Raw genomic sequence first — 116,603 nt, forward strand, 5'->3', positions numbered from 1 at the left:
ATGGTCGTAAGTCGAGGACTGCCATACCTGTGTAAAGATATTAGGGAGGGGGCTTTTAGCCTTTGCATCTTTTTGTACATTGTTTTTATTATGGCTGTTCACCGCCCTGAGTCCTTTGGGAGAAGGGCGGTATATAAATAAAATAAAATAAAATAAATAAATAAATAAATGCAAATCAGGGAAGGTTGGATGGCCCAATGAGTGAGTGAAGGCAGGGGAGCCATGTACAGGTAGTCCTCGACTTACAATCACAATCGAGCCCAAAATTTCTGTCGTTAAGCAAAACATTTGTTCAATGAGCTTTGCCCCACTTTACGACCTTTCTGGTCCCGGTTGTTAAGCGAATCAGTGCAACTTGGTAACTTAGTAACCCGGTTGTTAAGTGAATCTGCCTCGACGTCGCTTGTCGGAAGGTCGCAAAAGTGGATAACATGACCTTGGGATGCAGCAACGGTCGTAAGTATGAAACAGCTGCCAGGCAGCAGCTGAATTTTGATCCCTTGACCAAGGGGAACGCTGCAACAGTCATAAGAGTGAAAAACGGCCCTCAAGTCACTTTGCCCAGTGCCGTTGTAACTTTGGTCACTAAATGAAGTGTCGTAAATCGAGGACTACCTGCATGAAGAAGCTAAAATTGAGAAGCTGGACAGGCCTTGAGACTCAGTAACCTGCTAGCTAGAATGGCCACGAATGCTTAAACCCAAAAATAATCAAGAATATTGCTCACTTTTTCTGGTCCATTGTAACTTCAGTCACTAAATGAATTGTCGTAAATCGAGGACTACCTGTATGAAGAAGCTCATATTTAGGAGCCGACAAGCCTTGAGACTCCGTAACCTGCTAGCTAGAATGGCCAAGACCGTTTAAAAAAGCGAAAGGAATTAAGAATATTGGTTCGAGTGAAGCCGTAAGTCACTGTTTCCGATGCTGTTGTAACCTCTGTCACTAAATGAACTGTCGTAAGTCAAGGACTACCAGCAGAATGTACGTTCGAAGCAGGGCTTCCCAAAGAGCGGGAGGCGCCAGGCCCTTGCGGAGGGTTTGCACGTGCGGAGGTGTAATTATGGGAATCCCGATGGCTCGTCGGTGGCTTTTTCCTCTCTCCTCACTTCAACTGCTAGTAAATCAATTGAATTGATCAGCCGGATGGGGAAACTCCACAACAACCGAGCGAGACTAAGTGGAAATCAATGGCGGTAAACGAGTGAAGGGAAGAAGCTGGTTGTCGAATCGACGCAGCCGCCACGCGCACGGATTTTTCTCCCTTTTGAAGGGTCAATTTAGAGCAGGGGTGTCAAACACAAGGCCCGGGGGGGGGGCTACATCCGGCCCGCGATGTGAACGGATCCAGTCGTGGGGCCGTCCTGGAAAATGTAAGAGGCCGGGCTCCCCTAAATTGCCCCACACGTACACATCCCTCAGGAGACCCCCCCCATAAGACGAGCTAAACCAAGGGAAGGGATCAAGGGTGGGATTCGGCCGGTTCGGGCGAATCGGATGCTAATTTTACATTTGGTTCACTGAACCAGTAGTTGCAAGGACTGGCTGGCCCCTCCCTGGCCGGCCTCCACACGGCCGGTTTTGGATGTGAGGTAAGTGCAAGGTCCGCGTGGAGGCTCTGGAAGGGTGAAAAATGGGCCTCCTGGAAGTTCCAGAAACGAGTCCGTGGGGAGGCTGTTTTCGTCCTCCCGAAGGCTCGAGGAAAGCCTCTGGAGCCTGGGGAGGGCAAAAACGCCCCCCCTCCACCATGGTGAAGGAGGCTGAGTAGGCCACACCCCCATGGCCAGGCCCACACAGTAACCTGGCATAGAACCAGTTGCTAAAATTTTTCAATCCCACCCCTGGAAGGGATGTCCTGTATGGAGTCCCACCAGCTTCTCGCATCTTGATGGATTTAATCATCCACGTTGGGCGCACAGATGGATAATCCCCGAGCCACCAGGTCTCCTGCCCTGGTCTCCAGCTTCCATGAACCCTGTCCAACACGTTGACACTGGAGGAAGTCAAGTCTCCCTTGAGATCTTCTCAGGAAGGTCTACACGGACGTTGAACGTTGTGTCTTCTGAACCCATGGTGTCCTCCATATTCCAAGCCGGCCCATGTCTTGTTCATAAACCACGGTGAAAGCTAACCCTCCAGGTCTTCACCTCCCACCACCTCTGGTCCAGAGAGGGAGGCCGGTGACTAATAATTGACCAAACCACACTGCTTCGTTTGGCTGGAGAACTCGAGAGTTGAAAGTCCCACAAATCTTAAAAAGTTGACAAGGTCGATTCGAAACAAATGTAACCAGAAGTCAAAATGGCCGCCCTAATTTAGATCATATCAAGCTCCGCCCCTTTTAATGGATGTCGCAACTTTCGGCTGTCAACTCCCTGCCCTAACCAGGGTAAGGAAGCATGAAGGGCGAAGTCAGCTAGGTGATATTCAGCCGGTTCGGATCGGTTCAGCCGGTTCGGATCGGTTTACCCGTACCAGTAACAGGAATCGCAGGAGGGGCTGCCCACTCACCCCGGCTCTATGCCATCCTATTTAGGCACATTTTTGAGGCTCGGTGGCATGTGCAGACATTTGCAAACCGGTAGGGAAAGTAAGCGAATAGCACCCCTGGCTAGATGGTGTGTTCGGATTAAAAAACTGGATTTTAGATGTTTCTTCTTTCATCTCTTAAATCTCCACCACGTTCCAAGCTGTTTTTAAGTCTGATCACAAACAGACCATTTTTTCTCCAGGTAATTTTAGCTAATCCAAGTGATGATCAGCCAACCAGCCAAGCCCCTCCCTCTTTCAGCCATTGGCTCGCCCGCTGTGATGTCACGTCAGGCTCGTGAAATACTGAAGCAAGTGTTTCTTAATCTCTCTTGCCCCTTGTAAAATGGCTGGACTTCAACTCCCAGAATTCCCCAGCCAGCAAAGCTTTTCCTCTTTCTCCTCACAAAGCTGGCTGGGGAATTCTGGGAGTTGAAGTCCGGCCATTTTCAAGGGGCCAGAGATTGAGAAACACAGTTGAAAGAAAGGTGAAAAGATCACAACCACCAAATTTAAAAGAAAAAGAAACTATCTTTGCAATATCTTTGGAAGGAAAAGGAGAGTTTTATTGGAATTGCTTTTTTAATTTAAAGATCATTTTGATTTAATGTAAAGATAATTCTGGAATATCCTGTAATTTGGAGATGAAACTCTCTCACCCCATCCTGGTTCTTCCTCCGTCAGACTTTTCCATCCGGCATCTCTGTTGCACTTATCACTTTCCGGATAATTCCAGCCTCCGTCAAGGCCTTGTAATGGGCGGGTCTGAATCTGTGCAAATACACCGACATCTTGCCAGGAATGGCGGTCTTTTCTTCCAAGCCTAGCAGAGGAAGGGGGAAAAATTTTTTTTTTTCTTCTTTCTATTGACAGCCTAGAACAGGGGTGTCAAACTCTGCAGGGTGCTTAAATCTGGCCTGCGGGCAGGCCTGGAAATATCAAAGGACCAGCCTGTGGTGCTTCTGCCAGCCAAAATGGGCCGCAGGGGGCCACATGCAGCTCCCCGCGGCCCATTTAAGTCTACCCGGCCTCCTGCTGCATTCTGCCGGCCAAAAATGGACCTCGCAGGACCTCCACTTGGCCCATTTTTGGCTGGCAGAGTGTTGAGGGAGGCCGAAAACGGGCCACGGGGGACCTCCTTGAGGCCCATTTTTGGCCGGGAAAGTGCTACAGGCCATGGGAGGCCGAAAATGAGGCTGTGCCCCATTTTCACCAGCAAAGTGCTGCAGGAGGCGACCATCCTGTTTCCCCCACCTCACCCCACCCCCGCTGGCCCGCAAAGAACTACAATGCTGATCCGGCCCTCAAAGAAATCCAGTTTGACACCCGTGGACTAGAACAAAGACTTGAGCAAAATTCCAGGTTGTAATTAATGAATGAAGCTGATGCCATCTTAAATCTGAAACTTTCCCAAAGTCCTTTTCTCGAGCCGAGAAGGCGTTTAAGATGAAGATGTCCAATCATTTTTTTAAAAAAATTGAATTTTATCACATGCTCGTACACAAACACACAAGACTGAAGGAGATCAACCTTACCTAGCTGCCTGCAAAACTTCTGAATCTTCTCCAGAGCTTCAGGGACATCTTCTAACTGCCGGACCACGGCTTCCACCTCACCCACGGCATAGCCGAAATCCGCCTCGTCGAGATCCACGTGCAAATCCCCCGTGCAGTATTTGTGCCGCGTGGTCACAAAACTAGCGAACACCTCCAAGCCCAGTTCTTCCACTGCTTTGTTCACACAAGTCCAGTTCTGTCCAGGGACTCTGTCCAATAAACCACAAAGGCTGGTCATGATATTTTGGGGACATGTCACTTCTCGGTATTGGGTGGCCGCGTGAGATGATCTCTTGTCCCTCGGTGGTCGCAAAACTGGATCGGACAGATGGTTATCCGTCTTTGCCGCACACGGGGTCTCCTTGCTTCCCATCACCCCAACATCTGGGGGACATTTCAGCTCCCAACCCACCCCCTCGCGTTCCCGCAGCCAGTGATCCTCTCGCGTCAAGCACCAATCGGGGACGTCGTAGTAACTGTCGCGAAAAGAGACGCGGCCTTCCAGGATCGCCCCCAGCTCGGCTAACTTCTCGATGGTGCTAGGCCCAAAAAGAAACTTCTGTTCCACCTCGATGGCTCCGGAAATCTGTCCTGGGGCACGAACAAAAAAAGTATCCAAAATTGAAAAAGAATTCTAATGATTTTACTGCAACAAATTGGATTCTGCTCTTTGCGAATTGCTCAGCTAGTTTCACGCTTTCGGAGAAGCTGCTGATGAAAGGTATTTTAGAATCTTTATAAATTTATATAAGTTTATGTATTTATATAAATATATATTTAGAATATTTACAGGGTTTTGAATGGCTCTCCCGAGCTCCATTTTCGCTGGCAGAGGGTTGCAGGACGTCGCAGTCAAAAACAGAGCTCGTGAGGCCTGCGTACGGCTCTCCCGAGCTCCGTTTTTGCTGGCAGAGGGTTGCAGGAGGACGTCATAGCCAAAAATAGAGCTCGCGAGGGCCGCGTGCGGCTCTCCCGAGCTCCATTTTCGCTGGCAGAGGGTTGCAGGAGGACGTCGCAGCCAAAAACAGAGCTCGCGAGGCCCGCGTGCGGCTCTCCCGAGGTCCGTTTTCGCTGGCAGAGGGTTGCAGGAGGACGTCGCAGCCAAAAACAGAGCTCGCGAGGCCCACGTGCGGCTCTCCCGAGCTCCGTTTTCGCTGGCAGAGGGTTGCAGGAGGACGTCGCAGCCAAAAACAGAGCTCGCGAGGCCCGCGTGCGGCTCTCCCGAGCTCCGTTTTCGCTGGCAGAGGGTTGCAGGAGGACGTCGCAGCCAAAAACAGAGCTCGCGAGGGCCGCATGTGGCTCTCCCGAGCTCCATTTTCGCTGGCAGAGGGTTGCAGGAGGACATTGCAGACGAAAACAGAGCTCGGGAGCCTGTTTTCTCTGGCAGTGATTGGGCCCCCGATACGAGTAACGTCGTGCTGGCCCCACCCACCTTGGCCATATCCACCGTGCCCCCCCCCAAGGTCAAACACAACCCCGATGCGGCCCTAGTTTGACACCCCGGCTTTAAGACTTCAGCTGCACCTCTCAGCAGAATCAAGAGTGGGATCTGTTTCTTAAGAGAAGACTGCTTGATTAACGAAAACCATCTTCCACTGCCTTAAGCCTTTTAAAAACAAAACTATTGCAGCGAGAGCAAAGCCTTGACTGGGAGTTTTTTTAAAAAAAAACACGGTTTCTAATCTCCCCCAAATAGCATTTCCTGTGTTTTTCTCCTCCTTCCTTCCTGTTTCAGGAACAGGTCATTTTTCATTTAATGACAGCTTTCCTTTCCTTTCTCGGCCTGAAGACGCTTCCTTCAATCCATTTTATGCTCAGGATCAAGGCTGGTGCGGAAGACCGCAGGTGGGTGAATAATAGTGTCCCCCCCCTCCCAGATCACGGTTAGTGGAGGATTTGAACCCAGGCCTTTGAGGGACTGGCTTGCCTTGCCATGATTTCAGGAGAAAAATCACCCTTGAGCTGCATTTATGCCGGTAGTCCTCGCCTCACGACGACCACAATTGATCTCAAAACGTCTGGGCTAAGCAACAGTTATAAGGGAGTTTGGGCCCATTGTACGACCTTTCTTGACACCGTTGTTAAGCGAATTGCGGCGGTTGTTAAATTAGTAATGAGGTTGTTAAGTGAAGCGGGCTTCCCCCATTGAATTTGCTCGTCAGGAGGTCGCAAAAGTTGATCACATGACTCCCGGGACACTGCAACCGTCGTAAATATGAGTCAGGGGCCAAGCCATTGTCACTTCAAACAGTCACAAAATGAATGGTTGTTAAGTCCACCTGTACAAGCTAATGAAGCACAAACCATGATTTGTAAGCTACCGTATATCACCTAATGCGAGTCAGGGGAAAAACTTAACTTTTCTGGCTTTCAGATCTGGGCTAGCAAATCCCCATGATCTTCAAAGCAAAGGGATTTCTCGCCTTCCCTGCTGCCATCTAGTGTTCGCCGGGATGTTTGCAACTGGCACCTTAGCGTGCGTTGCACGCTCGGGGGGTTCGTTGCGCGGCAATTTTGCACCCGGCACCTTCCTGCGCATTGCACGTTCGTGGTTCACGACAGGTCAGTTTTGCACCTGGCACCTTGGTGTGCATTGCACATTTGTGGTTCACTGCAGTTTTGCACATGGGACGTTCGCATGCATTGCACGCTCGTGGTTCATTGCACACCAGTTTTGCACGTGGGATGTTCACATGCATTGCTCCTTTGTGGTTTTGCCCCTGGGACCTTCTTGTGCATTGCACACTCGTGGTTCACCCCACAGCATTTTTGCAAATGGGACCTTCCTGTGCATTGCACGTTCCTGGTTCACGACAGGTCAGTTTTGCACCTGGCACCTTCGTGTGCATTGGACGCTCATGGTTCACTGCAGTTTTGCACGTGGGACGTTCTCATGTATTGCACGCTCGTGGTTCATTGCACACCAGTTTTGCACGCGGGACGTTCGCATGCATTGCACCTTCGTGGTTTTGCACCTGGGACCTTCACGTGCATCACTATTCTTGTGGCTCACTACACTAGTTTTGCACCTGGGACCTTTGCACACATTGCACATTCGTGGTTTTGCCCCTGGGACCTTTGGGTACATTGCACGTTCGTGATTCACTGCAGTTTTGCACCCAGGACCTTCCCGTGCATTGCACACTCGTGGTTCACCCCATGGCATTTTTGCAAATGGGACCTTCGCGTGCATTGCACACTCGCGGTTCGCCCCACTTCAGTTTGACACCTGGCACCTTCCCGTGCATTGCACACTCGTGGTTTCACCGCGCGGCACTTGTGCACGTGGGACCTCCCCGTGCATTGCACGCTCGCGGTTCATTGCCTTGCAGTTTTGCACCTGGCCCCTTCACCTGCATTGCACACTCGTGGTTCACCGTAAGGGCTTAGTTTTTTGGGGTTTTTTTGCACCTGGCCCCCTTCGCGTGCAATTGCACCTGCATGGTTTCCTTGCACGGCACCCCTTCGCGTGCAATTGCACGATCGTGTTTCCTTGCACGGCTAAGCACGGGCCAGGCTTAAAGCAGGCAGCTAAAAAGCCAGCGCAGCCTGGCCTTGGGAAAGGGGGGGGGGTGGTGGTTTAACTTAATCCGGATTAATTGCACACTTGCCCGTTGCTCCGACTCCACCCTGCCTCCCCCCCTTCCACGGAGCAAGCCACTAACCTTCCCCCGGCTGGAGGTCCGAAGTTGCGGGCGCTTCGCATGCAGAGCTCCGTTCCATGTTTGCCAAAAAATAGGGCTTTAAACGAGGACTACAACTCCCAGCCTCCTTTGCAAGGGGGGGGGAACTGCCGCCAGTTTTGCAAGCTTTTGCAAAGCGGAAACAAAGAAGGACGGAGTCTGTCCCCGTCCGGACGTACAATCGGGGGGGACCCATAAAGGGGGACAGGAAAAACCACTGCACAAAAGGCCGGCAGCCGCGCAAAGCCTCTCGGGAGTCGTAGTTTTTATTTTTATTTTTTTTTCCCCCGCCACTCGCTTTTCCTTGCCTTTCTTTTTTTTTCTCATTTGGCGCGCCTGGGCTAGTTCTATTTTTTTTTTTTTTTAATTCCCTCTCGCCACGTGACCGTCTCGCTCCCTCGCTCCCCGTTGCCACGGAAACCGGAAAGCTGCAATTAAGAGCGGCGGGGGGTGGGGTGGGGGGGTAGGAAGGAGGAGGGGGGGTGCATTCCCAACCTGGGAGATATTTTTTGGGGAAGGGGGGGGAGTAGAAAAAAAAAGATCCAGGTTTAACTCCTTGCAAGCCAACATTCCCAGGTTCTATGCCTGGGTGGGGAGGGGAAGTGGGGGAGGAAGGATAGCAAGCCTTTTTCCCCATTCCCCCCCCTCCTTCTTCCCTGTATTTTTGGGGAGGGGGGGTTAGAGGGTGGGGGGGGAGGCATGCACAAGATGGACACCTCCTGGGAGCTTGCAAAAAAATAAAAATAAAACTAAATTAAAATCCTCTTAAATTTTTGCAAGAACTCCCTTTTCCGGGGGGGGGGGGCGAAAAACACCAAAAATAATATTTCAGTTTCTCGGCGAAGCTTTTCAGCTTTCTGCTCTCCTAACCGCTGGGTAGTCCTCGCGTTAACGGCTGCCCCCAAAAAATGTCCGTTTACGTGAGAATCGGTTTGACGTTCGCCTCGGTTTTACGATCCTTTCTGGCCTCGGTTGTTAAGGGAATAAGCAGTTGATAAGTTAGTAAACCGGTCGTTAAGTGAATCTGGCTTTCCCCCCCGCTCCCCCCGTTGACTTAGCTCGTCGGAAAGTCGCAAAAAGGGGATCCGGGGGACGTTGTTGAGGGTCTGAATTTCGATCACGCGATTTCCGCTACATGTCCGAACGGCTGAGTACCACCTCTGGTCGGAAGTGTGAAACATGGTCACAGGTCACTTTTAGCAGTGCCGTTGTAACGTCAAAACAGTCACTGAATGAACTCTTGTCAGTCAAGGATTATCTGTAGTAGACTACAGAACAGAAATTCTGCAACCATCGTAAGTGTGAACCAGTGGGCAAGCATCTGAGTTTTGATCCCGTGGACATGGGGATGCTGGAAAGGTCGTAATTATGGAAAAAAAACGGCCCTCAGTCACTTTTTTCAGTGCCGTTGCAACGCTGAATGGTCACTAAATGAACTGTTGTAAGTCGAGGACTAAATTTTGGAAGGATCAGGCCCATAGCCTGGACAGGAAACTCTGATCTTGCATCCATCCTGCGAGGTGGGGAGAGAATGGTCCCATTTTCTGGACTGCTAAGCCAAGGCGAAGAAAATACAGCTGGTCCTCGACTTACGACCAAAATCGAGATCGGTGTTTCCATCGCTAAGTGAAGCATTTAAGGGAGTCGTATACTACATCTGCTTCCCTGCCCAAGCCCTGGTATGTGATCCCCACCTTCCCGATGCGATTATAGATCGTCCTCGATTTAACGACCACAATGGAGACTGGAATTTCCATTGCTAAGCGAGGCGGTTGTTAAGGGAGCCTGATTTTACAATCTATTTATTTTTTTTGGCCACGGTTGTTAAGTGAATCACATGGTCGTTGAGCAAATCCGGCTTCTCCCACTGACTTTGTCAGAAGCTGGCTAGGAATATCACGAAAGGCGGTTGCGTGATCCCATACGTGGGTCGTAAGTGCAAGAACTGGTCGTAAATCACTTTTTTCCAATGTTAACCTCATATGGTCACTAAGCGAACAATTGTAAGTCAAGGACTACCTGAGTTCTGGACGGCTGGCCATCCCAACTTCCGCTTTTGAGGAGAGGATCAAGGAGATCCCTTCCTGCACTGGCCTACCTGGTCAGGTTGTTGTTAAGACTTTCAGGGGTGATGATGACCTTGTCTGGGAACACAAACTCACCCCCAAACACCATCATCCTCACCGTCTTCATGACCCCCACCAAGTATCAGCAATTAATTAATCAGTAATTATTACGGTCAGTCCTCAACTTATGACCACAATGTTGCTAAGCGAGATGGTCGTTAAGTGAGTTTTGCTCCATTTTACGACCTTTCTTGCCACCCTTCTTAAATGAATCCCTGCGGTGGTTCAGTGAGTCACACGGTTGTTAAGCGAATCAGGCTTCCCCATGGACTTTGCTTTTCAGAAGGTCGCAAAAGGGAATCGTGACCCCGGGACACTGCAACCGTCATAAACACGAGTCCTTTTGCCAAGCGTCTGAATTTTGATCTTGTGACAACAGGGACGCTGCAACGGTCGTAGGTGTGAAAAACGGCCATAAATCTCTCTTTTTCCCCTTGCCGTTGCAACTTGGAACGGTCGCTGAATAAACTGCAATGAATTAATTTATCTCTAAATAAACTGTTGCAGATTGTGTTCGATCCTAGGTAGAAGCAGATATCTCTCTCTCGGCACACTGAGAATATATCTGCTGAACAAAACTCCGCACTGGTGACAGGAAAGGCATCCGGCCATTAAAAAACACTCTGCTAGCTCCATTCAGTTGCCCAGACTCCACTCAACAAGGGATTATGGGGTTGTTGTTGATGATGATGATATTGAGGACTATCTGCAGTTAATTAATTCATCCCTACACAAATTGTTGCAATTCAAGGACTATTTGCAATCAATCAATCTCTAAATAAACTCTCGAAAATTGAGGACTCCCTGCAATCCATTAATTCATCCCTAAATGAACTTGTTGCAAGTCGAAGATTATCTGCAATCAATCAATTCATGTCTAAATATATTGTTGTATACTGAGGACTACCTAAAACTGATTAATCCATCCCTAAATGAACTGTTGTAAATTGAGGTCTATCTGCAATGAATTAATTCATCTCTAAATAAAGAGTTGTAAATGGAGGACTATGTGCCATCGATTAGTTCGTCCCTAAACAAACTGTTGTAAATTGAGGATTACCTAAAACTGATTAATTCATCCCTAAACGAACTATTGCAATTGGAGGACTATATGCAATTAATTAATTCATCCCTAAATGAACTGTTGCAATTCAAGGACTATCTGCAATGAATTAATTCATCCCTAAGCCAATTTGTTGAAAATTGAGGACTACCTCCAATCAATGAATTCATCCCTAAATCGTTGTAAGTTGAAGACTATCAGCAATCGATTAATTCATTCCTAAACAAACTGTTGTAATTCGAGGACTATCTGGAATCAATTAATCTTTAAATAAATTTGAAAATTGAGGACTCCTTCCAATCGATCAATTAATCTCTAAACGAATTGTTGCAATTCGAGGACTACCTAAAATCGATTGATTCATCCCTAAACTAAGTATTGCAATTTGAGGACTACCTGTGATGAATTAATTCATCTCTAAATAAACGGTTGTATATTCAGGATGATTTACAATCAATTACTCTTGAAATAAACACTTGTAGATTGAGGACTTTCTGCAATTAATTAATTCATCCCTAATCCAATTTGCTGAAAATTAAGGACTACCTCTAATCAATGAATTCATCCCTAAACTGTTGCAAGTTGAGGATTATCTGCAATCAATTAATTCATCTCTAAATAAACAGTATATTGAGGGCTCCCTAAAATCGATTCATTCATCCCTAAACTGTTGCAATTCAAGGACTACCTTTAATTGATTCATCCCCAAATAAACTGTTGAAAATTGAGGACTCCTTGCAATCCACAAATTCATCTCTAAACGAAGTATTGAAATTCGAGGACAATCTGCAATCAATTAATTCATCCCCAAATAAAGGGTTGTATATTGAGGGCTCCCTAAAATTGATTCATTCACCCCTAAAAGGGTTGCAAATTCGAGGACTATCCCTTAAATAACACTTCTTGTATATATATATATCGAGGGCTCCCTGCAATCAATTTACATCATTCACACACCCTTAAAACGAAGGGTTGCAATTCGAGGACTGCCTCAAAGTCAAACCCTTGATTCAATCCATTCCCCTAACTGGAGATCGATGGAATCCCCAATGATGATGATGATAATGAAGATGATTGATGATGATTGATCAGAATGATTGATGATTGATCAGGATGATTGATGAGGATGAGGAGGATGATTGATGAGGATGAGGATGATTGACCAGGATGAGGATTGATGATTGATGATGATGATGAAGAGGAAGAGGAGGATTGATGAGGATGAGGATGATTGATGATGATTATGATTGATTGAGGAGGAGGAGGAGGATTGATGAGGATGAGGATGATTGACCAGGATGAGGATTGATGATTGATGAGGATGATTGATGATGAGGAGGAGGAGGAGGATTGATGATGAGGAGAAGGATTGAGGAGGAGGAGGAGGATTAATGAGGAGGAGGATGAAGAATGAGGAGGAGGAGGAGGATTGAGGAGGATGAGGAGGATGAGGATTGATCAGGAGGAGGATTGATTGATAAGGAGGATTGAGGAGGAGGAGGATGAAGATGAGGTTGAGGATGATTGATGAGGATGAGGATTGATGAGGAGGATGAGGATGATTGCTGATGAGGATGATTGATTGATGAGGATGAGGAGGATTGATGAGGATGAGGAGGATGAGGATTGATCAGGATGAGGATTGATTGATAAGGATGATTGATGATGAGGAGGATGAAGATGAGGAGGAGGAGGATTGGTGAGGGTGATGATGATTGATGAGGATGATTGATGAGGATGAGGATTGATGAGGATGATTGATGATGAGGATTGATTGATGAGGATTGATGAGGATGATTGAGGATGAGGATTGAGGATTGATGAGGATTGATGAGGATGAGGAGGATGAGGATGATCAGGATGATGATTGATTGATAAGGAGGATTGATGATGATGATGAGGAGGAGGAGGATTAATGAGGATGAGAAGGATTGATGAGGAGGATTGATGATTGATGATTGATGAGGATGATTGATAAGGGTGAGGATGATTGATTGATGAGGATGAGGATAATTGATGAGGATGAGGATTGCTGATGAGGATGATTGCTGATGAGGATGATTGATTGATGAGGAGGATGAGGATGAGGATGATTGCTGATGAGAATGATTGAGGAGGATGAGGAGGATTGAGGAGGATGAAGAGGAGGATGAGGATTGATCAGGATGAGGATTGATCGATAAGGATGATTGATGAGGAGGATGAGGATGAAGATGATGATGAGGAGTATGGATGAGGAGGAGGATGGATGAGGATGATTGCTGATGAGGATGATTGATTGATGAGGATGAGGATGAGGAGGATAATTGATGAGGAGGAGGATTGAGGATTGATGAGGATGATTGATTGATGAGGAGGATGAGGATGAGGATGATTGCTGATGAGAATGATTGATGAGGATGAGGAGGATTGAGGAGGATGAGGAGGATGAGGATTGATCAGGATGAGGATTGATCGATAAGGATGATTGATGAGGAGGATGAGGATGAAGATGAGGAGGAGGAGCATGGATGAGGAGGAGGATGGATGAGGATGATTGCTGATGAGGATGATTGATTGATGAGGTTAAGGATGAGGAGGATGATTGAGGATTGATGAGGATGATTGATGAGGATGAGGAGGATTGAGGAGGATGAGGATTGATCAGGATGAGGATTGATCGATAAGGATGATTGATGAGGAGGATGAGGATGAAGATGAGGAGGAGGAGCATGGATGAGGAGGAGGATGGATGAGGATGATTGCTGATGAGGTTAAGGATGAGGAGGATGATTGAGGATTGATGAGGATGATTGATGAGGATGAGGAGGATTGAGGAGGATGAGGAGGATGAGGATTGATCAGGATGAGGATTGATTGATAAGGATGATTGATGAGGATGAGGAGGATTGAGGAGGATGAGGATTGATCAGGATGAGGATTGATCGATAAGGATGATTGATGAGGAGGATGAGGATGAAGATGAGGAGGAGGAGCATGGATGAGGAGGAGGATGGATGAGGATGATTGCTGATGAGGTTAAGGATGAGGAGGATGATTGAGGATTGATGAGGATGATTGATGAGGATGAGGAGGATTGAGGAGGATGAGGAGGATGAGGATTGATCAGGATGAGGATTGATCGATAAGGATGATTGATGAGGATGAGGATGAAGATGAGGAGGAGGAGCATGGATGAGGAGGAGGATGGATGAGGATGATTGCTGATGAGGTTAAGGATGAGGAGGATGATTGAGGATTGATGAGGATGATTGATGAGGATGAGGAGGATTGAGGAGGATGAGGAGGATGAGGATTGATCAGGATGAGGATTGATTGATAAGGATGATTGATGAGGAGGATGAGGATGAAGATGAGGAGGAGGAGGAGCATGGATGAGGAGGAGGATGGATGAGGATGATTGCTGATGAGGATGATTGATTGATTGAGGATATGGAGGAGGAGGATGGACTCTGGCCCGGAAACTCCTTGGACTGCATTTCCCAGCCTGCCTATTACAAAAAAAAAAAAAAAAAAAAAAAAAAATTGCACCTGCCGAGCACTTAGCTCCTCCTCGCCCGCCTCCGCTTTGGGTGTGCGCGCAAACTGGGGCCCGCGGGGACGCGCGCGCGCGCCTCTCCGTCTGTCTGTGCGTGTGTGTGTGTGTGTAATGTGTGTGTGTGTGCCAGAAGGGAGGGAGGGGAGGGAGGGAGGGAGGCGCGAGGGAGGGAAGGAGGGAGAGGAGAGAGAGAGAGAGAGAGAGGCGGAGGGCTGAATTGATTATTCCATTGTGTTGGAAGGCAGCCGCCAGGTCCGCGGAGCGAGGGAACGAGGCAGGCTGGGAGGCGGACGAGTGTAAATCAATGGGGAAGCCCCGGCGCGGCGAACCCCATCGATTTTTGCCTGCCTGAAGCCGAGGCGAGCCAAGGAAGCGGCGGCGGGGAGGAGGAGGAGGAAGGAAGGAAGGAAGGAAGGAAGGAAGGAGAGAAAGAAAGAAAGAAAGAAAAAAAAAGAAAGAGAAAGAGAGAAAGAAAAAAAAAAGAAAAAAAAAGACAGAAAGAGAAAGAAAGAAAAAAAAAAAAAAAGAAGGGAGCCAAGCTTGCTCTGGCGCCCCCTCCTCCGCAAAGCCCCACCGCCCACCCCGGCGGCCAGGAACGTCAGCGGCGCCTGCTGGTCCCCGCTCTCTTCCCGCGGAGGTGTAAGTGGCATCGATTTCCTATCCTTTCCAGCCCTGGCAGCCGAGCCCAGCCAGCCAGCCAGCTAGCTGGAGCGCAAGAGGAGGAGGAGGAGGAGGAGGAGGAGGAGGGATAGAGGGAAGGAGGAGGAGGAGGAGAGGAGGAGGAGGAGAGCGGGATGGGCAGAGCGAAAGCAGCCAGGGAGAAGGAGGAGGGGAGCAGGCAGGCAGGCAGTGTGCCCACCAAACTGCCAACCCTGGCAAAGTGGAAGGGAGAAAAGGAAGGAAGGGGGAAGGGGAAAAAAAAGAAAAAGAAAAAGGCAAAGAAGGAAGGAAGGAAGGAAAGAAGGGAGGAATGGGGAAGGCAGGTGGAGAAAGGGGATAAAGAAATGAATGCGGAGGTGGGGGGGGAGGGAGAAAAAGGGGAGAGAGAGAGAGGGGGGGGAGGCGAGGATGGATGGTTGGAAGGAAGGAAGGAAGGAGGAGGGAGGAAGAAAGGCAAGGAGGCAGGCAGGCAGGAAGAAGAGGCGGGGAAGGGAAGGGAGACGAGGAAGAAGGGAGGACGGGAGGAGAGAGAGAGAAGGGGAAGGGAAGGGAAGGGAGGAAAAAAGAGGGGGAAGGAGGGAGGGAAGGAAGGAAGGAAGGGAGAAAGAGGGAGAGAAAGAGAAGAGGGGAAGGAAGGGAGGGGAAAAAAGAGGGAGAAGGAGGGAGAAGAAGGAAAGGAGGGAGGGAAGGAAGGAAAAAAGGGAGAAAGAGGGAGAGAAACAGAAGAATGAAAGGAGGGAAGGAAGGAAGGGAAGGAAGGAAGGAAGGGAGCTGTGAGCTGCTGCTGTTGTGGGCGCGAATTCCTGCCGCGGAGAGACCCTAGCGGGAGGGGGGGGACCCGGGTGGGCAGCGCCGGGGGGGGGGGGAAAGAAGGCTTGACGGAGGGCGACCCTAACTACCCCGAGAGAGCGGCAGAGAGGGGAACGAGGGTCGCGGATGTGACAGTGACAGCCCAGGTTGTGGGGTAGAGTGCCCCGAGGCTGGAAGAGCGATGAAGAAGGGGGGGGTTTTCCCAAAATTAGGGTCTCCCTCTGTGTTAAGACTACGGGGTACGGAGTAGAAGCCCCCCACCATTTATCTGGGAAAGGTGGCAAGACCCCCGCCCCACATCCAGGAACAGGTGGGGGGTGGGCCGCTCCCCTGCCCCCTTTTAGAAGCGGCCTTGGCTTAACCCCCCCCTCCATTTCCAATTCCAGGCCCCCCTTTCTCCCAGCTCTTCATGCCCCCCCCTGCAGAGAACCCCCGGCTCAGCATCGCTGACCCCGTTCCTGGCACCGGTTGACACCTACCGACCCCAAATTTATGTCTGGCCTTGTCTTCCTCGTCCTCTTACCAGCCTCTCTGGTGGTGGGTGGTGGGGGGACGATCTGGGCCCATCAGGTGCCCCCGAATCTCCATTCCCCCAATCCGGGGCTTCCTTCATCCCCCACCTCCCTGACAGCAGACGAGACAGGATGATGGAAGGACTGAGAAAGACCCCTTTGGCGGAGGTGTGGACGGCAGGAGAGGCTTCGGGTGGTGGTGGTGGTGATGGAGGCAGCTCATATTTTCCTCTCCGCGACAGCCTGCCGACACCCGGGGCTCCCTTAGCAACTCGTTTCATTGATTTTACAATCTTTCTTCCCTCTTTTTCCTCCCTCCCTTCCTTTCCTCTTTTCCGCTCCCCTTTTCTGACCTCGGTTTCCTCCTCCCATGCTGAGTTCACCTGGCGAACTGTCAATGGGGTGAGGTGGGGGCGGGGGCGGGGAGAGAATGGCAGAAGGGGGAAACCCCAGCAAAAGTGAGCCGACAGGTTTCGTGTGTTTGGCTTGGCAGCTTTCGAACTCGGCATCCTGGCCTCTCCAGAGGGAAGCGAGGTTGGATACCTTTGGCTCTCTCTCTCTCTCGTCTCTTTTGTTTTTGACGGACTTTGGAGACTGACCGGGTCAGTGGGTCAGCTTAAATCTGGGCGGTTGGCCAGATTTCTCCTTCAAAATAGCCCCGGAAACAAGAATGGAGGAATTGGCACTCTGCACATGCTCGGGGAGACGGTTGACTTTGCTGTTCTTATTTTCTGACATTTACACTGGGCGACGTATCGGCGTTTTTAAGGCCCGTTGTATGGAACAAGCTGCATTTCCTGCGAAAGTCTTTTGAGAGGGGAGGAAAAAAAAAGAGGGGAAACTGAGTCAGAGAGCCTCCAGCGAGAGGCTTTTCCTGGATTTTTGAGATCTGGCGAGGGGGATCGGGAAAGGCCCCGAAAATCTGTAACCTGGGGGGGGGGTTAGTTAGGGATAAAAAAAAAAATGCTGAAAAAATGTGCATTTTTCCCAAACTTTGCAAAAGGCGAGAACAATAACAACCACCCAAAAATAATAATAATAATTAAAAAAAAATCCGTGTGAGATTTGCCAGATTCCTGCCGGGTTAGGAAATCTCATTTCCGCGGATTCCTCCAAATTTTTGCAAGGGAAGGGGGAAAAAAACAAAACAAAACAAAACAAAAAAAAATCAGCATTGCAGATTTCCTGAATTAATTGGTTCGAATGAAGTGACCGAAATAAATTTCTCCCATTGGGTTGGTTAAACAGCTCTCCGGCCGACTGGATCCCCTCGGCACGAGAAAACCTCGATCCTTTTGTCTTCGATCAGCCGGGCCTTGGCTTTGGCACGTCGTCTGTTGTCTTCCCCTGGCCGGTTAAAGGTGCCGAAGGATCCTTTCCCCCCCCCCTCCTGATTCTTAAAAAAACAAGGCCTGGTTGAAAAAATTATCTTTAAAATCGGCTTTATTTTCGAACTGGGCCGTTTCGTAGAACGGAAAGGTAGGCTGAGGTCAGGTGAGGGGGGGGCGGGTTGGAGTACCACATGCCATTATAGCAGCCATACAAAGCGATCTCGAGACAATGCGTCTTTTGCACAAAGGGTGGCCGTGTCACACAATTATGGGAAATAATCGCAATTTCCTTCGAAAGGCTAGAAGAGGGAGACATTTTCAGGCGAGGGCGAAGCGTTCGAAGCGAGGCCCGGTTTGTAAAATTTCTCGTCCAATTTGTCCTTTTTTTGAGGGGACGGGGAACGGTCTTGGCGTTACGAGCATCCTAGGCCGAACGTTCTGTTGTTTCCTCTGAGGGGATTGCTCGGTTAATATTTTGATTTTTCTCACCTTCGCCAAACAAATCAGCCCGCGAATCCGAAACTTGCCCTTTTTCTCGTTCGTACGGACAAGTTCACACACCTACGAACGAAATACACGATCCAACCGGATTCTTCAACCGTCCTGAGCTGTCACACAGCCTCGACGAATGCCAATTATTTAACGGCGGAGGATGAGAGGTGTCGCTTGGGAGAAGTCACCAAATTCATAAAAAAAAAAAAAAGAGCTTGATACGCATTGTGCGATACCGATAGGAGAGAATTTGGGGTAGCTCGGGGTTGAACTGCGGGGCGCTCGGTCGTCTCTGAGCTTTGGGGGGGTTTTCTCGCGAGACATTTCAGGGCCCAGCTAGGTAACAAAATCAGTGCTAGTAAGGGAGTGGGGTTAATGGAGAGGAGGGGGAGGAGGAGGAGAAGAAGGAGGATGAAGAAGAGAAGGAGGAAGACTGTGGGGTCCTTGGGACTCTCTGAGCTTGTTGGTTTTCTCGCAAGACGTTTCATGACCCAACTAGGTAACAAAATCAGTGCTAATAAGGGAGTGGGGTTAATGGAGAGGAGGAGGAGGAGGAGAAAGGAGAAGAGAAGGAGGAAGACTGTGGGGTCCTTGGGACTCTCTGAGCTTGGTGGTTTTCTTGCAAGACGTTTCATGACCCAACTAGGTAGCAAAATCAGTGCTAGTAAGGGAGTGGGGTTAATGGAGAGGAGGAGGAGGAGGAGAAAGGAGAAGAGAAGGAGGAAGACTGTGGGGTCCTTGGGACTCTCTGAGCTTGGTGGTTTTCTCGCAAGACGTTTCATGACCCAACTAGGTAACTACATCAGTGGGGGAGCGGGGTTTACGGAGAGGAAGAGGAGGAGGAAAAGGAACCATGTGGGGTCCTTGGTGCTCTCTGAGCTTGGCGGTTTTCTCACAGACGTTTCATCAGCAAACTAGGTAACATCATCAGTGCTAGAAGGGAATGAGGTTTATGGAGAGGAGGAGAAGGAGGATGACTGTGGGGCCTTGGTGCTCTCTGAATCCGGTGGTTTTCTCGCTGACGTTTCATGACCCAGCTAGGTTACCTATTCAGTGTTAGAAGGGAGTGGGGTTTGCAGAGTGGAGGAGAAGGGGAGGAAGAGAAGGCGAGAGGAGGACGAGGGTTGTGGGGCCCTTGGTGCTCTCTGAGCCGGGCGGTGCCATGAACTGAGAATGTTACCTAGTATGGTCATGAAATGTCAGCGAGAAAAGCACCAAGCTCACAGAGCCGCAAGAATCCCCCAGCTAGTACAGCCTTAACCAGTGGTGGGATTCAGCCAGTTCACACCTATTCGGGAGAACCGGTTGTTAATTTTCTAAGCAGTTCAGAGAACCGGTTGTTGGAAGAAACCTTATTTTGTTTTTTTTTCCACTTTACAGGGCTAATCCTGTAAGGAAGGCAGGAAGGAAACATTCTGGTGGTGTTTCTAGCCTAATCTTTATTGCCCTGCTTACAGAAACTGCCTCTCTAGTTAACCCTTATTACATTGTAACAGTAAGGTGAAGCGCCCATCGACGTGAGTCACATTGAGTTGGCCACACCCACAGGGTCACATGACCACCGAGCCACACCCACCCAGCTGGTCATTAGGGCAAAGAACCAGTTGTTAAATTATTTGAATCCCACCACTGGCCTTAACGTATGACATCTGCTAACTCACAATCCCCAAGTGATGCATTCAGGAGAGGCGCTAAACTGAACCTCCACTCGCCGAGGCAGTCTACCGTCAAACACCAGATTACACGGCCAAAGCATCTCCAGAAAGCCGTCGCTACTCCGCTACAATAATTTAGACCGTCAAATTATTTGGCTTCCCACTGGATTAAGGAGGAGGGATCGGTAGCCACCCCAGATGTTGATGGAAGGAGATCTGTAGCTTTCCAGATGTTGATGGTTTTAAGAGAAAAGGGAGAACTAAAACAAAAACGAGAGTTGGAAAAGAAAAGGTTTGAGACAGATCGGTTTACACGATCGCAAATACAGTCAAGATACGAAAAAGATTTTAAACAGTACGGTTTTAATATGGGTAAATCAGAATTGGATGAGATACTGATGGGAACAGATGCAAAAACGATTTAAGAAATTATAGAATTATCTGCTGCAAATTAGTTGAGAAGATGAAGAAATCTCATTTGTAATAGTCAACTTCCCGTCAATTCCGGTTCGATCGAACTGTAGAATATTTGAATATAAATTTTTATTTATTTATTTACTTTTTGCACGCCTCTTCCGAGGAATTGTATTCAAATGTTGTGTTCTTTGGAGTGACGGAACACCTATGAATATTTGTGCGCGGGTCACAGGTTTCATGTGTGCGAGTACCTGTCCATCACTAAAATTAGGGGGCGGGGGGGACGATCAAAATCCGAAATCACAAATTTGCAAAGAACTTAGGCTCCGTTACGGTAGTTCCTACTTTTAAGAATTGCACAATAAAACAAAAAAAAAAAAGGCATTAAAAACTGCACAACAAACACACAAAGCCGCAAGGAAATATGGTTAAGCCCCTGCGGACTCAACACTTTACAGTGTTGAGAAAAGCTAGAAAAAAATAACTTAAAAAAATAACTTAAAAAAGAGGTCTGCAGGTAGTTCTCGACCTACAACCGTTCATTTAGCGACGGTGCAAAGTTACGATGGAGGAAAAAGGGACTGACGACCGTTTTTCACCCTTACGACCATTGCGGCATCTCCCGTGGTCACGTGATCCAAATTCAAGACGCTTGGCGACTGACTCGTACTTACGACCGTCGCAGCGTCCTGCGATGCCCTCTTGCGACCTTCTGACGAGCAAAGTCGATAGAGGAAGCCGGATTCACTTGGCGATCCGGTCGCTAACTGAATGGCTGCAGGGATTCATTTTGCAATGGTGGCAAGAGAGGTCGTAAAACGGGGCAAAGCTCACTTAACGGCCGTCTCGCTTAGCCGCAGAAATGTGGGGCCCAATGGCGGTCGTACGTTGAGGACTTTCATAAACCTCAGGAGGAAGCAGCGTGCAAGTAAAGAATAAAGCATTAAAGAAAAAAGGGGAAGTTGTGATGGTAGAAAAGTCATAACACAGGCAGTCCTCGACTTATAACCATATGTTTAGTGATCAACCAAAGTTACGGCACCGAAAAAAGGGTTTTACCACTGGTCCTCACACTTACGACATTCGCAGCATCTTGGGGGGCGGGTCACGGGATCGTCATTCCTGACCTTCCCAGCTGGCTTCCGACATGCAGAGTCAACGGAGGAAGCGGGATTCTCTTAACAACTGCCTGATTCTCTTAACGACGGCAGAGAGTCGCTTAACTGTGGTTAAAAAAAGGTCGTATCAAATCAGACGTGACTCACTTAACAACCGACTTGTTTAACAATGGGAATTCTGATCCTAATTATGGTCATAAGTCGAGGACTACATACAGACATGTGTGTGTATGTGTGTGTATGTATGTATGTATGTTGTATGTATGTATCAGGTGGGATTCACATAATAGCAACTAATCGCCAAGCACCAGAAATGTGAGAGCGCGCGCCGTCCATGGCAATTTGCATGCACGCATCTGGACATACGTACAATGTCAAACAACACAGCAATTCGCTCGCTCACGTGTGCCATCCGCTTATGCGTGCTGCATCAAAAACGCAGCAATATAGGACGGGATTGCGCTCGGAGGGGTGGGTGGGCCCAACCCGCAGTTTAGCATTACCGGTTCGCCCAAACCATTCCGAACCGGCTGAATTCCACCTCTGTATGTATGTATGTATGTACATAAAAATAAAATTAATGTACAGTATAAAAAAACCTGAATTTCAAGCGAAAGAGCCGAGCACATACATGTTTAAGTAGCGTGTTTAAAGGACATGCATAATTCTGGGCCAAAAAGAACACCTGTGCATTTCTTGTGTGCCGTTATCAGACAGTCCTCGACTTACGACCACAACTGAGCCCAACGTTTCCGTTGCTAAGTGAGACCATTTGTGACGTGAGCTTTTCCCCTACTTCGCCCCCCTTCTTGCCAGAGTTGTTAAAGTGACTCAAGATAGCGACTGGGTTGTTAAGCGAATCTGGCTTCCCCGTTGACTTGGCTCGTCACAAAAGCGGTTCCCTGCAACCGTCGTAAGTATGAATCAGTTGCAAAAGCATCCACATTTCGATCACGTGCGTCGATGGTCGTAAGTGTGAAAAACGGTCTTAAGTTCCGTGCCCTTGTAACTTTGAATGGTCGCTATACGAACTGTTGTTACGCCGAGGACGACCTGCATTGTGTACACAATGCAATAATGGTGCCGGGTCTGGATTTGCTGGATTTGAACAGTGTGTGTAGCAGTTGTTGTGACGCACAACAATTCTAGCTACACTAAAGTTGTAACTTTCCTCCTTCGTTGTGGGCGGTTAAGAAACTTGCTGATATTCTCCTTTTTTAAAAAAATACCCTGCAAATAGTTCGACACCCATAAAGGCAGGAATGCCACATAGTTTACATTCTGCGTAAGGAACCTTAAGTTGCTAGTCCTCATGGAGGCAAAATCACATTTTTTTCCCCCCGTAGGCCTTGCAAAATTCAGAAGTTAGAAAATTGAAGTGTTTTTTTTTTTAAAAAGAACTCTATATGGAAAAAAAAAACAATCAAAAATTTTGGAGCGATGCGTGGCCAAACACATAAATTTGCATTTTGACGGCGACTGGAATAAAAGCGTCTTTTTAATGTTGATTTTATTTGACACGTTTGACAAGGGATTTAAAAGGAATTTTTGGCCCTTTCTTGGAGATTTGGATTAAAAAAAAAAAAAAAGATTAAAAAAAGCAACATATTACCTATCGATCAAGTTTGAACCTGGCTGGAAAGAATTGCATTTGCTAATCAGCTAGGAGCGCTGAATTTTCCCAGAATTCCCAAGCACCGCAGCAAAGAATTCTGGGAAATTTTTTTCCTCCGTCTCTCCCGAGGAAGAATCCCATCTTAAAATCAGTGATTCTCAAAAAATGAAGAATAAGAATAAACTGTGGCCCTTTTACAACCTGTGGACTTCAACTCCCAGAATTCCTGAGCCAACTTGGCTGTCTCAGGAATTCTGGGAGTTGAAGTCCACAGCTCATAAAGGCGCCATATTTGCCCACCCGTAGCGTAGCTTTTAGTGAGAATTCTGGGATTCGGCCTACACATTTCTGGCTGAGGAATTCTGGGAGTTGAAGTCTAGGTGTCTCAAAGCTACCAAAACCGATTTATTAAGAACTGTACCCTACAGCAGGAGTGGGCAAATATGGCCCCTTTATAACCTGTGGACTTCAACTCCCAGAATTCCTGAGACAGCTTGGCTGTCTCAGGAATTATGGGAGTTGAAGTCCACAGGTCATAAAGGAGCCATGTTTGCCCACCCCTGGAATAGAATAACAGAGTTGGACGGGACCTTGGAGGTCTTCTAGTCCAACCCCCTGCTTAGGCAGGAAACCCTACCCCACTTCAGACAAATAGGTTATCCAACATCAAGAGAATTCATCCAAGAGAATTAATTTAGCCTAATGTGTGTGTTTTAGATATTTAGATTTTCCCAGAATTCCCTCACAGGCATAGCTTTTAGTGAGAATTCTGGGATTCGGCCTACACATTGCTGACTGAGGAATTCTGGGAGTTGAAGTCCAGGCGTCTTAAAGCTACCAAAACTGGTTTATTAGGAACTGTACCCTACAGCAGGGGTGAGCAAATATGGCCCCTTTATGACCTGTGGACTTCAACTCCCAGAATTCCTGAGACAGCTTGGGAGTTGAAGTCCGCAGGTCATAAAGGGGCCATATTTGCCCACCTCTGGAATAGAATAACAGACTCCCAGAATTCCTTCAACTCCCAGAATTCCTGAGACAGCCAAGTTGGCCTTCAACTCCCAGAATTCCTGAGACAGCCAAGTTGGCCTTCAACTCCCAGAATTCCTGAGACAGCCAAGCTGTCTCAGGAATTCTGGGAGTTGAAGTCCGCAGCTCATAAAGGAGCCATTTTAATCCATCCCTGCCGTACAGAAATGGGACATTTTTTGTGTGTCTCATCGCAACTTGTATTATAATTAGGGATTTTTTTTTTTTTTAATGGCTTAAAAACATTTTAGCCTCCCTCTTTGCGCCTTCAGGTAAGCTAGTCCTCAACTTAACGACCGCCATCGACGTTTCCGTTGCTAAGCAAGGCAGCCGTAAAACGAGTCGCGTCCCGTTTTCCGACTTCTTTTTTTTTTTGCCAGTAGTAAAGCGAATCCCTGCGGCCGTTAAGCGATCCATGCCGTCGTTAAGCGCATCCGGATTCCCCTCCCACCCCCAATTGATTTTGCTTGTCGGTAGCCGGCGGGGAAGTTTGAAGTGATGCTGCAACAGCTTGTAAATTTGGATGCTGCAAGAGTGGTTAAGTCTGAAAAAACGGACCCAAGTCACTTTTTGGAATGCCGTCGTAACTTTGAACGGTCACTAAGCGAACGGTTGTAAGTCAAAGACTATTTGTTCTCAACATGAACGTTCCCGAATGAACAAATGATGAGACCGGATAATCCTTTGTAGAGTTTCCCTTCCGATGCTGCGATTCTTGTTATTTGACTTGCGTTTTGTCTCCTTTGTCGAAATCTCCCCTACGACCCAGTTGCGGTTTGTTGAGGACTAGCAACGTGGTCTGCCCAAATATTCTCACTTAACGCGCTTTTTTCTTTGAGGTATCCTGCTAGCCCCCCCCCCCCCCACTCGCCCCCAAACAGAATAACAAGACTGGGTAAAAAAATATTAAGGCAAAGATCATCCTTTTATTTTCCATGTTTTATTCTATTTTTTTTAAAATTCTGTTCTTCGCCAGTTTTCTCCAGTTGGTTTTTTATTTTGCAGGGAGCAAAAGAAAAAAAAAAAAAGAGCGAGAAATAAAACGATTGAGCCCCCAAATCCTTTTTATTTTCTTTTAAAACAGGGAGCCATTAAAATATATATATATATATATATTGCATCTGGAGAATCTTGCTGGAAAAGCTTAAATTTTTGCTTCCTTTTCTCTCTCTCTCTCTCTTTACGCTCCCTACAATGAATGCAATATCCAAGCCTGCCATCTTTGATGGGTTTTTTTGCAATTGGCTTTAAATTGTAATGCCCTTGGAGAGGACATAACCTCATATCACAACGGGCCACGCATGCGCCAGCCAGCCAGCCAGCCAGCCACGCACACGGGCGCCTACACAATCCTCACCCGTTTGGGGCTCTGCCCCCTCCCCCAAAGATTGAGCAAAACTCACCTTTTTCCACCTTACCAAAATAATAATAATAAATCTGATAAATAGAAAGTTCAGCTCCAGGTCTTAAAGGGACAGAGATAGATAGATAGATAGATAGATAGATAGATAGATAGATAGATAGATAGATAGATAGATAGATAGATAGATAGATGATGGATGGAGAGAGAGGAAAGAGATAGATAGATGGATAAATTAGATAGATAGATAGATAGATAGATAGATAGATAGATAGATAATAGATTTTATCTAGAGAGGGGGAATAGATGATAGATTAATAGATATAGATAGATTAGATAGATGATATAGATAGATTAGATGGATAGATGGTGGAGAGGGGGGATGGATAGATAGATGATGGATGGAGGGAATAGATGGAGAGAGAAGATTAGATGATAGATAGATAGATAGATAGATAGATAGATAGTGAAGAGGAGATAGATAGATAGATAGATAGACAGACAGACAGACAGACAGACAGATAGATAGATAGATAGATAGATAGATAGATAGATAGATAGATAGATAGATAGATATTTTATCTAGAGGGGGAATAGATAGATGATAGATTAATAGATATAGATAGATTAGATAGATGATAGAGATAGATGGATTAGATGGGTAGATGGTGGAGAGAGGGGGGATGGATAGATAGATAATGGATGGAGGGAATTGATGGAGAGAGAAGAATAGATAGATAGATAGATAGATAGAGAAGAGGGGATAGATAGATATTTTACTAGAGAGGGGGAATAGATAGATGATAGATTAATAGATGTAGATAGATTAGATAGATGATAGAGATAGATAGATTAGATGGGTAGATGGTGGAGAGAGAGGGGGATGGATAGATAGATGATGGAGGGAGGGAATAGATGGAGGGAGAAGATAGATAAGATAGATGGTGAAGAGGGGATAGATAGACAGACAGATAGATGGTGAAGAGAGAGGATAGACATTTTATCTAGAGAGGAGGGAATAGATAGATGATAGATTAATAGATATAGATAGATAGATAGCCGATAGAGGTAGATTAGGTGGGGAGAGAGAGAGAGGAGAGAAAAGATAGATAGATAAATTTTTAAGTGCAAATGACACACTTCCATGGAGGAAGTGTGTCTCTTTTTGGCACGCCTGCCCCCTCCCCCCCCCCTTCAAGGCAACAAGGGATCTAGAGTGTGGGTTGTTGGTTTTTTTTTGTTTTTTTGCAGGGAGGGTGGGGTGGGGTGGGGGGAAGGGAGAGCCAAGCCCACCTGCCCCAAAGCACCTTTGGGGGGAAAAAAAGACCCTCTCCTCCTCCTCCTCCTCCTTTTCCGATTCGCTTTATGATTGCAACGCTCATTCTGCTGTTATTGCGATCTCTTTTTTGGGGGGGGGGCGGAGGAGGAGGAAAAGGGGGGGGCAGGAGGAGGAGGAAAAGGGGGGGGCAGGAGGAGGAGGAAAAGGGGGGAGGAAGGAGGAGGAGGAAAGTGGGGAGGGGGTTGAGGAAGAAGGAGCAGAGGTGGGTGGCTTCCCCAACCTTCCCACCCCTCTCCCACCCCTCTCCAAAGCTACCAGGCCAGCCATCCCCTTCCTCCTCTCTCCTCCTTCCCCCCCCTCCCCATTGTATGCAAATCGGATGCAAATTAATCGAACCTTTATAAAAAAAAAAAAAAACACACAAACGCACGGCTGGGATTAAACAAAAGCGAAAGTGGCGGCGCGGCGGGGGGGGGGGGCGCGCGCGCGACGCCTCGCGTCTCTATCCTTTTTTTTTTTTGCAAATTGGCTTTGCAATGCATCCCACTCCCCTTTTCTCTCTCTCTCTCTCTCTCTCCTTTGGGGAGGGGGGGGAGGAAAGAAAAAAAAAAAAGGGGAATGCAATATTGGGGAGGGGGAGGGGTCAGGCGAGCCTCTTGCAGCCACACACACACACCCCAATCTTGCAGGGCAGCCCCCCCCTTTAAAACAAAAGGGGAGGGGGGCGCCGCGCTCCCCGAAGTCTCCTTGAAGGCTGTTTTGTGCAAATGCTGTTTTGTGCAAATCTTGGGGAGGGAGGGAGGGAGGGGGGGGCTATGTCACAGGGCCCTCCTCACACCCCCCCCCCACCAATCTTGCAGGGCAGCCCACCTACCCCCCTCTAGAACAAAAGGGGAGGGGGCGCAGCAGCTTGCCTCCTTCTCCTCCCCCCCCTCCCTCCCCAAAGTCTCTCTCGATGCTGCAAAATGCGTGCAAATCTTGGGGGGGGGAGAGACCTGCGGATCGGGGATTTGGAAGGGGGGTGGGTGGGAGTTTGGGGGGGGGGGTGAGTCCCATTGCAGGGAGGGGAGGGGGAGCAGCCTGGCTTGGCCTGGCCCCTCCCCTCCCCTCCCCACCCCCGCCGCGCAGAGTAATTTAAAGCGGCGCCTGTCACCGCGCTCCGCGTTTTTATTGACTCGCGCTGCCTCCCTGTCACCCCGCGACATTAATCTCCCCGTTAATCGCCCTGCCGGAGACCCCCCCCTCTTTTCTCCCCCCCCTCTCTCTCTCTCGCTCCCTTCCCTGCTGCAGCCCCCCCCCCGCCCCGTCCTGCCGGCACGCCACATGGGCTCGCTTTGCCCCTTCCACCCTCTCCCTTGGGCCCCCCCCACCCCAAATAAAGTCCCTTCTTTCTTTCTTTCCCATTCCTTTCTCTCTCCCTTCTTTTTTCTTTCTCCCTCTCTCTTCGTCCTTCTTTCTCTCTCCTTCCTCTTTCTTTCTCTCCCTTCTTTTTCTTTCTCTCTCTCTCTCCCTCTCTCCCTCTTCTCATTCCTGTCTTTCTTTCTCTTTCCTTTCTCTCCCTTTTTCTTTCTCCCTCTCCCTCTCTTCTTCCTCTTTCTTCCTCCCCCTCTCTCCTTCCTCTTTCTTTCTCCCTTCTCTTTCTCCCTCTCTTCTCCCTTCTTTCTCATTCCTGTCTTTCTTTCTCTTTCCTTTCTCTCCCTTCTTTCTTTCACCCCCTCTCCTTCCTTCTTTCTCCCCTTCCTTCCTTTCTCCCTCTTCTTCCTTCTTTCTACTTGTCTTTCATTCTCTTTCCTTTCTCCCCCTCCTTCCTTCTTTCCCTCTCCCTTCTTTTTCTTTCTCCCTCTCTCTCCTTCCTTCTTTCTGCTTCCTGTCTTTCTTTCTCTTTCCTTTCTCTCCCTTCCTTCTTTCTCCCCTTCCTTCCTTTCTCCCTCTTCTTCCTTCTTTCTCCCACCTGTCTTTCGTTCTCTTTCCTTTCTCTCCCTTCTTTTTCTTTCTCCCTCTCTCTTCGTCCTTCTTTCTCTCTCCTTCCTCTTTCTTTCTCTCCCTTCTTTTTCTCTCCCCCTCTCTTCTCATTCCTCTTTCTTTCTTTCCTTTCTCCCCCTCTCTCCCTTCTCTTTCTCCCTCTCTTCTTCCTTCTTTCTCCTATCTGTCTGTCATTCTCTTTCCTTTCTCTCCCTTCTTTTTCTCCCTCTCTTCTTCCTTCTTTCTTGCTCTTCCTTCTTTTTCTTTCTCCCTCTCCCTCTTCTTCCTTCTTTCTCTCTCCTTCCTTTCTTTCACTCCCTTCTTTCTCTCTCTCTCTCCCTCTCTTCTCATTCCTGTCTTTCTTTCTCTTTCCTTTCTCCCTCTCTTCTTCCTTCTCTCTCCTTCCTCTTTCTTTCTCTCCCTTTTTCTCTCTCTCCCTCTCTTCTGATTCCTGTCTTTCTTTCTCTTTCCTTTCTCTCCCTTTTTCTTTCTCCCCCTCTCCTTCCTCTTTTTTCTCCCTCTTCTCCCTTCTTTCTCATTCCTGTCTTTCTTTCTTTCCTTGCTCTCCCTTCTTTTTCTCCCCCTCTCTCCTTCCTTCTTTCTCCCCTTCCTTCCTTTCTCCCTCTTCTTCCTTCTTTCTCCTACCTGTCTTTCATTCTTTCCTTTCTCTCCCTTCTTTTTCTTTCTCCCCCTCTCTCCTTCCTCTTTCTTTCTCCCTTCTCTTTCTCCCTCTCTTCTCCCTTCTTTCTCACTCCTGTCTTTCTTTCTCTTTCCTTTCTCTCCCTTCTTTCTTTCTCCCCTTCCTTCCTTTCTCCCTCTTCTTCCTTCTTTCTCCTACCTGTCTTTCATTCTTTCCTTTCTCTCCCTTCTTTTTCTTTCTCCCCCTCCTTCCTTCTTTCTCTCTCCCTTTTTTCTTTCTCCCTCTCTCTCCTTCCTTTTTTCTGCTTCCTGTCTTTCTTTCTCTTTCCTTTCTCTCCCTTCTTTTTCTTTCTCCCCGTCTCTCTCCTTCCTGTCTTTCATTCTCTTTCCTTTCTCTCCCTTCTTTCTCATTCCTGTCTTTCTTTCTCTTTCCTTTCTCTCCCTTCTTTTTCTTTCTCCCCCTCTCTCTCCTTCCTCTTTCTTTCTCCCTCTCTTCTCCCTTCTTTCTCATTCCTGTCTTTCTCTTTCCTTTCTCTCCCTTCTTTCTTTCTCCCCCTCTCTCCTTTCTCTTTCTTTCTCCCTCTCTTCTTTCTCATTCCTGTCTTTCTTTCTCTTTCCTTTCTCTCCCTTCTTTTTCTTTCTCCCCTCCTTCCTTCTTTCTCCCTTCTTTTTCTTTCTCCCTCTCTCTCCTTCCTTCTTTCTGCTTCCTGTCTTTCTTTCTTTCCTTTCTCTCCCTTCTTTTTCTTTCTCCCCGTCTCTCCTTCCTGTCTTTCATTCTCTTTCCTTTCTCTCCCTTCTTTTTCTTTCTCCCCCTCTCTTTCCTTCTTTTTCTCTCCTTCCTTCCTCTCTCCCTTCTTTCTCTCTCTCTCCTTCCTTCCTTTTTCTTTCTTCTTTTCCTCTTTTGTTGCAAGGGCCAGCTCTGGACCTCGCCCTTCCCCTTCTCTCGGTCATCTTCCCCGCGCTTTGTCCTTCCTCCCCCCCCCTCCTCATCCTCCTTCATGCCTGCTGTGGTTGGGCAGGCACCTAGTGTACGCGTGCATATAATAGCACGCATGCATACATCCTTCATATGGTGCATACATGCACGTATGGATGGATGCATAGCGGGCCTAACGTCCCAGGCACGGATAGCTGCCCTAACAATGCACGCATGTTTGCCGCATACGGCGCGTGCCTGGGTGGCCAAGCGTGCGCAAGGTTGCACGCGCGCATGTACAGAATGCCTCGGTCGCCTACACGTGAAAGGGGATCCTTTACGTTTCATGCGCGGCCCTCTACATTAAGGCACTTACGAATTAGCCACTTGTTTCGCGTGTCATTTCCCCCGACCCCCTTCCCTTTGCACGTGGCTCTTCCACGCGCGCGGGGACGGGGGGGTCGGGAAGTGAGATCCAGAAACACGCATCCCCCCCGCGCGCACACACACACACACGTGTCTCTCTTCTTATTCCTTTCCTTCCCCACTAACTCCTCTCTCGCCATCCTTTTTTCTCTCCATCCTCCTTTTCTTTCTCTCCATCCTCCTTTTCTCTCTCTCCTTCCTCCTCTCTTTCCATCCTCCTTTTCTCTCTCCATCCTCCTCCCTTTCTCTCTCTCCATCCTCCTCCCTTTCTCTCCATTCTCCTCCTTTTCTCTCTCCATCCTCCTCCTTTTCTCTCTCCATCCTCCTCCCTTTCTCTCTCCATCCTCCTCCCTTTCTCTCCATCCTCCTCCTTTTCTCTCCATCCTCCTTTTCTTTCTCTCTCCATCCTCCTCCCTTTCTCTCTCCATCCTCCTCCTTTTCTCTCTCTCCATCCTCCTTTTCTCTCTCTTCCTCCTCCCTTTCTCTCTCTCCATCCTCCTCCCTTTCTCTCCATCCTCCTCCTTTTCTCTCTCCATCCTCCTTTTCTTTCTCTCCATCCCCTCCCTTTCTCTCCATCCTCCTCCTTTTCTCTCTCTATCCTCCTTTTCTTTCTCTCCATCCTCCTCCCTTTCTCCATCCTCCTCCTTTTCTCTCTCTCCATCCTCCTTTTCTCTCTCTTCATCCTCCTTTTCTCTCTCCATCCTCCTCCCTTTCTCTCCATCCTCCTCCTTTTCTCTCTCCATCCTCCTTTTCTTTCTCTCCATCCTCCCTTTCTCTCCATCCTCCTCCTTTTCTCTCTCCATCCTCCTTTTCTTTCTCTCTCCATCCTCCTCCCTTTCTCTCTCCATCCTCCTCCTTTTCTCTCTCTCCATCCTCCTTTTCTTTCTCTCTCCATCCTCCTCCTTTTCTCTCTCTCCATCCTCCTTTTCTCTCTCCATCCTCCTCCTCTTCTCTCTCTATCCTCCTTTTCTCTCTCCATCCTCCTCCCTCTCTCTCCATCCTTTTCTCTCCATCCTTTTTCTCTCTCCATCCTCCTTCCTTTCTCTCTCCCCATCCTCCTTTTCCTCTTTCTCCATCCTTTTCTTTCTCTCCTTTTTCTCCATCCTCCTTTTCTCTCCATCCTCCTCCTCCTTTTCTCTCTCTCTCCATCCTCCTCTCGCCCTCCCCCCTCATGCGCGTGCCCGTGAAGACCCCCCCTCCACGCCTGCGGCCCCCCCAACCTTTGTATGCCTGCAATAAATATGCAGCAGCCCTCTAATTACGCCTCCCGCCTCCTTTTCTCCTTAATGAGACAATTTGCATCGACTAACCACCCTGCGGAAGGGGGGGAGGGGAAGAAGCCAGCATAGAGGTTAGTGGGGGGGGGAGAGAAAAAGGGGGAGGGGGGCGAGGAAAGAGAAAGAGAGAGCCCAATTTGCTGCCCTCCCCCCCTCCCCAAGTCCTCCTTCTTCCTTCCAAGTGGAGGAATGAACTGAAAAAAGGGGCGGTGGGCTTCATTTTAAAAAATAAATAAATCTATTTTTAAGAGCTGTGATGCAAAAAAACCAAAAAAGGTTGGGGGGCTTTAAGAGTTTTGCAGGAGAGATTGACTCCTTTGAGCAAAACGGGGAGGGGGGGGCTCTTTGCAGTAGATCTGAATTGGGACAACCCCCCCCCTTCTCAGATCTTCCTTCCTCCTCCCAGCGGGCTGAGGCTGCTGGGTGGTGTAGTCCGCAGGCAATGTTGATGGATCCCCTAACCTCTGCTAAAAATGAGTTGAGGTCCTCGCATATAGGGTGGGTTTCCTTAAATCTCCCCTCCTTAATTCTCAACCTTGGGGATTTGTGGGGGGCGGGTGGGCACAGGGGCAGAAAATGGCCACGTCCGAAAACATCAATTTTTTTTTTTTTTTGAAAGCATCCAGAGCGAAATGGCGCCGATTTTAAACAAGCGTAGGAAAGAATCCAATGGATGGTTTTAGCTGAGCTGCTAAACCATCATTTATAATAAACCAGCTTTGCAATGTATTGGTCGATGCTGGGTAATCCCAAGGATTTAGCATCTCTTGGAAATTCAACTTTTTTTTTTTTTTTTTTTTGGCAATCTAACGGGTGGACGTTATTACAGGTCGAATACCTCCGTGCGGCACAGGTGGGCTTATTTAGTGACCGTTCAACGGTACGACGGCCCTGGAAAACGTGACTTAAACGACTTATTTTTCACAGTGACAAACCTTGGTAGCATCCCCCGTCGTTAAATTTTGGCAACCGGTTCATACTTATGACCCTTGCTGTGGCCTGGCTGGGGGTGGGGGTGGGGGTGTCACGCGATCCCCTTTTGCGACATTTTGACAAGCAAAGTCCCAGGGAAGCCGGATTCACTTAACAACGGGGTTGCTAACTTAACAACGTGCAGCGACTCGCTTAACAACGGTGGCGAGAAAGGTCATAAAATGGGGCAACGCTCACTTAATCTCATTTAACCGCAAATTCAACTGTGGTTGTCAGTCGAGGGTTACCTGTATATTTAACCAAACTCAACGCAGACTGTCCTCGATTTACGACCGCGAGCGAGCCCAACATTTCTGTCACTAAATGAGACAGTTGTTAAGTGATGTTTGCCCCATTGGGGCGACCTTTCTCGGCCTTGTGAATCACTGTTGTTGTTAAGCGAATCATTCGGTCATTAAACAAATCAGGTGTCTCCCATTGACTTCGCTTGCTGGGAAATACGAGTTGGTTGCCAAGCAACGGTTGTCGCGAGTGTGTAAATCTGTCCTAACTCTCATTTTTTTTCCACTGCGGGTGTAACTTTGAACGGTCGCTAAATGAATCGTTGTAAGTCGAGGACTACAACACTTCATTTAGGGACCGTTCAAAGTTATGACGGCACTGAAACACGTGACTTAAGCCCTTTTTTCACACAACCCTTGACACTTCCCCATGATTGCGCGATCAAAATTCAGACGCCTCGTACTTACGACCGTTGCTGTGACCCAAAGTCCCGTGATCCCCTTTTTACGACCTTCGGACCAGCAAAATCCACGGGGGGGAAGCCCGATTCGCTTAACAACCGGGTTACTAACTTATCACCTGTAGCCATCCACTTCACAACCGTGGCAAGAAAGGTCGTAAAATGAGGGCAAAACTCCCTTAAAACAACAGACATGTTGGGCTCCATCGGCGTCGTAAGTCGAGGACTACCCGTCTCTGAAAAAAAAAAAAAACCGTGTAGAAATTCAGATGAGAATTTGATTTTCATCTGAATTCTTTTGCGGCCGAGGTTCCCGGTCCAGACATTGGAATAATTTACCTCAGGATGTTGTTGTGTGGAAAAAAAACAACCCCAAATCTTACAAGAAAATAGAAAAATGCGACGTTGAATTGCTGGATTATATTGTTTTTAGGCGAGGAGACGCGCAGGTGTTTGCTGATGGACAGTTCGATTAAGAGCAATTTTAGCAATCACCAGCCAGCGAGCCGCTTAGTGACAGGGAAACAATCAGCCGTATCGACGGAAATCGCTTTTGAATACAACTTGCATTATCGGATGAACACGGGGAGACGGACACAGGAAAAAGGACCTTTCCCACCCCAATTCTCAAAATGACGCGCCGTCCCTTTCACTGGCGTTTAAAAATTCGCCTCTGCAAGTGAAGTACACTGGGGGGGGGGGAAACGCAGAGAAACCGGTTGTATGCTGGTTAGGTCAAAAAAGTCAAAATGGAGGCCACAACGCTGAGGGGAAGAGCCAAGGCTGGTTTTTCGCTGCTGTGTGATGTTTTGGGGGTGTTTTTTTGACGGTAATTTTTTAGGCATTTCGTTAAAAACGGAAAGAAATTTAGCTCTACAGGCAGTCCTTGACTTACGATTCGTTTAGTGGCTGTTTGAAGTTACGCCGGCAGTGGAAAGAGGGAATGACCGTTGCAGCATTTGGACGTTTGGCAACTAGTTCAGATTTATGACAGTTGCCGTATCCCGGGGTCATGTGATCCCCTTTTGCGACCTTCTGACAAGCAAAGTCAATGCAGAAGTGAGATTCACTTAACGACAGGGTTACTAACCCAGGTCAGGAGAAACTGGGACTGTCATGGAGGGCCGAACCGAATTCTGCTCCATATTAATGTTGCTGTAACTTTGAATGGTCACTAAATGAACTGTTGTTGGTCGAGGACTGCCTGTACTGGAAAATCCATTGCTAAGCCAAGGCGGTCGTGTTGTGAGCCATGTCTTATTTTACAACCTTGCCACTGTTGTTAAGCGAACCACTGCCGTTGTTAAGCAAGTCACATGGTCGTTCAGTGAATCCGACTTTCTCCTTGATTTGGCTTGTCAGAAGGTCGTAAAAGGGGATCGCGTGACCCCGGGATGCTGCGACCGTCATAAGTATGAATCGGTGGCCAAGCATCTGAATTCGGATCACGTGACCCTGGGGAGGCTGTGATGGTCATAAGATGGAAAAACAGCCACAAATCAGTTTTCACCGCCGTTGTAACTTCAAACGGTCACTAAGCAAACTGTCGTAAGTCGAGGACTACCTATAAGCTAAGGAACCGTGCGTGGGAGTGAAAATACACAAGTCTGAACACCTGGGGGGGGACGATCAGAAAATATATTGTGTGGCACTCACACCTGTGCAACAGTGGGACTGTCCCCATCTTCTCAGTTGACAACGTGTTGTGAAATTTGCATTGCAAATTGCAAATTTCCATAAGGAACAGCTTTTCCCCATAGAGTCAGTCCTCGACGTATGACCACAATTGCTACCAGAAAAACCATCGTTGGGACGTGAGCCGTGTCTGATTTTACAAATTGCCACGGTTGTTAAGCTGGTTGTTAAGTGAATCTAGCTTCCCCTTTGACTTTTGCTTGTGAGGGGGATCACGTGAACCTGGGGTACAGCAACCGTCATAAATAGGAGTCAATTGCCAAGCGTCTGAATTTTGGATTGCGTGACCATGAGGTCGTAAGAGCGAAAAACGGTCGTAAGTGCTCTTGTAACTTTGAACAGTCCCTAAACAAACTCTTGTAAGTCGAGGACTACCTGCACTGGAAAATCTGTTATTAAGCAAGGCGGTCGTGATGACAGCCGTGTCCAATTTTACAACCTCGCCACGGTTGTTAAGTGCATCAGGGCGGTTGTTAAGTTAGTCATACGGTTGTTCGGTGAATCCGGCTTGTCAGAAGGTCGCAAAAGGGGATCACGTGATCCCGGAACATGGTGACCGTCATAAGTATGAGTCAGTTGCCAAAGCATCTGAATTTTGATCACGTGACCGTAGGGATGCTATGATGGTCGTAAGTGTGAAAAACGGCCCTCAGTTCCTTTTTTCAGTGCCGTTGTAAGTTTGGATGGTCATGAAACGAATGGTTGTAAGCCGACGATTGTCGGCTTACAACCAGCTTAAGAAGGTTGTAAGCCTTCTTAACAGTCCTGCGATCCGTGGACAGATTGCAAGCCACGTCAGCCAGAACGCTTCGTGTGTATTAGTGGACCAGCTTGTCCACTCATGGTAATGTGGGATTCACACGTGTTTTGTCTTCTCTTGTTTTTCCCTGCAGGGTCTCGGCTCCTGTGCTGAGATGATCCCTCCGTACTCCTCCCGCCTGCACCGCCATGGATGCTCCCTCTAACTCCTCCTCCTCCTCCTCCTCCTCCCACTCCTCCGCTGCTGTCCCCCCGGCAGACGGACAGGATGACCGGGCCACGGTTTGGCCTGCTCAGGGCTCTCCTGCCTTGCCACCCACCAAAGAACCCCCGCTCTGGGACCCTTCCTCTTCCCCCTCGCCCCATCCTGATGACGTCATGAGACCCTGCGCCAGCGCCCAAGCCGCCGCGCTCGGCTTGGCCAAGTTTCCCGCCGCCGTCTCCTCTACCCCACAGCTCCAAGCGGACCCCAGCCCATCCTTGCCAAATCCGCCCTCTTTCCCTCTAGGCCCGCCGCTGGTCGAAGATGGGGTCCAGCTGGAAAAACAAAGAGACGAGGACGCTGGGCGCGAGGCCCAGCTCTTCTTTGCCGCCGACGGTTCGGCGTACCTCCTCGCTAGCGGCCACGTTCTCTTACCAAAGGGCTCCCCCATCACCGCCACTCCTCAAGTGTCCATTCTCCACATCCAGGACAGTGGAGGTCCTAACCAAGGCTTTATGTCTGTTGACCAAATGTCCCAGAATACCTCAGCGCCAGGCGAGGTGACCCCTCAAGGCGCCTTCTACAGTTACCGACTGGCCGGGGCCCCAGCTCAAAGTACGCCTGCCAAAAACGCTGCCGCCAAATCCAAAGATGCCCCCACCGCCCCCGTGGAGAATGAGGATGCCACCCGTGGCCGAGACAAGGTGATGCCAGGGGGCCCCGTGTGGCTATGCCTGACGTGCCGCCTCTTGTTCACCCAGGGCCGCACCTTGGCATCTCATGCCCGTACCGTGCACGGCGTCCAGCTCAGCAACGAGAAACGCCAGGCCTTGGATGGAGGGGCTTCGGCTGTGTTCCAGGGCACCGACCTGGGCTTCCTAGAACCAAATAACCCCACCACCGAGGCAGACCTCAATGCCAGAATGTGTAGCAGATGGGTGAATGTAAAAGAGGAGGAGGAGGAGGAGGAGGAAGAGGAGGAGGAAAACGAGAACGAGAAGCGAAGCCCAGAAAGACGATGCGAGCCATCAGATACCAAAGATTCAAGGGTCGGCGGCACGCACTGGGCAAATGGCTCCATGGAGGAGAAACCAGAAGAGGAGAAGGAGGAGGAAGAGGAGGAGGAGGAGGAAGAGGTGGCACAAGTGGATGAAAAGAAGAAAGAGAAGGAACTGCTTCCAGACCAAAGTTCACCAGATACATCAAGCACACCCTTGGCTGCTAACACCCCTCTCTCAGAGACACCACTGACCAAGGCCCCAAATTCTGACCACGCAGGGCCACCTCAGGAGGACGTAAACACGGAGAGGACCACCAACAAGATCCTGAAGGAAAGACTGATGCACGAGGTCTCTTGTGTGGAAATAGCAGCCGAAATCAGCAGGCCCGAGTCCGTTCCCAAAGCCGACAACGTTCCCAATGATACCAACCGGATGGGTGTTGAGCCGGCGCATGACATCAGCGCCACTGACTTGGCAGACAGCCTGAGCAGTGTAGGGATGGCCAACGAAGTGATGATGGCCGGGTTCGAGGTCAACAACGGACTCGGGAGCAACGGCCACAACGGCGGAGGAGGACCCTCGCTTAGCTTCGGGGAAGATTTTACGGCGATGGCGTACTCGGGATTGACTTTGTCAGGCCACATGTCGCTGTTGCACTCGCGCAACTCCTGCAAGACGCTCAAATGTCCCAAATGCAACTGGCATTATAAGTACCAGCAAACCCTGGATGTCCACATGAAGGAGAAACATCCGGAGAACAACAGCCACTGCGCCTACTGTAGCACAGGCGGCCCCCACCCGCGCCTGGCTCGCGGCGAGAGCTACAACTGCGGTTACAAACCCTATCGCTGTGAGGCCTGCAATTACTCCACCACTACCAAGGGCAACCTGAGCATCCACATGCAGTCCGATAAACACCTGGCCAACCTCCAGGGCTACCAAGCCACAGGAGGCAGCGGGCCGCCGGTGGCTCCTCCAGTGGCGCCTTCCCCGTCCTCCCCCGAGGAAAAGGAGTCGAAGGGCAAGTCGTCCTGGCAATGCAAGGTGTGCAGTTATGAGACCAACATCTCCCGTAACTTACGGATCCACATGACGTCCGAGAAGCACATGCAGAACATGCTGTTGCTCCATCAAGGGCTGCCGTTGACTTTGCCGGGACTTCTGGGACAACCTCAGACCCCTCCAGGAGGCAAGGCTCAGACCGAGCTCTTCCCGTTCTATGGGGCACAGGCTCTAGGCCACGGCCATCACTCGCATTCCCACCAGGTCCACGCAGGGAGCAACCCACCTCTGCGGGCAGACAAGCCCATGGAACAACCCCAACTCTTGCTCAACGGAGGCTTCCAACATCTCAGTGCGGCGGGGCGGAAGATGGCCACCTTGGGGGCAGGTAAGAAGGACTTTCCATTCTTGGTGTCCATGTGGACCTCTAGGTCCTGCCTACAAGGACCCCAAGCTTGACTTTGTTCCTTGTTCTGTTGTTCTTCATCCATCCATGGTCCACCATTTCTTCAAGATCTCCCCTGGCATCTTGATTTGTCTCTCTCTCTCTATCTCTTACATCCATGGTTATCATGTCTTGTGCACCGTTGTCTCTTAAAAATCCAAGTTTCGTTTCCATGTTGTGGAACCAACCTCAATTCTTTAGTTAGTTTAGCAATAGCCCTTCTATACCGCTTTCACAACCCTCAAGAGTTGAAGATTAGCTCCCAACAATCTGGGTCCTCATTTTTACCAACCTCGGAAGGACGGAAGGCTGAGTCGATCTCGAGCCGGTCGGGATCGAACGGCTGACAATAGGCAGAGTTAGTCTGCAGTACCGCATTCTCATTCTTTAATAGCTGTTGTGGCATGCCGGCAGAGCTGGCAGCAGAGTTGGACAGTGAGGAGGTTGGGGAGGAATTTGGGCCACTCCTGGGGGCTGGGGAAAGCTTGGACGAGGGCTCTGAGTCGGAGGCAGAGAGGGAGCTAGACAGCAGCGAGGGAGAGGAACAGCTAGAGCCTGTTCCCAGTATGTGCATGCGCAGAGCTGCCAGAAGACAAGAACAACTGAGAAAGCAGGGTCGACTCAGGAGTAAAGCCATACCTTGGAGGTGATTGGCCCCTCCCATAGGAAATAAAACAAGAGCGAACGGGGAGGGTTAGGCTGGCTGGGGAATTCTGGGAGTTGAAGTCCACAATTCTGAAAGTTCCCGCGGTTGGGAAACACTGCCCGATACGCGAAATTCACCCATCCATTTTGTTTCTCGTCTCTGCAGCTCCTGCCTCTCTCTCTCCTGAACCACCTCCCCCTTCCTCGCCACCAGCCCCATCTGGACCCGACCTGCTGACCCCCCAGAGATTGTTCAGCTGTCTGGTGTGCCAAGTCTTCAGCACCGACAGTTTGGATAGCCTCCTCCGGCACGCCTCCACCCCGCGCTCCCTACCGGAGATGGAATGGAAAGAAATCTCCGGCGACCTGCACCGTTGTCGGCTCTGCGCTTACGGCACCCAGCTGAAAGCCAACTTCCAGCTTCACCTGAAGACCGACAAGCACGCCTTGAAGTACCAGCTGGCCGCTCACCTGCGGGAAGGGGGCAGCTTGGCTGCACACCTGGGGGTGGAGCTGCCCCTGGGACCGCCCCTACATCTTCATTGCAACCTGTGTGAATACGAGACCAACAGCAAGGAAAAAATCCAGCTTCACGTTGCCGGCACCGGCCACCAGGAAGCATTGCAAGGTTATAAGGTACCAAATTTTGGGGTGAGGATGCAGAGAAAAGTAGAATTGAGAATAATAATCAGTATAGGCAGTCCTCGATTTACGGCCACGATGGAGCACCAAATTTGTGTTGCTCAGTGAAGCGTATGCTGAGCTTCGCCCGGTGTTTCTTCCCACATTAACAAACGCAGTTGTTAAATTAGTAACACCATTGTTAAGTGAATCCGGCTTCCCCATTGCTTGTCGGAAGGTCGAAAAAGGGGGTCACGGGACCTCGGGACATGGCAACCGTCATAAGTATGAGTCAGTTGACAAGCCTCTGCGATTTGATCACGTGTCCGTAACAACGGTCAACAGTGAGGGAAAAAGTAACTTCGTTGTAACTTCAAACCGTCACTAAATGGTCGTAAGTCAAGGACTGCCTGTACAAGTGTTACTGAAAAGGGGTGCAGCAGCGGTCCCCGAAGGACCTGGATGAGGTTGAACTGGAACCCCACAAAAAGTGCAGAGAAGAGCAACAAAGGTGATTAGGGGCCCGGAGGCTAAAACATATGAAGAACGGTTGCAGGAACTGATTACGTCGATTTTGATGAAAAAAAGGATTAGGGGAGATATGATAGCAATGTTGCAATATTTGAGGGGCTGCCACAAAGAAGAGGGAGTCAACCTATTTTCCAAACCACCTGAAGGCAAGACAAGGAAGTAATGGGTGGAAGATAACAGAGTTGGAAGGGTCCAACCCCCTGCTCACGCAGAAGACCTTAGCTTCAGTTTTGAAGGATCCACAACTTCTGGTGGCAAGATGTTCCACTGGTTAATTGTCCTCACTGTTAGGTAGTTTCTCCTTAATTCCAGGTTGCTTCTCCCCTTGAGGAGTTTCCACCCGTTGCTTCATGTCCTGACAGTGAGAACAATTAACCAGTGGAACCGCTTGCCTCAAGAAGTTGTGGGGCCTCCATCCCCTGGAGGTTTTTTTTAAAGAAGAGACTGGACAGCCATTTGTCCGGAATGTGGGTACAGGGTCTCCTGCTTGAGTGGAGGGGTTGGACTAGAAGACCTCCAAGGTGGCTTTCAACCCTATTATTCTAGAAAAGGGTACAGATCAGTGGTGGATTGCCCCCGGTTCAGACCGGTTCGCAAGAACCGGTAGTAAAACCGGCAGGAGTAAAACCGCTCACCCACCCGGATGTCATCAGGAAGCTTCTGCGCAGAAGCACGCGCGGTCCCATTGCGAATCGGTAGTAAAGGTAAGTAGAACCCACCCCTGATAGAGATGAAGGCCTCAACAAGTAGGTTTAAGTACCAAGGGGGTACGGAGAAAGGCAAGGGGGAAGAGAGGCCAGTAGCCCCACAAGGGGACCAATGACCACTAATCGGTTGTCCCAGTAGGATTGGTGACCTGGAAGACAACAGGGGCGTCCTCTTCTTCGAAAGTACAATCCCCCTTTCTTGTTTCACCCCTAGTTGCTTCTAGAAATGGAGACCACCTCGGCACCCCCGCCCGTCTCCGAACCCGCGCAGTTCCGCTGCCTCCTGTGTCACGTCGATTCGCCCAATCGCCTGGCCATGATCCAGCACCTCCGCTCGCCCCACCACCGCGAGGCTCACGGCCAGTGGCGCCTCCAGCTACTCCAGAACGGCGAAGGCACGTTGGGCCTCGAAAGATACGTCTGCTTTGCGCCCGCCAACGCCGCAGGTAACCGCCGCGCCACTCGGCTCGTGGGTGGGGTGGCGTCGCGGACCTTCGAGGCAAGAGTTGGGTCCCAACGGGGATGAAATGTTGATTTTTTTTTTTTTTTTAGGGAGATTGATGGGGTGGGGGGCAATGGGAAAGGACCCACAACTACACCATGAAGAGATCTACAGAAGGGGACGCGTGCTCGATCCTGGGAGGGGGGAGGGGGTGGGAATTGAGACACCCCCACCCCCAGGGGATAGCAAACACTGTGTAATTTCTTAAGCCTGCTGAATGTTTTACTCCACGTCTCGCTCCGTGGATGTTGGAGTGCAGCGCCGCTGAGCGCGGTACGTTCCTGTTCTTCCTCCTCTCTGCCAGCCCCCGCCAGCCGCCGCCTCCTCTCGTTACACACACACACACACACACACACACACACACACAGAGCTTCATAATGGATTATGACAGATACTGGGGGAGGTTGCCTAGCAACCTGCAGGAAGAATGAAGGAGAAGAGAAATGAGACCGAGATACGTAGAGGACCACAGCCGGGGAGAAGTTAGAAGGGGAGAAGGGGGGGTGGTGGTGTGGTGTGGAAGGAAAGATATATATTTCTCCCTCCCCCAGCTGAGGCTGCCTACCCACCCACTCGCCCCCCTCCCTTCCCCACTCCTCCCACACCGGGGAACCTTATCCGAGCGGTGGCGGCAATTGGCCGTCTTCCCAGATTGATGGTTTGCAATCCGTCTGACCTTACGTCCTTACCTGGCACGGGAAGGCAATAGGGATCACCAGGATGGGATTTAAAAAAAATAAAATAAAAATAAAATAGAGGGGAGGGGGTGCCAGTGGGCAACGCATGATTGAAAGCGGGGTGACGGCACATGACCGAGGGTCGATCCACCGGCCAGGCCTTTTCACCTTTTTTGGAGAAGAGCTCGAGGGACGGACGGATGGCGAGAACGGCGGCGCAATCCGGGCGACAGCCACGATGGAAACGGGAGAGGGGGGGACACCAGGAGGGTTTAGGGACATGGGAATTCTCGCCCCGATGTGCCGTATGTGCGGACGAGGTGGACTTGCTGATTCTCGCCCCTCGTCAGTGAGAAATGGGGGTCTTCACGTCGCGGCGGGCGTATCGAGCCGCGCTAATTGACTTGCCGATGGTAGCGAGGCCGTGTCTATCGGCCAGGGAGGCCAGCCCCGTTCAATATTAACGATCCCGCTCGGGTTGAGAGTTTAATTAGTCGCTGACGAGGATAAAGGCCTGGATCGTGCGTCATTCAGGTTTTTCACAGCCTGTAGGGTGGAATTCCCATTTTCTCTCTCTCTCTCTCTCTTTTCCTTTTTTCTTCTTCCTCCTCTTTTTTGGCATCCTTTTGAATGTCCGGTCTTAGATGAGGGGGAACGGTACTTTCAGAACACTGGAAAACCGCCTGCCGCAGGCGGTCCTCAATGTACGACCGCAACGGAGCCCAGCATTTATGTCGCTAAGCGAGACATCGGTATGCCCCGTTGTACGGTTTTCCTTGCCAATTTGTCAAGTGGATCCCAGCCGTTGTTAAATTAGCAATCCGGTTGTTCAGGGAATTCCTGTATTCGTTACCTGAGGAACCCGGTTGTTAAGCGAATCGTTGTGGTGGTTGTTAGTCGCCCGGTTGTTAAGTGAATCCGGCTTCTCCCCCCCCCATCTTGACTTTGCTCATCGGAAGGTCGCAAAAAGGGGACCGTCAGAAATGGGAGTCACTTGTCAAGCATCCGAATGTCAATCACGTGAAACTTGGGGACGCTGCAACGGTCGTAGGTGTGAAAATTGGTCACAAGTCCCTTCGTAAGTTCGAAGGGTCTCTAAATGAACTGTTGCAAAGCGAGGACTCCTCCTTTTTTTCAATTTATTCTTTCTTCCCGTCTTGTTCTCGCCATTTCTAGGGAAGGAACCTCTTCCGGATACTTTAACACCTGAAAAAGAAAAGCAGAATAAAACACGGATCACTGGTGAGTAACAAGCCACGCGCGCAATGCAAACAGTCCTCGGTTTACGACCACAAAGGAGCCCAAAATTTCTGTCGCTAAGTGAGTCGCTTGTGAATTTTTTTTTTGCCCCGATGTACGACCTTTCTCGCCACAGTCGTTCAGAGAATCACCGCCGTTGATGAAAGGAGTCGCGCAAGTGGCTCGTTTAGCGACCGTCCAAAGGCACAACGGTGACCGACGTCCGGTTTTTACACGCTTAACGACCGTCGCAGCATTCCCCCCGTAGTCTCATGATCAAAAATTTGGATGCTTGGTGACAGACTAGTACTAAGGGCAGGGGAGTCCCATGATCCCCGTTTGCGACCTTCCCACGTGGCAAAGTCAAGGGGAAAGCCGGTTTCACTTAACGACGGTGTGACGAACTTCGCAACGCCGAGAAAAAGGCTGCAGAATGGGGCAAAATTCACCTGACGAGGGTCTCGCTTAGGGAGACAAATTTTGGGCTCAATCGTGGTTGTAAATCGAGGACTAGCTCTGTGTGTGTGTGTGTTTGTGTGAAAGTGGGGGGGATGAATGAATGAATTACATGCCCCAATCGCTCCTCAACACCCATCCTTCCAGCTTCAGGCAAATTGCACACTCAGTGGCTTTCTTTCTTTTTCTTTCTTTCATTCATTCTTTCCCTTTTTCCCCTCCTTCCCTCTTCCTTTTCCCTCCCTCCCTTCTTTCTTCCTTTTCCTTCTCCCTTCCCTCCCTTTCTCTCTTCCCTTTGTTCTTTTTTCCTTCCTTTGTTCCCCCTCCCTATTTCCTTCTATTTCTTCCCTTTGCCTTCCTCCCTTCCTTTCTTCCACATCCTCCCTATTCCCTTCCATCCTTGCTTCTTCTTCTTTCCTTCCTTCTTTCCTTTCTTCCTCTTCTTTTTCCTTCCTTCCTCTTCTATCTTTCCTTCCCTCTGCCCTCCCTCTATTTTTCTCCTTCCTTCCTTCCATCCATCCATCTATCCATCTCTCGTTCCTTCCTTCCTTCTCTCCTTCCTTCCTTCCTCTTTCCTTCCCTCTGCCCTCCCTCTATTTTTCTCCTTCCTTCCTTCCATCCATCCATCCATCCATCTCTCCTTCCTTCCTTCCTCTTTCCTTCCCTCTGCCCTCCCTCTATTTTTCTCCTTCCATCCATCCATCCTCCTTCCTTCCTCTTCTATCTTTCCTTCCCTCTGCCTTCCCTCTATTTTTCTCCTTCCATCCATCCATCCATCCATCCATCCATCCATCCATCCATCCATCCATCCTCCTTCCTTCCTCTTCTATCTTTCCTTCCCTCGGCCCTCCCTCTATTTTTCTCCTTCCATCCATCCATCCATCCATCCATCCATCCATCCATCCATCCATCCATCCATCCTCCTTCCTTCCTCTTCTATCTTTCCTTCCCTCTGCCTTCCCTCTATTTTTCTCCTTCCATCCATCCATCCATCCATCCATCCATCCATCCATTCTCCTTCCTTCCTCTTCTATCTTTCCTTCCCTCTGCCCTCCCTCCGTTTTTCTCCTACCTTCCTTCCTTCCTTTCTTCCTTCCTTCCTTCACCAAATTTGATTTTTTTCCCCCCCCCAACAGCTTCCGATGAGACCGAAACAGCGGCTTCTGGCAGCGCGGGGGACACGACGGTGAGTCGGGCTCGTTTCTTTTTGATTTTTTGGGGGGGTGGCGGGTGGCATCTGAACAGCATCAGAGCTTAGCCCCACTTCCTGCCTTTGCCCCCTCCCCACCCTCACCCCCCCACCCCTGCCTCCCACCCAAATTTCAGGCCGCCTCGTCTTAACCCCCCACCCCCACCCCGCTGCGCCCCCCCCATCCCAAGTCTTGGCAGGGGTTCAAACGTTTCTGAATTAAAACTCAAAAATTAATTAGCGTCGTCGGCAGAGGCGGCCGGATGGATGGGTGGGTGGGCGAAGAGAGATGATTCACCCACACGACGACAATTGTGTGCAGTCAAGCGTGAACGGAGGAGGTTAATAACGGGACCGCCAGACACTACACTTTGGCTGCCAACCTATCCAGTTTCTCTCTCTCTCTCTCTCTTTTCTCTCTCTTTTTTTTTTCCTCCTTTTTTTTCCCCTCCTCTTTAAAATGATAATGACGGATTGGAGTTTTATACCGACTTAATAGCAGGAGCTCCGTCGAAAATCGTTCTAATTCTCAATTTCTGGAGCCTTTCTGGTGGGGATTGGGTGGGTGGGTGGGCTGGGGCTTAGGGGGGAGGGTGTAGGATGCAGGGGCCGGGGATGATGGGCCTGGTGGTTTTTTGGGGGGGGAGGGGGGATTTCCACCCTTGTTAAACAAAGCACGCCGAGGTGAGGGAGCTGGACGCCCTCCCTTCCTCCTCCTTTGCTCTCTGCTTTTGTTCAGATTCAAAGCGTTCGGTCGGTCGTTTTAAGACATTTTTTAAAAAAGAAAGAAAGAAAGAAAGAAAGACAGAAAGAAAGAAAGAAAGCAGACTGTTGTGTTAGAAGGGTTTGGGATAAGTCTAATTGGATTTCCGAATTTGGCAAAAAGGCCAATTTAACCCTGCTTCTTGGGTGGTGGATTAAGAATAATCCAGAATTCCTTCCTTCCTTCCCTCCCTCTTCCCTTTCTCTTCTCTCTTCTTTTCTCTCCTTCCTTCCTCCCTCCCTCCTCCCTCTTTTCTCTCCTTCATTCCTTCCACTTCTATCTTTTCCTTCCTTCCTCCCTCTTCTTTTCTTTCTTCCTCTTTTCCTTCCTTCCTTCCTCTTCTATGTTCTTTTCCCTCCTTCCTTCCTTTTATCCTTTTCTTTCCTCCCTTCCTCTTCTATCTTTTCCTCCTTTCCTCTTCTGTCTTTATCTCCTTCCTTTCTTTTATTCTTTTCTTTCCTTCCTTCCTTCCACCCTCCCTCTTTTCTCCTTCCTCCCTGTCCTTCTCCTTCTTTCTCTTCTATCTTTTCTCTTCTTCCTTCCTTTCTTCCTCCCTCCCCCTCTTCTTTCTTCTCCTTCCTTCTTTCTTCTATCTTTTCTCTCATTCCTTCCTCCCTCCCTCCTTCCTCTTGTTTTCCTTCCTTCCTTCCTCTTCAATATTTCTCTCCTTCCTTCCTCTTTTATTTTTTTTCCTTCCTTCCTCTTCTATCTTTTCTATCCTTCCTTCCTCCTTTCCTCCTCCCTCTTCTATCTTTTCCTTCCTTCCTCTTCTATATTTCTCTGCTTCATTCCTTTTATTTTTTCCTTCCTTCCTTCCTCTATCTTTTCTATCCTTCCTCCTTCCTTCCTCTTTTCCTTCCTTCCTTTTGTATATTTATCTCCTTCCTTCCTTTTATTCTTTCCTTCCTTCCTTTTTTCTTTTCCTTCCTTCCTTCCTTCCACCCTCTTCTTTTTCTTCCTCCCTCCCTCCATCCTTCTCCTTCTGTTCCTTCCTTCCTTCCTCTATCTTTTCTCTTCTTCCTCCCTCCCTCCCTCCGTCCTTCCCCTTTCTTTTCCTTCCTTCCTCTTCTATCTTTTCTCTCCTTCCTTCCTCTTCTATATTTCTCTCCTTCCTTCCTCTTTTATTCTCTTTTTTCTTCCTTCCTTCCTTCCTTCCTTCCTTCCTTCCTTCCTTCCTTCCTTCCTCTTCTATCGTTTCCTTCCTCCCTCCCTCCCTTCCCTTCCTGGCTGGGGAATTCTGGGAATTGAGGTGAACGCGGCAACCCATTAGAGTGGCACTCCTGGCGTGTGCGTAAAACAGACTGGGTTGTTGCCGCCATCTTGACTTTTTTGCCCCTGTCGCAGATGCATCTTGGGGAAAGAGGTGTGCCAATCAAAGTCCATTCTTCCCTTTTTTGAGGGTGTCCTGATACGTTTTGAACCCTTTCTGGAGTTTGGGGTGTCTCACTTTCCGATTTCCCTTTTTTAACTCTTCCGCTATCTCCTCCTGCCGCCTCAGGTCTCCTGCTGTCCGTACTGCAATTACGTCGATCCGTCGTCCGAAGCCGTGCGGGCGCACACCATCTCCCAGCATGCCGTGCAGCCCAAGTTCCACTGCCCGCTGTGCCAGGAGCAGCTGGTCGGCCGGGCCAACCTCCACTTCCATCTCAGCCACGTTCACAACGTGGTGCCCGAATGCGTGGAAAAGCTGCTACTGGTGGTGGGTGCAAGGGCCACGGAGCCACGGCCTCCCAAACCGCTCCCCCCCTCGATCCATCGGGGAAGTTTCTCTACCCGCTGAACCTGGGTGGGTGGGTGGGTGGGAAGCTCAACCTGTTGAGTGGGGGCCCGTCTGACGGGAATTTGGGGCTAAGGGACGGGGGTGGGGGTGGGGGAAGACGAGACAGGCAGGCTGCCGTGATGGGGAACATTTTACTGGGGCGGATTTTTTTAAAAATTATGTTTTGTCTCTGTTTCCGCTTCAGGCCACGCCGGTTGAAATGACTTTCGCCACCAAGGTTGTTCCCGGAGTCCCTCTTCCTCCTGACCCACCCAAACCAGGGGGCACCCACGGCGTAGAGCAAGGGGCCAGACCGGACGCCCTGAGCCCCTTTATTGGTAAATGATTTCTTGTTCTATTCCAGGGACGGCTAACCTTTTTCTCTTCGTGTGCCAAAAGCACAAGCACGCGCTCGTGATAGCACCCCCCCCCCCCCGTGCATGTGCACGCAATCCCCACACATGCACGCGAGGGGTGGGATTCAAAAATTTTAGCAACCTGCACCATAGCAGGAGGAGGGGGCGTTTTCGCCCTCCCCAGGCTCCGGAGGCTTTCCTCGAGCCTCTGGGAGGGCAAAAACGCCCTCCCTCAGGTTCTGGAGGCCCTCCAAAGGCCGGAAATGGGCCCATTTCTGGACTTCTGGTAGGCCCGTTTTTCGCCCTCCTCAGGCTCTGGAGGCTTTCCTCGAGCCTTTGGGAGGGCGAAAATGCCCCCCCCGGGCTCTGAAGGCCCTCTGGAGGCCGGAAACGGGCCCATTTCTGGACTTCCGGTAGGCCCATTTTTCACCCTCCTCAGGCTCTGGAGGCTTTCCTCGAGCCTTTGGGAGGGCGAACATGGCCGGCTTCCAGACTCCCACTAGGGGCATTTTCCACCCTCTCCAGGCTCTGGAGGCCTTTTTCAAGCCTCCGGGAGGGTGAAAATGGCCTCCCCCGGACGCCAGAGGCCAGAAACGGGGCCGTTTCCATACTTCTGGAATATGCACGCCTCTTTCACCCCACGCTTCCCCCCCACTCATGCGCACACGCCCCCCGCGCATGCATGTGCATATCTCACGCGCCCCCTGCCCCCTGCGCATCCCAAAAATCAGTTGGCCGGTGGGAGGCGCATGCGCGAATGCGCAGTGGAGCTCAGCTGTGCAACCGCTTGCGTGCCCGCAGAGAGGGCTCTGCCTGCCAGCTGTGACACCCATGCCATAGGTTCGCCATCACGGATCTATTCTATTCTATTCTATTCTATTCTATTCTATTCTATTCTATTCTATTCTATTCCATTCCATATTTTCTATTCTATTCCATATTTTCTCTCGTCTCTCCTCTCCTCTCCTCTCCTTCTCTTCTCTTCCATTCCATATTTTCTATTCTGTTCTATTCTATTCTATTCTATTCTATTCTATTCTATTCTATTCTATTCTATTCTATTCTATTCCATATTTTCTCTCTCCTCTCCGCTCTCATTCTCTTCTCTTCCATTCCATATTTTCTATTCTATTCTATCTATTCTATTCTATTCTATTCTATCCTATTCCATAGTTTCTATTCTATTCTATTCTATTCTATTCTATTCCATATTTTCTCTCTCCTCTCCGCTCTCATTCTCTTCTCTTCCATTCCATATTTTCTATTCTATTCTATCTATTCTATTCTATTCTATTCTATCCTATTCCATAGTTTCTATTCTATTCTATTCTATTCTATTCTATTCTATTCTATTCTATTCTATTCCATATTTTCTCTCTCCTCTCCGCTCTCATTCTCTTCTCTTCCATTCCATATTTTCTATTCTATTCTATCTATTCTATTCTATTCTATCCTATTCCATAGTTTCTATTCTATTCTATTCCATTCCATATTTTCTATTCTATTCTATTCTCTTCCATTCCATATTTTCTATTCTATTCTATTCTATTCTATTCTATTCTATTCTATTCTATTCTATTCTATTCTATCCTATCCTATTCCATAGTTTCTATTCTATTCTATTCCATTCCATATTTTCTATTCTATTCCATATTTTCTCTCTCGTCTCTCCTCTCCTCTCATTCTCTTCTCTTCCATTCCATATTTTCTATTCTGTTCTATTCTATTCTATTCTATTCCTATTCTATTCCATATTTTCTCTCTCCTCTCCTCTCTCATTCTCTTCTCTTCCATTCCATTCCATATTTTCTATTCTATTCTATTCTATTCTATTCTATTCTATTCTATCCTATCCTATTCCATAGTTTCTATTCTATTCTATTCTATTCTATTCTATTCTATTCTATTCTATTCTATTCTATTCTATCCTATCCTATTCCATAGTTTCTATTCTATTCTATTCCATTCCATATTTTCTATTCTATTCCATATTTTCTCTCTCGTCTCTCCTCTCCTCTCCTCTCATTCTCTTCTCTTCCATTCCATATTTTCTATTCTATTCTATTCTATTCTATTCTATTCCATATTTTCTCTCTCCTCTCCTCTCTCATTCTCTTCTCTTCCATTCCATTCCATATTTTCTATTCTATTCTATTCTATTCTATTCTATTCTATTCTATTCTATTCTATTCTATTCTATTCTATTCTATTCTATTCTATTCTATTCTATTCTATTCCATTCCATTCCATTCCATTCCATTCCATTCCATATTTTCTCTCTCCTCTCCTCCCTTCCCTTCCCTTCTATCCCATCCCATCCCATTCCCGCCTTATGCACAAAAACTGGCTGGCTGGCCTCTGGCCCGTCAGTCTTCCCCAGCCCTAGGAAGCAGGGGTGGGGTGGGGTGGGGAATCATGCCAAGAAAACTGCAGGGATCAGTCCCAGATGGTCACCAAAATCAGAACTGTCAACTTTAAAAGTAATTAATTAATATAAATGCATTTCTTTTATCTTGGCTCTGGCCCTTTGTTGGGGGGGGGGGAGACGGGACTCCTGCCTACTGCTGTGTTTGGGGGAAGGGGGTTCATTTATATCCCCTCTTTATTATTGTTTTTAAAGTCAAGGTGGCAAACATACCTAATATTTCTTCTTTGTCTTTTTCCCACCCCCCACAACAACCTTGCGAGGTGGGCAAGATTGTTGCCAAGGTCACCCAGCTGCCTTTCTTGCCTAAGGTGGAACTAGAACTCACCGTCGCCTGGTGACTGGCTTTTATACCAAAGGCGGGACTAGAACTCAAGTGTCCCTTGCTGATTGGCCCAAAGTCACCCAGCTGGCTGGCTTTCATTCCTCAGATGGAACTAGAATTCAATGTCCCTTGGTGATTGGCCCAAAGTGACCCAGACACTTTTATGCCTGAGGCGGGACTAGAACTCAATGTCCCTTGCTGATTGGCCCAAAGTCACCCAGCCACCTTTCATTCCTCAGACGGCTCTAGAAGTCTCCTGGTGATTGGCCCAAAGTCACCCAGCCACTTTTATGCCTGAGGCGGGACTAGAACTCAATGTCCCTTGCTGATTGGCCCAAAGTCACCCAGCTGGCTGGCTTTCATTCCTCAGATGGAACTAGAATTCAATGTCCCTTGGTGATTGGCCCAAAGTGACCCAGACACTTTTATGCATGAGGCGGAGCTAGAACTCAGTGTCCCTTGCTGATTGGCCCAAAGTCACCCAGCTGAGGCTTTTATGCCTCAGACGGAACTAGAACTCCCAGTCTCCTGGTGATTGGCCCAAAGTCACCGAGTCACTTTTATGCCTGAGGTGGGACTAGAACTCAATATCCCTTGCTGATTGGCCCAAAGTCACCCAGCTGCCTTTCATTCCTCAGACGGCTCTAGAAATTTCCTGGTGATTGGCCCAAAGTCACCCAGCCACTTTTATGCATGAGGCGGGGACTAGAACTCAATGTCCCTCGTTGATTGGCCCAAAGTCACCCAGCTGCCTTTCATTCCTCAGACGGCTCTAGAAGTCTCCTGGTGATTGGCCCAAAGTCACCCAGCCACTTTTATGCCTGAGGCGGGACTAGAACTCAATGTCCCTTGCTGATTGGCCCAAAGTCACCCAGCTGACTGGCTTTCATTCCTCAGATGGAACTAGAATTCAATGTCCCTTGGTGATTGGCCCAAAATCACCCAGCTGGCTTTCACGCCTCAGACGGAACTAGAACTCCCAGTCTCCTGGTGATTGGCCCAAAGTCACTCAGCCACTTTTATGCCTGAGGCGGGACTAGAACTCAATGTCCCTCGCTGATTGGCCCAAAGTCACCCAGCTGCCTTTTATTCCTCAGATGGATCTAGAATTCCCAGTCTCCTGGTTTCTAGCATGTTGTCTTCACCACTAGCCAACACTGACTCCCTTCCGTAGGGATATATATATATATATATAGTCCTGTAACTCTTTCCTCTCTTCCTTTCTCTTTTCAACAGCACCAGCCATAGAGGAGAAAGCCTCCCCGCCACCGGTACTTTCCCCCGAAACGCCCCCACCTTCAGTCGCTGCCTCCCCACCTCCTAAGGAACAGCCGGAAAAGCTACTTCCTGCCTCTCCACTTCCTCCTCCTCCTCCTCCTCCCCTTCCCGCCGTCACTCCTCAAGAGCCGGAAGAGGAGGAGCCTTTGCATCCAAACCTCAGCCTCGAAGAGCAGCCGCCACCAGCGCCTGTCCTCGCGGAACCCCCCGAGTCCTCTCCGCCCATCTTGCTTAATCCGGATTCCCGGCACCCGCTGTCCTACCGCAAGGCCACCAATTTCGCCTTGGACAAATTCTTGGATCCCGCCCGTCCCTACAAGTGCACCGTTTGCAAAGAGTCCTTTACGCAGAAGAACATCCTGCTGGTGCATTACAATTCGGTGTCCCACCTCCACAAGATGAAAAAGGCCTCGGCGGACCCGTCCGTGTCCTCTCGGGGGGAACCCGGCGCTCCCGGGGCTCTCCAGCCCTCTTCGGACAAACCTTACAAGTGTACCACCTGCCGAGTCTCTTACAACCAGAGCTCCACCTTGGAGATCCACATGCGCTCTGTGTTGCACCAGACTCGCTCCCGCGTGGCCAAGATGGAAGCCGCCGGCAAGGCGGACGTGTCCCCCGCTGAACTGGAGCCCTCCAACGAGACCCCTCTGGAAACCGAAGCCCCTAGCTGCGTCCAGGTGTCCACCCTCCCATTTCTCACTCCACCCGCGGCAGAACTGCCTCGTTTCCCTACGCCCCTTTTCACCCCACCGCTGCTGCCCCCCTTTCCTCTGGTGCCGGAATCCCTTCTGAAACTACAGCAGCAACAACAGCAGCTGCTGCTCCCTTTTTACTTACATGATCTGAAGGTGGCCCCCAAGTTGGCTTTAGCCACGCCAACCCTGACCCTCCCCACCCCGTCACCTGTCCTGCTTCCACCCCTGCCCCCCAAAGAAGAACCGGCCCCCACGGCTGCCGTGAGTAGCTCCAAGGCAGAGGCAGCCGAAGAGGTTGAAGGGGAAGAAGGAGATGGAAGCCAAGCAGGGAATGAGGTTTCTCGCACAGCAGCCAAAGCCCTCCTGGAGAATTTCGGCTTCGAGTTAGTGATCCAGTACAACGAGGGCAAACAAGCTGCCACCATGCCCCCTACCGTGCCCCTGCGTCCCCCTGTGGGCAAGCTGCAATGCGGCACTTGTGGGAAACAGTTCTCTAACATGCTCATCCTGAAAACCCATGAGGAGCACGTGCACCGGCGGTTCCTGCCTTTTGAGGCGCTCAATCGCTACGCCGCGCAGTTCCGGAAAAGTTATGACAGCATGTATCCTCCTCCTCCGCCTGTGCTCCCAAATGAGACGACTGCAGTCACCACTACTCCGGCGGCAGCAGTTTCAACCGTCACCACTGCTGTCATAGAGAATACCACTGTCACAGTGACGCAATCCCCCATCCCGCTGGAGATTCCCTCTCTCTGTCCTCCGTTTTTGATGCAACCCTTGCCAGTGGTTGTGCCTCCACCAGAAAACGAGACTCCCTGTGTACCTCCTGAATGCCTGAAATCTCTCTGGTTTCGAGGGGAGGAAGAGGAAGGCAAGAGCGCATCGTCGGGAGTCCTGGATCTTGCCCGCGGGAGCTTCCCTTCAACCCGGCGTTTCTCTCGTACCAAATTCACCGAGTTCCAGTCTCAGGCTCTGCAGTCCTTCTTTGAGTCGAGCGCTTATCCCAAAGATGGAGAGGTGGAGCGTCTGTCTGCCCTTTTGGGCTTGCCCAATCGGGTCATTGTGGTCTGGTTCCAAAACGCGCGCCAGAAAGCCCGAAAGAGTGGCGGGAATGAAGCGAGCATGGGCAACTGCGGAAATGCCACTGCGCAGCCGTCTTGTAAAAAATGTCGGACGGCTTTCCGCTGCATCTTCGAGCTGGTGCGCCACCTGAAGAAGTGTTACAATGACCAGCTGGACGAGGGGGAAGGAGACGAGGAAGAGAACGAAGGGCCTGAGGAGGAGGAGCAGGAGGAGGAAGAGGAAGGGGACGAGAAACGAGAAATCTTGGGACCTGGTGGGGATATGAAGACAGACGGTTCTGGAGACAAACCCGTGGAAGAAGAGCAGCCCGCCCCTTCTGTACCCCCAGACATCTCCAAGAACCATCCCTGTGATCAGTGCACCGCTGTATTCTCAAGCAGCGACCTCCTCAATATCCATCGCATTAGTCACCTGCCGGCAGCTGGGCCCCCCTTGGCTTCGATGGGTCCTCAACCTCCCCTCGACATGACTCCCTTAGCATTTGGCGACCGCCTGGTCCAACCAGATCCTTCCCGTGCACAGAAGCGAAAACACGAAGATGGGACTTTGTCTCCCACCGGAAGTGAAACGGCCAGCGTTGTCGGGGGAGATAACGAACCCCCCAGGGACAAGCGTCTACGTACCACCATTTTGCCCGAGCAACTGGAGATACTTTACCGCTGGTACATGCAAGATTCGAACCCCACCCGGAAAATGCTCGACTGCATCTCTGAAGAAGTTGGGCTGAAAAAGAGAGTCGTTCAGGTGTGGTTCCAGAACACAAGAGCCCGTGAGCGAAAGGGCCAGTTTCGGTGTAATACCAGTGCCACCACCCCAACCAGCAAGCCCCCACCAGCACAACTTAACACTTTCCCAAAGTTCAACCCTCAACCACGGGAGACCCCTATTCATTATGGGTCCTTCACACCCAACCTCTCTGTGATTAACCTCCAGCCCCTTCTAACTAAGCCAGATGTTGTCACGGAACCACAGATCCAGGAAGAAATGGCTGAAGAAGAATTATCCAAGGACCACGAAGACCGAAGCTTGTCTGGAGGGGAGCTGAGCGATTCTTCCTCCTCTTCCTCTTCGGCTGACCTGGACTTCTCCGGCAGCCAGAGGAATCGAATGATGGATGGAGGTTCTGGAGAGTATCATGATTCTCTGGGGCAGAGACGGTATCGTACCCAGATGTCCAGCGTCCAGCTGAAGATCATGAAGGCGTGTTATGAGGTCTACCGTACTCCGACCATGCAGGAGTGCGAGGTGCTGGGGGAGGAGATAGGACTCCCCAAACGGGTGATTCAGGTGTGGTTTCAGAATGCGCGGGCGAAAGAGAAAAAGGCCAAGGCTGCTTCCGGCGGGACCAGTGGCGGCGATGAGGCCCCCTCCGCTGCTCAGACTCAATCTGAGTGTCGCTACTGTGAAGTCAAGTACGATTTCTACGTCTCCTGTCGTGGGCACCTCTTTTCTCGCGGCCACCTAGCTCGGCTAAAGGAGGCCATCAGATCCCAGCTCAAGAGCGAGAGCAAGTGCTACGAGCTGGTGTCGGACAAAGGAGCACCCTCCCCAACCAGGCTGGGCGTGCCAGTGACTCCTACAACCATGCCATCTTCTCTTGGGACCAAGCCCCCTTTTGTGCCAGGTGAGTGGGATGGTAGAACGGTGGGCATCCAAGGATAGGTGGGGAGCCTTGGCGTTGAGTTGCACGATGGGTTTTACTCAGGGCTGGGATGCTGCCGGTTTAACAACCGGTTTGGGGATCACGTGCAGAGTTTTAAAAATTCTAACCTTCTGTGTTACCGCTTGGGTGTAACATAGCTGAGGTGTGGCAATCTGCTCTACCACGCCAATCAGCTGAGAAGATAAAGGTAAGTAAAGTGAAGGGGCGGGTGGGCGGGTCGACCTGATCGTCGGAGCAAACTGGTTCGCTCCCAGCTGATCGTCGGAGCTACTGGTTTGTCCGAACCGGTCCGAACCAGTAGAATCCCACCCCTGGTTTTACTGTACAACATACTATGCAACATACTGTATTGTACGCTTACTGTATGACGTCCTCCCTGCTGTAGGAACGCCCCGTTCTGATCTTTCCAGGAACACCGCTGATGTTCCACAGTGTCCTCCGACATTTCCCAAATCCCTTTCTAAGTTCCGGTCCCACGTTTGACCTCGAAGGTTGGCCGACCGCATTTTTATTTCCTGGTTTTCTTCTGTGGTTCATGAATCCTCATGTTCATACCTTCCTTCCTTTACCTCCTCGCTCTTTTTTGTGAGGAGGGGGGGATATGCAGAGAGCCGAGGAATTTTCCCATTCTCTCTGCTCCATTTTTGCATTGAGGGCTGCAGGTGGACTCCCGTTTCAGAGGACACAGTGGTGAGGTTGGAGGAGGGGAATGGGTCAACTCGCAAAGGCAGGAAGATGGTTCTACAATTTCAACCGGGGGGGAGGCATTTGGAAAGGACACACATTCCCAAAGAGAGGCAGAAGCCCCCCTCGATTCATCTTTTTTTCTCTCACCCGAACAGGCACGCCTGTTTCCTCGGCGGGAATCCTGAGCTCCCCTTTGGCCACCTCCCAGCCAGGCCTCTCCTTACCTCAGCATCTGCCACCGGAATCTGGCCAGGTCGGCCCCTTAACTGAGCCTGCTCCTGTTCCTGCTTCCGAGACCGCTCCCAGTGACAGTCAGGCCGAACCGACTTCAAATCCAGCCCAGGAACCCTCCTTGTCCTCCACTGCCACGCTGAAGAACCTCAAGACGTTGAAGGCTGCAGTGCCGGCCCTGCTGGGAGGCCAGTTCCTGCCCTTCCCGTTGCCAGCAGCGGCTACTGCAGCCGCAGCCGCCCCCTCTCTTTTCGGAGCGCAACTGCCCGGGGCGTATTTTCAGCAACTCTACGGCATGAAGAAGGGGTTGTTCCCCATGAACCCTGTCATACCTCAGACACTTATGGGGCTGCTGCCCAGCCCCTTGCTCCCGACACCCACACCTGAGCCCCCCGTCGAGGTGTCCGAGGCCCCCGGCATCTCTACAGTCGACGTGACCCACCAGTACCTTTGTCGCCAGTGCAAGGCCGCCTTCGAGAGCGAGGGGGCGGCTGTCGCCCATCAAGCCGCGCTCTGCTACTTTGGGCGCCAGGCGCCGGCAGCGCCGCCTCCACTGCGCGTGCCCGTGTGCACCTACCACTGCCTGGCCTGCGAGGTGCTCGTGAGCGGCCGGGAGGCTCTGGGAGCCCACCTGCGCTCCAGCGCTCACCGGCGCAAGGCCAGCTCCACCACAGCAACCGCATCGGTGTTTGCCAAAGAGGAATCCAAATTACCTCACTCGGACTCCAATCCAAAAAGTAACGCTACCTCTACGACACTACTAGCTTTATAGAGATGGATGCTGTACTGCCATCAATGGAGACAGATTGACTAGCGAATGAACCTGTGGGTGGGTGGACGCCCCCGCGAGGACCACCCCTCTGCTTCCACCCAACACTCCTTCTTCAAGGTCCATTTCAGATCCAGGTTCCCCCATTTCTCACTGCCAGCCAGGAAGCTTTCTCGAGAAGGGGTTCCCTCGTGTCACCTCCCCAGCTGACTTCAAAGGGCCCGAGTCCCCACCCCCAATTTTTATTCCAAATGTCACTCTGCTTCCACAGGATGACCAGAGGTTGAGCCAAAGGCAACCCATCCATTGGGGAAGCCTTGGTCCTTACTAAGCTTCATCTTCTCTACCCAGCTCAACACTGGCTGTTGCAGATGTTCTCCGACTAGCTTTTCTTCACACTGAACTGCTCTGTCCTTCATCCCATTCAGGCATCTCCCTTAAGGACCCACTGATGCTAATTCCCTACCTTTCCCCCCCTCTCCCCGCCTCCCAGATCATGAGATCCTGTGGCCAGATCCAATGAGATCGGCAGCTCAGGACCTCCTCCAGAGTCCCTACCCACCTATTTCTGTATTCCTGAGTCTTCCACCTCCTGTGCTGACGACGGGTCCCTCTACGTACGTCTTCAACCACATTCCCACCTGCCACAAACATCTCAAGAAGATGCCTCCTAAATTTTAACATTTTCTGATGATGCTCCCCACACTTTTTATAATATCAAAACTATGTCACCCCTCTTCACATTGGTGTTCCAAAATTCTTCACTCACGTGTCCCATAACTCCTTGTTCCTCCTACCGCAGGTGGCCCCAAACCTTCCCTCAACCCACCTGCACTACTAATTATCTGATCTCTTCCACCCGCCCCGTTGAAGACACTTGCTGGCCAATCTTGACGTCCATCCTACACTCAAAAGTCTCCTCTCTCACACTTACACACACACACTTACACACCTATACATCCTCCCGCCCCCTTCCCACAAAAGCTCCTTCTCTTCACACTTAACCTTCCACTCGTTTTACCGTGTTACCGACTGAAAAAAAAAAGAGGCCAAAAACGAAAGCAAAGAAAGAATGGACAAGAAAAATAATAATAAAAGATAAACCGGAGGAGATGAAATTTAAGACGGGGGAAGGATTAAAAGTGAGAAATTCAGTCCCCCGACACCAACCAACGCCGACCCTCAAAAAAAAAAAGCAAAAAAAAAAAAAAGCATGTGCTGACCATTTTTTGTATATTAAGAACTGTCAAGGACGGATGGACAAATTCCTGAACTGTTGATGGATTTGATCACCAACCAAACAGGGCGAGAGTTTTCTCTTTCCCGTAATTTTATTTTATTTTATTTTATTTCTCTCGTCTCTCTCCTCTTCCTTTTTTCCCACCCCCCAGCTGGGTCTTTTCCTGCCCTGGGGAACCAAATAAAACCCAGCAACCTCAAACTGTCTTTTTCCTCCTGAGTTCTGTCTCGGCGCGGGGGAAAACGACACGAAACCTAACTCCGATGGCTTTAAAAGAAAATAAAAATTAAAAAAAAACACAAAAAAAAAATGAGAGAGAGAGAGAGAGAGAAAGAGAGAGAACTCACTGAACGACTGACTCTCGTCAAAACACGCCGACGCCGTGTGTGCTGACAAACCTTGCAAAAAATGAAAAAAAAATATACATAAAAAACCCTTTTTAGGAATCCAAAGCTCTTAAAAATATAAAAAAAAACTTCTATACAATAACCAAAAAAAAAAAAAAGAGAGAGAGAGAGAGAGAGAACACCCACCAACAAAAGAGTCATAAAAAGCAAACTGGAAATAATTTTTTTTGTTTGTTTTTTTTAAAAAAGACATAAGATGAAGGAGTAAAAAGAAAAAAAAATTAACCCCTCAACGTTCTTTCCTGCCTTTGTAACATTTATTTTGGGAAGGGGGACCCGCGATCTTTTGATTCCCCTCCCGCGCGGCGTATTTTCTATTCCCTTCCCCAGCGGACAAAGATGGACGTGAATTTTAAGAACTGGATGAAGATGGAAACTTGTGGGTTTAAAGAAGGAGGCTCAAAAAAATTGAAAACCCACCGCCCTTACACAGATACCAAACAAACGACACGAGCGGGAGGGAAGTTAAGGAAAGCTAAATGGAAGAACAGCTGATCCGTCACTACCCGCCCTGTTCTCAACTCTCCTTCACCCCCACAACGTCACACCCCAGACTTGGGGGGGAGAAAAAAAAATTGTCTTTCTGTTGTGTATTTAAAGTGAGGGGGTGGGAAGGTTGGGGGAATGACTTCAAAAAATAAAAATAAAATAAAAATTATATTAAAGAAAAAACATCTCGTAGGAAAAGAAAAGACCAAAGGCGAGATGATTTGAGATACCAAAAAAAAAACACAAAAAAACAACAACCCCAAAAACTCGGGGGGGGGGTGTAGAAATTTGGGGGTTTTGTTTCAGTTTTAATTCCTCATTTAGGTAAAGCTAAAGGTTCCCCTCACACATATGTGCTAGTCGTTCCCGACTCTAGGGGGCGGTGCTCATTTCCGATTCAAAGCCGAAGAGCCAGTGCTGTCCGAAAATGTCTCCGTGGTCATGTGGCCGGCATGACTAAACGCCAAAGGCGCACGGAACGCTGTTACCTTCCCACCAAAGGTGGTCCCTGTTTTTCTACTTGCATTTTTTACGTGCTTTCGAACTGCTAGGTTGGCCGAAGCTGGGACAAGTCACGGGAGCTCACCCCGTTACCCGGCGCTAGGGATTCGAACCACTGAACTGCCGACCTTTCGATCGACGAGCTCAGCGTCTTAGCCACTGAGCCACCGTGTCCCTACTAATTCCTCATTTAAGGCGTTGCAAATGAGTCTGTAAATTTCCAAGTCTCTACGTCTCTTCTAAGTTTCTGAATGCGCAGCCGTTTTTTGTTCCGAATGGAGGGGGCGTATGTGAAATATCTCCATCACCGCGCAGTTGGAAGTTTTCAGAATGAGAATACAGGTAGCCCTTGCATTATAATCATTTGTTTGCGAAAGTTAGGATGGTCCTGAAAATCGTGCCAACCGGTCCTCACGTTTTACAACCGTTGTAGCGGCCCTGCAGTCACATGATCATGATTCAGGGGCTTGGCAATAGCAATAGACTTATACATCGCTTTACAGCCCTCTCTAAATTGTTTACAAAATCAGCATCTTGCCCCCCCCCCCAATAATCTGGGTCCTCGTTTTACCGACCTTGGAAGGATGGAAAGGTGAATCAACCTTGAGTCGGTCAGGATCGAACTGCTGGCAGTCGGCAGTGAGTGGATAGGATAGGATACAATAGCAATAACACTTAATCTTATATACCGCTTCACAGCCCTCTCTAAGCCGTTTACAGAATCAGCGTCTTGCCCCCAACAATCTGGGTCCTCGTTTTACCGACCTCGGAAGGATGGAAGGCTGAGTCAAACTGAGTCAGTCAGGATTGAACTGTCGGCAGTCGGCAGTGAGTGGATAGAATAGAATAGAATAGTAACAGCACTTAAGACTTATATACTGCTTTACAGCCCTCTCTAAACCGTTTAGAGTCAGTGTCTTGCTCCGAACAATCTGGGTCCTCGTTTTACCAACCTCGGAAGACTAGAAGGTAGAGTCAATCTTGAGTCAGTCAGGATCGAACTCCAGGCAAGGGGCAGAGTTTGCTTACAATACTGCATTCTAACCACTGCGCCACCACAGCTCTTGCATTCGTTCAACGCATTTATGACCATTGCAGCATCCCACATTCACATAGTTGTCATTTTGTGACCTCAGCCAGTTTCTGACAAACTGGCAGGGAAGGTCGTCGTAAGTCATGGTTATGTGCACTTATTCACTTACTTTCCCTACCAGTTCGCAAATGTGAGCACGCGCGCCTTAAGCACATGCGCCCGGCCTCAAAAACGTGCCTAAATAGGACATAATAGAGCTAGGGCGGGATGGGTGAGATTTTTATTACCGGTTCGCTTGAACCGGTCCAAACCGGCTGAATACCACTCAGCCGGTTTGGACCGGCTGAGATGAAGTCTCTCTTGAAGAACTACGGTAATTCGCTTAATGATCACGACAAGACCTGATACCTCACTTAACAATGCTTAGTGATGAATGTTTCAGTCCCTGTTGTGGTCGTAAGACGAGGACTACCTGCAATACAGTTCTGTAACAGTCCCTTTTTAAAAAAAAATTAGGATGTTCGGGAATGAAATTTTTGTGTTGGCCCGTTTCTCTTGCACATTCCGAATCTCGTTTCCGAAAATCTCGAAACGGTCCAGAAATGTTCATTTTTAGGAAAAAATGCCCCGTCTCTGGTTTGTTGTTGCAATGCATCAGAGAGATAAATGAATAGGGAAGGGGATTTTAATTTTGGCAATTTTAAGACTTGTGGACTTCAACTCCCAGAATTCCCCAGCCAGCATAGCTGGCTGGGGAATTCTGGGAGTTGAAGTCCACAAGTCTTAAAGGGGCCACGTTTGAGAAACATGGCCTTAAATGAAGCATCCAAAGATCGGCTTGAAATTGGGAGATTGGCTTGGAGTTGGCTGGGGAATTCTGGGAGTTGAAGTCCACAAGTCTTAAAGGGGCCACGTTTGAGAAACATGGCCTTAAATGAAGCATCCAAAGATCGGCTTGAAATTGGGAGATTGGCTTGGAGTTGGCTGGGGAATTCTGGGAGTTGAAGTCCACACGTCTTAAAGTCGCCATGTTTGGAGACCCCTGAAATAGAGGCAACTTAGAAACGCCTCCATTTTCATCTTCCTCAGAGATAGAAACGGTGCTAGAGAGAAGGACAACCCCCTTACAACAGTTCATTTAGCAACCGCTCAAAGTTACAACGGCGCTGAAAATAATGGGAGTTATGACTGTGTTTCAGAGTTACGACATTTGCAGCGTCCCCAGGGGTCATGTGATCAAAATTCAGATGCTTGGCAACTGGTTCATATTTATGACGGTCGCAGTGTCCCGGGGTCATGTGTGACTTCTCTTTTGCGACCTTCTCACAAGCCAAGTCAACGGGGAAACCCGATTCACTTAACAACCGGGTTCCTAACTTATCAACTGCCACGAGTCACTTAATAAGCGAGGCAAGAAAGGTCGTAAAACGAGAGCAAAACTCCCTTCACGTCTCGCTTAGCAACAGTAAAGTTGGGCTGAATTGTGGTAAGTCGAGGACTACCTGTATTTGAAAAATACAGAATAGCCAAATACCGGTCATCCTTGATTTACGACCATTCTGGTTAGTGACTGTTTCAAGTTGCAACAGCGCTGAAAAAAAGTGACTTACAACCGTCTTCACACTTACGTCCCCATAATCATCATCCTCTTTTAACGACCCCATAATCCCTTGCAGGGTGGAGTCTGGGCAATTGAATGGAGCTGAGTGTTTACTGGCCAGATGCCCTTCCTGTTGCCAATGCGGAGTTCACAGCAGATATATTCTCATTGTGCCCAGAGAGAGAAATATCTGCCTCTACCCAAGATCGAACTCACAGCCTCCTGATTGTGAGGTGACAGCTCCATGTCTAGGCCACCGCACCACTCCACTTACATCCCCATAATAACGTGATTAAAGTATAGCCCCTTGGCAACTGACTCGTAATTATGACGGTTGTGGTATTGTGGTGTGCTGGGCTCACGGGATCCCTTTTGCGACACTGACGAGCAAAGTCAACGGGGAAAGCCAGATTCACTTAACAATCATGTGACTAATGTAACTACTGCAGCAATTCACTTAACAACTGTAGGCAAGACAAAATGGGGGCCAACCTCATTTTGCAACTGTCTCGCTTAGCGTCAGAAAATTGCGATTGTAAATTGAGGACTACCTGTAATGGACCTAATGTGACTGACAAGGTGCCCCAGTGGCTAAGACACTGAGCTTGTCAATCAGAAAGGTTGGCAGTTCGGCGGTTTGAATCCCTAGTACAGGCGTGAGCAAGGGGCTGGACTAGATGACCTCCAAGTTCCCTTTCAACTCTGTTACTGTTATTAATGGATCACCTTATTTCTATCCACTCCAAGTTCCCTGATTCCATCAGGATGTTTTTGATTTAATTGGGGGCAACACACCGAAGTGTAAATAAATCGATTAACCAGATAAGGTAAGTTGCAGAAGAAAACTAACCAAGATTACCGCTAACCAGGTTTGCCCCACCGTAGCCCCCTATAGGTCACTGAATGAATGTCTTGGCCTCCCTGCCTTCCTCTGGTCTGTCAGTTTGATTGTCCCCCATAACGTCTTCTAATGTCGATATACAGCAGTGGCCAAAATTGTGGAAACCTTTTGGGAAAAGTGTATTTTCTAAAACTAGCTAATAACACCACTTTTCTTTTCTTTTCTTTTCTTTTGGAAGTAGTACCATAAAATTATATATCGATGGAAAGATCATTTAATCAAGAATGTAATGCGATACCTTTGATGAAGGATTTGCTATTAGAGTAGCAGTGACAGTATAAAGAAGAAAAGGGAAACACGTAGGAAAAACGAGAGCTACAAAAATGATCCCCATAGAAAAAAAAAGAGATACAAAAATGATCCCTATGTCAGTTAATCCTTAGTTGGGTAATCTTTAGCATGAATAACGGCCTTACAATGTCTTCCCATGGAGGGAACCCAATCTTTTAGTTCTACAGCTGTTACCATGTGAAACCATGATTGAATGATGGCTTCTATTAACTGGGGTTTATTGCTGGGTCGCTTCTGACTAACCAGTTTCTTTTGTCGGCTCTCTAGATTTTCAATCTTGGGTTCAGGTCTGGGCTATTCCCAAGCCATTCCAGCAATGGAATAGGATTATCTTGAAGCTCAAAAATAAAATTCAAACCTCAAAAATACACTTTCCCCAAAAGGGTTTCCACAATTTTGGCCACTACTGTATCTCAAGCTGGACTTCAACTCCCAGAATTCCCCAGCCAGGAATTCTGGGAATTGAAGTCCAGACATCTTGAAATGGCCGACGGTGCGAAATACTGTTCTAGATTCCATCCCCTCTCAAAATTTTTACCTCAGCTCTCTCCAACAGGCCAACAAAATGGGAAACTGAGGAAAAAAAACCCACCCGAAGATTCGCTCTTGAAATATGCAAAACAGATACACAAAATCAGGGCAAAACGGTCAGCAAAGGAGGGAACGAGGCAAGATATTTAGGCGTCCGAGAATTCCATTTTTTTAAAAAAATGAGTTTCTAGTCCTCATGAGGAGCCAAAATAAAACTGGAAGAAGAAACGCTCAACATTTAAAACAGAATTTTGCAACTTTGGTGCAAACAAACAACAAAAAAATGGTAGAACAATTAATGCCCCATCGTAGGTTGTCTTGCATAGTGACGCCACATGGAATGAAAAGTGACGTTCCGATTTTGGGATGCCTTCCCGAAATATCCGAGCCTTTTTTTTTTTTACTCTACAGGTAGTCCTCGACTTAACGACCGCAATTGAGTGCAACATTTCTGTTGCTAAGTGAAACATTGGTGAAGTCAATTTTTGCTCCCTGTTACGGCCTTTTCTTGCCACCGTTGTTAAGCGAATCACTGCAGTTGCTAAGTTAATAACATGGTCGTTGAGTGAATCTGGTTGCCCCATTGATTCTGCTTGTTGGAGGGTCTCCAACAACTATGAGTCAAGTTGCTAAGCGTCCGAATTTTGATCATGTGAGCACGCGGATGCGGGAACGGTCGTAAGTGTGAAAAACGGTCGTAAGTTGCTTTTTCAGTGCCGTTGTAACTTGGTCACTAAACAAATGGTTGTAAATGGAGAACTATCTGTATTGCCAAGGTGGGTTGAATGCTGATTGGCAAAAATATTTCGGCGGCGAAATATTCAATTCCGCTTCAGAAAAATCAACGGACGAATCGCAGGCATTTGGCGGCCTGTTTTAACCAGTGGTGAAATCTACTGGTTATGTGGGCGTGGCTTGGTGTGGGGGGGTAATATGACTGGGTGGGCGTGGCCATTTTTTCTTTTTTAAACTCTTAAAACCATTTTTTCTACAACCTCTTTGGCGAAGAGGTTGTAGAAAAAATGCTTTTAAAAGCCTCTGATGATCCCAGCTGAGTTGCCTGATTGGCAGAGGCTTTTTTTCTTTTAAATGCCTCTGACGATCAGGCAATTCAACTTGGATCGTCAGAGGCGTTTACAAGAAAAAAAGCCTCTGCCAATCAGGCAACTCAGCTGGGATCATCAGAGGCTTTTAAAAGCATTTTTTTCTACAACCTCTGAAAAGCTTTTGACAATCCCAGCTGAGCCGAGTGATCATCAGAGGCTTTTTTTTTTTTTTTTAACTTTTAAAAGCATTTTTTCGGCCGAAGAGGTTGTAAAAAAAAATGCGTTTAAAAGTAAAAAAAAAGCCTCTGATGATTGTGCGGCTCAGCTGGGCATGGCGGGGCGGGGGGAGAGATTTTTGCTACCGGTTCTCTGAACCACCCGCCTCCATTGCTACCGGATCGGGCGATCCGGTCCGAACCGGGAGCATTTCACCCCTGGTTTTAACCCAGTTAAGACTTTAACCCTGGCTTCTCTCAGCCGCTAAGGTCAACTAATGTTCAGCTTGGTTTGTTTTCGAGGAAATTCCGCCAGTTTAATCCATTTATGATTAAGTACGCAAGGTAACCCCCCCTCCCCCAAAATGGTTCAATTTAGCAGCAAAATTTATTAAAAGTGTACGGCAAAGCCGCTAAAATAGGTTACGAAATTGTTCCCTTTTTCTAAACATGACAGCTTTGGAATAGAATTAGAATTGGAATTGGAATTAGAAAGAATTGAAATAGAATTAGAATACAATACAATAGAAAATATGGAATGGAAGAGAAGAGAAGAGAATGAGGGGAGAGGAGAGGAGAGGAGAGGAGAGAAAATATGGAATAGGATAGGATAGGATAGGATAGGATAGGATAGGATAGGATAGAATAGAATAGAATAGAATAGAATAGAAAATATGGAATGGAAGAGAAGAGAAGAGAATGAGAGAGGAGAGGGGAGGAGAGAGAAAATATGGAATAGGACAGGACAGGACAGGACAGGACAGGATAGAATAGAAAATATGGAATGGAAGAGAAGAGAATGAGGGGAGAGGAGAGGAGAGAAAATATGGAATACAATAGGATACAATAGGATAGGATAGAATAGAAAATATGGAATGGAAGAGAAAAGAAGAGAATGAGAGGGGAGGGGAGGGGAGAGGAGAGGAGAGAAGAGAAGAGAGAAAATATGGAATAGAATAGAATAGAATAGAATAGAATAGAATAGAATAGAATAGAATAGAATAGAATAGAATAGAATAGAATGGAAGAGAAGAGAAGAGAAGAGAAGAGAATGAGAGAGGAGAGGAGGGGAGAGGAGAGGAGAGAGAAAATATGGGATAGAATAGAATAGAATAGAATAGAATAGAATAGAATAGAATAGAATAGAATAGAATAGAATAGAATAGAATTGGAAGGGACCTTGGAGGTCTTCTAGTCCAACCCTCTATCAGGCAGGAAACCCTATTCCATTTCAGACAAATGGTTGTCCAATCTCTTCTTACAAAGGAGGAGGGGGGAGAGCAAGAGCAGGAGGAAGAGGAGTGGGGAGGAGGAGGAATAACAGAGTTGGAAGGAACCTCAGAGATCTTCTAGTCCAACCCCCTGCTCAGACCGGAAACTATACAATTTCGGACAAATGGTTGTCCAATCTCTTCTTTAATCTTGAACTATTTGCTACACCGTCCCCAAAGTGGAATGTCCCTAAAGATTTCTGGAAAATGTAGTCCTTGAACTTACGACCGTAACGGAGCCCTTCTTGTTACAGCCCTAAATCACGACGGTTGTAAAACGGGGCCGGTGTGATTTTACAACTTTTTTTGGGGGGCAGCAGTCGTTAAGCAAACGGTGCAGTCGTTAAGCGAACTGATGGTTTGCTGCAGGCCAGTTTTGCTAAAAACCAGAAGTAAATCCCTGGGGTTTTTTTGGGGGGGGGGGAAATCATAAAACGGAATCGTGAAAAACCGCCCCCCCCCCCAGGATGCTGCAAACACTCTTAAATTTGGACCGGTTGCCGAGCCATCAGAAGTTCAGAACTAGGAAGGTCCGTCATAAATTTAAGCAGTCACTCAGCAATCAGTCATAAGGTGAGAACTACCATATTTCCCCCAAAATAAGACCCGGGTTTGTTTTGTTTTTTTGGCCGCCAAAAGAGGCATTAGGTCTTATTTTCAGGAGATGTCTTCCACTGTCTAACCTCGCCGCGGCTGCATCAACGGCCCTGCCTAGCAGGGCCCTGCCATGTGGCGTCTGCCATCCCACTTCTCCTGCGGCCATTTGTCGCCGCTCGTGCGTGGCACACCCAGCCTCCATTTCGCCGTCGGAGGCCTTCAGGAAAGGCCTCTGCAGGAAAGAAAGTAACTGACGGCTCCCCCGACGGCGAAGCCAAGATCGGGAGGGCGCCGTGCGCGTCAATCCGGAGCCAGTTTCTCGGCTGCAGAGGCCTTTCCTGAAGGCCTCTGACAGTGAAACGGAGGCCAGGGGGTGATACTCACAAGATACGGCAAGGGGCCGCAGAAGTGGGCTGGCAGATGTCGGGGTGTGCGAGGCCTGGTTGCAACTGTCCGAAGGTAAGCAGGTATGGGGCACATGGGGCAGCTCCGCCTTGCATCCCCACCCTCGCTTGAGTTTTATCCGTGTGCCTCATCCCGCCTCGTGCAACCAGGTGCAACGGAGGTCTTAACCAGGACTTATTTTGGGGGGTAAGGCTTATATTAGGCGCACGTGTAAAAATCACGCTAGGGCTTATTTTGGGATAGGTCTTATTTTTGGGGAAACACAGTCAACAAGACTGAAAATTTGATTTCAGCTGCTGTCTATGAAATATGCTCACACTCTTACCACAGCAGAAGGTTGGCTGAAACCTCACACTTGGGTTTCACAGCGCTAAGTGTGCAATTTCACAAAAAAGTCTCCGAGCCACGCAAAACAACCCTTTGTGAGCATCCTAGAAATACCCGCAAGACCTCAATAAGGTGTTTCGTGCTCAGAAATTTGTTTCGAAACCGCCAAGCCGGGTGTCAGCAACCCACAGCTCCAGAGCCGCATGCGGCTCTTTCGTCCCCCTGCTGTGGCTCCCTTGTCAACTGAACCCAGCGCTGGCTGGCTCCGCCCCTCATCCTCCCCTCCCAGTCACTCCTCGCCTGACTTGAAACGGCGACGGCGGGGAATAGTGACTTGCCCATTATTCCAGAGCGGGAATGACGCACCCCTGTACTTGCTGACTATATATAGTCAGACGCCACTGGCTCTTTTTTATGATTTTCCGAGATAGATAGATAGATAGATAGATAGATAGATAGATAGATGGAGAAAGAGAGAGAGAGAGAAAGATGAGAGAGTGAGAGATGAGAGAGAGACACAAAGAGAGAGAGATACCTGTTTCCCACAGAAAAGAAAACACCGGGAGCCACAAAACCTGGGTAGGCGTGGCTGGGTGGGAATTATTTTATTTCATTTTATTTTATTAAATTTCTATACCGCCCTTCTCCCGAAGGACTCAGGGCGGTGAAGAGCCACAAGATAAAACACATAAATACAAAAATTTAAAATAAATTAAAAACGAATTAAATAATTTGGCTGAATTTAAAATACCCCATAATTTAAAACAAATTAAAATTTACATTTAAAAAGGGGAGAAGATTTAGGCCAGGCCAGCTTGATGAAATAAAAAAGTCTTAAGCGCGCGACGGAAGGTGCGCAGATCCGGGATCCTCCGTATCTCCAGGGGAGCTCGTTCCAGATCGTAGGTGCTCCCACAGAGAAGGTTCTCCCCCTAGGGGCCGCCAGTTGACATTGTTTGGCCGACGGCACCCGGAGGAGCCCCTCTCTATGGGAGCGTACTGGCCAGTGGGAGGCTATTGGTGGTAGCAGGTGGTCCCTGAATGAGTGATGTTGCTACGCCCGCCCAGGTTTTGTGACTCCCGGTGTTTTCTTTTCTGTGGGAAACGAGTCCAAATGGCTCTTTGAGTATTTAAGGTTGCAGATCCCTGCGCCAAACCTTTCTACCCTCAGACAGGGAACTCTGAACAAAATTGCGCACTACAGACACACAAATATCGGTGCTGATTCTCAGTCATCCGGGTCGTGGTTGTCCCGACGGTGCATTTTTTCACGTGAAACGGCCCGAACCGGCTGAATACCATCACCGACACACAATACACCTATTTCCAGCTCATGATTTCAATCTTAAAACCCAAAGAAGCGGGAAGCTACAGAAAATCAGGAAGGCCTGCAAAAAAAAAAAAATCTCCTGCTAAAACTGCCTGAAAAATGAGGGATTTATGGAAAGATTTCTCGATGTCCACGTTTTGATATCCGATCTCTGCTTGCCACCATCTCTGCTTTTAAACCTTTCGGAATAGGAAAATAATGATTCTCGGGCAAAAAAGGACCATTGTTAAATTTATTACCCTCATAACAAAGAGACATGATTCGTCAATCCATCGATTCATCACATTTAAAAGCGAAGTTTTATAATGAGCGTGCCAATCCTGCTTGGAGAACGGAATCTGGAGCCCGTTTGGCTACGGTGGCTAAGATTTTCAACCTAATAGGAATATTTCAGACTGGAAGAATACAATTGCCATCCACAGATCGTCCTTGACTTAGAGCAAATTGTTTAGCGACCGTCCGAAGTTACAACAGCAATGAAAAAAGTGATGTATGATCATTTTCTCACGTGAGCTTTGCAGTCCCGCGCGCACACGCTCACTTCGTGCACTTTCCTTCCACACATGCACTAGGCCTCAAAAATGTGCCTAAATAGGATGGCATAGAGCCGGGGCGGCCCACGATTTCCGTTACTGGTTCAGGCGAATCGGTCCGAACCGGCTGAATACCACCTCTGCTTATGACTGTTTTTCACAGTTATGATCTTGGCAGCATCCCCCACGATCGATCGCGCGATCAAAATTCACAAGGTTGGCCTCCGATTCATACTATGCTTATGACCTTTGCCGTGTCTCAAGGTCACGTGATCCCCTTTTGCGACCTTCCAACCAGCAAAGTCGACGGGGACGCCAGATTCGCTTAACAACCGAAAGCAAGAAAAATCGTTAAAACTCACCTAACCGACGTCTCGCTTGACAACATCAAGTTTGGGCTCATTTGCGGTTGTACGCAGAGGTGGTATTTAGCCGGTTCGGATCGGTTCGCCCGAACCGGTAGCGGCTCTATGCCATTCTATTTAGGCATGTTTTTGAGGCCAGGCGAATGTGCGGAAGGCGTGTGCGCCAGCAAAGTTCATGCACGGAAGGCTGTGCGAAGGTAAGGACACGCACGCTCACATTTGCAAACTGGTAGGGAAGGCAAGTGAGTACTATCCCTAGTCGTAACGTAAGATCTACCTGTATTTGCAGCCTATGTTTTAAGACAGGCGGGAAACAAAATCAGCCGGCCGGCATTTAAATCTCCAAGGCTTGCTTAAAACTGAAACAAAACAATTATAAAAAAAAGCAAATTAAGAACTCAAGAAGGCTAAAAACGAAACTGCAAATGGCAGAAGAAATAGAAAGAAGCCATTGGGGAAAAAAAAAAAAAGAAATAAAAAGCCAACAGCTAAAGAACACAAAAAGCCAATAATATCGTATTTCACTTGTTGATTTGAATTAGTTCTCCAATTTCTTAGCTGAGGGCTAATTTCGCCCTAGTCCCGAATCGTTCGCTCCAAATGATTGGTGTGTATGACATAAAACGATTATCCCTATCGAACCGTTTGTAATTAGTTAAGTATTTTTTTCCCCACCCCTCCTTCTAAAGCGGTAATCCTATCCTCGCCGAACTCGGTAGAAAATCCCTTTGAACTCCAGAAAAACAATGTAGGATTAGAAGATGGTTAAGGTGCCTAGAATAATTACAGTTCCGTTATTACAGGCGCGCGCGCACCTATATGAATGACCCAGAGGTGGGCTCCACATACTGTAGCAAACCGGTTTACCCAGCAGTGGAAATGTGAGTGTGCACGCACGCTTGCTTCACTTAAATATCATCCCCGCATCTGTGCGGCGTCACAAATCACGGCAATTCGCTCGCTCGGACACGCCGTCCATACATGCATGCAACGTAAAAAAACACAGCAATATAGGACGGGATTGCATCCGCAGGTCGACGCTACCGGTTTGCCCGAACCGGCTGAATACCACTTCTGGAATGACCCTATGGATTTCAACTGAGTCTTAATTTCCAACGAAAAAGCCCATTTAAAAGGGAATTTGAAAAAAGCTTGCTCCAATCCAAATAAGGGAAAAAACACATTTTTTTTTAAAAAAAAGGCGAATATAATGACTCTCCAAATTCATAACATAGGGGGGGAAAGTTTCCGGTGCAAATTTTAAATATTCCCACGCACGCTGCCCCCCACCCCTTCTGCGTCTTTGGCCCTTTGTGCGAAGACATTTAATAGTAGCCCATCAGCTACGTCTCTGAACCCACCCACCGCCAAGCATCACTGGGCTTGTAGTCCACTGGTTGGTCCATGCAAAAGCTTCTCTGGCTCCTCCTGGGGAGAAGGAGGCACCCGATCCATGCCAGGGTATCTCCTGGTCTCAGCCCGCCAGCTGAGCACTGCCCCAACCCACTCAGGCCATTCCGATAGGCCTGCAAGAAAGAAAGATTGAATTCTCACCTCCATGATCCGCGAAGAAGAAGCTGGCAGATGCTTTGAGCTCCTTGACCGGATTCCGTAGGTATCGGTAGTCCCAGGCGGGAAAAAGGGAAAAGAGGGATAACGTCTGGAGAAGGGGAGGGAGGGAGGAAGGAAGGGAAAAGATAGGGAGGAAAAATGAAAGGAGGAGGCTAGGAAGGAAGGAAAAGATGGAGGGAATGAATGAATGAATGAATGAATGAATGAATGAATGAATGAGGGAGGGAAGGAAGGAAGGAAGGAAGGAGGGAGGAAAAAGATAGGGAGGAAAAATGAAAGGAGGCTTAGGAAGGAAGGAAAAGATGGACGGAAGGAAGGAAGGAAAGAAAGAAGAATGAGTGAGGAAGGAAGGAAAGAAGAATGTGAATGAAAAAGGCAGAGAAGGAAGAAAAATGGAGGGATGATAGTGAGGAAGGAAGGAAAAGGGAGGGCTGATAATAGGAAGGAAGGAAGGAAGGAAGGAAGGAAGGAAGGAAGGAAGGAAGGAAGGAAGGAAGGAAAGGAAGGAAGGAACGACGCCAAGCAATTTCTTTTCCCGTGCCCGTAGGGATGCCAAGGTGGTAGCCGGCCAGCGGCGTTGGCAACAATGCCTCGCTTCCGTCCTCTTCTTTGCAGAGTGCTAACCTCAGGGATTCTACTCACGTGCCAGCCGGGGCGATGCCAGCCCCCACCAGCTTTGACTCGGTGCCAAGTTCAGGCGGGCACAGGGGTGCCAAGGAGAAGGACCGTGAGGGAGGGGGAAGACGGTGCAGGCAGAATAGATTAGGGATGCCAAGGCCCAATTCTCGGGGGCTCAGCCAAGCAGCTTTCGCCAAACCACAGCTCCGGCGATGCCCACCTTGTGTGCCTGTGCCCGGGGTTGCTTTCCCAGTGCGATCTACGCCTGCGTCTCGTTTCCTTCCCTGCCTTGTGCCATCCCTCAATCTGAGTCCCTGCGCGACTGCCGGGGCGCCTCCTCCGATGCCCGTCGGCGCTTTGAGCTCTCCACCGTTGCATGGACGCCCTCTTCACCACCCTGCCCGCTTCTCGCCAGCTGCCGCCTGGTACCTAAGTCTCTTTGTAGAGGCCGGAGAAGGGGGGGGCACGGTGCCAAGGCTCCCCAAATGTCCCGAAAGACCCTGCCAGCCTCCGCTCGGATGCCAATCTCTTGCCCTGGCCTTCTCTGCCTCCGTTTGCCTGGCGGGCACCGCCGTGCCAGCTGCTCTCTTTCCCTCCCCTCCGTGCCGGGTTCCATTCCACACCGCGCCCCCCCCCACTCCCTCGGCTGCAATTTGTGAACCAACCTGGCATCTCTCTCTCGCACGCTCTTCCCCCACCCCCACCCCCACCCGCCCAGTTGGCATCGGCGAGGGTGAGCAGAACGAATGCCGCAGAAAGGAGGGAGGGAGGGGAGGAGGGAGGGAGGGAGGGTGGCAGGGCGGGCGGCTGTTCCATGCCAGCTGTCATCACCCCTCCCCTGTGCAGAAGCTCTCCTGGTATCCGGCTGGCACACGCCACCTCCCCCCTGCCATCTTCCCCTCTTTCCTTCTATCACGGGCGTCCTCGCTCAAGCCATCGTTGGCTTCTCTGCCGGCATTCGTTCTCTCTCTCTCTCTCTCTCTTCCTTCTTTCCCTGAGACCTCTGGGCAATATTCTCCTGCCTCCACTCCTCCTTTTCCCTCTTTCTCCATCACCCCATCCTTTCTCTCTCTCTCTCTCTCTCCCGCTGCCCCCTTTCCCCGGTGCCAACCTTCAAACCAGCACCTCATTCCCAAGTACCAGGTCTGGTCCAGGTGCCCTGCTCCTTATGCCCACCACGGGCAAGGGTTTTGTGTCTGTGTGCCTATGTGTGGGTGTGTACGCGCACGGCCACGTCTATCTCGGGGAAGCGACACCGTCCCCCCCCCCGAACCACGTACGAACACAACAGTGTGTCTTTCGGCTTTTCATCTCGCCCGCCCCACAGCCCGGAGAAAAGAAGTGGCACTCTGCCAGCCCATAAACAGCCATCTGTGCCCCAGTCTGCAGCCCCCCCTCTCCCCCCTCTCCCTCCCTTCCCCCCCCCCAGCGCCACACTAATTGGCAGCTGAATTAATTAAGGCCGGGTTGCTAATTAACATTCCTACGGTGGCGTGTGCAAAGGGAAACTTACTGGCACGGCAGCAAAACCCGGGAAACGAAGCACGGACGGAGGTGAGTTGGCAAACAATGGCTTGATCGGCGCCAGCGCAGGGACTCCCAAAACTGGGAGAAATTAAAATAATAATAATAATAATAATAATTTAAAAAAAAAAAAAAAAATCGATCCATGTAAGTCCTCGACTTACAACCGTTCGCTTAGTGACCGCCCCAAATTACGACGGCACTGGAACCCGTGACTTGAGACAGTTTTTCAGAGTGACGCGCTACCCCCCCTCCCCCCGCGGTCAAGCAATCAAAATTCAGACGGTTGGCGCAACCAGTTCGTACTTACGACGGTCGCCGCGTGCCGGTGGGTGACGCGATCCCCTTTTTATGCGACCTTCCGACGAGCAAAAGGAAGTTGGGTTCACTTAACAACCGGGGGGCCTAGTTTATCAACCGCAGGCAGTGGTGGTATTTAGCCGGTTTGGACCGGTTCAGGAGAACCGGTTGCAACGATCGAGGGTAGCCTGCCCACAAACCCTGGCACTATGCCGTCCTATTTAGCCACGTTTTCAAGGCTGAGCACATGCATGGAAGGTGCGAGCAAAGCACATCTGTGGAAGGCCGGCCACACGCGTGTGCGTGTGAAGCACACGTGTGTGCGCACGGTGAACCGGTGGTAAAAATATGTAAAACCCAGCTCTGATTGCAGGGATTCACTGAACAACCGCGGCAAGAAAAACGGTAAAACGGGACGAAATCCCTCACTGAACGAGTGTCTCGCTTAACAACAGAAATTTCGGCCTCAGTTGTGGTCGTAAATTGAGGACTACCTGTGTTGCAGTAAAGTTACAAATTAAGTGCACAATTTTTGCTGAAGGTTGAAGCTGAACACAGACTATTGGAGACTCAATGCAGAGTCCTTGACTTACGACCGTTGCTGAGCGAGACAGTTGTTAAGTGAGTTTGGCCCCTTTCTGATCACCGTTGTTAAGTGAATAACCCTGTGGTTAAGCGAATCTGACTTTGCTTTTCAGAAGGTCACAAAAGGGGGGAGCCATGGAAATTTCAACAGTCATAAATGAGTCACTTGCCAAACATCCAAGTTTTGATCACATGACCACGGGGGAAATGCCACAATGGTCGTTAAGTGTGGAAAACGGTCATAAATCCCTTTTTTTGACCAGCAAAGCCAATGAAGGAAGCCAGATTGATTTAACCACTGTGTTGCTAACTTTACAACTTCACCACTGTGGCACGAAAGGTCGTAACAGGGAGTCATAACTCACTTAACGACCGCCTCGCTTAACAATGGACATATTTCGGCTCGGTTGCGGTCGTAAATCGAGGACTGCCTGTAATTAATCCCCATTTTAGTCTTAGCCACCTTGAGGGCAGGTGATGGGAACTGTAGTCCGTCCCCCTGGGAAATTGGGGGAAGACTGTTCATCTCACTGAACTGGGCTCTGATCACCACCACTCAGAATGGATCAAATGGACAATGAACCAGGGCAGTCACTAAGAGAGACAATCTGGAAGCTTATAACAAGCTTCGTCTATTCTCTTTTGCAGCGGTAACACCCAAATTTAATTTTTAATTCAATTGAATCTTTGATTCAAACGGGGCCGCCGTGTCCCTTTTCCACCCTGAGGCAGGTAGTCCTCGACTTACGACCACAAATTGAGCCCAGCATTTCCGTTGCTATGGGAGACGGTCGTTAAGCGAGTTTTGCCCCATTTCACTTGCACGCTTGTTGGAGTGAGATCACCGCGATGGTTAAACCAGCAACACGGTCGTTAAACGAAGCCGACTTTCCCCCCGCAGCTTTCTTTGCTCGTCAGGCGGTCACAAAAGGGGATCATGTGACACCCCCCCCAGGGACTCTACGGCCGTCATTAATATGAGTCAGTTGCCAAGCATTTGAATTTGAATCACGCGACCATGGGGATGGCGCAACGGTCGTAAGTATGAGAAATGGTCGTCTGTCACTTTTTTCCCAGCGCTGTGGTAACTTTGAAAACGGTCGCTCAATGAAGTGCTGTAAACGGAAGGCTACCTGTACTACAATACCCATTGGTCTCGCCAGTTTAGCTTGATTGGAACTGGAGTTTCCATCCGGAGGAGGTCGCGTCGAGTGAAGCGGTATCAAATATTCGGGACACCTTTGCTGAAAATGAATTATTATAATTGAAAGAAAGGCCCGTTAAACAGTCGGGCGAATCGGAGATCGGGCCAAACATGGCATGGGAACACTGCCAATAAATATCCATTTATTAGATATTTATCTTGCCTTTATTGCTTTCTAAGTAAATCAGGGCAACAAATGGACATAATACTCCTTCTCCCTCTTTTTCCACAACAACAACCTTGTTAGGTGGGCTGGGCTGAGAGAGAGACTGGTCCAAAGTCACCCAGTCGGCTTTCAGGCCTAAGGCGGGACTAGAACTCACTGTCTCCTGGTGATTGGCCCAAAGTCACCCAGCTGATTTTCATGCTGAAGGCGGGACTAGAACTCACCCTCTCCTGGTGATTGGCCCAAAGTCACCCAGTCGGCTTTTGTGCTTAAGGTGGGACTAGAACTCACCGTCTCCTGGTGATTCGGCTTTCAGGCCTAAGGCGGGACTAGAACTCCGTTTCCTGGTGATTGGCCGAAAGTCACCTAGCCAGTTTTCATGCCTAAAGTGGGACTAGAACTCACTGTCTCCTGGTGATTGGCCCAGTCACCCAGTCGGCTTTCATGCTTAAGGTGGAATTAGAACTCACCCTCTCTTAGTGATTGGCCCAAAGTCATCCAGCCTGCTTTCAGGCCTAAAGTGGGACTAGAACTCACTGTCTCCTGGTGATTGGCCCAAAGTCACCCAGCCGATTTCATGCCTAAGGCGGGATTAGAACTCAGCATCTCCTGGTGATTGGCCCAAAGTCACCCAGTGGCTTTCATGTATTATGTAGAAAGTATTATTATTATTATACCACAAATATGGTACTGTATTTACAATTCATTCAATGCAGTCTCCACATTGTTTCTCGCCGAGCGGATTTAACCGCTGCATCTTATAGTCAACAAACCATGGTTTTAAACTGCAATGGTTGAAACTCTGATGCGGGGTGTGTGTGTTTATACACACCACATCAGAGCTTCGACCATTGCAACCTGGTTTGGTTATAACCATGGTTTGTTGAATATATATATATATATTATATATATGTATGTATGTATATATATATATATTATATATATGTATGTATGTATATATTGTCCACTAAATATTAGGTTAAAAACTAACCAGCACTTTCCCACTGTGGAGTCAATTCCTCCAAGCGTCCTGGGACTCTCATGCCCATGTGTCCCAGCTCACCTGGCCCAAAGACTGTGGATACTGGGAACTGGAGTCCACTAACCCAGGGAGAGCCACTTTTAGACCTTGGCAGAGCAAACCAGGGTTCAGATAACATCTTAAGCCACGAATCATGGTTGATCTTACAAATGGCATTTCCCAGGACGGCCTACCTCGAAGGAGTTCCCCCCACAGGAAAAAATATATATAAACAATAAAGGAATTCTGGGAAAATTTGAGGGCTGGCTATCCGATTCCCAAGGCAGGCTATCCTATAAACCTCAACTTTAAGCAAGTGCATAAAAGCAACGTTTCTAAACCGTGGCCTCTTGAAAGCGGTCTGTGGACTTCAACTCCCAGAATTCCCCAGCCCGCACAGGAGAATTCTGGGAGCTGAAGTCCAGACCTCTTCAAGCAGCCAAGCACAGCCATAAAAAAAATAAAAATAAAATAAATCCAGAAAATAATTACTTTTTGGCATGTCAGCCATTCACCCTAGCAATATTTAGGCATAGCCGACGGGTATTTCTTTCGGAAAGAAAAAAAAAACCAAAAAACCCTGAATTTTCACCCCATTCTTTTCATTCGCCGTCCAAACGCCCCCCCAATTTCTCCAGCCCCCCCCTCGCTCTCGTTCTGCCGAATCCCCGTATAGAAAAAAGGGGAACAGTGAAACGAACGCCGACAAAATGGGGGCAGGCGGAAAGAGGGAGAGGAGGAATAAAGGAAGGAGAGGGGAAAAAAAAAAGGAGTGTGGAGGGGGGGAAAGGCTGGGTGAGGGGCTGCAACGAGGGAAAACACAACTGCAGTGCCGAACGGAGGCACCAAATTAATTTGAGGACGGGAGTGGGAGGCTGCGTGGCCGGAATAAAAATGAGGAGGGGGGAGAGGGGAGGAAACGGGGTGGAGGGAGCCCCCTGCAGGCCGAGATAAGATCCATACACAAAGGACACCCCCACCCCAAAATGCAAGATGGAGTTGGGTGGGTGGGTATGCACCCTCCGTTCCTAAGACCCCCCCTCCCCTTTCCCCAGGGGAGGTGACACCACTGTCCTTCAGACACACACCCCCGCCCCGGGGACCCCCATCGAATTAGGATCCATCTCCTGACATCTGGGCTCCGACACCACCGAGCCCATCATCCACACTCTTGTTTCCCCTTTATAGAGGTGAGCCAGCTAGACTCAAGATGGTTTTCTCTTGATTTTGCTGCCAATTATAGCATCTTACAATGCTGATCGACCAGGAGCCGAGTTCAGATCCAGCCTCCAGCAATGGACAGGCCGAGCGACTGGCGTTAATTTTTAGCCCATTTTTTTTTCATACACACCTCAAGGCGGCAAATATACCTCACACTCTTTTCCCCCCTCCTTCTCTTTTCCCCATAACAACCACCCTGTGAGGCTGAGAGAGAGGGAGGGATTGGCTCAAAATCACCCAGCTGGCTTTCATGCTTAAGGCAGGACTAGAACTCACCGTCTCCTGGTGATTGGCCCAGAGTCAACCGACTGGCTTTCGTGCCTAAGGAGACGAAGGACTTCTAGTTCCGCTTTAGGCATGAAAGCCAGCTGGGTGACTTTGGGCCAATCACCAGGAGATGGTGAGTTCTAGTCCCACCTTAGGCCTGAAAGCTGTCTGGGTGACTTTTGGACAATCACTGGGAGACAGTAAGTTCTAATCCCGCCTTAGGCCTGAAACCGAATCACCAGGAGACAGTGAGTTCTAGTCCCACCCTAAGCACGAAAACCGACTGGGTGACTTTGGGCCAATCACCAGGAGATGGTGAGTTCTAGTTCCGCTTTAGGCCTGAAAGCCGGCTGGCTGATTCTGGCCACTCACTGGGAGACTGGGAATTCTAGTCCCACCTTATGCATGAAAGCCAGCTGGGTGACTTTGGGCCAATTACCAGGAGATGGTGAGTTCTAGTCCCACCTTAGGCCTGAAAGCCGGCTGGGTGACTTTGGGCCAATCACCAGGAGATGGTGAGTTCTAGTCCCACCTTAGGCCTGAAAGCCGTCTGGGTGACTTTCGGCCAATCACTGGGAGATGGTGAGTTCTAATCCCGCCTTAGGCCTGAAAGCTGAATCACCAGGAGAGGGTGAGTTCTAGTTCTGCTTTGGGAATGAAAGCTGGCTAGGTGACTTTGGGTCACTCACCGGGAGACTGGGAATTCTAGTCCCACCTTATGCATGAAAGACGGCTGGCTGATTCTGGGCCACTCACCGGGAGACTGGGAATTCTAGTCCCACCTTATGCATGAAAGCCGGCTGGCTGATTCTGGGCCACTCACCGGGAGACTGGGAATTCTAGTCCCACCTTATGCATGAAAGCCAGCTGGGTGACTTTGGGCCAATCACCGGGAGAAGGTGAGTTCTAGTTCCACTTTAGGCCTGAAAGCCGGCCGGCTGATTCTGGGCCAATCACCGAGAGACTGGGAATTCTAGGCACAATTCTCAGGCCCAAAAGCTGGCAGGATGTCTTCGGGCCATTCCCCCCCCCCTTTCAACCAAACCCACCTCACAAGGTGGTTGTTGTGGAGAAAATAAGAGGAAAGGTGTTGGAAAAGACACGGGACGCAAATAAATAAATAAAATACATACATATTTTTTGAGACATCCTAATTGGGGCATTTTTCCACCCCATCTCAAGTCCCTGCAATCCGCTACAATTTCTCCATTTCTATTTTCCTCTCTTTCCCGGCCCCCTCCCCTTACTTTTCAGCGCTGATCCCTCCCGTCGGTTCCTTGAGCGTGTCGGGCCATCGATTCCCTCCTCGTGTTTTATCGGATTCCACTTAGCCCGATCAGAGTTTAAACCAGGCGAGGATTCCCTTCCCCACTCCGCCGTCTTCCCCCTCCTCTCCCCAGCCCGAGTTGGATCAATGCCATTGATTTTTGCCAGTCACTTTAACGCAGGCGAGGAATTTGAGGAGGGGGGGGTGAGAGACACACAGAGAGAGAGAACGAGAGAAACGTGGGGATTCCCGTATTAAGGACTTCGATCGCTAAAAAAAAAAAAAAAGAGAGAGAGAGAGAAAAACAAGAAGCCGAAGTCACACGTCACGCGTTTCCCCCCGCGGACGTGCCAGTCCTCGAGTTATGACTGTCAGGGAGGCTGCCCCTATTATGGCCATCATTCGCGACGATGTTAAAACAGGTCGGTCGGCGGCCGACCTGTTTTAACAATCTAATTTGGGGGGGAGGGCGGCGGTCATTAAGCAAATGCCAGTGTCGTTAAGCAGAACGAGTGTTTGCTGAAATCGGAAGCCGACGTCAGCTTTTTTCAGCAAAACGGTCGTAAAAGGAGGTCATGCCGTCACTGTAGGATGCGGTAAAACAGTCATAAATGTAGCTGGGAGGGCTGAGTGCCCAAGTTGGGTCATGGGACGATGAGTAGGGGTGGGTGGGGTGAAGAGAGGGATAGCACTTGAACGTCACATCCAGGTTGCGATTACGGGTAGACCTCGCTTTACGACAATTGAGCCCATGCTTTCTGTCACTAAGCGAGACATTTGTCGAGTGAGTTTTGGCCCCGCTTTCTTGCCACCGCCGATGAGTGAATCACTGCGGTTGTTAAAAGCGAGGAACACGGTTGTTAAGCAAATCTGGATCCCCCCCCCCCAGGGACTCTGCTCGTCAGATCGCAAAACAGGATCACCAGATTTAAATTGGTGGCTGGCTGGCCCAACCCTTCCCCTTCCAGGAGTCCCCACACGCCCCATTTTGGCTCCCAGGTTAAGTGCAGGGAGGCCTACTAGGCCCAAAACGAGGCGCAGGAGGGTACGTCACCCTCCCCTCGCGGCCTGTTTTTGCTCCCAGACGGTGGAGGCCGAATGCTGCCTGTCAGTCACACACTCTGGCTACGCCCACCCAGCCCGTCATTAGGGCAGAAAACCGGTTAAATTATTTGAATCCCACCACTGCGGATCTCGTGACCCCGGGACATTGCAACTGTCGTAAATATGAATCAGTTGCCAAGCATTTAAATTTGGATCACCTGGCCACCGGGACGCCGCAACGGTCGTCAAGTGTGAAAAATGATCCTAAGTCCCTTTTTTTTCCAGTGCCGTTGTAAACCTTGAATGGCTCCCACAGAGAGGGCCTCCTCAGGGTGCCGTCGGCCAAACAATGTTGACTGGCGACCCCCAGGGGGAGAGCCTTCTCTGTGGGGGCTCCTGCCCTATGGAATGAATTGCCCCCGGACATACGAAGGATCCCCGACCTCCGCACCTTCCGTCGTGCTCTGAAGACCCTATTATTTCAGGAAGCTGGTCTGACGGGATAAATGATTTTAAAGTGGTTTAATATGGTTTTAATTGGAAGTTTTAATTTTGGCCAAAGATTCAATTGTTTTAATATGTTTTTTAAATTTTGTCTTGTATGTTGTTTTATCATGGCTCTTCACCGCCCTGAGTCCTTCAGGAGAAGGGCGGTATACAAATATAATAAAAACTAAAAAATACTAAAAACTACTAAATGAAGTATTGTAACTCGAGGCCTACCTGTCACCCGGAAGGTAGATTCGTCGGAAATTTCAACAGCCGCAAAGCAAGCGGTCCTAAGGAGAGGACTGCTTTCGGAATGCGAGGTGTGTTTGGGGGATGAACTGCGGAAACAGCAGAGACAAATTGAGAACTGGCCCCGATCGCCCGTCGTGAACCTGGTTAACTAGGCTAAACTTTTGAATTATTCTTTTGGGGAAAAAAGTTTGCTTTTCTTCACAACGCGGGAGATTAGAATTCAGAGCAAGCCCCAAAATGTGTGTTTCTTCGCCTCGCAACTGACTGTATCAGCGATGGCGAACGAGTGGCGAAAATGGTCGCGTGGAAACGTCGCTCGCTCGCTCGTCAGGATCGTGCTCTGGAAAAGCCGAAGTCCCAGGTTCTAGCGTGCACGCGCGCCCAACGATCAGCTGGCCGGGGCGCATGCAGAGGCCGGTTTTTGGTACTGCCATGTGCGCGAAGGGATCGTGGTCTGGAAAAGCCGAACTTCCGGGTTCTAGCGTGCATGCACGCCTGACGATCAGCTGGCTGGCGCACATGCACATACCCGTTTTCGGCACTGCCGCGCGTGTGAAGGAGCCGATTGTCACGCGGGCATGCAGGCCAGAAACCCAGAAGACAGACAGGCAAGGCTTCGTGTGCCACTTTCGGCACGCGTGCCGTAGGCTCCCCATCACGGGACTATATCACGGCTTTTCTCCCCGGAAAGCATAAACCACGAGAGAGATTAAACCAGAAAAGAAGGCCTTTCAGCTTTATTATTAAGTACTAAAGATCCCATACAGGCTAAACGGAGGGGTGTCATTCCGAGTTATTGGGGATCTGGAGACCTCAAATCCTGAGCAGTGAGCTTTATCGTCTCTTGCGGAAACCTGGAGGACGAGGGAGGGAAAAGAGGGGAGAGAAAGAAAGAGAGAGAGAGAGAGAGAGAGAGAGAGAGAGAGAGAGAGAGAGAGAGAGAGAGAGAGAGAGAATGAATTTAGTACGGGAAAAAAATTCTAGCTTTAGATAGGAAGAGGCTGGGTTTCTATCAAGAGGCTAGACCTCAGTGAGGAACGGAGATTCACAAGGAGCAAAGGAACGGTAGGGTAATCCTCGCCTTCCAACCAGAATCCCCCATCGCTAAGTAAGGTGGCTGTTAAGTGAGTCACGACCGATTTTACCACCTTCCCCCCCCCCACCCACAGATTTGTGAAGTGAGCCACTGCAGTCGTTAACCGAACCAAGCGGTCGTTAAGCAAATCCGCCTTTCCTCACGGACTATACCGGTCGGAAGCCGGCTGGGAAGATCGCAAACGGCGATCTAATATACGCAGTTTGCAAATGACCAATTGAGAGAAAACCAAACGCTTGGCAAAATATATTCGATTTTGAGACATCCTCGCTTTGCACCGATTCTAGATTTTTAATCTTTTCACCCGGGAAGAATTCCAATTCGAGATTCCCTTCGCTTCCTAAACCAGCGGGAGAGACAGGCGGGAATTTGGGGGGCAGGAAGGAAGTTTGGTAAACTTCCTAATTTTCCGATTTAAAAGCGGGGGGGGGGGGGAAAGAGATCACTTCCTTCTCATCGACGCTTACCCTTTTTCTTGCCTCGTTTCGTATTTATATTCTTCCTCCTCTTTTTGGGTGGATTGAAATCCTGTCAGGAGGAAGTGGCAGAAGAAAAAAAAGAGATCAGAGGAAAGAGAAAAATCAACAGGAAGAGGGGAATCTAAGGACAGAGAAGGGAATTCCCACGTGTTATTCAGGAGATTAACTGGTAGTGCTCAAATTAACGACCGCAACGGAGGCTGGGATTATGATCGTAAATCATTGCCATCGTTCAGTGATTCAATTTCACTCCCACAATTCTCTAGCCATCATGGAGGTTAGCAACCGCGGCAAGTTTTGAGATAAATGGGACTTCAACTCCCAGAATTCCCTAATGCTAATGAATTCCTTTTGATATGTACGCCCATTGTGGACTGCATACTCTCTTCTAATCCCTTTCTCTGCAATCTCTCCGTTCTAGGAGATAGGAGGAAAAAAAAAATACAGGGATGACTGGCTGGGCAATTCTGGGAGTTGAAGTCCGCCCAGCTTGGGACTTCAAGTTGCTGAGGTTGTACAACAGCGCTCCAGATTCTCTCATAAAGAGAGAAGCCACGGGTTCGAAAAGTTCTGATGATTCCCCTCCACGGCCAAAGGGATCCACTCCCAGTTGCAAAGCATGGTAGTAGGAAGGTTTACGGGCCTAGATCAGCTATTCCAAGCACCAGACTACAAAGTGGGAGATCCTGAGTTCTAGTCCCATCTTAAACTTGAAAGCAAGCTAAGTGACTTTGAACCAGTAACCAGGAGACAGTGAGTTCTAGTTCCGCCTTAAGAATGAAAGCCGGCTGGATGACTTTGGCCCAATCACCAGGAAATGTTGAGTTCTAGTCCCGCCTCAGGAATGAAAGCCAGCTGGATGACTAGGCCAATCACCAGGAGATGTTGAGTTCTAGTCCCGCCTCAGGAATGAAAGCCAGCTGGATGACTAGGCCAATCACCAGGAGATGTTGAGTTCTAGTCCCGCCTCAGGAATGAAAGCCAGCTGGATGACTAGGCCAATCACCAGGAGATGTTGAGTTCTAGTCCCGCCTTAGGCATGAAAGCCAGCTGAGTAACTTTGGCCCAATCACCAGCAGACGGTGAGTTCCAGTCCCGCCTTAGGCATGAAAGCCGGCTGAGTGACTTTGGCCCAATCACCAGGAGACAGTGAGTTCTAGTCTCGCCTCAGGAATGAAAGCCGGCTGGATGACTCTAGACCAATCACCAGGAAATGTTGATTTCTAGTCCCGCCTTAGGAATGAAAGCCAGCTGGATGACTAGGCCAATCACCAGGAGATGTTGAGTTCTAGTCCCGCCTTAGGCATGAAAGCCGGCTGAGTGACTTTGGCCCAATCACCAGGAGACAGTGAGTTCTAGTACCGCCTTAGGCATGAAAGCCAGCTGGATGACTCTAGACCAATCACCAGGAGATGTTGAGTTCTAGTCCCGCCTTAAGCATGCAAGCCAGCTGGGTGACTTTGGCCCAATCACCAGGAGACAGTAAGTTCTAGTCCTGCCTTAAGAATGAAAGCCAGCTGGATGACTTTGGTCCAATCACCAGGAGATGTTGAGTTCTAGTCCCGCCTTAAGAATGACAGCCAGCTGGATGACTTTGGTCCAATCACCAGGAGATGTTGAGTTCTAGTTCCGCCTTAAGCATGCAAGCCAGCTGGATGACTTTGGTCCAATCACCAGGAGATGTTGAGTTCTAGTCCCGCCTTAAGCATGCAAGCCAGCTGGGTGACTTTGGCCCAATCACCAGGAGATGTTGAGTTCTAGTCCCGCCTTAAGCATGCAAGCCAGCTGGGTGACTTTGGCCCAATCACCAGGAGACGGTGAGTTCTAGTCCCGCCTTAGGCATGAAAGCCTATCTGGATGACTTTGGGCCAGACCCTCCCTCTCAGCCCAACCCACCTCGCAGTGTTGTTGTTGGGGGGGGGGGGCGGGGAAGAGAAGGAGAAAGGTGTGTTGGATATTTTCCCCACCTTGAGCTACTTGTAAAATAATTCAAAATAAATTAAATGTCTCCAATAACTAAGAAGAAACAAGACCGGCCACGAGTTTCCGGTGCACAGTATTCACGCATCCCAATAATATTCACGAAAAAGCCCCCCCCCCATTTCCAACATGGCTCACTTACGTCGAGCTACCTTTCCCACTTCCTGCCCCGTCACTAACCCGCAAGGGGGGGGACGCCTTTCAGACCCTCACCAAACCCTTTCCCATCTCAACGATCAGAGGCAGACCCAATAAACTCACTTCTCCCATCGACGGCGTGGCCCCTGTGAGGGCGCTGATGTCCCCGAAGTGGGTGAGGGAGCTGAGCTGGGAGCTGACGAGTCCTCCTCGTCTACGACGGGCTTTCTCCTTCCGGGTGACGTTGAGACGGACCATCATGCTCTCCTCGTAGTTGGTCCTGCGACAAGACAAGAAGACGGGGACATGTTTGGACAGCCGAGGCGAACGAATGGGGTTCCAAGGTAGACTGCGTCTGCCTCTGGAGGCTCCACCCAGTACAACCGAGACTCCTGCTTCAAAATCCACGATGTTCTTTCCACTAGGCCTGTCCACGGTGCTCTCTCCTATCGGAGCTTGGGCCCCCCCCACACAACCCATAAAGCTTCTGTCAGCACTTCAACCTGCATTTACTCTAGCGCTGACATAAGAAGGAGAAGAGGGGGCAGCTGGCAAGAGGACGCTTGACTTTTCACCTACTTATTTTCCCTGAAGATAATATCCCCTAGGAGATGAGATGGGAGGGGGGGACATTCCTGGGAGCTGAAGTAGTAGATATGGGGAGAGCGATTTGGAAGATGGCCAATGAGACGCAGAGAACTGGGGAACGGAAAGGGAAGGTTTGGGGTCAGGAAGTCAGTGTTGGCTACGACATAATCGGGGACAGATTGTCGTGCTTAATAAATGAAAGATTTCATCAAAGACTATTTGTTTGGAAATGCAATTTACTTTATTTGAGACGACATCGAAACCTGGCAGCTTCTACTTTTCCAATTTTGCCAGAAAAGTCGGGATTTCCCCATTCGTCCTTCTTAAGCCCAAATATATTTTGGAAAATTTGAACCCTGGCTGTTTCGCCTGGAGATGGAGCACCGTAGACAGGGTTGGGTTTCACTTTATGTTACTACTGGTTTGCCGTGCGTGCGTGCGCCTGGTTTGCCCGTGATTTCCACTACCGGTTCCGTCGAACCGGTCTGAACCGGCTGAATCCCACCTCCGAGTAGAGTGTTTTAAGGTAAAGGAAGTTTAGCCCAGCATTACGCTCAACCCTCCCGGAAGCTAGTGGGGTCTACTGGTTAAGGCACCCGGCTAGAAAGCAGATGTGAGTTCTAGTCCTGCTTTATGCATGAAAGCTGACTGGGTGACTTTGGGCCAATCACCAGGAGCCGGTGAGTTCTAGTCCTGCCTTAGGCACGAAAGCGGACTGGATGACTTTCAGCCAATCACCAAGAGACAGTGAGTTCTAGTCCTGCCTTAGGCACTAAAGCCGCTGGGTGACTATGGGACAATTCCTGGGAGATAGTGAGTTCTAGTCCCACCTTAGGGATGGAAAGCCATTGGGTGTCTTTGGGCCAATCATCCGAAGACATCTGAGTTCTAGTCCCGCCTTAGGCATGAAAACAGGCTGAGTGACGTTGGGCCAATAACCAGGAGACTGTGAGTTCTAGTCCCGTTTCCGGCATGAAAACTGACTTGAGTCAATCCCGCTATGTCCAGCCCGCCTCACAGGGTTGTTGTTGTTGTTGTGGGAAGCTAGGAGGACGAAGGAATATTTTGTGCGTTCATCACCCTGAATTATTCATCACCCTAAATAAATAAATAAAATCCACCTCCCCGCTCCTTCTGAGCAAACAGGCTGATGCCCTCACCCTCCTCGCGCCCGGTCTGACCCTTCCCTCCTTCCTCACTAACCGATGCGCATCCTCCCGGTTCTGTCGGGCCGTGTGAGCGTGATGCCCTTCCCGGATCTCTTCCGGAGCGTCGGAATACTGTTCCTTTAGCTCGCGGATGATGGAGCTGCTAAGTGCTCGCTTTTTGGCTTGTTCCACCATCTTCTTCTCTCTCTCCATCTCGGTTTCATCTGCGAGAGACGAGAGTGACGTTCGTGATGGATAAAGCAACTCGGTTTGTTCTTTCTTACGTCACGACTCCAGAGTCCCTCCCTTTACACAACCATGTTTCGTTCTTACTGTAATGCACGGGGACCAGACGAGGTGGGATGTACTTCCGGATGCCTCCTTTGGAAGTCTGTTTCCCAGGAGTCTTGGAGGCACCTCCACCATCTTCTTCCTCTTCTCCGTCTTCCGAGTCACTGAGCTGGGAATGGGACGAGAGAATGGCAAGAATTTCGTTCAATTGAAGAGTAGATCAATATTTGTCCATGTCTCAACAGCGGCGAGAATGGCATTTGCCCAACTGTGGAAAGATGCAGATACGCCCCCTGACCATCTGACAATAAATAAGATTCTTCAATGTGCTGAGATGGACAGGTTGACATATATATTAAAAGATAAGAAAGACTCAATATATAATAAAAGTTGGGACAGATGCTTTGTCTGGCTTAAAAAAAGGTTAAACCTAGGATAGGTGATAAGATCATCTTATTAGATTAAATAGATACTTAATAGGCTATATAATTCTTTATAATTTTGAAAAAAACAGGCCAATTGTTTTGTAGATAATTAAAAGAACTTGATTGTGTTGAAATGTTTGGTTAGGATGATATTAGTTAATATTAATTGGAGAGTGAGTTTAACTCGCGGTTAGTCGTGTTTGTTGTTTCGTTTTAGTCTTGTGTTTATGTGTTCCTACATTTCATTTCTTATATTGTTTTCCAATCATTATTATGTGTTAATTTTACTGTAAATATTTAATAAAGATATTTTTTAAAAAAAGAAAAAAAGAGTAGATCAATGTTTCTTAATCTGGGCAATTTTAAGAGGTGGGGACTGCAACTCTCAAAATTCTACCGTGTTTCTCCGAAAATAAGACTTGAGTCTTATTTTCTTTTAGAGTTGAAAATAAGCACTTGGGCTTATTTTCGAGGTGGTCTTCCTTTTTTTTGAGTGAAGTAGACCAGACTCCAGAGGTGTTATTCAGACGGTTCGAATCCCACCGCTGCCAGATTTGCTGAACTCGACGTGTCGTGGATGGACCGACACCTCCATTCCGAACCTTCAGCGTTCAAAATGGAGGCTTTTTGGCGAACGGAAGGAAAATGGTTCCTGTCTGCCATCCTTCCCTCAGGCTGTGCTGAGCTTGAGGAATGGATGACAGGCAGGAAAATCCTCCTCACCAGTTTCCTCTCGCGAGACAAAAAGCCTCCCACGAGCCTCCCAAAAAGAGGGAAAAAGCAAAGCAGCTGTCAAAGGAGATGCCGGCTTCAGGGAAGCCATCCAACAAGCAGAAGCGCTGCGCCCAGAAAGAGAAGGGCAAAAGCCCCCCCCCCCCCCCCGCTGCCACTCATGCTGGCCACACCATACCCCCGGGCTTATTTTCGGGGTGGGGTAATATTAGACCCACCCCCAAAAAATTAGGGCTGTGCTTATTATTGGGGTGGATCGTGTTTTCGGAGAAACACGGTATCTATCAGCATTTGTAGATGTACTTTGAGCCAATCACCAGGAGACGGTGAGTTCTAGTCCTGCCTTATACACGAAAGTCGGCTGGGTGACTTTGGGCCAATCACCAGGAGACGGTGAGTTCTAGTCCTGCCTTAGATATGAAAGCCGGCTGGGTGACTTTGGGCCAATCACCAGGAGACGGTGAGTTCTAGTCCCGCCTTATACATGAAAGTTGGCTGGGTGACTTTGGGCCAATCACCAGGAGACAGTGAGTTTTAGTCCCGTCTTATACATGAAAGCCAGCTGGGTGACTTTGGGCCAATCACCAGGAGACGGTGAGTTCTAGTCCTGCCTTAGATATGAAAGCCGGCTGGGTGACTTGGCCCAATCACCAGGAGACTGTGAGTTCTAATCCCGCCTTAGGCCTGATAGCCGGCTGGGTGACTTTGGCCCAATCACCAAGAGACAGTGAGTTCTAGTCCCACCTTAGACATGCCGCAGGTAAGGCTGTTCAGGAAATCCTCGATTTATGACCACAAATAAGTCCCATAATTTGTTTTAAGGGAGGCATTTGTTAACAAGAGTTTTGCCCCATTTTTACGACCTTTCTTGCCACGGTTTGTTAAGTGAATCCCCGCAGTTGTTAAGCGAGTAACCCGGTTGTTAAGTGAATCTGGTTCCCCCCATTGACTTTGCTGGTCAGAAGGTCGCAAACTGTGATCCCACGACCCCGGGATCCTGCGACCGTCATAAATAAAGAGCCGGTTGTCAAAGTGTTTTCAATTTCGATCACGTGACTGTCGGGATGCTGCAACGGTTGTTAAGTGTGAAAAACGGTCCTAGGTCACCTTTTTTCCGCACCCTTGTCACTTCGGTCACTAAACGAATCGTTGTACGTTGAGGACCTACTTGTATTCAACTCTAATTTTTTTTTTCTTTTCCTACCTTGCTGACCAAGTTATCCGGATTCGGTTTGTATTTCAAGGGATCGTCGTCAGCTGAAAAGATGAGAGCCGAAACCACGGAAAACCAGTTAAGAAGGACTCTTCTGAAGGGTCCATTTTGGACCATTTTTTTCCACCCCCACCCCTCCAAATCCCTCAGGACTTACCCAGGCCCCCAGTAACAACCGCCTTCACCAGTTTGTCCACCTGGTATTTCAATTTCTGCTCAATCGGACGCATCTTCTCCAGCACCTGTGCATCCACCCCCCAAAAAAGCAGCGTATTGAAAGATATAAACCAGCTTTAATTACGGTCATACGTGTCACTGGGTCCCATGGGGCTTCATCAGAGCTATGAGCACTTATCAAGAAAAGGACATTTTTCTATGCCCCCCCCCCCAAATTTTATTTTTATTTCAATACATCAATGTTTCTCAACCTGTGGCAGCTTTTAAGATGGGTGGACTTCAACTCCCAGAATTCCACCGCCAGCAGTCAGTTGAGGAATCCTGGGAGTTGAAGTCCACCATCTTAACATTCTTAAGGTTGCTAACTCCCGTGCTTGTTGAGGAATTCTGGGAGATGAGGTCCACCCGTCTTCAATTTACTAAGGTTCCCAAGAGCCATATTGGCTGGGGAATTCTGGGAGTTGAAGTCTACCCATCTTAAAGTTAATAAGGTTGCTAACTCCCGTGCTTGTTGAGGAATTCTGGGAGATGAAGTCCACCCATCTTCAATTTACCAAGAGCCACATTGGCTAGGGAATTCTGGGAGATGAGGTCCACCCATCTTCAATTTACTAAGGTTCCCAAGAGCCATACTGACTGGGGAATTCTGGGACTTGAAGTCCACCCATCTTGAATTTACCAAGGTTCCTAACAGCCATATTGGCTGGGGAATTCTGGGAGTTGAAGTCCACCCATCTTAAAGTAACTAAGGTTGCTAACTCCCTTGCTGAGTGAGGAATTCTGGGAGATGAAGTCCACCGATCTTCAATTTACTAATGTTCCCAAGAGCCATATTGGCTGGGGAATTCTGGGAGTTGAAGTCCACCCATCTTAAAGTTATTAAGGTTCCTAAGAGCCATATTGGCTGGGGAATTCTGGGAGATGAGGTCCACCCATCTTAAAGTAATAAGGTTCCTAAGAGCCATATTGGCTGGGGAATTCTGGGAGTTGAAGTCCACCCATCTTAAAGTTACTAAGGTTCCTAACAGCCATATTGTCTGGGGAATTCTGGGAGCTGAAGTCCACCCATCTTAAAGTAATAAGGTTCCTAAGAGCCATATTGGCTGGGCAATTCTGGGAGATGAGGTCCACCTATCGTAAAGCTAATGGACCAGACAGATCTCCCTGCAGAAGTCCAGGATGGCTCCTACCGTCCGCGTTTCCACCAACCGCAGTAAGGCAGGGTGGTTGGCCACAGAATGTCCCGAGGTCTTCTCCAACATCAAGTGGGAGAGGTCTTGAATGTAGAGGAGAAGGAGATGGTCCTTCACTTCCAGGAAACTGAGGCCCTGATGAGAGGAGAAAAAGGAGGCCGGTGAACCATAGGGAAGATTTACGACCTTGAGTGGAGACTCGGGGAAGAGAATTGAGGTATGAGATGCCACCACAGAAGGTGTTCTGACTTAGGCTTCCCAAGAGCATAAAGCAGACTCCTTGTCCCGACAAAAACCCCTTTTTATTAAGTGACTGTGAATTCTTCTCATTCACATCCATTCAAGGGAGAATTTACAGTCACAGACCTTATCTGGCTTGGAGAGCTGCCAGGCTGATATCTTCAAAACTTGGCAAGGAATCTCGGAGAGTCACGAACCTATTAAGCGAACTAATTGTCTCCTGCAAACTCCACTTCCCTGTTGCTCCTCTTTTATTCCCTCTGGGAGGGGCCATTCACCGTCTACCTGTGGCTTTACTCCTGAGTCGACCCTTGTTCCTTAGCTGTTCCCTTCTCTTGTCAGCTCTGCCATGCGCACACTGGGAACAGGCTCCAGCTGTTCTTCTGCCCCACTGATGTCCGACTCCGATATCGGACAGTCCCATCTCTGCCTCCGATGCAAAGCCCTCATCAGAGCCTTCCTCAGACTCCAGGACTGGCCCATGTTCCTCCCCAACCTCCTCAGAGTCTGAGTCTGCCACCAGCTCAGCTGGTGGGCCACAACAGAAGGAGAAACGTATCTGACATGGACATAGTTGGAGGAGATTAGCTGCGGAGGTCTTGCAGATAATTAAAAGTTCACAGTAGAAGCAGAATGCAGATAGTCCTCGACTTACAACAGTTCGTTTAGTGACTGTCCAATGTTACGATGGCATTGAAGTGACTTATGACTGTTTTTCACACTTATGACCGTTACAGCATGGTCACGTGATTGACATCCAGATGCAGACTCATATTTATGACGGTTGCAGCGTCCATGGGGTCACGCCATCCCCTTTTGAGACTTTCTGACCAGCGAAATCCACGGGGCAGCCGGATTCAATTAACAATCGGGTGACTCGCTGAACGACGGCAGCGATTCGCTTAACGACGGTGGGAAGAAAGGTCGCACAATGGGGGCAAAGCTCACCGAATAACCGTCTCGCTTGGCAACAGAAATGTGGGGCTCAAATAAAATGATTATGCTGGAAATTATGTTTATGTTGGGAATAGTAAAAATGAAATGATTGTGTTAGGATTAATAGTAAAGTAATGAAGATGATTATATTGGGAGCAACAGTTAAAATATTTTTTAAATGCTTACAATAACTGTAATGATTTATACTGTTAAAATATATCCATCTAAACAAAAAGAAAGAGAAAAATGGAATGATATTTGGTTAGGATTTAAGATTTAAGTAACGGGTTTTTGGGACGATGGCATAGTTAAATTGATAGAATTTGGGGATATAACTGAGTAAAATATTAAGTTGTGTTAATCGAAAAATAAGATTTGTTAATGATTTGTATTAATCTGTGACCGGATCAATGCTTCGTTTTGGGAAAGATGTTTTAAAAAATAAAAAAACTTTTTTCAAAAAAATAAAAAAGAAATGTGGGGCTCAAGAGCCTTGGTAGTACAGTGGTCTAAAGCACTCTGTTATTAAGAACAGCTGCCTGCAATTACTGCAGGTTCGAATCTCTCCAAGGCTCAAAGTTGACTCAGCCTTCCATCCTTTCTAAGATAGGTGAAATGAGGACCCAGTTTGTGGGGGCAATAAGCTGACTTTGTATAAATATACAAAAGAATGAAGGCTATTGCTTAGCGCATTGTAAACTGCCCTGAGTCTCCGGAGAAGGGCGGCATATAAATAATAATAATAATAAAAAATTGTGATTGTTAAGTCGAGGACTGCCTGCATTGGCCCACATCCGTCTCCGTTTGTTCGACAGTTTTTACCTTTTCGGTGGGGTAATCGCCTGCTCGTATCTTCTGCATTAAACGTTGTACATGATGAGTAACTGCAACCACCTGTATCAATTAAAGGAGAATATTTACAGCTCAGGGCTGAAATGAGGAGTCCTTGAGGCTCTCTGAGCTTGGCTGTTTTCTTGCAGACATTCCATTACCCAACTAGGTAACCTCATCAGTGCTAGTAGGGAGTGCTGTTTTAATAGAAACTGGAATATAAACTGACAGCAAACAGCACTCGTCAGCACCGATGAGGTTACCTAGTTGGGTAATAAAACGTCTGCAAGAAGAAAAACCAAACAAGCTCAGAGGGCACCAAGAACCATCTGCAACCCCAACCAAGGAAGGACGAAGCAAAATCACATTTTTGAAAAAGGAGAGAAGAAACACAGTCAGCTGCAAAAGCTGGGAAGAGGGCTGAACATTTAGGGAAGAGGAAAAGTAAAATCGCTTATCTCACCTGTTCTTGGAGAGATTTGAACAGGGTTAGGGCTGCAGGTAAGTCAGCTTCCACAATATCCTGAAACCGAGAAGAAAACACAGGCAGGGGGAGAGGGGAAAAAAAAAATCAATTTCTGTATCTCAGAATTATTCCATTTTATTCCCACCACCGACGTCACTCTTGGTGAATTGATTTTAGGTAATTTACAATTTCTCCCTGCAGTGATAAAGAGGTTTTTGTTTTCTCTGTTCGATCGTGTCCATTTCTTGGAGGCAGCCTTGACAGGTCCCTGCAACGTTTTTTCAGACGTGGTTTGCCATTGCAAGGAAGGAATAAAGAGAGGAAAAAAAGAGAGGAGAGGAAGAAAAGAATGAATAGAGGAGAAAAGGAGAGGAAGGAAGGAATAAATAGAGGAAAAAAGGAGAGGAAGGAAGGAATAAATAGAGGAAAAAAGAGAGGAAGGAATAAATAGAGGAAAAAAGGAGAGGAAGGAAGGAATAAAGAAAGGAAAAAAAAGAGAGGAGAGGAAGAAAAGAATGAATAGAGGAAAAAAGGAGAGGAAGGAAGGAATAAATAGAGAAAAAAGGAGAGGAAGGAATAAATAGAGGAAAAAAGAGGAGAGGAAGAAAAGAATGAATAGAGGAAAAAAGGAGAAGAAGGAAGGAATAAATAGAGGAAAAAAGAGAGGAGAGGAAAAAAGAATGAATAGAGGAAAAAAGGAGAAGAAGGGAGGAATAAATAGAGGAAAAAAGAGAGGAGAGGAAAAAAGAATGAATAGAGGAAAAAAGGAGAGGAAGGAAGGAATAAATAGAGGAAAAAAGGAGAGGAAGGAAGGAATAAAGAGAGGAAAAAGGGAGAGGAGAGGAAGAAAAGAATGACTAGAGGAAAAAAGAGAAGAAGGAAGGAATAAATAGAGGAAAAAAGAGAGGAGAGGAAAAAAGAATGAATAGAGGAAAAAAGGAGAGGAAGGAAGGAATAAATAGAGGAAAAAAGAGAGGAGAGGAAAAAAGAATAGAGGAAAAAAGGAGAGGAAGGAAGGAATAAATAGAGGAAAAAAGAGAGGAGAGGAAAAAAGAATGAATAGAGGAAAAAAGGAGAGGAAGGAAGGAATAAATAGAGGAAAAAAGGAGAGGAAGGAAGGAATAAATAGAGGAAAAAAGGAGAGGAAAAGGAATAAAGAGAGGAAAAAGGGAGAGGAGAGGAAGAAAAGAATGACTAGAGGAAAAAAGAGAAGAAGGAAGGAATAAATAGAGGAAAAAAGAGAGGAGAGGAAAAAAGAATGAATAGAGGAAAAAAGGAGAGGAAGGAAGGAATAAATAGAGGAAAAAAGAGAGGAGAGGAAAAAAGAATAGAGGAAAAAAGGAGAGGAAGGAAGGAATAAATAGAGGAAAAAAGGAGAGGAAGGAAGGAATAAATAGAGGAAAAAAGGGAGGAAGGAAGGAATAAATAGAGGAAAAAAGAGAGGAGAGGAAGAAAAGAATAAAGGAAAAAGAGGAGAGGAGTGAAAGAACGCACACGCACGCACACATATGGCTCATAGACATGGACACGCATATACATACCGACGCACAAATACATGACAGTACACACATGCATAATAATCACAGTATTAATCACATTAACTGCAAGTAATATTAATAATTAAGTTATAATTATAGTACGTATGCATGTATATATATATATAAAATTATTAATAATTATATTACTTATAATTACTAATGTAATTAATAATTACATAAGCAATATAATGAATAATTGCATGATAATACATTACATTACTATACATTACAATGAATAATTGCATTAAATTTAATGCATTCCATGAAAGAGACTCAAATCTGCCCAGATCCAACGCTCAGGGCTAAAAAGCATCTGCTCAGAGTCAGACAAAAGGCATTGCCGACCCGCGTTCAACACGTGTGTACGCCTCCCCTTCCCTCTTGTTTACCCGCGAGTCCATCCATTCACACGACAGAGACTGCAGGTCCGCCATCGCTCCGACTCTCACGTGGAAAAGTCGCTTTAGTTCCTTTGCTGGGAGAAATCCCGCCTTCTTCGAGCGAGTTGTCCAATCCGAGAGCACGTCCGCCTTTCCGGCACGGACCTCTAACCAATCGTTGAACGACGCGGAAGCGTCGCAACCAATCAGACCGAAGACTAGCGAGGATGTGTTTTTTTTTAAAGAAGCAGATGGAAGTTTATAAAAGCGCTTCTTTGACGAACGGAAATAGCCAATAGGGCTTAAGAGCCCACCTCCTGCGGAATCGATGCGGCCAATGAGGGGAAGGAGGCGGGGCCTCCCGTTTGGAACGTTCACCAGTCAGAAACATCAAAACAGATTCTTGAGGAATCCCCGCCTCGTTGAATCCAACAGCCTATCAGAATTTGAACCCGGCCGTCCGCGAAACTTTTGGTCCAATCAACGGAATCCTCTTCCTCTTACAAATTTCATTGATCATTTTTTTCAGTACAGCATCCAATATGATGGATTATATTTATAGAGTTTTTCCATTTTCCATTAGTAGATATCATGGCAGCCGTTCTGGTCTAATACCTCCCATTATCCCCAGACAGGATGATAGGCATTGTAGTCCAGCAATCTGGAGGGTCTAGAAGCTAAAAGGTTTTGGGAAAATATGCTGTAAATCTATTTTTTCCCCCCACAACCTTGGCAATTTTAGTGTGACTGGAGAATTCTGGGAGATTCCCACAAAAGACCTGAGGAATTCTGGGAGTTGAAGTCCACAAATACTGGCTGGAGAATTCTGGAGACATGATCAGGGTGGATAAAAATCAATGATTTTTTTTTTAAAAAAAAAATATAAAAAAATCAGATTTTTTAAAATTTAAATTGGATTTTTTTTTATTTAAATCGGATTTTTTTTTATTTTTATCTAATTTATTTTAATAAAAAACTCAACCACCAGAAGAGCTTACAATTAAGAAAATACTCGAGTGCGCAGAGATGACGAAATTAACCTATGAATTAAATGATGAGAAGATAGTTTATTATTTGGTGTGGGAAAGGTGGTATAAGTGGTTGCATGATAAAATGAAAGAAAGACCTAAAGGTGTGCTAAATCTTGATTAAAAGTGAGCTGAAATATCACCAAGCATTATTTATGTAAATAGTTAAAACACTGTACATCTGATAGTAATTGAAAATGTTATTATACTTATATGTTTTATGTCTTTGTCTGAATGTTTTGTTCCTCTTTTTTTTGTTTTGTTTGTAAAAAACCTCAATAAAGTTTCTATAAAAAAAAAATCAATGATTTTTTTTTAAAAAATAAAAAAAATCAGATTTTTTTTAATTTAAATTGGATTTTTTTGATTTAAATCGGATTTTTTTGATTTTTATCGAATTTATTTTAATAAAAAACTTTTGGGGTAAAAAATCTATCGTAAGATAGTTTTCTACTTAAGATACATAAATAATTTAGTTTATTCGGCATGAAATGGAGCTTAGTTATGTAGCAGGAGGCTGTATATTCTGCAACCCTGGGACTATCGGTGAGTCAACAGCGGGTCAAAGGAGTAGCAGAGATGACAGTTGCTCTTTAAAAATCATGATTGAAATCGAGTTGATTTAAATCAAGCCTTTTTACTAGTGATTTAAATCATGATTTCAATTGTGATTTAAACCAACTCGATTTAAATCAAATCCACCCTGGACATGATAGCAGTCTTCCAATATTGGAAGGCCTGCCCCAGAGAGGAGGAAGATGGTCGAGCTATTTTCCAAGGCACCCTAAGGCCAGACAAGGAATAATGGATGGAAGCTGATCAAGGAAAGATTCAGCCTAGAAATAAGGAGAAAGTTTCTGACGGTGAAAACAACAATCGACCGATGGGGAACAGAAGTTGCCTTCGGACGTTGTGGGAGTAATGTAGATAAACGAAATAATGTGAATAAAATAGGAATCATACAGAGTCAGATATATGGGCTCTGGAGGACCCTCTCTATTCACATTGTTATATTTATTTATTTATTTATTATATTTCTATACCGCCTTTCTCCCGTAGGACTCAAGGCGGTGTACAGTCAAGAAAAATATAGACACAACAAACATCATAAAATTATAGGGGGAAGACATGTTTGGATACATGATCTCTGAGAGAACCTCTCTATTCACATTATTATAAGAGAGCAAAGTGCTTGTTGGAGATTATATTAACAAACAGTTAAACCTCATTAAGTGGTAATATATCTTCTGATGAAACCTAGATGTCACGAAAGGACAGCCATATGGAAAACATCTGAGTGACCTCACTATGAATGACACAAAGACATATATGTTACAAAGAGTTACTTAATCCAATAAATTTACCCAAGGACAGTAGTAAAATTTTTATTTTATTTATTTTATTTTATTAAATTTCTATACCGCCCTTCTCCCGAAGGACTCAGGGCGGTGAACAGCCAGAAGATAAAACACAGAGATACAAAATTTAAAATAGATTAAAACGAATTAAATAATTTGGCTGAATTTTAAAATACCCCATAATTAAACAGATTAAAATTTGTATTTAAAATTTAAATTTAAAAGAGGAGAAGATTTAGGCCAGGCCAGCTTGATGAAATAAAAACGTTTTAAGCGCGCGACGGAAGGTGCGCAGATCCGGGATCCTCCGTATCTCCGGGGGGAGCTCGTTCCAGATCGTAGGTGCCCCCACAGAGAAGGCTCTCCCCCTAGGGGCCGCCAGTCGACATTGTTTGGCCGATCTCCCATTAGCAACTCCGAGCACTTAAGGAAAAGTTGTGTGGCTAAGATAATTTTATAAACTAAAATTAATGGTTTAAGTAATTAGATGAACATATTATCCAATGTATGTAACCATATAGGGAAAATCGGATGTATGATCTCATGTTAACCATATATGGAAAATGTATGATCTCACTGAATCCTTTGTCTTAGAAATGTATAAAACCAGTTGTATCAGAGTTCTCTCCTTGTTCAAAGCTTCAGGTACAAAACTGGCTCTGAACCTTGCGCAATAAAACTGTCTCTGGCTGACCCAGGAATGTTGTTTGGTCTCATCATTCCACAACAGGAGCTCCATCATTGGAAGCTTTCAAGAAGAAACTGGACTGCCATCTTGTCTAGAAATGGCGTGGGGGTCTCCTGTGGGGTTGGACTAGATGACCTACAAGGTCCCTTCCGACTCTTTTATTCTGTTCTGTTCTGAGCCGACCCCTGAAGCACCAAAATAAAAAGTTAGAAGCAGGTAACGCCGGGAAGTCCAGCTGAGAATGTGTTGGGCAGCAGGGATTCCTGGTGTTTGTGTGTGTGTGTATTTGTGTGTGTATTTGTGTATGTGTGAGATAGGGCGGCAGAGAGGATTGCTTAGGATCTGGCAATTGTCTTCTTTGGAACAATAGGCGAGTGAGGTCACTCCTCCCAGAAGGGAGATGAGTAGCAATAATAGAGAGACAATGGGATTCCTAGAGTGCTTCCTCTCGGCGGCCACCTTCCCTAGGAATCTGGCGCTCTATTGTTCCAAGACATTAGCTTTGCAAAGAAGAATTTTACTCTATTGTTGTTCTCCCTGGGCCGCTGTGTGAGCCATCCCCCCTGCAGCTCATTTCTGGCTGACTCAGCGTCATAACCCACTACAGGGAGTCCTCGACTTACAACCATTCGTTTAGTGACTGTTTGGTCGTATTCACTGACCTTCCCTACCGGTTCGTAAATATCAGCGCGTGGGCGTCCAAACATGCCCCGGGCTGTCTGCGCATGGACTTTGCTGGCGCAGGCGCCTTCCAGCTTCACTAAATGGGATGACATAGATACAGGGCAGGGCCACCCGCAATTTCTGCAACCGGTTCGGGCGAACCGGCTGAATGCCACCTCCGAACGGCACTGTAAAAAGGAACTAAGGACCTTTTTTTTCCACACTTAACGACCATGGTCACATCAACACAGTCACCTGATCAACATTCGGATGCTCGGCGACTGGCTCGTATTTATGACGGTTGAATAGCCTGGTGTGTGTGTGTGTGTGTGAGACGATCCCCGTTTGCGACCTTCTGACGAGCAAAGTCAACGGGGAAGCCGGATCCGCTTCGCAACCAGGTGGCTAACCGAACGGCGGCAGTGGTTTCGCTTAAGAGCGGTGGCGAGAAAGGTCGTAGAACGGGGCCAAACTCGCTCTGCTCTCTCGTTTAGCGGCGGAGATTTTGGTGCCCAGTGGTGGTCGTACGTTGAGGACTGCTTGTGTAATCGGGACTACGGGTAGTCCTCGGTTTACGAGTGGTTGCTTAGCGCCCGTTTGATGTTATGACGGACCCACTCAAAAGGGTCTTACCCACCTGGATTCAAAGTTCCACTGTCGTATCATCGTCACTTCAATTGTAATGTGACCACAGATAATCCTTCCCCTACAACCATTTGTTTAGTGACCGCCTGAAGTTACAACAGGACTTCAACAACTGAAAGATTTTGAAAAGATGTGACCAACCCTCACATCTTTGACCTTTGACATTCAATTCAATTCAATTCAATTCAATTCAATTCTATTCTATTCTATTCTATTCTATTCTATTCTATTCTATTCTATTCTATTCTATTCTATTCTATTCTATTCCATCCCATCCCATCCCATCCCATCCCATTCCATTCCATTGCACTCCATTCTATTCTATTCTATTCTATTCTATTCTATTCTATTCTATTCTATTCTATTCTATTCTATTCTATTCTATCCCATCTCATCCCATCCCATCCCATCCCATCCCATCCCATTCCACTGCACTCCATTCCATTCCATATATTCTATTCTATTCTATTCTATTCTATTCTATTCTATTCTATTCTATTCTATTCTATTCTATTCTATTCTACTCTACTCTACTCTACTCTATTCCATCCCATCCCATCCCATCCCATCCCATCCCATCCCATCCCATTCCATTTCATTCCATTCCATTCCATTCCATTCCATTCCATTCCATTCCATATTTTCTATTCTATTCTATTCTATTCTATTCTATTCTATTCTATTCTATTCTATTCTATTCTATTCTATTCTATTCTATTCTATTCCATCCCATCCCATCCCATCCCATCCCATTCCATTCCATTGCACTCCATTCTATTCTATTCTATTCTATTCTATTCTATTCTATTCTATTCTATTCTATCCCATCTCATCCCATCCCATCCCATCCCATCCCATCCCATTCCACTGCACTCCATTCCATTCCATATATTCTATTCTATTCTATTCTATTCTATTCTATTCTATTCTATTCTATTCTATTCTATTCTACTCTACTCTACTCTACTCTATTCCATCCCATCCCATCCCATCCCATCCCATCCCATCCCATCCCATCCCATTCCATTTCATTCCATTCCATTCCATTCCATTCCATTCCATTCCATATTTTCTATTCTATTCTATTCTATTCTATTCTATTCTATTCTATTCTATTCTATTCTATTCTATTCTATTCTATTCTACTCTACTCTACTCTACTCTATTCCATCCCATCCCATCCCATCCCATCCCATCCCATCCCATCCCATCCCATTCCATTTCATTCCATTCCATTCCATTCCATTCCATTCCATTCCATATTTTCTATTCTATTCTATTCTATTCTATTCTATTCTATTCTATCTCACATCCCATCCATCCCATTCTAAACAATCCCACCACCTCACCATTTTTGAAAGAAGAGATCGGACAGCCATTTTTGCCTGATTTGCTGTAGAGTTTCCTGCTCGAGTAGCGGGGTTGGACTAGAAGACCTCCAAGGTCCCTTCCCGTCCCCGTTATTCCATTCACTTCATTCTTACCATGAATTTTCCCAGTCCCTTCTTTTCGGTCCTACGTCGAGGGCCCGCCTGTATTTCATTCACGCCGTTAACATTTGGAGTGTTTCTCGTGCAGATGGGCTTTGGGACGCCCGTTCCGAACGCTCGAGCGTCTGGGCCTTTGCATTTGCAGAGAAATGTCGCGTCTACCTCCAGGAAAACCCGTAACCATAAATCAGGGGGTCGTTTTCCACTCTCGGCTGTTTACCAACAATGCTGAGCCCAGCTAGTTGGACTCGACAACAATAGCTGGAGCACGCCAAGGGAGGCAGCCAGAACGCGCCTGGCATCCCTTTGTCTTATTCAAAAGTTCCTCTTTCTAATCCGGGGACTCCATTTTCACCTGCCTATTGTTATTAAAAGAATCCCTCCAGGGAGGCTGGCCAGCACATTCCTTCTCCTTGAAGCTGGGACTCTGCGTGAAGATGAACAGAGTGGGAAGGGACCCTGTAGGTCATCTAGTCTAACCCCCCCCGTTTCTGACAAGATGGCAGTCCAGTCTCTTCTGGAAAGCTCCCACAACTTCAACTCCCAGAATTCCCTATGCTTGAGGCCTCCCTATACTCCTGTTCGATGTTTTCTCGACCTGGGAAACTTTAGACAGGGTGGGAAGGGGCCTTGTAGGTCATCTAGTCCTACCCCCGCACCCAGCCTTTTCTGACAAGATGGCCGTCCAGTTTCTTCTTGAAAGCCTCCAGGGATGAAGCTCCCACAACTTCCGAAGGCGACTTCTGTTCCATCGGTCGATGGTTCTCACTCGTCAGAAAATGTCTCCTTATTTCTAAGTTGAATCTCTCCTTGCTCAGTTTCCATCCATTATTCCTTTGTCTGGCCTTCAGGTGCTTTGGAGAATAGATGGACCTCTTCTTCTTTGGGGCAGCCCCTCAAATATTGGGACACTGCTATCATGTCTCCCCTGGTCCTTCTCTTCACAAGATTAGCCGTGCCCAGTTCCCACAACCCAGTTTATCGTACGTTTTAGCTTCCAGTCCTCTCATCGTCCTGGTTGCTCTTCTCTGCACTCTTTCTAGAGTCTCAATATCTTTTTTTAGAGCATGGTGGCCAAAACTGGATGCAGTACTCTGGATTTGGTCCTACTAAGGATTTATAGAGTGGTGTTAGTACCTCCCTTGATCTTGATGGTATCCCTCTGTTAATGCAATTTAGGATTATGTTGGCTTTTTTGGCTGCCGCTGCACACTGCTGGCTCATATTTAATTGGTTGTCCACTAAAACTCCAAGATTCCTTTTTAAGAAGAGGTTGGATAACTATTTGTCTGAAGTGATGTAGGGTTTCCTCCTTAAGCAGGGGGTTGGACTAGAAGACCTCCAAGGTCCCTTCCAACTCTGTTATTCTCTTCTCTTCTCTTCTCTTCTCTTCTCTTCTCTTCTCTTCTCTTCTCTATTCTCTATTCTCTATTCTCTATTCTTTATTCTCTATTCTCTTTTCTTTTCTTTTCTTTTCTTTTCTATTCTATTCTATTCTATTCTATTCTATTCTCTATTGTCTATTCTATTCTATTCTATTCTATTCCCTATTCCCTATTCCCTATTCTCTTTTCTATTCTATTCTATTTATTCTATTCTATTCTATTCTCTATTCTCTATTCTCTATTCTCTATTCTCTATTCTATTCTATTCTATTCTATTCTATTCTCTATTCTCTATTCTATTTTATTCTCTATTCTCTATTCTCTATTCTATTCTATTCTCTATTCTCTATTCTCTTTTCTCTTTTCTCTTTTCTCTTTTCTATTCTATTCTCAATTCTCTATTCTCTATTCTCTATTCTCTATTCTCTATTCTCTATTCTCTTTTCTATTCTATTCTATTTTATTCTCTATTCTCTATTCTCTATTCTATTCTATTCTATTCTATTCTATTCTATTCTATTCTATTCTATTCTATTCTATTCTATTCTATTCTATTCTAATCTATTCTATCCCTCTCACAGTTATTACTGACTCGTTCTTTCTTTCCCTTTTTCTTTCTCTCGTTTTTTTCTTCCGATTCTTCTTTTTAACAGAGCCTGTGTGCCAATGTCGGGCCCAGCTGGATTTCGAAGCTGCGCCACTTATTACAGACGATCCTCGACTTACAACAATTCACTTTAGTGACCAAAATTACCACAGCACTGAAAAAAAGTGATTGCTGATTGTTTTGACAGTTAGGAGTGTTCCAGCATCTCCATGGTTCCCGGAATCAAAATTGGGATGCTTGGCAACCGGCATGTCCAGATAATCCTCCATTTATGACAGTTCATTTAGTGACGGTTCGAAGTTTCATCGGCACTGGACCGCAAAGGGACCGTTTTTCAGAGTTACGGCCTTTGCAGCATTCCCATGACCACGTGATCAAGTTTCCGACGCTTGGCCACCAGTTCATACTTAACGACGGTCGCAGTGTCCCAAGTCACGTGATCCCCTTTTGCGACTGTCTGACAAGCAAAGTCAACGGGGAAGCCAGATTCACTTAACAACCGGGTGACTCACTTATTGACTGCGGTGATTCCCTTTAACGACCGAGGCAAGGAAAGTCGTAAAATGGGGCAAAACTCACTGAACAAATGTCTCACCGGACAACGACAATTCGGGGCTCGATTGTGGTCACACGTCGAGGACTGCCTCTTTTTGTCATAGTTGTACGGGTAGTTCCTCGACTTCCAACCCGTAACTGGGCTCACAATTTCGGTTGCTAAGCAAGACAATTTTGAAGTGAGTTTTGTCCCATTTGACGACCCTTTCTTGCCACCGTTGTTAAGTGAGTCACTGCAGTTGTTATGTCAGTCACATGGTTGTTAAGTGAATCTGGCTTCCCCATGGATTTTGCTTGTAAGAAGGGGGATCACGTCACCCCCCCCGCCCCCCCCGGGATGCGGTGACCGTCATAAATATGAGTCAGTGGCCATGCACCCAAATTTTGATCATCCTCGCCTTATAATCCATTCATTTAGTGACCAAAGTTACAACCACATGGAAAAAAGTGACCTCGGACCATTTTATGTGGGTCATAAGTGTGAAAAACGGTCATAAGTCACTTTTTTCCATGCTGTTGTAACTTTGGTCACTAAACGAATGGGTTATAATAAGTCGAGGTTGACCTTGATAAACAAAGTCAATGCGGGAAGTAGATTCGCTTAACAACTACTTCGCTTAACGACTGTGGCAAAAAAAAAAAAGGTTGCGAAATGGGGCAAAAGCTCCCTTAACAACTGCTGATCTGTCCCCGTCCACACACACACACAAACACAGCCAGCCGAGGGTTAAGGAAGTACTTGGCACGCACACAGGTCGTTATCTCAAACTTGGCAGCAATATAATCACCGTCTGCCAAGAGCTTTTACTGCAACAGATAACATAAAATTACATACGCATTGCAAATAGTCCAGCAAAAACAAAATCCCTTTCAGCAGCTTCAGACGTTGTTCAAGTGACTAGCCAAAGTTCGTTTTTGTTCGTCACGGAGTTTTACCAGCCACCACCCTCTCTTATATAGTCTCTGGGGTGTGGTCCAGTGACTCAGTTCTAATCCCTAGCACGCCTCCTTAACTGCTGCAACCGTTTATCACGCCTTCGTTGGCGTGCATTCAGGAATGACGGCTCTCCTTCGCTCTCATCGGAGACACCTGGCTCCTGGCTAATCTCCTCTCCCTCGGCCGGCACCTGAGACAGTGCCAGAGGGGAGGGGCCTGGAGAGGGAGGCCTGGCTGACTCCTCTTCCTCATGTTCGGAGCTTTCTTCCTCCGATGAGATAGGCTCAGAGGGCGGGGCCACAACAACTGCCTTGTGTAACAATGGAAATTTTGGGCTCCGTTGCGGTCGTAAGTCGAGGACGACCCAAAAAAATCTTCCATGCCTCCCCAGGCAGAGGATGAAAAGGCTCCATGGGAAGTAGGAGGAAGCCGAGGGAAGTTGTGGCTGGTGGAACTGAAACACCAGATTGAGGGAGCAATGAGGACTAGTGACTTGACCGGAAGGAATTTATTGGAAATCAGGACCAGGTGTTTCTCAACCTGTCACCTGGCTGAGGAATTCTGGGAGTTGAAGTCCGACCATCTTCAAGTGGCTAAGCAACACTGATTTGGGGGTGGGGGGGTGGGAGAAGGGTGCTGACGGATGGAGGCGCAATCAAATGTGGAATATCCCAGGGAAAAGGACCGGACCAAGGATTACAGTTGTTGGAAGAAATGTCCATCCGGGTTCAGTTCCAAGTGGGGAAAAAGACACTGGAAACATGGTGGCTGCTTGGAGAAAAGGTTTATTGATGAACAGGACCACATGGTTTGAGATCCTGGGCAAAAAGGGAAGAGATGCTGAGGGTGGATCTGGGTTTTATACCCTCTCGAGGCTTTTTTTAATTTGAGCTTGTGTTCTGATTGGTTGTCCGACTCCATGGGGCCACGCAGGGGTAACTTTGTAGGTTGCCTGTGTCCCGAGCTTGGTTGACTCGTGCTGGGTGATGATGTAATGAAAGGCCTTTTATGGCTCTGCCGGAAAGGAGGTAGATCTTTGTTATGTAGAACAGACTGGCCCAGGCCTTAATGGCCCATTGACAAAGGGGGAGGGGGAGGGCTGCGTTTCTGCCTCCCTTTTAGGGGAAATATTCTACCCTTTTACTATTTCCTAAAATATCTCATTTTCCTAGGAGAAGGGTGGGTGCTAACAGGTTTGGATTATCTGGAACAATCAGAGGATTATTGGGAAGAGGGTTGGACTAGAGGACCTCTAAGGTCCCTCCCAATTATTGTATACGGTTCTAGGAATGTGAGTAGTTGGCACTTCCTGCCTTGGTAAAAGGGTTGGACCTCTAAAGTCCCTTCCAACTCTATGGTTCTAGGAATGTGGCAGTGGACACTTCCTGCCTTGGGAAGAAGGTTGGACCTCCAAGGCCTCTAAGATCTCTTCCAACTCTATGGTCCTAGCAATGTGGCAGTGGGAAGAAGGTTGGACTAGAGGACCTCTAAGGTCCCTCTATGGTTCTAGGAACGTGAACAGTGGGCACTTCCTGACTTGACGAGAAGGTTGGCCCTCCAAGGCCACTAGGGTCCTTTCCAACTCTATGGTTCTAGCAATGTGGCAGTGGGCACTTCCTGCTTTGGGAAGAAGGTTGGACCTCCAAGGCTTCTAGGGTCCTTTCCAACTCTATGGTCCTAGCAATGTGGCAGTGGGAAAAAGGTTGGACTAGAGGACCTCTAAGGTCTCTCCATGATTCTAGGAACGTGAAGAGTGGGCACTTCCTGCCTTGACAAGAAGGTTGGACCTCCAAGGCTTCTAGGGTCCTTTCCAACTCTATGGTTCTAGGAATGTGGCAGTGGGCACTTCCTGCCTTAGGAAGAAGATTGGACTACAGCAGGGGTGGGCAACTATGGCCCTTTTATGACTTGTGGACTTCAACTCCCAGAATTCCTGAGCCAGCCATGTTAGCTCAGGAATTCTGGGAGTTGAAGTCCACAAGTCATAAAAGGGCCATAGTTGCCCACCTCTGAACTACAGGACCCCTAGGGTCCCTTCCAACTCTATGGTCCTAGGAATGTGGCAGTGGGCACTTCCTGCCTTGGGAAGAAGATTGGACTACAGGACCTCTAGGGTCCCTCTCAACTGCATGGTCCTAGGAATATGAGCAGTGGGCACTTCCCAACCCAACTCTATGGTTCTAGGCATGTGAACAGTGGGCACTTCCTGCCTTGGGAAGAGGGATGGATTAGAGGACCTCTGAGGTCCCTCCTGACTCTATGGTTCTAGGAATGTGAGCAGTGGGTAATTCCTGACATATAGCACGGCCTGGAGGGGGGACGCATGTCAGTCAATTAGCAGGAGCGAGTAGCTACAATAGCAAAAAACCAATCCCATTGTTAAAATGATTATTTTTTGTCTCCTTCAACTGACCTTGCAGTTCACACAACCACCTGTCTCCTTATGTCGCTGCAGGAATCCACCAGCCGCTGAAACATCCTTGCCTTTCCAGTATACTGGTAGTCCTCGAGTTACGACCACGATTGAGGCCAAAATTTATGTGGTTAAGTGAGAATTTGTTAAGTGGGTTTTGCCCCATTTTACGACCTTTCTCGCCCCGGTTGTTAAGTGGAATCTGGCTTCCCCACTGACTTGGCTTGTCAGAAGGTTGCAAAAGGGGTTTTCACATGACCCTGGGATGCTGCAACGGTCGTAAGTATGAACCAGTTGCCAACGTCTGAATTTTGATCACATGATCCTGGGGATGCTGCAAACACTCACACACCCGTCCCCCCCAGTCCCTGAAAGATCTCAAATTCTAAATCCAAATGAGCAAATCGGGGCTGCAACTCCCTGTGCAGCCCAATAGGGGGCAACAGATCCATTTCTGTCTCTCCCCACTGCCCCCTGGAGCATACCTGTGGTATTGCAGCCTAGATCTGTTAATCTATAATATGATATTTTTCGGCCAGTTCTTCGAAAAAGAATTTTTTTTCCCTCTTCCACGTTTGGATTCACTTAACAGCGGTGTTCATGATTTTTATTTCTTTTATTTCGGATGTCGATATCGCCGCCGGTTCACTCAAGGCGGCTTGGCAAGAATATAAAAACCTCACATAAAAAAAAAACCGACGCCGCGAATAAAAGCGAGCATCCTAGAATAAAACGAATCGCGTTCCTCATTTCACAATCCGCTTCACAATGCTGAAAGCACGGGAGAGTCCCTAAAATGGGACAAAACTCCCTTAACAAATTTCTCAAAAATGCTGGGCTCTCACTTGTGGTCGTAAGTCGAGGACAAGCTGTATCCCCGCGTCTTTCTGTTCTCCTCCTCTCTGCATCCCTTCCTTTGGAGCTTCGCCCTTCCTTGCCTGCCATGACACGGTCCTTGTCCCCGATGGCATTTCCCACCCCAAATGTCAGCTTCTCCTCTCACCCTGCCCCATCCCCCCCCCAGTCAAAAAAACCCCCACAGCCGCCTGCCTGGCCCGTGTCATCCGATCTGGCCTTGACGTATTTGTCCTCCTGGCCCGAACAAAAGGCAAAAATGCAGAAGGAAGAACGGGCGACCTTGCCTGCCGACTCCGGTCCTTATATAGCAACGGTGCTTCTCTTACACAAAGACGTCTTATTTTAGCCACAATGGACTGACCGCCTCTTGCGGAGTGCCTGGAATTAGACCCCTGTCGTCTGGGCGCCTGGTTGACATCGGTCAAGCAGAAATTCAGCTTTGCAAAGAGGGGAAAAAGAAATTTGACTTTTTAGGTCCCAAAGGTGCTTTCTGGTTTATTCTTTTGAAGATGTTTCGGTTCTCATCCGAGAAGCTTCAGAATAGAATAGAATAGAATAGAATAGAATAGAATAGAATAGAATAGAATAGAATAGAATAGAATAGAATAGAATAGAATAGAATAGAATAGAGGAGAGGAGAAGAGAAGAGAAGAGAAGAGAAGAGAAGAGAAGAGAAGAGAAGAGAAGAGAAGAGAAGAGAAGAGAAGAGAAGAGAAGAGAATATAGAATAGTACAGGATAGAAGAGAAGAGAATATAGAAGAGAAGAGAAGAGAAGAGAATATAGAAGAAAAGAGAAGAAATATAGAATAGTACAGAATAGAATAGAATAGAATATAGAATATAGAATATAGAATAGAAGAGAGGAGAAGAGAAGAGAAGAGAAGTGAAGCGAAGAGAAGAAGAAGAGAAGAGAAGAGAATATAGAATAGTACCGAATAGAATAGAATATAGAATATAGAATATAGAATATAAAATATAGAATATAGAATATAGAAGAGAAGAGAATATAGAATAGTACAGAATAGAATATCATTTAGAATATAGAATAGAATCTAGAACAGAACAGAACAGAACAGAACAGAATAGAATAGAATTCTTTATTGGCCAAGTATGATTGGACACACAAGGAATTTGTCTTTGGTGCATATGCTCTCAGTGTACATAAAAGTATGTACATGCTCTAAAGGTGATAACCAGAACCTTGAAGCGCACCCGGAAGACCATCGGGAGCCAGTGCAGCTCGCGCAGGAGGGGTGTTACATGGGAACGCCATGTCGCTCCCATTACCACCCGCGCGGCCGCACTCTGCGCCAGTTGGAGCCTCCGGGTGCTCCTCAAGGGGAGCCCCATGTAGAGAGCGTTGCAATAGTCCAGGCAAAAATAGTCGTCTTCTTCTTCTTCTTCTTCTTCTTCTTCTTCTTCTTCTTCTTCTTCTTCTTCTTCTTCTTCTTCTTCTTCTTCTTCTTCCTCTTCCTCTTCCTCTTCCTCTTCCTCTTCTTCTTCTTCTTCTTCTAAATATATTTCTTAGTGCTTATTAAACATTGGGTTGTCTGGGTATTTAATTTGCTTAACAATAGAGATGTACATTCTGAATCTTCACCCCCCCTTTTTTTCCCCAACCATTGGTAAAATACTGTATTTTTTGGAGTATAAGACGCACCTTTTCCCCCCCAAAAAAGAGGGTAAAAATCTGGGTGTGTCTTATATTCCGAATGTAACCCTGCCCAGCCTCTCAAGCGGAGATTTCAGAGGCTGAAAAAAAAAGCCTCTAAAAGAAGCTTCAGAAAAAAAAAAGCCTCAGAAATGAAGCTTCAGAAAAAAGCCTCCAAACAGAGCTTCAGAAAAAAAGCCTCTGAAACAGAGCTTCAGAAAAAAAGCCTCCGAAATAGAGCTTCAGAAAAAAAGCTTCTGAAAGAAGCTTCAGAAAAAAAGCCGCCGAAACAAAGCTTCAGAAAAAATGCCCCCGAAACAGAGCTTCAGAAAAAAAGCCTTTCTGAAGCTCTATTTCGAAGGCTTTCAGAGGCAGGAAAAAAAGTTTTTTCTGAAACAGAGTTTCAAAGGCAGAAAAAAAAAGCCTGTGAAACAGTGGTTTCAAAGGCAAAAAAAAAAAAAAGCCTGTGAAACAGTGGTTTCAGAGGCTGAAAAAAAAAAAGCAAGGCACAGAGCTCACAACTAACGAACCTGTTGCTAAAATTCACCTCAGGAAACAGCTGATTGGGGGTATTCCGGGAGGCCGATCCACCCGCCAATCAGCTTTTTTAAAATTTTCCTCCCCAAAAACGAAGGTGCGTCTTATACTCCGAAAAATATGGTAGATTCCATGTTTGATAATAGTCTACATCTTCTTTCTGTTTAATTTTCAAGGTCGATCATCGATCCATTTTTGCACAATCTAGTTAGTATGTTCCTGACCATCTCTTCATCTCGCGGTATATCTTCATTTTCCCCGTCTTGTGCGAATATAATTTTTGCTGCTGTTAAGACATGTAGTATTAAATACATACTTTTGTTATTGACTTTTTTTCCCCTCACCTAATAAAAACAATTCAGAGCCAATTCTTGGAGGAGAAGCGAAAGGTCTTCAGAGAAAAACCAAAAAGTCCATTTGCCTCTTGGGAAAAAAAACACCTTTGGGACAACTGTGACGTGGATAATTAAGAATAGACTTTTTTGGGGTTAAATAAAGCTTTTGAGCATTTGGAAGGAGGCCTTTCTCCTTTGGGGACCCACCGAGAGGTATTTTGGGGTTCAGGATCTTCTCAGATAAGCATAGTTCAAGGTCCTGCATGCTCGCTCTGAGGAGAAAATTAGAGAGGATCAAATAGGACAGGGCTGGGCAATTATGGCCCTTTTATGAACTGTGGACTTCCATTCCCAGAATTCCTGAGCCAGCTACTGATTGTGAAGAGATATCTATCTATCTATCTATCTATCTATCTATCTATCTATCTATCTATCTATCTCAGTGGTGGGTTCCTCCCGGTTCGGTCCGGTTCGGTCGAGCCGGTAGCGGTGACGATATGACGTCACCGAACCGGTTCTCCCCCCCGCCCTCCCACCCCCCCACCCCCCACGTTATTCTTACCTTTTATTTGGTCCCACCCCCAATCTGTTGCTGCCTCCTGAGTCGCAGCTGATGACTAGAGGGAAAAAAACTGTTTAAACTCTTGCCGCGGGGCTTCAGAGGGCCGCCCTACAGCTGATCAGTGTTAAAAGCAAACAAATGAGTCGGGTCGTAAGTGCGAGGACTGGTCGTAAGTGCGAGGACCTTCCAGAAATGACTCTGACCACCTAGCCACGCCCACCTAGTCACATGACCTCCAAGCCACACCCACAAAATAAGCCACGCCCACAGAACCGGTAGTAAAAAAATTTAGAACCCACCCCTGATCGATCTATCTATCTATCTATCTATCTATCTATCTATCTATCTATCTATCTATCATTTTCTTTTAATGACCCCATCATCCCTTGCGGGGTGGAGTTGGGGCAACTGAATGGAGCTGAGTGTTTACTGGCCGGATGCCTTTCCTGTCGCCAATGCAGAGTTTTGTTCAGCAGATATATATTCTCAATGTGCCCAGAGAGAGAGAGAAATATTTGCCTCTACCTAGGATGGAACTCACAGTCTACTGATTGTGAGGAGATATCTATCTATCTATCTATCTATCTATCTATCTATCTATCTATCTATCTATCTATCTATCTATCTATCTATCCCAGCTAATTTCTGCAATAGTCAGCAAGCTCCCTCTTTTGAAATCCAGACAGTTTCTTGCTAAAAGAAGAAAAAGCATTCCCGTTTCCTTATCGGCAAAACGACAACACTCATTATAGACACGGTGTTGTTTTGCAAGCTTTGGCACCACACAAAACGAGCCCCGCCCCTCCCCCCCAACCCTTCCTACCAACTCCAAAATGCCACGGGGATTGTGGGGAGGGGGGGGGAAGATTGCGTGCGTGTCACGCCGAGGATATGTTTTTGTCGTGTCACAGAGATGATCCTGCTTCGTGTCATTACGTATTCCGACTTTTGCCGGGGTGCAAAAGATTGACGGAGTAAAATCAGACGTCGAGAAAGATGTATTTAAAAAATAATAATAATTGCATTTTCGGGGCGGGGGGGAAGCCCAATAAATTTATTAGTCTGGATTATTGTTTCTTTTCACGGCCAATCATTTCTCGGCTTTCATTTCCCAGCTACGCAGGAAGCCTCTTCCTTAAAAATACGAATAGTCCTCGATTTACGACCACAACTGAGGCCAAAATTGCGGCTGCCAAGCGAGACATTTATTAAGTGAGTTTTGTCCAGGGGTAGTATTCACTAACTTTCCCTACCGGTTCGCAAATGTGTGCCCAGCCATAGGGTCAGGTGGGCAGGGCCATTCATGATTTCCACTATCGGTTCAAGCGAACCGATCCGAACCGGCTGAATACTACCTCTGTTTTTGTCCCATTTGACGATGATCCCTGCAAGTTAAATTAGCCGCTCAGTTGTTCAGTGAATCTGGCTTTCCCCTGTTGACTTCGCTTGTCGGGAGGAGGTCGCAAAAGGGAGATCACATGAGCCCCCCCCCCGGGGTCACCACAACCATCGTAAATACGAGTCAGTCGGCGAGTGTCTGAATTTTGATCACGTGATTCTACGACGGTCTTAAGTGAGAACGACGGTCCTTTTTTCCCAGGCCCGTTGTCACTTCGGTCACTAAACCAACAGTCGTAAGTCGAGGACCGCCTGCAATAAGAACAGCAACTACTATTGTTACGGTGATTATTCGCTTTTTTTTAAGCTGGAGGGAGATCGTCTGGCTCGGGGAACGTGGGATTATGAGAGATATTGTTCAAACTGTCATCACATACTGCTTCCTATTTTAGAAGCCCTTCTAGGTTGCTATTATTGGTTCCTGGGAGTAGGGGGGGAGGCATTTCCATCAGACCAGCCCCCCCCTCCGCCATCAGTGGGGATTTAAGCCGGGAATGCAAAGTGGAAATCTGAAATAATTAAGATTTGTAACTGGCTGCACTGAAAATACGGTTGGAACTCCCCTTGAAATTATATCTAAGAAAGTCGTAGGTTTCATTCTTAATGAGCGGGAGTGGGAACAATATCATCATCATAATATAATCAACATAATATAATGGGATTAATTTTTTTAAAAAATTATACATCTTTCTTTAACATCTTTCATTTCATTTCATTTCATTTATTGGATTTGTATACCGTCTTACTCCCGAAGGACTCAGGGCGGTGAACAGCCACAGAATAAAACACAGAAATACAAAATTTAAAAACAGAATAAAATCGAATTAAACAATTTGGCCGAGACAAATTTAAAACACCCAATAATTTTAAAAACAAATTAAAATTTACATTTTAAAGGGGAAAGATTTAGGCCAGGCTGGCTTGATGGAATAAAAAAGTTTTGAGAGCGCGACGGAAGGTGCGCAGATCTGGGATCCTCCGTATCTCCAGGGGGGGAGTTCATTCCAGATAGTAGGTGCCCCCACAGAGAAGGCTCTCCCCCTGGGGGCCGCCAGTCGACATTGTTTGGCTGATGGCACCCGGAGGAGCCCCTCTCTATGAGAGGGTAGCGGCTGGTGGGAGGCTATTGGTGGTAGCAGGCGGTCCCGTAAATAACCAGGTCCTAAGCCATGGAGCGCTCTAAAGTTGATAACCAAAACCTTGAAGCGCACCCGGAAGACCACCGGGAGCCAGTGCAGCTCGCGCAGGAGAGGTGTTACATGGGAACGCCACGTCGTTCCCATAACCACCCGCGCGGCCGCACTCTGCGCCAGTTGGAGCCTCCGAGTGCTCCTCAAGGGGAGCCCCATGTAGAGAGCGTTGCAATAGTCCAGGCGGGAGGTGATATGTGAGGAATAAACATATGTGAGGAATAAACAGTGTATTGTCTGGGTTGACTTACATATACCTAATGCTAGTAATAATAATAATATTATTGACTTGTTAATTGTATTATAAACATTATTATTTTATTATTTTATTTTATTAATCAAATTTCTATACCGCCCTACTCCAGGAGGACTCAGGGCGGTGAACAGCCAAGATAAAATACAGATAATACAAATATTAAAAAATCCCTTAAAATTATTAAATATTTTGGCCAAAACACAGATTAAAACTGCCAATTTATAAAATCAAACGAATTAAAAATTTAAAAGAGGACATTAACATTAATAGTAGTGTTAAAGTATATTGTGACTTTAAAATATTAAGGATTAGAAATTATGGGGATTTTGAGAGACACTCCTGGGATTGATTAAATATTGTTAATATTTGGTGTTATTAGTAATCCTACACATTTGGAATATTGACGTTATGAGTAATTTTTAAAAGTATTAAATAATAGTAATTTAGTAGGGTGCAAAGAAATGTTGTCTATGTTTAAATGAATTAATGGGGGAAACGATAAAGGATTATGAAGAGAGAATAGTATCGTTGAAGTTGGAAGATTAGGATTACACATACTTTATTCGTATGACTATTTTTAGCATTGTTTAAAAAAGATTTGAGCCAGTCAATACACCGTCCACAAAATAGGTACGGTGTGAAAAGAAAACTGCAAATAAAACATGTTTTTTTAAAAATAATAATAATAATATTCTTTACTTGTATATAATGGTATTCTCCCAACTTCTAATTGTTACCTTTATTATCTAACTGTTGGTAACACAAATCCCAAATTAAAAAAAAAAAATTCTGTGTCTTTTTTGTCCTTTATCTTTTATCTTTTTTGTCCTTTATCTTTAATGTTAAACTATCCATTTCCGCACAAGCTCATATTTTTTAAAAAATTATGTTTATCATCTGTAGGGATTTCCTCATTTTTCCAGCATTGTGCGAATACAATTCTCGCTGCTGTCAAAACATGTCATATTAAATATACATTCCCCTTTGTCGTGTTTTTCTGGCGAAATACCTAACAGAAATATTTCTGGCTTTAAATCTAATATAATTATAATATAATGAGATTGTTAAAAATTAGGAGAAATATTTTCTCGAGGTTCCCCGGGTTTCTTCTTTTTAACTCCGAAGAAGTTTAGTTCCCAGTTTTAATGGGAAAGGAATCCTCCGTAAACTGAAATTCGTCACGTTCTCCGGTCGGTAATTTAAAACCACTCCGTAAAATGCTATTATGAATTTCTACACCCAAGTGACATCGGTGCTCCAAATTTATATAACTAGAATTTTTTTTTTTAAAAAAATCATTTGCTCCTGATTTTTGGGAAATTGTCTGTACAGGTGGTCTCGGATCTCCTGGTGGTCTCCCATCCAAACCAAGCCTGAATTTGTTTTATGTACAAATAGTTCTCGACTTAACAGCAGCTCATTTAGTGACCGACAACATTGCCGAAAAAAGGGACTTACGACCGTTTTTCACACTTCCAACCATAGTAAGCATCGAAATTCAGACTGTTGGCAACCGATTCATATTTATGACGGCTGCAGTGTCCCGGAGTCACGTCATCCCCTTTTGCAACAACCAAGTTACTAATTTAACAGCTGCCCTGATTCATTTAACAACTGTGGCAAGAAAGGTCATAAAACAGGGCAAAACTCACTTAACACATGTCTCATTTAGCAACCTAAATTTGGGGCTCAACTTTGGTCCTACGTTGAGGACTAGCTGTATAGAGACGATGATTTATAAGTAGGCTGCAATGTTCCTCATGTCCATGAGACGGCGGTATAAAGTGCCACCTGCTGCCCTCTGGTGGGCATCTGGAGCGTTGCAGTCCAGATTTGATACCCGTAAGGTAACCTAATTATATTTTGTTTTAGATAAATTGCAATTACAAATTTTCTGCAAGGGGAGGATTCTGGATGAGCATCAGGGCTCCAAATTTATAGAACTGGAATAATATAAATTTAAAGAGGGCGATGAATAACTAGGTTGCAATACTACACATATCCATGAGAGGGCACTACAAATCACCAGGCTGCAATCCCAACGGGATTGACTGAGAATCTCCATAGACACTAGGCTGCAAATGCTTCTTGTGTCCACCAGAGGGAGGTAGAAAGCACCCATCTGCAGCCCTCTAGTGGGCATCTGGAACGTTGCAGTTTTATTACCCGCAATGCAACCAAATCTCTTAATTTTATATGGATTGCAACAA

At 47.6% G+C, this 116,603-nt stretch overlaps 3 protein-coding genes and 1 long non-coding RNA gene across 4 annotated transcripts; 1 reads left to right on the forward strand and 3 right to left on the reverse strand.

Annotated features, from left to right (window-relative positions):
• Positions 1-3,073: 3,073 nt before the first annotated feature.
• On the reverse strand, positions 3,074-7,917 carry THTPA (thiamine triphosphatase). Its single transcript, XM_034406322.3, has 3 exons — positions 7,751-7,917; positions 4,065-4,676; positions 3,074-3,352 (listed from the first exon to the last, which is right to left on the reverse strand). Exons 1-3 carry the CDS (start codon positions 7,806-7,808, stop codon positions 3,210-3,212), a joined length of 813 nt encoding a protein of 270 aa, XP_034262213.2. The 5' UTR covers positions 7,809-7,917; the 3' UTR covers positions 3,074-3,209.
• A 6,760-nt stretch (positions 7,918-14,677) lies between these two features.
• Positions 14,678-58,443, forward strand: ZFHX2 (zinc finger homeobox 2). The gene is made up of 10 exons (XM_060684810.2): positions 14,678-15,134; positions 36,257-38,715; positions 39,584-40,053; positions 41,491-41,722; positions 43,632-43,697; positions 45,287-45,336; positions 47,601-47,801; positions 48,067-48,199; positions 52,204-55,647; positions 56,529-58,443. Exons 2-10 carry the CDS (start codon positions 36,312-36,314, stop codon positions 57,374-57,376), a joined length of 7,848 nt encoding a protein of 2,615 aa, XP_060540793.2. The 5' UTR covers positions 14,678-15,134; positions 36,257-36,311; the 3' UTR covers positions 57,377-58,443.
• On the reverse strand, positions 42,929-73,301 carry LOC132709824 (uncharacterized). The gene is made up of 2 exons (XR_009620801.2): positions 72,010-73,301; positions 42,929-43,661 (listed from the first exon to the last, which is right to left on the reverse strand). It is a non-coding gene; the product is annotated as an uncharacterized LOC132709824 (long non-coding RNA).
• A 9,393-nt stretch (positions 73,302-82,694) lies between these two features.
• On the reverse strand, positions 82,695-95,954 carry NGDN (neuroguidin). The gene is made up of 11 exons (XM_087891717.1): positions 95,846-95,954; positions 93,916-93,975; positions 93,444-93,515; positions 91,443-91,580; positions 90,233-90,317; positions 90,067-90,119; positions 87,748-87,874; positions 87,470-87,638; positions 85,802-85,958; positions 83,549-83,609; positions 82,695-82,839 (listed from the first exon to the last, which is right to left on the reverse strand). Exons 1-11 carry the CDS (start codon positions 95,888-95,890, stop codon positions 82,820-82,822), a joined length of 987 nt encoding a protein of 328 aa, XP_087747843.1. The 5' UTR covers positions 95,891-95,954; the 3' UTR covers positions 82,695-82,819.
• Between the last annotated feature and the right edge of the window lie 20,649 nt (positions 95,955-116,603).

Source organism: Pantherophis guttatus, chromosome 4 (assembly GCF_059756535.1).
Source record: "Pantherophis guttatus breed Tessera chromosome 4, ASM5975653v1, whole genome shotgun sequence".
NCBI lineage: Eukaryota > Metazoa > Chordata > Lepidosauria > Squamata > Colubridae > Pantherophis > Pantherophis guttatus.

Excerpts from the sequence above, each read along its gene's own strand:
- NGDN (XM_087891717.1), bottom strand. The coding sequence starts at position 95,890 with ATGGCGGACCTGCAGTCTCTGTCGTGTGAATGGATGGACTCGCGG. Across the intron at positions 93,516-93,915 it reads TCAAATCTCTCCAAGAACAG|GTGGTTGCAGTTACTCATCA; the intron begins GTGAGATAAGCG and ends TAATTGATACAG. Across the intron at positions 87,875-90,066 it reads CGGATAACTTGGTCAGCAAG|CTCAGTGACTCGGAAGACGG; the intron begins GTAGGAAAAGAA and ends TCCCATTCCCAG.
- THTPA (XM_034406322.3), bottom strand. The coding sequence starts at position 7,808 with ATGGAACGGAGCTCTGCATGCGAAGCGCCCGCAACTTCGGACCTCCAG. Across the intron at positions 4,677-7,750 it reads GGACCTCCAGCCGGGGGAAG|GACAGATTTCCGGAGCCATC; the intron begins GTTAGTGGCTTG and ends TTCGTGCCCCAG. Across the intron at positions 3,353-4,064 it reads GAAGTTTTGCAGGCAGCTAG|GCTTGGAAGAAAAGACCGCC; the intron begins GTAAGGTTGATC and ends TTCCTCTGCTAG.
- ZFHX2 (XM_060684810.2), top strand. The coding sequence starts at position 36,312 with ATGGATGCTCCCTCTAACTCCTCCTCCTCCTCCTCCTCCTCCCACTCC. Across the intron at positions 38,716-39,583 it reads GATGGCCACCTTGGGGGCAG|CTCCTGCCTCTCTCTCTCCT; the intron begins GTAAGAAGGACT and ends TCGTCTCTGCAG. Across the intron at positions 55,648-56,528 it reads CAAGCCCCCTTTTGTGCCAG|GCACGCCTGTTTCCTCGGCG; the intron begins GTGAGTGGGATG and ends TCACCCGAACAG.